Genomic DNA, 138,500 nt, shown 5'->3' on the forward strand with positions numbered 1-138,500 from the left:
AGAAACCTTTATCTTTTGTCCTCTGAGGTTGATGCTGAAAGCCTATTGCCAGTGTGTGTTCCCACTGCTGGAAATCCACCCACCCCCTCTCGGCGACTGCTCCCAGATCCTCTTGTAGTCATACGTGGTCAGCTTCACTGAATTGCGCCCAGAGGAGGATTCGTTTTGTTTTCCAACCTTGCATGTTTCTTGAATTGATTCCTACATTTCCATTTCTGGGAGAAGTTCTCGCCATCCTAGTTTTGCATATTGCTTCCCAACACGTGCAGGGCAGCGGTCATGCTGGGGCACACCTGGCTCACTTTCCCAGCTCGTTACTGCTTTAGAAGAACAGTAAGAATAGCCTTTTTGGAAGTCTTCATGAAAAATTGTTTTCTTGTATAGAGGTGATGCATGTTTGCAAAGCATGTGAAGAGAAAGAACAAATATATGGGTGAGAACAAGCGTCCATGGTCTTGCCACTAAAGTCTCTGGTGTCATCACAGTAATGTGCCGTCTTGGCTCGCTCAGTTGTCTTCTTCGTTAAGAGTGTAATTTAAAATTTTGCTCTTGTACTTCTTCTTGAGTGGGTAATTTCCAACAAACAGGGGAACCACTGCCTGATTAGTATCCTAAGTTGCTCCAAATGGATGGGGTAAAGTTCTAAATAGGATGAGATATAGTTGTCCTAAGTTGCTCTAAATTAGCGGGATACAATTGTTCCATGAAGGTCTGGTGCTGTGGTGTAGCGGGTAAAGCTGCCCCCTGCAGTGCTGGCATCCCATATGGACGCCGGTTCAAGTCCCAGTTGCTCCACTTCTGATCCAGCTCTCTGTTATGGCCTGGGAAAGCAACAGAAAATGGCCCAAGTCCTTGGACCCCTGCACTAGCCTGGGAGACCTGGAAGAAGCTCCTGGCTCCTGGCTTCGGATCGGCCCAGCTCCGGCTGTTGGTGGCTATTTGGGGAGAGAACCAGCTAATGGTTTTCTCTCTCTCTCTGCCTCTACCTCTCTGTACCTCTGCCTTTCAAATAAATAAGTAAATATTTTTTAAAAAGAACTGTATCATGAACTTAAAAATAGCAACTGAAATCAGGGAGAGAACAGAATTGCTGACTTTTACCATGATTTATTCTGATGGTTAGCATTGTTCCACATCCACCCTTCATGCTTGGTTAACAGCCTACCTGTGGGTAAGAAATTTTCATTTTCTGTTGGTTTTCCCTCACTGCCTTTGACTTCTGTCCCTTCCTTGGCAATTGACAGATCAGGTTGGCTGTGGAATTACTCAGCTTTCCCATAGCACAGTGTTGGGGTTAGGAGTGGCTGGGGCTCTGCATCCTGACCACACAATCGGAAGCCAGCCGCTTCTTCATTCCCTGCCTTGGTTTCCCCATTTGTAAAATGGGGGCCATTAAGATCCTCGCCATCCCTCTTGTCCCAAGCTTTGTCTCCTGCCTTTTGGCCATTTCCGCATTTGTGATCTGCATTGCGGGGTGGCAGGGAGCAACGCGAGAGCTGAGTGCCAGCCCCGCAGCGGCCTGGTCTTTGATCTGTGGCCGTAACTGCGTGCTGGGGAGTCTCGTGGTGGGGAGCCTTCCTCAGCTCAGCCTTGTCCTCTGCTGGCGAGGATTGGAGCCACATGGCTTTGTTTCTCTTCATATTTTATTTCACCTTAGGCGAACAAATGAAGCTCCGGTACGTCTTGAGAGAAAACAGCCAAGGTGTCATATGCACAGGCCGTTCCGATTGCTGATGCTTCCAGGATAATTGTTCCCAAATCACAAACTATTACGAGTCATCAAGTTCAAACAAGCCCGGCACCTAACCGGCTTGAAACGCACTGCAATTACCGTACCAGAGTCACTGCTGCTAAGACCCAAGCTCCCGAGCTTTGTAATCAGGCCTGCAAATGGATTCTGGCAGAACTTCTCGAAGCAACAAACGTCTCCACGCTGTGCGTTTGAAGTCTCAGCTTGCCGGAGCTCAGTGTGGACAGTGCTCTGAGAGCAGAGGAGCTGACCCAGCGGGCACACCCGCAGCGCCCTGCCTGGGAGGGTCCTGGACTTTCTAGTGCCTGCAGCCAAGACCCTCTCCATGGTCCTGATCTCAAGGGCCCAGTTGCAGCCCTTGGCTTCCCTCACCCTTCCCTCCCCTTCTCTTTCTCCCGGTCCCCCTGTGACGCCATGAGCTCGTTCTTGTCATTCATTCTCGCCATTCCTCCCTCTGCTCTCTTGGCCTCTCCTGGCGTCAGATTGGAGAACTCTCCAAGGTTTCATCCTCTGCTCCTTGCTGCTCTCTGCCCGCCCGCCTTGGCTGATTGCTAACTCGCTCACCTGCACCCCAGCCTTATCTGTCATGACCGTCCCTGTCGTGCACTGCAGTCCTGCAGCTCCTTGGAGCCCCTCCTGCCTGCTTTCCCAGGCTGTCATAGTGATCTTGGTGTCCCTGCCTTCCTCTTTTTTTGAGGAGAGAGAGAGAGAGAGAGAGAGAGAGAGAGAGAGAGGTCTTCCATCCTATGGTTCACTCCCCAATTGGCCACAATGGCCAGACTGCACCGATCTGCAGCCAGGAACCAAGAGCTTCTTCTGCGTTTCCCACGTGGGTGCAGAGGCCCAAGGACTTGGGCCATCTTCCACTGCTTTCCCAGGCCATAGCAGAGAGCTGGATTGGAAATGGAATAGCTGGGTCTCAAACTGGCTCCCATATGGGATGCCTGCACTTCAGGCCAGGGCATTAACCTGCTGCGCCACAGTGCCGGCCCCTCTGCCTTCCTCTTTCTAACACTGGTACATGCTTGCTGGAAAATTCCTACAAAAGTTTCTGTCTCACCACACTCAGGCTCAAAACTCTCATTGGGGGTCAGCATTATGGCACAGCAGGTAAAGCTACCACCTGTGATGCCAGCATCCCATATGGGCACTGGTTCACGTCCTAGCTGCTCCACTTCTGATCCAGCTCCCTGCTAATGGCCTGGGAAAAGCAGCGGAAGATGCTCAAGTGCTTGGGCCCCTGCTACCCACATGGGAGACCTGGAAGAAGCTCCTGTCTCTTAGCTTTGGCCAGGCCCAGCTCTAGCCATTGCGGCCATCTGGGGAGTGAAACAGTGGGTGGAAGACCTCTCTCTTTCTGCCTCTCTTTCTGTCTCTCTAACTCTGCCTTTCAATGAATAAATAAATCATAAAGAAAAGCTCACATTGGCTTTGCTCCCTGCGGGGAAGTCCAGGCTCCCGATGTTTGCCCCTGGACCACATGACCTCCACCATACAACCATGACCTCCCAGGCAACTCCAAGTTCTAGCACTTTCTTCCACCTCTCTCTCCTTCCAGCCACCAGGACACACGTGGGCCCTGGGTCCCTGCCCCTGCCCTGAGCTTCCTTGCCACATCGCTGTGTGCTCATTCCCCCTCCTGCAGCTCTTGCTTTCTTTCTGCTCCTGAGACGTCTCCCCATCCTGGCACAAACCCATCCCCAGGAACCTCCAATCCTGGAGGCGCTCGCCCTCCCCAGGGGACGAACCCCTCTCCTGTCACCTGCCTTGGACGGTCACCTCCCATCCAACCTCTCATCCACCCAGCAGTGCCCAGGGTGGACCAGGGGCCTGGAGCTGGGAGTTCAGAGACAAGTGAGACGACGCCCTCGCCCGTGTGGAAGTCACAGAGAGAGAGACACACACACAGGTCACCACAGCGAGAGCCCGGAGTGACGGAAGGGGCGACCTGTGAGGAAGAAGCCGGGGAGGGACATAGACCATTTGCATTTAAGCAGCCTGTTATGCTGTACAGAACAGAGGTCTGTGTTGGAATCTTGGGCCCAAGACTTATTTATTTTTTATTTTTTTGACAGGCAGAGTAGACAGTGAGAGAGAGAGACAGAGGGAAAGGTCTTCCTTTGCCGTTGGTTCACCCTCCAATGGCCGCCGCAGCTGGCCCACTGCGCTGATCTGATGGCAGGAGCCAGGTGCTTCTCCTGGTCTCCCATGGGGTGCAAGGCCCAAGCACCTGGGCCATCCTCCACTGCACTCCCTGGCCACAGCAGAGAGCTGGCCTGGAAGAGGGGCAACCTGGACAGAATCAAGTGCCCTGACCGGGACTAGAACCCGGTGTGCTGGCGCCGCAAGGCGGAGGATTAGCCTAGTGAGCCGCGGTGCTGGCGGGCCCACAACTTATTATGCCCTGCCTCCTGGCCTCAGTTTGCCCCTCTGTCAAATGGGAATTGTGTTGCGTACCACGAAGGGCAGTGCAGAGCCAATGAGACGGTGCTTGCAGAAGGTGCCAGCCCTCCCTCGGGCCTGCCCGTGCAGCTTCTCAGCAGGACCGGCTCCTCCTGAGCCCTGGGCTGCTCTGCTCTCCTGTCCTCGCAGCATCTCTGACCAGCGACGTCCGCATGGGTGTCTGTTAGTGGGTTGATTGACGTTCTTGTGGCTGCGGGCGAGGCCCACCATGCCAAGAAACAGGGCCCCCACGAGTCAGGTTGTTTGAGAAGAGATCTCTCCCTCCCTCGGAAGACCCTCTCTGGGATCTGCATTTGCACAGAGAGCCACGGGCAACAGTGCAGGGTTTCTGTGCCAGCAGGGAGAGCCACGGGCTGGCCAGGGAGCCGGGAAGCCAAGCAGTGACACTGTCGCCTTGCCGGCCACACCCTGCTAATGAAGGCCCAGGCTTTCATGAGCCCGGCCCTTTGAAGCCACACCATGAAGCTCTTACTTCATGCTGCCCGGCACGGCAGAGGAGTCCTGACTTAGCGAGAAGCCCATGTAAAGTCTTTTATGAGGCGAGGGACTCTTTTGGGGAAACACATACCAAACACAGGGGGAGGGCCGTGACAATCACCAAAAAGAGGAACAAAAAGGACAGCCTTCTACGTCCACGCCCTCCGCGGCGGGGGTATAAATGCAGCCCCGAGGAAGGAGACCCACAGCTCCGTGGCTTGGAGAACTTGGACTCGCTCTTCAGCCGGGCACCTCGCTCCCTCCCAGCGCCATGCCGTACAACTGCTGCCTGCCCAGCCTGAGCTGCCGCACCAGCTGCTCCTCCCGGCCCTGCGTGCCCCCCAGCTGCCACGGCTGCACCCTGCCCGGGGCCTGCAACATCCCCGCCAACGTGGGCAACTGCAATTGGTTCTGCGAGGGCTCCTTCAACGGCAGCGAGAAGGAGACCATGCAGTTCCTGAACGACCGCCTGGCCAGCTACCTGGAGAAGGTGCGGCAGCTGGAGCGCGAGAACGCGGAGCTGGAGAGCCTCATCCAGGAGCGCTGCCAGCCGCAGGAGCCCCTGCTGTGCCCCAGCTACCAGTCCTACTTCCGCACCATCGAGGAGCTCCAGCAGAAGGTGAGCTGCGGGCGCCGGGGGCACCCAGCAGCAGGAGCTGTTGGGATCTGGGTGAATGAAACCCCGGCCTCCCCATCTGTCTTCCTGATGGCCCGTCTCCTTTTGGACACGGACTGTTAGCTCGGAGGATTTGCATAGTGATCCTTAGCCTCAGTGGAGGCAGAGCACTTTGCATAAATAAGCTGTAATTAAACGCTGCCTCCTAGTGCCTGTCTGCATTTGCAAGTTCAGGAATTATTACCCTGAGGTGAGAGAAAAGGACGAAGCCCAAGACAGGCGCCGATGGGACCATTTTCCCTCCCCCTCGCTGGGGCTTCTGGCTGCCCTGGTCGCTGGCCATCTTCCTGTTCTGGACATTCAGTGATCTTGCCTGCAACGTGCTGACCTAGATACTCACAGGCTTCCCCGGGTAACAGGGTAACAATGAGAACAGGAAATGGCTGGCCGAGGCAGAAAGGTGGGAAGTACCCTGGAGAGAGCAGTCTGGAGCCAACCAGGGTGACGGGCGAGTGTGGCAGCCTCCCCGCCCCAGCCCCTGCAATGGCTGGCTTACAGGTTCATCTTCCACACTTGATTGACAGTTTCTGGAGGGCGGAATCCACTGCCTGCTCATTTTTGTATCCTCAGCTCCTACAAGCATCGTGGGCACACAGCAGGTGCCCTTAATAAATGTGAATTATTGTTATCAGCTCCCAGTATTGCTTTGTAGGAGAGCAAAGGGGGAAATTACAGATCTACTCATAAGTTTCTTGCATCTGTCAGTATTTATTTTTAATTTCACATTGTAAGTATTGTTGAGCATCTGTTACAGGTGGGCAGCCTTACAGAAGATACTCTGTGCTTTTTCATTCTGATCCTTCCATGTAAACCTGTTAGTCAGGATTGCTGTTGACAAAAATTGCCAAGCCCTTGCTCATTCTGGAATGTTCTGGGGCTTCTAGATCCTGTGCGGCAAGTCTGAGAACGCCAGGCTGGTGGTGCAGATCGACAACGCCAAGCTGGCCTCTGATGACTTCAGGACCAAGTGAGTGGGCCCGTGGGGCGCTGCCTCTCTGTCCTCGCTCTCCCTTGCCCAATGCCCGGAAAGGGGGGAAAGTCCTCTCTCTCGGTTTATTCTTCCTCTTAGGACTGCTCATGTCAAATCAGGGCCACACAAGGATCCAGTCCCCCGGGCCATTCATTCTTCAGTTGACATAGATTGAGTACCTCTTATCCCAAATTCTTGGGGCCAGAAGTGTTTCAGATTTTTTTAATTTTGGATTTTTGACACCCAAGTCTAAACGTGAAACTCATTCATGCTCCTCACACACACACCTCATATCCATAGCCTGTTGTCAACACAGACAAACACTGACCAGGCTGTCTCTGGCTGCTTCCCCAAGATGCACAGAGCCCGGAAGTCACTCCTCCAGGCCCTGGCCTCTTTCCTCTTCCCGCTCCTCCTCTGTGAGGCCTCATCCCCAGTCACACTGAGTGTCAGCATAGACGTCATGGTCCCCTGATGTCCTACTGTACACAGATCTCAATGATGAGAATGTGGGAAGTGCATTTATGGCTTTTCTCCTCCTGAACCCACGGGTTCTTTAAGAAAAAATAGTGCCAAAACCTAAACAGAGCATGGTACTATAAAAACCACCAACCCTAATTCCTAGTTGTCTGACAAACCCAGCCAAAGCCGAGTCAAGTCCCGGCCTGTCACTGTGATCACAGGTACGAGACGGAGCTGTCCCTGCGGCAGCTGGTGGAGGCCGACATCAACGGCCTGCGCAGGATCCTGGACGAGCTGACCCTGTGCAAGTCGGACCTGGAGGCCCAAGTGGAGTCCCTGAGGGAGGAGCTGCTGTCCCTCAAGCAGAACCACGAACAGGTGAAGTTCCCTAAAGAGTGACAGGATCGGGCTTGCCGGGGCTGCTCCCGTCGGCCACAGGTGTCAAGAGGCTGTCACCGAGGCTCAATTAGCCAAGGAAGCTGTTCTTCCAACAGCAAGGGATGTGTAGCGGATGAGTCACCTAAAAATCCCCCGTGAGGGATCAGGGCTCCTCTGGCAGAGGCAGGGATGGGAGTGAAGGAAGTTGGCGAGCGAGGTTGTGAGGAGAGGTCAGCCACAAGGCAGGGCCCGCAGCACCTTCCGTGCCCAGGCCGGGCAACGGCCCCTGGCAGCACCACCCCACTCCCCAGTTTGTAACGGAGAGGGCAGGATGGCCGAGGGCCGCCCAGCCCAGTGGGATGAGCAGGACACAAAAGCCACCTCTCCTCTTTCCTGTCCAGAGCTCTTTCTGTGAGTCCGTGTAGCTTGGAAGAAGCATTGAGCACAGTGCTCCTTGTCAGCGCTCAGCCATCTGCACACAGGAGGAGACAGAGTTGGTGCAAACCTGAAATCCCAGGACAACATGCTTGGGACAGTTAATATTGCCTGAGTGCCTACTCGTGTGCCGAACACTCATGCTGTAGAACTCCAGACGCAGTTCCCATTTAGGATGAAGCTTCCAGAAGCTTCTAGAAGATCCCTAGTCAGTGGCAGAGAGGAGACCCAGTTCAAACCTGTCTGTCCTAAGCCCAAGCACGCAGCTCTGCTGGCTCAGGGGAGAGATTAGCATGACAGCAACAGATGCTCATCTCCTTCCACAAAACCAACAAATCTCCAGTTAGAATCCAGTCTACTCAGGGAGGGCAGACTTTGTGCAAACATTCTTTACTTCCTCTTCACCAAACTCTGCTCTTTTTATCACCCAGGCTTAAGAGTCAGATGTGGGCTGGTGCTGCAGCTCATTTGGCTGATCTTCCGCCTGCGGTGCCGGCACCCCGGGTTCTAGTCCCAGTTGGGGTGCCGGATTCTGTCTCAGTTGCTCCTCTTCCAGTCCAGCTCTCTGCTGTGGCCCGGGAGTGCAGTGGAGGATGGCCCAAGTGCTTGGGCCCTGCACCCACATGGGAGACCAGGGGGAAGTGCCCGGCTCCTGGCTTCGGATCGGCACAGCGCGCCGGCTGCAACGTGCTGGCTGTAGAGGCCACTTGGGGGGTAAAAGGAAAAATGGAAAAAGGAGGACCTTTCTCTCTCTTTCTCTCTCTCTCTCACTGTCTAACTCTGCCTGTCCAAAAAAAAAAAAAGTCAGATGTTAGTGGAAAGATGTTGGTGGAATTCTGACAAATAATTGAACAGGGGGATATGACCTGACTTCAAATTGTGGGTACCACGTCTCGGCCCAGGGGACACATCACTGCCTCTCTCTCTCTCTCTCTGGAGGAGGAGTGGTGCACCAGAGGTGGAGCCAGACAGGTGTCGTGGATTTGAAGTCACTTGGCAAACTGGGTTCTCCTAGCGTCTGGTTGACTGAGGAGGATCAGGGGAGCAGAACTGGTGGAGAGCGCCACAGTGGTCAGAGGTGGAATTGCAGCCTCGCAAGGAGAGCGTCTGGTTCCCTGTGGTATTGCAACGTTGTTCTTACTCCATCAGGAGGTCAACACTCTGCGCTGCCAGATTGGAGACCGCCTCAACGTGGAGGTGGACGCCGCCCCCACCGTGGACCTCAACCGCGTGCTCAACGAGACCAGGTGTCAGTACGAGGCCCTGGTGGAGACCAACCGCAGGGAAGTGGAGGAATGGTTCACCACGCAGGTGCGCACCCGGGACCCACCCCGAGCCCCACGTCCTGCAGGGCCCTTGAGGCGGGGCCTGACCCCGTCTTCTCCCCTTGGGCGTTGCAGACCGAGGAGCTGAACAAGCAGGTGGTGTCCAGCTCGGAGCAGCTGCAGTCCTACCAGGCCGAGATCATCGAGCTGCGCCGCACGGTCAACGCCCTGGAGATCGAGCTGCAGGCCCAGCACAACCTGGTGGGTACCGCTCGCACCTGCTGGGGGCACCGCGAAGCCGGGGAGGCGGAGCCGCTAGGGTACCCCTGGGGCCACGCGGCCTCCTTGGCTGTGGAGGGAGAAGCCCCCAGAGAAACCCTGGAGAGCAGCAGCCGTGTGACCGTCGCCTTTGTGTTCTGTCCCCCACAGAGGAACTCCCTGGAAAACACGCTGACGGAGAGCGAGGCGCGCTACAGCTCCCAGCTGTCCCAGGTGCAGTGCATGATCAGCAACGTGGAGTCGCAGCTGGGTGAGATCCGGGCGGACCTGGAGCGGCAGAACCAGGAGTACCAGGTGCTGCTGGACGTGCGGGCCCGGCTGGAGTGTGAGATCAACACGTATCGGGGCCTGCTGGAGAGCGAGGACTGCAAGTGAGTAGGGGCAGGGCCGGGGGCACCTGAGGGTGCTGGCGCAGTGGGGTGTGAGCAGTGTTCCTGGAGGGAAAGCATGCGTAATTTCAAGCTGTTTGCTGGAGGCGGTGCGAGGGGGAACGGAATGCTCACAGAGTGCCGTGAGTGTCTTCCTGTCTTTTCAGCTCAGCTCACTCTGACTCGCTCCAATATTCCCCTATCTCTAGGCTCCCCTGCAACCCTTGTGCCACGACCAACGTGTGTGAGAAGCCCATCGGGCCCTGCGTCGCCAACCCCTGTGTGCAGCGCGCTCGGTGTGGGCCTTGCGGCACCTTTGGGCGGTAGAGGCCCTGCTGCCGGGAGGAGGAGAGGGATTTTGTGCAACCTGGCCTCTGCTTTAGATCTGCCTCGGCCACAGGCTCCCGCTGCGGTCGGGGAGGAGAGAGCTTCTCCCTGCTGTGGCTTCCCCGTGCCCGGACTTCCCCGGCATCGTCCTTCTACACCAGTCTGTCTCCCGCGTCACACGGAGGAACCACGCCAGGACCGAGTCAGGTCTTTTACCATACGGACACATTTGCGCACCGTGGTGTGTGTTAACAAACCTTGCCCAAATGTGATTTAAAAAGACTCGGATGCCGTGTGGTGCGGCTGAGACAGGACAGCACTGGGAGCGAACTTCCTTGTCATTCTTTTGGTCTTTGGAGAGGCAATGAAAATCCTTTGTTAATCCTCCTAATAAACTCTTAAGCTGGCACGATGATTATAATTTTCTGTGTTATTCATCAAGTCCAAAACTTCCGCGTACATGAAAAACAGTGAGCAGTGTATTTCCGGCAGGTGAGGGACCCATTCACCCCAGTGTTCACTCCGCAGCTTCCTCCAGAGGAAGAGTTTCGCAGTGGGCATATGGAGCAGTGGGCATTTGGAGCAGTGGGCATTTGGAGCAGTGGGCATATGGAGCAGTGGGCACATGGAGCGGTGGGCACATGGAGCGGTGGGCATATGGAGCGGTGGGCATATGGAGCGGTGGGCATATAGAGCAGTGGGCATATGGAGCAGTGGGCATATGGAGCAGTGGGCATTTGGAGCGGTGGGCATATGGAGTGGTGGGCATATGGAGCAGTGGGCATATGGAGCGGTGGGCATTTGGAGCAGTGGGCATATGGAGCGGTGGTACCGGCGCCGCTCGGGATGCCCACTGCCGTGTCAGAGCCTGGTTTCAGCCCTGACTCCCTGGGAGGCAGCGGGTAAAGGATCGCATCCCTGGGTCCCTGCCGCCCATGTGGGAGGCCTGGATCGAGTTTCAGGCTCCTGGTTTAGGTCTGGCCCAGCCCTGGCTGTTGTGGGCATTTGGGGAGTGAACGAGCCGATAGAAGGTCTTTCTCTGCCTTTCTGTCGCTGTGTGTCTTTTAATACAATGAAAAATAAGTCGATTGGAATTCTGTGGGAAAAGCAAAAGGAAAAGTTTACATCAGATACCACCTATTGACCTGGATTTCATATTTGAGAAGAAGATGAAAGGAAAGGGATTGGAAACCCACATGGGAGGGTCTCTGGAGGTACAAGGACTATTCATTTTGAAACATGAAGTGCAGGAATGTGCAAGCATTTGCAGTCGACGGGAAGGTGCACAAGGTGACACCAATCTGTCTTGACGGGTCGACGGGCTGAGTTTCCCTAACGCAAAGTGCCTGGGACCAGATTTAAGATAGTTTCAGCTTTTGGAATATTTGCATATCTATAATGCGATCTCTTAGGATGGGACCCAGGTCTAATCACAAAATTTATTTTTTATATATACGTTGCACACATGGCCTGAAGATGATTTCATTTAATATTTTCAACAGTTTCATGCATGAAACAAAGTTTCACGGTGTGGAATTTTTTGGTGTCAAAAGCAGCTTATCCTTGACTCCACTTCCACCAGCTTTTTGAAGTCGTTTTGCATATATCAGATACAATAAATACCACTATCACACATCATATACATGCTCTATGTCCGGATCACAGACCCCGTCTATACTCACACGCATGGGCACATACGAAGGGGCTTCATAAAGTCTGTACAAAAAAGAAAGCAAAAGGTAATGTGGATTTTCCATGAGTCTTTGAAGCCTCGTATGTGTGCCATAAGCGTACACACGCGCGTGCACACACACACTAGTGGAAAGGTTGTCAGTGCACAGTGGGGAGGCACAGCCAGGGTAGAGGGGTCCGGTGGCCGTGAGGCCTGGCAGGCTCTGCGGGGCTGCTGGCAGTGGTGCTGTCGGTTCACCCTCTGTCTCCTGCCCAGCCTCCAGGACTGCCCGAGACTCCCCACAGCTCGGTGATGTGGGCCTGGGCCTCTGCACGGTGCGTGCTTTGTCTGCTCTGCCGCTGAGGTGTGCACCAGCTGGTGGAGCTGAGACTGGCTTACTGTGTGTTCTAATGGGCCTGGGGCTTCTGTCCCGCCTGCTTTTGTTTGTATGATGTGCCATTGGGACCATCTTTCTGCCACGTTGCTGCATTCAGTGGTATCCAGATTAGCAACCAAGTGAGGGGATCCAAGGCCAATCCCACAGAAAAGATTGATTGCTGGGTTTTTCCCCCTTTTCCTACTTTATTTTATTTTTAAAGATTATTTATTTATTTTAAAGGCAGAGTTACGGAGAGGCAGAGGCAGAGAGAAAGAGAGAGAGAGAGAGAGAGAGAGAGAGAGAGAGAGAGAGAGGTATTCCATCTATTGGTTCACACCCCAGATGGCTGCAATGGCTGGAGCCACGCAGATCCAAAGCCAGGAGCCAGGAGCTTCTTCCGGATCTCTCAAGCGGGTGCAGGGGCCTAAGGACTTGGGCATCTTCCACTGCTTTCCCAGGCCAAAGCAGAGAGCTGGATTGGAAGTGGAGCATCCAGGACTTGAACTGGCACCCATATGGGATGCTGGCACTGCAGGCAGTAGCCTTACCTGTTGTGCCACAGTGCTGGCCCTCCCTTTTCCTACCTTTTAAAATCAATTTTTGGGGCTGGTACTATGGTGCCCCTGAGGACCTCAGAGTCTGGGACCCTTTTTAGGATAGGGCCACAAACAAAGACCCTTCAAAAATTCATGGAAAATGCATAACCTGGGGAATTGAATGTTTTTAGTTGTTTGTTTTAAAGGGAGGGGGGAGGGGAAAGAGAGAGAGAGAGAGAAAGAGAGAGAGAGAGAGAGAGAGAGAGGTCTTCCATCCACTTGTTCACTCCCCAAATGCCTGTAGTGGCCTAGGCTGGACCAGGCTGAAGCCCGGAGCCTGGAACTCGATCCAGATCTCCAACTTGCCTGGCGGGAACCCAATACTTGAGTGATCACCACCACCTCCCAGGGGGCGCAGTAGCAGGAAGCTGGAGTCAGAAGCAGAGCCGGGACTGAAGCCCAGGCCCTTGGAAAAGGGCTGCAGATGCCGCACGTGGCTTAGCCCCAACACTAGCGGTTAGGGTCCTTGTCATTGACCCGGCGGCTCTGAATGCCCACCCTAGGGTGCTCGGGGTGCGACTGAGAGATGGCCTCATCCCAGTAAAACACTCTACCATCCCGCTTACCCGCCTGTGCGGTTCTCTGCCTCCACCTCTGACACCTGTGACCCAGGCTCCTGTTTTGCCAGTTTAGCGAGCGCCCCTGGAAGACCCTCGGAGGTGCAGGGGCAACTTTCTCTTCCGGAAAGGCGATCTCTTTTGCTCCTCCGGGTGCTCCTGTGCCCAGCCTTCCTCATGGGATCCAGTGCCCCAGGGCAGCACGGGGTGACACGAAGGGAGAAACCACAGGGAACGGAGCGGGGTAGGAAGCTGTGGGATGTGAGGTGACCAGAGCATGGCGGGGCGGGGGGACCCGAGGCGGGGAGGGGAGATGTGGGACCTGTGACCGCATCGGGCCCGCCTGCACGGGCTTTCCCCATTTTTGTCCTGGACGCACATTCTTACCCCTTGTCTCTTACGGGTGCCTGCTCAACACAGCTCTATAGGGGGCAGCTCTGAGAAGGAGGTACGGCGTGGCTTGGTGAGTCACTCACAGACTCGGCAAGAGGCCCACGGAGAACCTGCACCGCACGCAGCCTGGAGACACCCAGCGCGGCCCCTGGGCGAGGACTTGGGAAGAGCAGCATCGGTAGCCAGTGCGGGAGGTGCCGTCCACTCCACTGCTGCGTCCTGGGAAGCCCTCGGTTACCGCCCAGAGCGCGCGCTCCCTCCTTGGTTTGGGAATCTTCCCAGAATTTCTCAAGCAGGTTTCTTGTCTTCATCCAGCTCCTCAACTTTTCTAGAAGCTCACGTGATGCGGTTCTGGGGCCCACTCGTTGAAGTCCTTGAATGCACAGCAGTGTTTAAGGCGAGCGAGACCCAGTCCTGACCTCTTCGCCAGCCTTTCACCAGTACACGGCACACATGTAAAGCAGACGCGTGGGGCAAGTCTTGATGCACATAGAGACCTGGGCACCATCACCGTCATCAACATAACGCACCTTGCGCCCTCTGCAAGGGCTTCCTTGTGCACCTCTGGGGATGGGGGTAGACGGGTGGGGCAGGGGAGCACATGCCGTGGCTGGCCGGAGGTTGGTGCTCCTCCAAGGGAGAGTCCGTCGAGGCCAGGAGGCAGCAGGTCTGGCCCTGCTGTCCCTCTCCTGTCACCTCGAGACTCCCAAGCAGGAGCTGTGGGTCAGTGGCTTTCAAACATTTTCAAAGGAGGCACGGGATTCTTTCTCTACGGGGATATAAAAGAGAGCAATGTGTTATGAGTCTATCTTTAATTTTAAGAGCGATGGCTGGCACTTCCTAATGCACTCAGGCAATGGAAGGAGAAAGGCTGCTTGAGTTCACTTGTTTGCTTAGTGAATCTTTAGGAAGCACCTACTCTGGGTCAGGCCTCTTCTCAGCCCAGGGGTGCCTGAGTCGGGAGGCAGATGAGGTCTGGCTTTCCTTGCAGACCACGGAGGGGACAAGCAGGGTGACTGTCCCTCTGTCTGAAGGGCATTGGTCCCTGGATACCCATAGATGCCCACATCCACAGATGCCCAAGTCCAGTGTATAAAGTGGCATGCTAGTAGTCACATATAACATCCTGTGGCATACTTTGTTATTTTTTTAACTTTTATTTAATGAATATAAATTTCCAAAGTACGATTTATGGATTACAATGGCTTCCCCCCCATACCGTCCCTCCCACCCACAACCCTCCCCTTTCCCACTCCCTCTCCCCTTCCATTCACATCAAGATTCATTTTCGATTATCTTAATATACAGAAGATCAGCTTAGTATACATTAAGTAAGGATTTCAACAGTTTGCTCCCACACAGAAACATAAAGTGAAAAATAATAGATGATTTTTTTTAAATGATGATGAAATCAGATCAGACCTATTGTCATGTTTAATCCCAGTGAGAGTCAAGTTGGGAGTTGATAATTTCTTTTCTTTTCTTTATTTCTTTTTTTTTTTTTTTTTTTACAGAGGATCAGTTTAGTATGCATTAAGTAAAGATTTCAACAGTTTGCACCCCCATAGAAACACAAAGTGAAATATATTGTTTGAGTACTCATTATAGCATTAAGTCTCAATGCACAGCACATTAAGGACAGAGATCCTACATGAGGAGTAAGTGCACAGTGACTCCTGTTGTTGACTTTACCAATTGACACTCCTGTCTATGGCATCAGTAATCTCCCTATGCTCCAGTCATGAGTTTCCAAGGCTATGGAAGCCCTCTGAGTTCTCCGACTCTTATCTTGTTTAGACAAGGTCATAGTCAAAGTGGAGGTTCTCTCCTCCCTTCAGAGAAAGGTACCTCCTTCTTTGAAGACCTGTTCTTTCCACTGGGATCTCACTCACAGAGATCTTTTGCCAGAGTGTCTTGGCTTTCCATGCCTGAAATACTCTCATGGGCTTTTCAGCCAGATCGGAATGCCTTTAGGGCTGATTCTGAGGCCAGAGTGCTATTTAGGACATCTGCCATTCTATGAGTCTGCTGAGTATCTCACTTCCCATGTTGGATCACTCTCCCCTTTATTTATTCTATCAGTTAGTGTTAGCAGGTACTAGACTTGTTTATGTGCTCCCTTTGACTCTTAGTCCTTTCATTATGATCAATTGTGAACTGAAATTGATCACTTGGACTAGTAAGATGGCATTGGTACATGCCACCTTGATGGGATTGAATTGGAATCCCCTGGTATGTTTCTAACTCTACCATTTGGGGCAAGTCAGCTTGAGCATGTCCCAAATTATACATCTCTTCCCTCTCTTATTCCCACTCTTATGTTTAACAGGGATCACATTTCAGTTAAATTTCAACACCTAAGAATAAATATGTGTTGATTACTTATTTGAAAAGCAGAGTGATGGGGGGGATCTGAGAGAGAGAGAGAGAGAGAGAATCTTCCAGGTGGAAGACAGGAGCCAGGAGCTTCTTCTGGGTCTCCCATGCAGATGCGGAACCCACAAGCACCTGGGGCATCTTCCACTGCTTTCCCAGGGACATTAGCAGGGAGCTGGATAGAAAGTGGAGCAACCGGGACTCGAACCGGTGTCCATATTGGAAGCTGCTGTCACAGGCGCAGTTTAACTGGCTGCACCTGGCATGCTTTCAATCATGTCCAGATTCCTTCTGTGGACCTATGTCAGTGTTACTACCTGCTTTATGTTACTTAGGGAGTCACGGCAAGAAGAAAGCTGTCAGTGTTCAGTACAGATGCCATTTGGAAAAGCATATTGTGGCCGGCGCCGTGGCTCACTAGGCTAATCCTCCGCCTTGCGGCGCCGGCACACCGGGTTCTAGTCCCGGTTGGGGCGCCGGATTCTGTCCCGGTTGCCCCTCTTCCAGGCCAGCTCTCTGCTGTGGCCCGGGAGTGCAGTGGAGGATGGCCCAAGTGCTTGGGCCCTGCACCCCATGGGAGACCAGGAGAAGCACCTGGCTCCTGCCATCGGATCAGCGCGGTGCACCGGCCGCATCGCGCCAGCCGCGGCGGCCATTGAAGGTGAACCAACGGCAAAAGGAAGACCTTTCTCTCTCTCTCTCTCACTGTCCACTCTGCCTGTCAAAAAAAAAAAAAAAAAAAAAAGCATATTGTGTTGACTCCTGGATGTGGGGATGTGGTAGCCACGGGTCTGAAGGAGTAGGGATGGAACAGACGATCGGCATCCAGCAGGAGCCGGGTCCAGGTCCTGCCAAGCGGCAGGACGCCTCGGGGGTCTGCGTGACCTCAGCTACGCGGCCAGGTGGTGAGACCTGAACACAGAGAGGAAACACCCCGGGCAGAGAGAGAGGTCGGCGGATGGGGGGTGCGCCGGCGGCAGGTGGCCCTGCGGGAAGGGGAGGCAGGGGAGAAGGGCGCCCCCGGGCTGCAGCTGCAGGGAGTGCAGGCTCAAGTGCAGATAGCAACCCTGCAGGAGCTGAAAGCGTGGGTCTGGCTGACACCGTTCCGTGTCTTGCAGCAGCCCAGTTGAAAAAGGGGATTGGGGCCAGTTCCAAGTCAAATGTGCTGTTTTGTTTCAAAGAGGAGTGGCCTTGGCACTGCACAACCACCTACGCTCCCCACGGAGAACAGGAGAGGCAGCCGAGAACACCAGCAGGCACCGGCGTCCTGCCAGGCCGGGGCCTACCCCTGCTGCCCAGGGCTCCCGGCAGGCGTGCACCAGGCAGGTGGCTCACAGCAGGCATGTGCAGGCGCAGCTCGCTCAGCGCGCCTTGGTTTCTGATCTGTAGGGGCACGCGCAGGTCTGAAATGGAAAGAGCTGGGAAGATTTACGGCCTCTCCCGTTGGTGACACATTTATGAGAAACTCAAACGTGTGTTCAGCACCGCCCGGGAAATGTCGGCGTGTGCACGAGGCGCCAGGCTTGGCAGCGTGAGAGAAGCCCGTGGCAGCCAAAGCTTGGCTGAGACACTGGACTGCGGGCGTTTCACGTTTTTAAAAACTGTTACAAGGGCCCACGTGGTGGCACAGTGGATTAGGACACCACTTGAGGTGCCAAAATCCCACATCTCAGTGCTGTTCAAGTCCCAGCTGCACGTGGTGCACACAGGAGCACCGCTGCTGTCACAGTGCTTCGCTGCACAGCACTACTCCCGGATCCAAGCCTGAGCAAAGCAGGGCCTGGTGACAGCGGCAGGGGAGGGGGAAGAGTGGCAGGGATGCCCTCTGTCCTCGCTGCCACCTCTGACTGCATGCACTGGGCGGAGGAAGGCATTTCACAGTCACCTGTGATTCTGCGCACCGCGGATTTCAGGGTGTGTGTACCAAGCGGGAGCCCTGGCATCTGCGTCTGCGACTGTGACACTTCTAATCCCGGGAACATACTCTGACGCGGAGGCTCTTCTGCAGACAACAGGCAGTTTCCAGCCAGGCCTAGGGAGGAAGGAGAATGGGCTTGGTGAGCAGAGAGGCCTGGCTTTGAACCCAAGCTCTGAATCTTTCCCTTACAGTGTTTGACCTCTGCCAGTCTCACTTTCTTCATGTATATGTAGTATATATATACTTATATATAGTTGACTATTAACAAGAAAGCACACAGGGGATGCCCTGTGCATGGCTTGCCACATGGGTGGGAGGGGCTGATAATGTGTCTCCTTTGCCAAAAGAAGCCTCATCGGACACATGACTGCACTCAGCGTCATGAAGATATGAGGAGCTTCTCACTCCAAGCCAGGTTTTGGCTGAATTGCTTCTGGTGACGCTCCTGTTTCCTGCCTGTCTCAATTGCACCTGCAAGAGAAGCAGCGTGTGTAATGCCCGGAGGTGGACACTAGAGGCCGCCAGACCAACGGGTGCCCCACGTCCGATGCCCGGGCCTTCTGCTCTCACTCAGGTTCCCCAAGGAGGAAGACCAGGAGGCTTTTGTAAGGCAGCGTCTGAACACACCGGAATATACTCCTGAGGGGTAACAGCGTTAAGTGTGAGAAGCGCAGTCATAAAAACCAGGAGAGTAGGTGACCGGTTGTCTGGTTTGGAAGTGGGGCGGGGCTGGAGGTGGCAGAGAGGAGGCATGGAGTTGCCCACCTGGAGAGAAAACGCTTTCCATAAAATGTCATCGACACAGCGAGAAGGAAGTGACTCCTGGGGACAGATGAGTGACAGCTAAGAAGGCTAATCAACTCAGCGTAAAATAAATAACCCGAAATGAACCAGGAAGCATGAGGAATCTAGTAGAAAAATCGTCGTGAGACAGCAATTTCCAAAAGAAGATATAACATGGGCCTACAAAATAAATGCATCAATAGTAAGGGCAAGTAAATACTGCAATGAGACTTTATAACTGAGATTTTAAAGTGTGAATCACTGGTGTGGGAGAAAGTGCTGTGAGATGGAGAGGAATTGGGACCATTTCTGTGACTTTAGAAATATATTTGTTAATAGCCTTAGAAGTATTACCCTGTTGAACACCTGATAATCTCACTTCTAAGAATTCAGGAAAATAGAAAGAGAGATGCATAAACACTCACATTTAAGAAGTCTGTCTCAGTGTTTTGCTTGTAATATTGAAAGCCTGAAGCCAACTTAGATATTCAACAACAGGGAGAGTTTACATCAACTTGTAAATACAAGTGATCAAGTTTTGCAATATTTGAGACACTTGCAAGCCTCTTCTCAGGCTGAGTACAATGTCCAGGGTACAAACTGCACACCAAGGTTTCAACAGTGCAAACCGCAGGTCAGAGAGACGCTGAAGTACTCCCTGCTGTCGGTTTTCTGTAACTTCTCCATTTCTCTGGGGGCTTCCTGTGGTCCCTGCTCCCAGGGTAGGGGTTTTACTGACTCAGGTCAGTGCCCAGCTTTCGTGTCTGGCTTCGCCCAGCCTCCCGGATGGGGTGATGGAGGGTGCGGAGCGTGCGGGCAGGAGATCAGGGAGAACTCGAAGGTCTCAGCTGTCACCACGAGAGGGGAGATGGCGGAGGGTGAGAGAGGACCACGTACCCGGCAGAGGCTGCCCGCCCCGGACCGGCTGCCAACCCAGAGACCACGTCTAGGTCGAGAGTGGGATGAGGGGGAGGAGTCCTGAGGGCCTTCTGTCTGTCCTTTCTTCCCCATAAGCTGGAATGAGGGTTTGAAATAGGCTTATGCAATCTTAGAGGCAAATAAAGTTATAGAGGAGGGTGTTTTTAAAAATACATGAAAAATGGAATTACAAATTATTTTGGTGCAAAAGTTTTTTGCAATCCACGCATTGTTTTCTTCATAATATACATTTCCATAAACTTTTTTGAAGATGCTTCATCTTTTTTTTTTTCAAAAAATTATTTTTAGCTTTATTTGAGAGGCAGAGAGACAGAGACAGGCAGAGGTAGATCTGTCCATCTGCTGGTTCACTCTTCAAATGCCTGCAAGATCCAGGTCTGGCCCGGGCCAAGGCGGGAGCCCCAAATTCAATCAGGACCTCTCACGTGGGTGGCCAGGGCCTGCTGCCTCCCAGACTGTGCATTAGCGGGAAGCTGGAACGAGAAGCAGAGGTGAGACTCAGAAACAGGATGCAGGGGTCCCGGTGGTATTGTTAACACTGTAGCAACTCCTACCCCAACCACTTGTACTTTTCACATATCTTAGAATATAAATTTGTAACTGGGATACACTTCACATATAATTATATGCATATACATTTACATTCATACTGATATTTCTAAGCAGATCTTTAGAACAAAACTAGAATATCGCAATAACCCTCTTTTTGGTGGGATTATCAATGTTTTTATTTTCTTCTCTTAAGTGTTCTTGTAGTTTTCAGAAATTCTACAGTAAGCAGGTATAAGATTTCTAATTGAGGCACATAAATACAATGTCAAAGGCAAATGGCAAGCTGGGAAAAATATTTACAACTCAGAACACAAAGTTTTCATTGTCAAGTTCATCAAGGATTCCCATCCATCAAAGAAAAAGACCAAAAACCCAACAGAAAACTGGGCAAGGGAGATGAAAAGATAATTCACAGCCAAGTGTAGGATGCATTGCTGAATGTCATCACACCATAAATGCAAACTGAGACTCTCCCCAGATCCTGGCTCCTACCAGACTGGCAAAGGTACGTCCGTTGGTACACTGTGTTGGTGAAGAATGAAGAGACAGACTGCCTCGTTCATTGCTAAGGGGAGTGTGGACTAGTGCAGCCTTTATGAAGGGTAAATTGGCAACATCCATCAACATTACCAATGCCAGAAGGCATTGGTTCAGCAATTTCTCTTCAAAGAGTTTATGGCAGGGAGAAGTCAAGATATGTGTGAGATGGCATGGGCACACAGGTACCCACTGCACCGGGGAGCAGCAGAGTATTAAAGGAACTTAAATGTCCTTCCTTCCTTCCTTCCTTCCTTCCTTCCTTCCTCCCTCCCTCCCTCCCTCCCTCCCTCCTTCCTCTTTCTTTCTTTCTTTCTTTCTTTCTTTCTTTCTTTCTTTCTTTCTTTCTTTCTTTCTTTCTTTCTTTCTTTCTTTTCCTTTTCTCTTTCTTCTTCTTCCTCTCTCCCTCCTTTCCTTTCTCTCTTTTAGATTTATTCAGATTTATGTATTTATTTGAGAGGTAGAGTTACAGAGAGGCAGAGAGAGAGAGAGAGCGAGAGCTTCCATCTGCTGATTCACTCCCTAGGTGGTCGCAAGGCCAGAGCTGTGCTGATCCGAAGCCAGGAGCCAGGAGCTTCTTCTGGGTCTCCCACGCAGGTGCAGGGGCCCAAGGACTTGGGCCATCTTCTACAGCTTTCCCAGGCCATAGCAGAGAGCTGGATCAGAAGAAGAGCGGCTGGGACTTGAACCAGCGCCCATATGGGATGCTGGTGCTGCAGGCAGAGGTTTAGCCTACTCTGCCACAGAAGCAGCCCCTAAAGGTCTTTCAGTAGGGAGTTGTGTAAACCAATTGCTGGTGCAGTGGGCAGCAGGAAGAACTTCTTGAGGTACTGATGTGGAGCGATTGCCAAGCCACCTCATGGGGGAACAGTGGGGGTCCCTCCGACGGGACTCGGAGCTGGGCTGTTTCTGGTGTTGGTCATCGTCAACAGGTCATCTGCGTTGGCTGCTGTGGCTGCCACTGTGGCTGCCTCACATGACTGCGGTGTAAGGCCTTGCGCCCGCCCCAGGGTGCACACGGGGCAGCTCCTTCTCCTCAGCTCCTGCCCCTCCATCTCCTGGCCAATGGATGAGGGCAGCTGAGCAGGGGACCTCCAGGTCCAGCCAGCCCCTGGCCTCCAAGTGAAAAAGGGTGGCACCGAGAAACGTCAGTCCAGACCATGCAAGCAGTCCCCCAAAGTCCTGGGCCATCACGGGTCACGGGACGGTCCCCAGAGAGATCTCCGGGCTCACCAAACACAAAGGCGCTGCTAAGGCCTGGAAGAACTCCAGGATTCCCAGGGAGGAAGAAAGGGGCAGGCGCTGGCAGCTGCAGGTGCGGCCAATGAAGGGGGTGCCTGGTCCTGGCGACTCCCCGGCCGATGAGGCTCCGTCACCAGGTGGGGCTCGCTCCACGTGTCTCCCTCCCTTCCTAGCTGGTTTTCTAGGTTGCACAGCCCTCTCCGGGGCTCAGGTGGGCAGAAGCCCCTACATCTTTCTTCAGGGCCCAGTCCACCTTGCCCTCACCTATGGCAATGGTGAAGATGCAGAGCCATCTTCCGCCCCGGCAAGGCCCAGGGGGCCCGGCTCACCCAGCCCTCCCTCCTCCCACTCTCAGCCTGGCTCCCCTTCTCTCGGGTGGGACACTCATATGAGGAGCTGGCGCCGGCCGCTCCCACCCTCCTGCCCATCCCCACCCCTCAAGGTTAAGGTCCCTCGCTACCCCAGTGTGTTTGCCGTCACTCTCAGACATCCGCCACTGCCCCTGCTACGAATGCTCATTTTCACCCCATTGCCAGCCTGAGGAAAGGCGGCTGGGGTGCGGCAGGCTGGGCTCTCCACCACCCAGTCCCAGAGTGGGCGGGGCTCTGTCCCCAGAAGCTGCAGCAGGGTGAGGAGGGGGCTCTGTGTTGCCTGATGATAGCGTAGGGGGTCTCCTTCACCTCTGTTCTGTTGAGGAGGAAGGGAGGAAGCACCACTAGTCCCAGCCTGAGACCCCACATCTAGCTTCCTATATGCAGTTACTTGAATTAAACAAATCATTTTTTGAAAAAAAAAAAAAGCAGTATATCTATCATACTAGCATTAATGTAATGAACTCAAATACATCTATATCAATTGATATGTCTATTTATGTCACATGATAACTAACAATTATCAAACTACATGTATATATTCACTAATATAGTCACGACAGCCCTAGGAGATTAGCATGATTACTATCATAATTTCCGTTTTACGGGGAGTTCAGGCACTGACGGGTTCCCTGGGGGAGCACGGTGGGGGTGGGTGAGGGGCGAGGGAACCATAGCCCGGGCCTGGGATGCGGAGAGCTTTGCACTGTGGGCTCCTTGTACTGTTTGGACTCCATGCTAGCCAGTTTTCTGGTATGAATGAAACACTGCCAGCTGGGACCTTCAGCAAGGGGGGAGGATTTCTAAGCTCTCAGCTCTGGAAGTTCAAGGTCATGGCACCAGCCACCGGCTCTGGGGAAGGCAGATGGCGTCATGCACGGCACGAGCGATCACGCTGCCAAAGAGGGAGCCCTGGAGATTCTGGGGTCAGGCTCAGGTTCTAAAAACAACGCCGCTCCAGGAACTCATTCCTGGAGACCAGCATTTCCTGCCCCCACCCCCACCCCAGGCAACGCCCCCTGTGACCCAAGGACCTCCCAGGAGGCCTCCTGTCCTGATGGCCCCAGCACCTCCAGGGACCCTTGCTGCGGGGGTGGGGTGGGGGGGAGGTGAATTCACCACCCCCGTGAAGAGGTTGCCTGTTATAGAATGAATCATCAGCGATGCGTAAGTAAAAGTATGAGTGTCATGGACATTGCTGAATGGGGTTCATCCAGGGACACCCACGCGTGGCTGTGGCCTTGTGGAAGCAACACGGGGCCAAGGGACGGAGCACCTGGCGGGGGGACCTTGGGGCCATCTTGTGGGAAACGCAGGTGTTTGGGTAATGCCAGGATGGTATTAAATTCTAACAAAATGGATGAAACTGGAAAACATCGTACTTAGTGAAATAAGCCAGTCCCAGAAGGACACACACAACATTCCCCCTGATCTGCGAGACCTAGGAGAGCACCTAACAGGCAATCTCTAGACGTGACACTGACACTCTGAGGTGCAATGACCTTGAACAGCCCTTGGCTTGACTGTTGAGGAACGGTGTTCTTTTTAATTTTATTTTAATACTATTTGTTGAACTCTTTCCTTAGCATAGAGTTAACCATATGTGTATAAAGTTAATTGAAAATAGATCTTAGTCAAAAATAAGAATGGCAACAGGAGAAGGAGGAGGAAGAGGGGTGGGAGTGTGGTGGGAAGAACCACTGTGTTCCTAATGTTGTACTTGTGAAATGCTGAGGTTTGTATTCCTTACATAAAAGGTTTCTGGGGAAAACAAATACATTCTATTTGAATTTCCTAGTCTGCTGGCTGATCTAAGTGACCTGAGAAACGCTGGAACACGCATCTTCTCCAGACACCACGTGCACGTATTGACCTAGGATGCGCGCTGGGGAATCTGTATTTCCCCAAAGTCCTCAGCCCAGGCAATGCTGACATAAAACTGGATTTAGAAAGCTCCTTTCAGGAGCTCCTCCCAGACCTAAAATGCCACATTCTTTTTTTTTTAATTTTTTTTATTTTATTTTTTTTTGACAGGCAGAGTGGACAGTGAGAGAGAGAGACAGAGAGAAAGGTCTTCCTTTGCTAAAACGCCACATTCTGCACAGCGCTGGCTGTGACTCCAGCCTCCTTCCAGAAGCATGTTACTCCCCAGGGCCACACTGAGTGTTTTGTACACGGATTCCCAATTCCACCAGACGGTGGGTGAGGCTGGCGCTGCTGCTCCCGCACAACACTCGGGGCAATGCCGGGCTTCGGTCTTCAGCGATGCCCACCCTTGCTCCGCCGCGTCCTCCAGCACCTCAGGGGACTGCAGAGAGCAGGCTGTGCCCGCAGCTCCGGCCACTCACATCGAGCGCAGCGCGTGGGCTCAGTTGGCCATGCAGCTGTTTTCCGGCGAGTCTCTCTCCGTTCCACATGTCAGTTATTACTCATGACTGATGCTCGCCGATCAAGCCCAAGCAAACGCGCGGCACACTCCACATACCACACACGTGCGCACACGTGCACCTGGGCTGGGGTGAGGCCGGCACGCCCCTCGGAGGAGCCACGTGAGCAGGGCTCCTGCTGCAGCCCCGGCCGGTGGCGGAGGGACCCAGGGCGGCCAGCATCGGCGCCCACGGCCTCGTGGAGGGGCCTTCTCTTGCCACGCGAGGGCTGAGCCAGGAGCCCCCCGCCCCGGGGCCCCGTGGCCAGAGCCTGTGGCCAACTTCCCGTTTGTTCCTTCCATCTGGGCTAATGACAGGTCTTCTGGAAGATGTATTTTTACCTTCTGGACAAACAGCCACTGGGCCGAGTGGGGCTTCTTTTTATGAGTTGAGGTACTCAAGGCTGGAAAATAAACAGGCACTTAATGAGATGTTCTTATGGCAACTGGCATAAATAACAACAAAGAGCACATCCTGTCTCCCGTGTCCCTGTGCTATAAAAGCTGTCGCCCCTGCTGGCCACCGTCAGACTTGGGGAACCCCGGCCGCGTTCCTGACCTGCGACCTGACCGTCTGGGACCATGGGGTGCTGCCCGGGGGACTGCTTCAACTGCTGCACCCAGGAGCAGGACTGCTGTGAGGAGTGCTGCTGCCAGCCCTCCTGCTGCGGCTGCTGTGGCTGCTGTGGCTCCTGCTGCGGCTGCGGGGGCGGCGGCTGTGGGGGTGGCGGCTGCGGGGGCGGCTGCTGTGGATCAGGGGGCTGCGGAGGGGGCTGCGGGGGCGGCTGCTGTGGATCCAGCTGCTGCGGCTCCAGCTGCTGTGGCGGCTCCGGTTGCTGTGGCCCTGTGTGCTGCCAACCCACACCTGTTTGCGACACCAAATGAAGACCTGTCTCTCCGCCACCGAGCCACCCCTGAGCAAGCCTCCGAGAGCTCCCGACGGAGAAGCCCTCGTCTCCAGAACCTTCCACGCCCCCAAGAGCGTGTCCTGGCTGGCTGAGATCTGTAGAGGAGGGCTTGTTTCGAGTGCCTGCGGACAGAAGCTGTGTCCTGGCGAGAAATTAGAACTGGTCCCAGCAACGTGGTTCCAGAAGTTCAAAGGGTGAACGCCCGTGACTTTATTTGCATGAAGTTAAACAGGGCACCTTCTTATTCAAGGTGACCTTGGGACTGAGCCTCCTCCTTAGGTTTCTGTTGCTGTTGAGAGTTTAAAAAAAAAAAAACACAAACCACTTTGTTACCCTCCGAATAAACTCGAGCATGCTGGCGTAATCCAAGCACTTTTCTGGCGTCTTCCTTCCGCTCCTCCTGGGGACTAGCTTAGCAATACGGACCCTGGCAGCAGCAGCAGCGCGAGGGTTTTGGAAATGTGGAATCACCCCAGGACCCATTAAATAAAGCTGGAGATCCTGGGGCCCCCTCTGGGAGAATCAGAATCCCAGAGAGGTGTGGCCTGGGATTCTGTGTTTACAAAGAACCTCAGACAGCTCTTATTCAGGCACTGACGTTTGAGAGCTGCGGCTGGAAACTGAAGCTTGGAGCTTTCGCAGCTGCAGAGCCTGGGCCACACCTTCGAGAGCGCGGATCCAGGCGCTCCGGGGTGCCTGGGCCCTGGGGCTTTCGAAAGCTCCTGGGGTGATGGCAATGCTGGCCCAACTCAATCCAGGCAGAGGGGCTCGGCTTCCTTCTGCACGGTCTCCCCCCCCCCCCCCCCCCCCCCGGGCGGGGCGGGGACTTCTACTGGAGGGCGTCTGCCTTGCCTTGCAGAGCCTGGGAGCAGGTTCCAGTTCTGAGAGCGAGGGTTCCTGCGGCCAGGCGTGGTGAAGGCGCGGTTTCAGAGGCTGCCCCCGGCGGCAGCCCGGTTCCCTCCCCCAGCCCCTGCTTTCCTGTGTTAGGTTTTCTTGTCCTGGAATGAGCTGCAGCTTTTTCTGCGGGAGTCCCTGGGAGGAGGGGGTGCAGGAGCATCTTCTGGGAGGGCCCGGGCCAGGTGTGCAGGGCCAGCTGGGAGGCTACAACTCAAAGGATGGGAAGTGCTCTTAACCCGCATGCAAACAAAGCCAATTCTGCCCTTGGCCTGGAGGAGCAATGTTTCTTTTATTCCTACAGAGGCGCACTTCACTGGCCCGATGAAAGCATTTTTCCTGAGTATGTGCATATCCGCGAGCCCAAGAATATGAAATACAGAAAATTGTGGAGAAGAATCTCGCCGCTCGGGTTTCGCCTGATGGGTCTCTTCCCAGACCCACCTGGGGGGACGCTTTTCTGTAGCCAACTTTATTGAGATATTAGTTACAAATAATAAAGTGTTTTCCTGTCTTCAGTGCTCAGTCTGATGAGGTTTTCTAAGCTTCTGTAATCGCCACTGGCTCTCAGGATAGTGCTTCCTGCCACCCCCTCCCAAGTGTTCATTTTTTTTTTCTTCTCACAGTCAGATCTACTGCCCCCTGCCTTGGCCTAGGTCCTGGAAGCCATCGATCTACTTTTTTTTTTCTTTTTAAAGATTTATTTATTTGAAAGAGTGACAGGAAGAGAGAAGGAGAGAGAGGTCTTCCTTCCATTGGTTTGTTCTCCAAATGGCCACAATAGCTAGGGCTGGGCCAGGCTGAATCCAGGAGCCAGGAGCTTCATCTGAGTCTCCCACATGGCTGGCAGGGACCCAAATACTTGGGTCATCTTCTGCTGTTTTTTCCCAAGCCATTAGCAGGAAGCTGGATCAGAAGTGGAGCAGCCAGGACTTGAACCACCAACCACATGGGATGTTGGCATCACAGGCAGCCACTTCACCTGCCCTGCTACATCATTGGCCCCGATATTTTGCATTTCAACCAGCAACATTTGAGAGTTCCAGTTGTTCCATGTCTTTGTTACCATTTGATATTGTCAGCGTTCTCATTTTTAGTCATTCTGGCAAGTGGTAGCTGATTGTGTTTTCATATCTTCGTTTTTTTTTTTTTAATTTTTGACAGGCAGAGTGGATAGTGAGAGAGAGAGAGACAGAGAGAAAGGTCTTCCTTTTGCCATTGGGTCACCCTCCAATGGCCGCCGCGGCCAGCGCGCTGTGGCCGGCGCACCGTGCTGATCCGATGACAGGAGCCAGGCACTTATCCTGGTCTCCCATGGGGTGCAGGGCCCAAGCACTTGGGCCATCCTCCACTGCACTCCCTGGCCACAGCAGAGAGCTGGCCTGGAAGAGGGGCAACCGGGACAGAATCCGGCGCCCCGACCGGGACTAGAACCTGGTGTGCTGGCGCCGCAAGGCAGAGGATTAGCCCAGTGAGCCGCGGTGCCGGCCTATATCTTCGTTTATTAAAAAACAAAACAACACAATCCAGCCGTGTTAGTAGTGTCATCTTTTGGAGAGAATCTGAGATTCGGGTCTGCCCTGGTTCAGGTTCAGGCTGGAATTGGCCTCCTCTGAACTGCACCTTTAACGTCTCAGGAGGAGGGGCAGCCAGAGCAGGTGCATGCCAGTGGGACGGACCTGCTAGGAGGCCAGTGGGTTTGCGCTGAGTGCTTGTGAACCTGAGCAGCTGATTGCCCATGGCCGTGTCTCTCCAAGCATCAGTGGAGGCAGTGATCTCCCTGAATTAGACAAGGGCTTGCCCCTCTGAACTACCCAGAGAGTCTCGTTATTCACTCACTAGCTAGCAGCTGTGTACCTCTGACGCATCCACACCTCTAGGTGCTGGGTGTACATCAGCCGTTAGACCAAGTGCTTGCCCTCGTGGTGCTTATCTCACGTCAGAGGCGACCTGAGCTCAGAGCAGACTAACGCAGGAGTGGGCTACGCAGCAGGGAAGGGGTCTTTGAGGCAATGACATTCTAGCACAGTGGCTGGTGCTGTGTCACCTTCTCAGCTGAGAGAGTCCAGGAGGGATTTTCCGAGAGGGCCTCCCCCCCCCCCCCCCCCGGAATTCCATGGTGGCTTAGCTGAGGAAGAGGGGACGGGGAACAGGGGTTTGGGGGTCTTTCTCTGCCTTATCCTTGGCAGAGCTCCACAAGCCCTCCCTCCCCGCTGCTTGAGAGCCACGTCTCAGAGAATGGCACTTCCCCTTCCTAATCTGTTTGCAACCACTAAGGCCTGTAGATTCTGCCTCTTTAAAACCTCTTGTATTGCTACAGCCTCAGGGTGCTACTCCATTCAGATCCTCACCAGCAAGCTTCTGCCTCATTGTCCGAGACCCCTAATGGTCCCTGTGCCTTCACTCTGGCCTCCCCTACCCGTCTCCATGGTCTGGGACATCCGACACGTTACTGTCCTGCCTACAGCTGCCCAGGCTGGGGACTAAAGCCGTTTCTTAATCATGAGCCACAAGGCCTTCCGTGGCTGAGTGTCCCCCTTAATCCTGTCCCTGTGTGCTTTTCAACCTTGGCTATGTTTTCTGCTCCCCAAATGGATCCTGCTCTCATAGCCTTGGTTTCCACAGCTCATCCTGTTCTTGCTCTCACCACCTCCCTTCATCTCCCAGTGATCAACTGTGTCATCGTGTCACTTGGGAAGGTTCCGCTCACGTCCCCAAAAGTCATGTTGGTGTTTCTCCTGGGTTTCCCCAGGGCGCCCCTGGCATCTCCCCCTTCCAGCACTTGATGCTTTGCCATGATCCCGCACGGGTGGGTCTCTCTCTTCTCAACTTGAGCTCCTGCGGCCAGAACTGCAAGTCTCCCTGTATGTATCTCTCACCGAGAACTCAGGGTTGGCTGAACAAAGGAGAAACTGAGCCAGTGACGGCAGCAAGCAATCAACGCAGCGAGGAAGGGAGGGAAGGCGCAGTGGCTGGGCTTTTCCGAGGGAGCCGCCTTCAGCACGGATGTTGAGAGCACACAGCGGAGGTGTGGTAGGCCCTTCACTGAGCAAGCATGGCAGGAATCCGAGGGCTCATTTCTCACCTCCTTCGTGTCAAGCCATGGCAAAGATGAGTTGCTTGTTTACTGTGGCTTTGAGAGACAACCTTGGGAGGCTCCCTGCAACCTTTTGTCCTTGGGTCATAGAGGCATCTTCATTCATTTATTTATTTTAGGGGCTATCAAGGTCTCAAACGTAGGAGGAGCTCCTGAGTGGGTGGCCGTGGGTGGAAGGAGGCAGAGAGGCTGGGTCAGGCTTTCCAGGGACAGGAAGCCCAGATGTTCTGGGGCAGGGCTGTCCAGGGCGCGGGGGGAGGTGGGGGGGCAGCGTGATGGGTTGAGCCAGTGGTGTGCGGCTTTGACCGCGTGTCCTGAGAAGCACCAGTTCAGACGGTTGGTGAGGAGACGAGACAGCAGCCCTGGAAGACGGGGGCAGGCTTGAGGGGTCTTCAGCAGATGCCTTAAACTTTCCGATCCTTCACCCCCACTTTTTCTCCTGTAATGGGGAAAAATAAGCCCTGACTCGTGGGACGACTGATGGTTCTAAATCAGATCGTGGTTGTAAATGGCATTCCAATCTAGCTGCGAAGTCCCCTCCCCACTAAGCCCATCCCTGCTCTCCACGAACCCCCGTGTGGCCTTGTGGCACTGCTGCTGCACTCGTGTGCTGCCAAGTTTGCCTGCCTGCTCTCTGCCCCCCACAGAGAGAGACCCGTGAGACAGGTCAGTGGGATGTATTCGTGTGTGCATCCCCTGTGCCCGACCCAGGGCCTGGCATAGAAGACTATCAATTATTATACGTTCTTTTCTTTCCTTGTTCGTGATGCTAGGAAATAGAGTTCACCCAGCTAGGAAGTGATGGTGCTTGTTCCAGTGCTGCTTGCAGCTCCCAGGAGTCCAAATTTAGCAAGTCCATCAACAAGTGGCTTCTTAATGGGCAGATAAACAACCTCCAGATCAACAAACACTGGCATAATAAGATGTTCCTTTGCAAACCGCCCCAAACAGCCACAAGGAAAAGATGCAGAGACCCAACAACAGCACGCGCCAGGGCGGGGTATAAAGGCGAGGGCCCAGGAGAGCTGTCACAGTCGGGAGCTACCGCCCAGTGCTCACAGGGAAGAGAGCCACCTCCACCATGCCTGGCAGCTGCTGTTTCAGAAGATGCCCCTCCGTGCCAGCCATCTCTCTCTGCTCCACCGAGGTGAGCTGTGGAGGACCCATCTGCTTGCCCAGCTCCTGCCATACCCAGACGTGGCAGCTGGTGACGTGTGAAGATGCCTGCGGCTCATCTGGCTGCGGTTCCCAGTGCTGTCAGCCCTCCTGCTCCGAGAGCAGTGGCTGCGCCCAGCCCGTGTGCTGTGAGGCCACGCTGTGCGAGCCGTCCTGCTCCGTGAGCAGCGGCTGTGCCCAGCCCGTGTGCTATGAGGCCACCCTCTGCCAGCCGTCATGTCCTGAGAGCAGTTGTGCCCAGCCCGTGTGCTGTGAGGCCACCCTCTGCCAGCCGTCGTGTCCTGAGAGCAGTTGTGCCCAGCCCGTGTGCTGTGAGGCCACTCCCTGCCAGCCGGTCCTCTGTGTGCCCGCTGCTTGCCAGCCCGTCCTCTGTGAGCCCAGCTGCTGTGCGACTGTCTGCCAACCCGTGGTCTGTGAGCCCGCTTGCTGTCAGCCGGTGTGCCCGACGCCTAGCTGCTGCCCGTCTGTCTGTTCTCAGGCCAGCAGCTGCCAGCCCGTCTGCTGCAACCCCAGTCCTTGTGAGCCGCCTTGCTCGGAGCCCAGCGACTGTCAGCCAGCTCCCTGTGTGGCACTCGTCTGTGAGCCGGTTTGTCTCCGTCCTGTCTGCTGCGTTTCCAGCCCTTGTGAGCCTCCTTGTGCCTCCAGCACCTGCCAAGAGCCCCCGTGTTGCGTCTCTGGTCTCTGCCAACCCATCTGCCCTGAGCCCAGCCCCTGCACCCCGTGTGTCTGTGTGCCCAATCCTTGCCCACCCACCTGCTACGTAGTCAAACGCTGCCACTCTGTCTGCTGTGAGCCCGTTTCCTGCCCCTCGACCTCCTGCCAACCTCTGTACAGCCGTTCGACCTCCTGCCAACCTCTGTACAGCCGTCCTGGCTCCTCTGCCTCTGCCATTTGCCAACCAAGCTGCACTCGGACCTTCTACATACCCAGCTCCTGCAAGCAGCCTTGCAGACCCTCCTTTGCCTACCGCCCCATCTGCCGCCCCATCTGCCGCCCCATCTGCTCTACACCCATCACCTTCAGGCAGCCCTACCTGACGTCCATCTCCTACCGCCCTGCCTGCTACCGGCCCTGCTACTCCATCCTGCGCCGCCCCGCCTGCTTCACCTCCTACTCGTACCGCCCTGTCTGCTCCCGCCAGCCCTGCGCCGAGTCCACCACCTGTAAACGCGCTTCCAAGACGTCCACCTCCAGCCAGCCTGACTGCGCTGACTCAGCCCCCTGCAAGGCGGAGGTCTCAGAGGAGACCCCCTGCCAGCCTGTGGAGGCCAAGCCCACCAGCCCAAGCACCCGAGAGGCTGCAGCCCCTCAGCCTGCCACCAGCAAGCCTGCCGCCAGCAAGCCTGCCAACCGCTGAGTTGGCCTCCGCCCAGCGACTCCAGCAAAGCCAGTCCCCAGCTAGCTCACGGTGGCTTAGCTAGACTCTTTTTGTCACTGCACTGTCACTCGCCACCTGCTTAGGCCTCGAAGCACTCTTCGGAAATGTCAGTGTCCTGATGGTCCAGTGCATTGGTTGTACTGGACTCTCAACCAATGCTCCTGGGCATTGGTTGAGAGGGGGAACTCCATGGGTTCTTGACTTCTGCTACCATTAAGCCATGAGATCTGTCTCATTCCTGTCATTGAATGTTGCCTAGCCTCATGCACCTGCTCTCTTAGGTATGTACTTGTGTGCCTTGGGGACTTCTTCAATGAGATATGTTTAACTGTCCAATAAAAGTGGCCAAGTTGAAGTGACATCGTGTTCTCATTGCTTCCTTGCTAATGCCATCGTCATTTCATGACTTGTTTATCTTTGAGAGTAGCTCCATCCATCCATCCATCCACCCACACATCCATCCATCATCCATCTACCCACCCATCCATCAATTCATCCATCCACCCACCCACCCATCCATCCATCCACCCATCCATCATCCACTCATCCACCCATCCATCCATCCATCCATCATCCATCCACCCATCCAACCATCAATTCATCCATCCATCATCCGTCCACCCAACCATCCATCCATCCATCCCTCCACCCATCCAATCATCTATCATCCATCCATCCACCCACCCATCCATCCATCCATTCACCCATCCATCATCCATCCATCCATCCATCATCCATCCACCCATCCATCCATCATCTGTCCACCCATCCAATCATCTATCATCCATCCATCTACCCACCCATCCATCCATCCATTCACCCATCCATCATCCACCCATCCATCCATCCATCCATCTATCATCCATCTGCCCATCCAACCATCAATTCATCCATCCATCATCCGTCCACCCATCCATCCATCCATCCATCCATCCATCCAGCATTATTAGAGAGTCGATAGGTACCTGGAATGAAAAGATAAAATTCCGCATCCCTGCCCAGACTGCCAGGCCATGAGACAGTTATTCCACTTCTTTGTGCTCAGCCCAGGGCACTGTGATCACAGCACGGGGGATAATTCTTGGGGAATGTGATAATGGAGCTGAGTCTTTCAGCGGAAATAGAAATTAAGCCGGCACACATGGGAAGGAGGAGCTTCCTAGGCAGAGAAAACAGATTCAAAGGGATGGGCTTGTGAGCAAACCGTTCTTCAGGGCAGGCTTGGGCAGAGGTGTCCTCAGAGCTGGTGAGTCCCGAGGTCGGAGGACAGACAGCTGTCTGTGCTGGGCCTTGCAGGCCAGACAAGCATCTGGGTGAGGAGCAGGGCCAGTATGAAGAGCGCTGGGTTATGATGCTCCTCTGGCCTTGCTGTGGGGACTCAGGAGAAGAACATGGTCCTGGGTATAGAAAGAAGGGAAGAAGCTGGTGGCTTTGAGATCCTCAGTGGAATGAAAACCACAACCACAGTGGGGTCAGACTTACAAGAGGAAGTTAGGGTAGCCTGGTGTCCGGGGCGAGAGCTTTCCCTCTGTTCCCCTTCTCCACAAGGCACTCTCGGCGTAGGCTCCATTAGCGTCCTTTCATGATCTGTGAGGATGGGGTCTCGTCAAAGCAGCCACAGCTTACACTCGGTGCGCAGAAGGCAGGGCTATCCCTGTCCTCAGGGTGCGGCCTGAGCAGTCGCGAGCATGGGAGAAGACTGACCAGGGCTTTTCAACTCTGGCCGTCCTGACATTTGGGCCGGGAAATGCTTGCTCGGGGGCTTTCCTATGCATCAGCCGCGGTCTCTGCCAAGCAGGTTCCAGGGGCATCCTTTGAGCGTGATGTCTCCAGATGTTACCAAACTTCCTTAGGAGTAAAATCACCTGTCTGAGAACTGCTGCATTAGACAGTAGCAGAAGGAAAAAGCCAAAAGCAAAGCGTCTTCATCACATTGGTGTTGGAGTTGTTTCATCAGGACACCGAGATTTAGTTCTGCCTCTTTTGAGAGTCAACAGAACAGTTGGCCAAGGTTTTAAGTCTCTGAGACAAGTGCTGGACTTCATGTCCCATATCAACAAAATAATTTGGTGAGATAAGATTTGTTTTCTCTGTTTTCTCCCCTATCTATGAGATGAAGAATTAGAAGGACTAACAATCCAAATGCCCATCAAAAGACAAGCAAGTTGTGGTAAATTCATATAGTGGAATATTATAAAGCACTGAAAATGACTCAACACTATGAATACAAACTTCATGTTTTTGATATGAGCCACATAGGAGAGATCTTCAACAACTTCAAGGAACATGCATATTATGGAAAAACTATGCGTGGATTTCAAAAGTTTTTAAATTTTATTTGAAAGGTACAGTCACAGAGAGAGAGAGAGAGAGAGAAAGAGAGAGAGAGAGAGAGAGAGAGAGATCCTCCATCCGCTGGTGCACTCCCAGGTGCTGCAAAGGCCAGAGCTGAGCCAGGCTGAAGCCAGGAGTCAGGCTCTGAGGTGGTGCTTTGCAAGGTCCCTTTCAGAATCCTCAGCATTGCCCACGACTTGTAAGGCGGCCAGAGAAGAGGGGTAATGCAAGCAACAGCAGCACAGCTGACGAAAGCTTGGGCCTTTGAAGATGTGGGCAATTAGCGAACGCATCCACCAGAGTGGAGTTAGGAGCAGAGCCAGAAACCGAGCCCCGCCCCACCTGGCCTCCCAAACCTTGTTCTTTCAGTTTTATTTTGTGCCTCCCCACGTGACCCAGGCTGGGACATGGAGCAGCGTGGTATGGGATGCGGAAGCTGGTTGTGAGGGAGAGCTGGGGCACACTGGAGGAAAGGAGAGGGTGGCGGAAGTGCCCCGTGAGCCCCACTCGGGAGGGCTTGGCTTAGCTCTGAGAGCGCTTTGCAGGACTGCCCTGGTTGTGTGGTCTCGTAGGCTTTCTTAGCTCTTGGATTCCCTAGGATGCGTCCAATCCTTCTTAACGAAATGTGTGGTTTTAAAAACTCCCAAACTGAAGGACTACCTTTGGGCCTGTTGGTAAGCAGGGGCAAGTGTTCACATCAGTTTGATCTGGCTGATGTGTGCAGTCACTGGCATTGGCACAGGACCCCACAGGGGCGCCTGGGGAAGCTGCTTGGGAGCCAGCTGCCACTGCGCAGGCATCCACATCACATTGCTACGTTGAGTCCTCCTTCCCCACCTCCCCCAGGTCAGGCGGTCTAATTGGTGGTTAGGACCAGCGGCTTGGGGGCCAGCCAAAGCCAAGTTTGAATCTTGTTTCTCCTCCTTCTTCTTTGCAGAATTTGGGGAACATGATTTAAACTCTGAGTTAATTTTGCTACATCTATGATAGTGATGGTAATTATTTGAGGGTATTTCAAAGAGTTTGTGGAAAAATGGAATAAAAAGATAAGCTTACTTTAGTGCCAAAATTTTTTGTAATCTATGCACACAAGAGGCATGGATTTCAAGAAAGGCCCTGAAAAATGCAGGTTATGAAAACCTATTTGATTTCAAATTTTCCCATCAGAAATTCATCTTTTAGTTCCCTTTTCCCACAAACTCTTTGAATAGTCTTTGCACTTACTAAGGTCATCGAGAAGATTCTATGAAAACTGCTGTTCAGGGTTTGGCATGTGGTAGCTACGCAATGAATGGAGGCCAGTACTACTAGCAGTAGTAGGACTAGTCAAGTTCCAGGAAGGCCAAACGAGAAGGTTCCAGAAAGAGGTGCCACTCCACTTCTCCGGCACCATCGGCCCCCGGTGGGGTTGCAGCTTCGTCTCCCGGCTGCCCTATGGTGCAGAGCTGCACTCCAGGAGAAGAGCAGGCGCTGCGGCTTACCGGAAGCCTCCTGATGAGAGGGTGGTGCAGGAAGGGCCTGCTTCAGTGAGGCTGCAGAGCAACCTGTAAAAGACACAGCTCATTCCAGAGCAGCACCAATGAACCCCAGCTCAGCCAAGAAAACTTGCACTCAACACACACACTTTTTTTTTTTTTAAATGGGGACTACTCCCAGGCTCCTTGAAGCCTACTAATCAGATGTTTGCATGCAAATGGATAAAAACAATAACAAGGAAAGCTGCTGTGAGTGGTGCTGATACCCCTCGGGGAGGATTATAAAAGCCCCAGTGGATTAAATACGGTTCAGACTCAGGCACACTGAGTTTGCGACTTCCCAGCAGGGTTGGCACCCGCGCCATGATGGACAGCTCTTGTCCTGAAAATGCCACAGCCATTCCAGCTGCGTGCCCCGATGGTGGCAGCTCCCCAAAGGCTCTCTGTCTGCCCAGTTCCTGCCAGAGCAGGACATGGCAGTTGGTTACATGCCCAGACAACTCTTATCCACCCAGCAATGCCCCGCGTGGCTGTGAACCTGCTGCTTGTCAACCTACTTGCCTTTCCACAATTTCTTGTGTGGGTTTTCTTTGCCAGCCCTTATGTTCCTGTGCAGGCAGCTGTCCATCGGGGGCTGGCCAGTCTCCCGGTGCGGATAGCTCATGCCAGCCATCCTGCTTGGAATCCACTGGTTGTCAGGTAGAGCACTGTGACGCCAGCCGCTGCCAGCAACGCTGCCGCCAGGAACCCAGCTGTGTGTCGGGAGCATGCGAGGCAGCTGGTGGCCAGGCAGTCTGCTGTGACGCTAGATCCTGCCAGCCGTCCTGCTCCGAAGCAACAATGCCTCATCCTGAGACGCCTCGCTCGCCCGTCATCTGCGCAGCTAGTCCGTGCCAACCAGCCTGCTGCCAAGCAACTTTCTGTCAACCCCCAGGTGGTGAAGGCCAGCACTGCAGCCCGACTTATTACCAACCCATCTGCTGCGTTTTCAAGCCCTGCGCATCGGCTCCCTGCGTGCCCCTTTCCGGCCAGCCGTTGACTTGCGTGTTCACTGCTTGCCATCCTACTTGCTACGTGTCCCCTCCTTGTCAGCTGCTTTGCTGCCAGCCAGCTCCTTCCCTAGCCCTTGTCTGTCAGCCGGTGGATAACTGCCAGCCTCCTTGTTCTACAAAGAGCCCGTGCAAATCAGCTTCCTGGGGCACCGTGCTTCCTGGCCAGCCAATGTGTGACCGACCCACTTCCTACAGCCAAAGAGGCTGCAAATCACCTTCCTGTCCACCAGCTTGCTGTGTGACAGGTTTAGGCAAATTGTGCAGCAGTGACACCAGTTACTCCCGACCAACCTCCCCAAGTCTGTGCAAAGCAAGCACTTGACAGCACAGCCGGCCCCGGGCCCAGCTTCCGACAGAGCAGTCTTCACACCCCTCTGAGGGTCTGTCCGCAGTGCACCGCCGCCCTGCGGGCGCCTGTCTCCGGCCCAGCACCGGCGTTGCTGCTCTCTGCTTTGCTCCGAGTGCAGCCCCCGCGTCTCTCCAGGGGCTGATGAGAGAGCTTGTGTGGCCACTCATGGAGCTTTCTTCACCCAGGTTAACCTTCCAGCACGCACGGTCCACGCTGCAGCCAGCAGTTTCTGAGGTCGCCACGTCATTTCACTTCAGCAAAGCCTTCTACGCCGGTTCTCGTTCTTTGGATACCGTCCAGTCTTTCCGAGGACTCCTTTGCTGCCAGACGCTCACAGAAAGGTGGCCCGGTCCCCAGCTCTGGCTCCTGACTCCAGTGGCCTGGGGAGGAAGCAGTGAGGGCTCAAATGAGGGCTCAAGCTTCTGCCACCCATTTGGGAGCGTGGGCTGGGTTCCTGGCTCCTGACTTCATCCTCCATCCAGCCGTGACCCTTGTGGACATTTGGGGAGTGAATCAGAGGATGGGAGCTCTCTTCCGCTCTCAAAAAAATTAAATGAGGCTAAAAGTATGTCTGCTTTCTCTCTCAAATAAATTTTTTTAAAGAAATGTGGCTGGGATAATTCATCAGACTTTCTAAACACGTTCCTTCCTTTTTCTACACCCCCACAGATTTCCTCCCAGTCCCACTGGGGCTCAGTGGTCCTGGGCCCTGTGTCAGTGGCCAGGGGAGCCAGTGTGTGGAATGGCAGACGCTCGAGTCGGAAGCTTGGAAGAACAAACAGTTCATTGGCTTGCAACCTCTCCACCACCAAGGGCTCTTCTGAGCCCAAGTGCCTCAGTTTCCCCACTGTAAGTGGAGATGGGAAGTCAAAGACAGAAATGGTTCAGGAAGCTGTAGGTTAAAACAAGGAGAGGCTGGCGCTGTGGCACAGTAGGCTAAGCCTCTGCCTACAGCACCGGCATCCCATATGGACACCGGTTCATATCCTGGCTGCATCTCTTCTGATCCAGTTCTCTGATATGACCTGGGAACACAGTGAATGGTCTAAGTGTTTGGGCCCCTGCACCCCATAGGTGACCTGGAGGAGGCTCCTGGCTCCTGGAGTTTTAGATCAGCTGAGCTCCAGCCATTGTGGCCATTCGGAGAGTGAACCAGTGGGTGGAAGACCTTTCTCTCTGTCTCTTCCTCTCTCTGCTATAACTCTACATCTCAAATAAATAAATAAAATCTTTAAAAACACGAGGCCAACGCTATGGTGTAGTGGGCTAAGCCTCCGCTTACAGTGCCGGCATCCCATATGGGCACCGGTTCCAATCCTGGCTGCCCCACTTCTGATCCAGCTCTCTGCTACAGCCTGGGAAAGCAGTGGAAGGTGGCCCAAGTCCAGATTTATGGCAACTCCTTTGCAGAAGGGTCAGGCCTGGCTGGGGGTGGGGGGTGTGCTTAGTGCCTGCTGGACTCAACTAATTTCCTCCTGACAAAAGCATCAGGCCTGAGCTGTGGCATAGTGGGTAAAGCTGCCACCTGAGTGCCGGCATCCCATGTGGGCGCTGGTTCGAGTCCTGGCTGTTCCACTTCTGATCCAGCTGCCTGCTATGTCCTGGGAAAGCAACATAAGATAACCCAAGTGCCTGGGCCTCTGCACCCGAGTGGCAGATTCAGAGGAAGCTCCTGGCTTCTGGCTTTAGACTGCCATAGCTCTGTCCATTGTGGCTGTTTGGAGAGTGAAACATCGGATGGAAGACCTCTCTCTCTCTCTCTCTGCCTCTCTGCCTTTCCTTCTCTTTGTGTAACTCTGACTTTCAAATAAATCAATAAATCTTTTAAGTAAAAGGAAAAAAAAATTAAAGTGTGCAGGAGGAACTTGGCTGTCAGTGGGACCCTCACAGCGTGATCTCAGGGGTGGCTGAGGATCAAGAGTGTGGGTGTTTGCCCACAGCCTGCTTGGAAATGCCCGCTGGTGCTGGTGAGGAAAGAGCCCTTGACCGTGGCCACTCACATAGCAGATGACCTCGAGGCAGACCGGATCCTAATCGCTGAAGCAAAAGGGTGGGATTAATCCGACCTCTGAGCTCTCGTCTATGTGAGTCTCCCAATGTGGCGTGTGATGTCCTTGCTGTTCCCAAGTGAATTAAGACGAAAGCCTCTATGACTCTGGAACTGCTAGGACCGGAAGTACCTCCGATATGAAGGGAACCTCACAGAAAGCGAATCCTTAGGCCAAAAGCCCTGCAGAAGAATACTCAAAAGTATTATTTTTCAGAGAAATTCTGCTGGCAGAGTAGAGTACCATTCAGAGTGCATCAATATTTTTTTTCTGCAAATGGGCAGATGGTAAGTATTTTAGGATTTGTAAGAGACATGGTCTCTGTCCCAACTACTGGATTTTGCTGTTGCATCCTGAAAGCATCTACAGACGATCCCAAGTAAGCGCTGCTGAGTCCTACTAAGACCTCACTCCCAAAAACAGGGCGCAGGCTGCACTTGTCTCCCAGCTGATGGTTTGCTGCTGCCGCTGACGATGCCGAGTGCTGGTGGGAATGTGAGTTTATAGGAATGCTCGTCCATTCTGACGGAGTTACTGGAGTGGCTGGAAATTTTAAAGAGCAATCTGAACTTATTTATGTCGAGTGTATAAGTGCATGTCCCACGACCCAGCAGCCCTGCACCTGAGTGTATATTCCCCCCAGAGTCTCATACAGGACCAGAGGGGTACAAAGGGTGATGTTCACTGTGGTGTTTCCTCTGGGGCACAGACTTCAGAGGAAGTGGGGAGAGAGTGGGGAGGCAAGAGATGGTGGAACCCCCACAGAGGCTCCTGCAGGGGTTGGAAGCAATAGTATTTATATGCACATAGCTGCATGGACAGGTCTCAGAGTGTCCCGCTTAGTTACAAAACAGAATGAGATACATGCACATTGCCACTCACATCATCACAATATTATTTATGCCATTTATATAAATAATAATATGTACTTTATAAGAATTCATGCAAAGAAATGCATAAAGTAGAGCAGAGTTACTATCTGAGGGAGAGAATGGGACATGAGGATAACAGGAATTCAAGTATCAAGTCACAAGTACCTACAAATAAATAAGAGGAGGACTTTGCAAGGGCCAGCGGTGATAATTCCCCATAAAATAAGGATTATGATGGACTCAGTTATTGGAAACTGAGATCCAAAATGAAAGGGATGGAGGGACTTTGGCATCACAAAGGAATTGCCACGGATATTATGTCTTCCAGAAATGGCATTTTGCTGGACACCCTGGCCTGATACTCTCTCCCACATGGTCCATGGAGATTTCAGCCACACTAAAGCGGGGGTGAGGCTGTGGGAAGCAGAGTACATCTTCCCTTAGCACAGACCTGCCTTTCTTTTTCTTTTCCTTCCTTTCTTCTTTTAGCGATTTAATTATGTACTTGAAAGAGCTACAGTGAGTGAAGGGAGAGAGAGAGAGAGAGAGAGAGAGAGAGAGAGAGAGAGATCTTCTATCTGCTAGTTCACTCTCTAAATAGCTGCAATGGCCAGGATTGAGTCAGGCTGAGGCCAGGAGCCTGGAACTCATTCCTTGTGTCTCACATGGGTGGCAGGGGTCCAGGCACTTGGGCCATCTTCTGCTGCTCTCCCAGGAATGGCAGGGAGAGCAGGGAACTGAATTGAAAGTGGAGCAGCTGGGATTCAGACCAGGCCCATACAGGGCAGTGGAATTGCTGGTGGCAGCTTAACTCATTGTGCTGCAGTGCTGACCGCATCACTGAATTTTCAACAATGCTTCTTACATGACAAGTGTAGGCAGGCATAGTTTAAGGAATTCGTTAAATAATTTGTTTATTGGTATCAGAATCTTAGATACTTTCCCAACTGGAGTCCAGCCATCTAACTCTGTCTCATTCTTTTTATTGTCCTGATTATGGATGGGTTAACTGGCCAGTGTTTTTCATCCAAACATACAGCCTAGGTTGTAAACATTCCAGTGCAATGCAGGTTGGACAGCTTCGTGTCTTTCCCCATGCTTGGCAGCAGTTTAAACACCATGGCATTGATTTGGTCCTCGCAGGTTTGCTCGGACTTGCCCATCAAAGAGCTGAACCTCCTCCCGTAAACAGTGCTGTACTCAGCCTGAACATGCTTATAACTAAGTCCTTGTTTACATTTATGCCTAGGCAAAGGCAGCAGTTTGAAAAATACATGAAGCTTTGAGAAAAATTTAAGAATGCTCACCATCCGGAATTGACGTTTTCTTACATTTGCTTTGGATCTTTCAAAAGCATGATTGAACTAAAACATTCTGTGTAAAATTGAAGGCGCTTTTGTAGCCTCCCCTAGTCCTGTGCTCTTTCTTTGCCTCTCTGATACAAATTCCATCATGACGCTGTTTGTATACTTTGTAGGAGATAGATGTATATTTACAGGGTATTTAAATAGGGGCTGGTGTTGTGGCACAGAGGGCTAAGCAGCTGCTGGTGATGCCTGGTTCAGGTCCTGCTGCTCAGCTTCCACTGCAGCTCCCTGCTGATGCGTCTGATGAGGCAGTGGACGATGGCCCATTTGCTATATTTAAATGATGGGATGTGCAAATGTAAGACTTCATATGCAATGTGAAATTATGCAATGTACTTTTACCTTTTATCATTGCTTCTAAGAACTATGCATTGTGTAGAATGACAATCCTTTAAGTAACACTCTGACCTTAGAGTCAGCCCTTAAGGCATTTGGATGTGGCTGAAAAGCCCATGAGAGCAATGCAGGCATGGAAAGCCAAGACACTGTGGCAAAAATATCCTACGTGAAGGATCTCTGTGAGTGAGAGCCCAGTGGAAAGAAGGGGCCATCAAAGAAGAATGTACTTTTCTCTGAAGGGAGGAGAGAACTTCTACTTTGCTTATTGCCTTGTCTAAATACTGATGGAGTTTGCAGTCACAAAGGTTTCCATAGCCTTGGCAGCTCATGGCAAGAGCCTCGGGCAATCACTGAGGTCATAAATAAGAGTGTCAATTGTTAAATTAACAACAGAAGTCACTGTGCACTTACTCCCCATGTAGGACCTCTGTCCTTAATGAGTTGTACTATGAGAATCAACTGCAAAACTTGTTCTCAAATAGTGCTTTTTACATTGTGTGTGTGTGTGCAAACTATTGAAATTTTTACTTAGGATAGAGTTGGTCTTCTGTATATAAAGTTAATTAAAAATGAATCTTAAAGAAGAATGGGATGGGAGAGGGAGTAGGAGGTGGGACCAGAGTGGGTGTGGGAGGGCAGGAATGGGGGAAGACCCACTATATTCCTAAAGCTGTACTTAACAAAACTGTATTCATTAAATAAAAGCTTTAAAAAAATTAAGAGTGGGAATGTAAGAGGGGGGAAGAGGAAGGGTTGGAGCATGGGAGGGATGGAAGGTAGGGGAAGTGTCACTGTTTCTAAATTTGTATATATGAAATACGTGAAACTTGTATAACTTAAATAAAATTAAAAATGGAAAAATACAACAAACAAAAAAGAACTATGCCTTGTGATGTATGGGTCTGCTTCATTGTATTAGTGATCTATCATCGCACTATGGATTACCCCAACATTTAGTGGCTGAAAACAAACATCTATCATCTCAGTTTCTGTGGGCTAGAGGTCTGGATGTGACTATCCTGGGTGTTTCCGGCTTGCATCTTGGGCTAGAGATGCCTATCTTAGACCTCGAGCTAGGCAAGTGTTAGACCCTAAATCTGAGCCCATGTAGACCACTGCATCTCCTCTAACAAGCTCCAGATGCTCTGAGTGTTTGCACACTGTCGAGGGGATCTGCCACGCTGTCCCATGGCCCCTCTTGTAGATCTCCTCCCCAGGGTCTCAGCTTGGATTTAGGGTCAAGTGCTCATTATTGCTGGATGAAGTAAGATGCTGGCATTAGCCATGAGACCTCTTGGCAGATGGCCATTCACTTTGACCCCTGTTTCTGCTGCCTTTTCACACGATCTTTGGAGAACCCTTTTCACTTGTTCTGCCAAAATCTAGATTTGTTTTCATCTGAATTTCATTTATCAATGAATCTGGCAAAAATAAATTCAATTACTTGCTATGTCCTGGTCTCATTGGCCTATATTTGATCTTTTCCTAGATGTCCACTAAGAATCCTTTGAACGATTTGTTCTAAGATCTTCTTTTCTGAGACAAGAGCAAGATCACACGTGTGCAGCTTGCAGCAGCTTGAAAGACAGGCGTGGCCGGCGCCACAGCTCAATAGGCTAATCCTCCACCTGCAGCGCCTGCACACTGGGCTTCTAGTTCTGGTTAGGGCACTGGATTCTATCCCGGTTGCCCCTCTTCCAGGCCAGCTCTCTGCTGTGGCCCGGGAGGGCAGTGGAGGATGGCCCAAGTGCTTGGGCCCTGCACCCCATGGGAGACCAGGAGAAGCACCTGGCTCCTGGCTTCAGATCAGCGCGATGTGCTGGCCATGGTGGCCATTGGAGGGTGAACCAACGGCAAAAGGAAGACCTTTCTCTCTGTCTCTGTCTCTCTCTCACTATCCACTCTGCCTGTCCAAAAAATAAAACAAAAAAGAAAGAAAGAAAGACGGGCTTGTCTTCGTCTCCAAGGCTCCTCAGTAGCGATGTGGGGTCTACCTCCAGGCTCCCCTGCTCTGGGGCACATGGATGTGCACAGCATCACACAGGGCTGTGGCTGGATTTAGAGAGACTTGGAGATGGATTTGTCCTTGTGAATCTTGAGTCATTTCTTCCAGTCCCGATCTTTCTCCACTGTCTGTAGAGGCAAACGCCAAATCAGAGCGTTCCTAGGGTAAGCTTCACATTCCTTGTGCTTCATTCTGCTGGGATACGTCGGCTCTTATCTCAGTGTCCAGACCTCGCGTCAACCCAGGAGGCCAGACAGCTTTCCCAGGCCTGGGTTTTTGAAATTATCAACAGCCAGAAACAGGTCTTTGTCCCTAGTTGAGGGCTTCCTCACTTTGCTTAGAACATTTTTACTAAAAACCACATAACATATTCATTGTGCTTTCTGCCGCCCCCGCCCCCCCCTCGGTGTGGAGCAGTCTCAGAGCATTTGGAACTTTCTTCTTCTTCTTCTTCTTCTTCTTCTTCTTCTTCTTCTTCTTCTTCTTCTTCTTCTTCTTTTTTTTTTTTTTTTTACAAAAATATGTATTTATTTACAGACACACACACACACACACACACACTCCTCAAATGGCCACCACAGCCTGGGCTGGGTTGGGCTGAAGCCGGGAGCCAGGAACTCCGTCTTGGTTTCCCCTGTGGTGGGTGGCAGGGACTCAGGGACTGTAGCCTCCCCAGGCACATCAGCAGGCAGCTGTATTGGAAGCCGAGTAGCCGGGATGTCTCTATAGGATGTGGGCATCCTCACCTGCTGTGCAGCCATGCCCAGGAACTTTTCTAAGGGTTTTTTTCTTTTTGAATTACAGTTATGAAGTTATTCTGACCTACAAAAATGGAAATTTCTGATGACTTGAACTAACATTCCCTTCTTGCTTTTTTTTTTCCAATCAAATCTCAGTCAACGCCTCTTTATAACTCTCTCTGGTGTCCTTACCTGCTGGGAAGTATTTTAAAAGGTACTATGACCATTATCACACATGGAACAAACTTTTTAAAAGGAGTTAAGGACAACTTAAGTAATATTTTCTACCAGTGTTTTTTGTTATTTTTTAATGAACAATATTCTTACTTTTTTGTTGTTTATTTTCATTTTGTTTGAAAGGGACAGAGAGACACAGAGATCTTCATTCTCTGGTTCACTCTTCAAATGCCCCAAAACAGCAAAGCCTGGGACAGATCAAAGTCAAGAGCTCAGAACTCCAACTGGATCTCCCACCTGGGTGGCAGGGACTCAAGGACTTGAGCCAGCACCCGCTGCCTCCCAGGATGAGTGTTAGCAGGGCGCTGGATTGCAAGCAGTGGAGCCAGGACTCAAACCAGGCACTGCAATATGGGGTGTGGGACTTCCAGGTGGTGATTTAAGCCACTGCACCAAATGCTTGCCCTCTTTCTCTAATTGTTTTGATGACTTTTTAATGAGTAGGTTATCCATCAGATTGTCTTGAGAAATTCCATTCCTGAAGATCAGAAATTAGGTATTAGTTGCTTTATTTTGGAAATCCCAAATGTGAGATTGGCATAATGGGTTTTGATAAAGAAGGTTATTGGACAAAAGAATCTGTGGAATGCCTGATGCGGCTGCATGAAGATCGATGGACGTTGGAATGCAGGATCCAGTAGAGTCATCTCGGCGGCTGTGAATCAGGAAAATAGAACAGGAGTAGGCATTTGAGACAGAGAAATGAGCCCAGGATAAGCGTAAAGAGCCTATGAGAAAGCACGTGCCAAGAGCCTGTTCCACACGCTATTTATTCCAAGTACAATGTGCGGGATTTATCCATCTGGGTCGTCTGTGATATTTGGTGTTAGTTATGTTGGATCAATCAGTTTGCCCATATAAATGTTTTTTTTAGGATTTATTTATTTATTTGAGAGGCAGAGTTATAGACAGAGGGGAGAGAGAGAGAGAGAGAGAGGTTCTTCCATCTGTTGGTTCACTTCCCAAATGACTGCAAAGGTAGGAGCTGGGCCGATCTGAAGCCAGGAGCCAGGAGCCTGGAGCTTCTTCCTGGTCTTCCACGTAGGTGCAGGGGTCTAAGCACTTGGGCCATCCTCCAATGCTTTCCTAGGTGCATCGGCAGAGGGCTGGATCAGAAGTGGAGCAGCCGGGACATGAACTGGCTCCCACATAGGATGCCAGTGCCATGAGCAGCCGCTTAATCTACCGCACCGAAGTGCCAGCCCCACATGGGTTCATCTTATATCAAGGGTCCCCTAACAGGTCTCACTTTATCAGAAATAAATGTTTGCCAAAGCCCTGAACCTAAAGATGGAAACATATTTGATCATAGTTCTTTTATGATACACAGTCCAGAGCTGTCACAAACCAAATCGGAGGCTGCTCTTCAGATAGGCTCCTGACTTAAGCTCAAATGCAGCTCGGAGTGGGACCCACAGACCCAGCGAGCGTGTGAAGTCTTGGCCTCTTACCTTAGTGGTGTAGGCAGCACTTTGCACAACATAAAATACCTTTTACATCAAAGGGCTGATGAAAGACATGCTGCACGCATAATTCAGGTCACGAAACAATATGCAAATGAGCATAGTTTAATAGGTGATAGATTCCCAAATGCCTCAGTGGCAAAGAGGAACATTCAGAATGATCATGGCGGGTAGAACCCAAATGTGCAGGGAAGATGTTTTAGAGGTGGCAAAATGAGCCAGCTTTAAAGACAATCAGCTGGGGCAGAGGATGGAGATGGAGTACCACACAGATCGGGTGTCTTAGGCTCTCCTTAGCTAAACCCAAGCCGTCACCAGGGGCTGGAAGTCTGACAGCTCCCTAAAAAGGTGAGGAAGATGCACAAGGGTTCTTTGCTTGGTCACTCTTTGTCAGGCTTCTGAACCTGTTCCTGGGCCCATCTGTGCACTTCCTTATAAAATCCAGTTTTGAAAAATGCAGTTCTGTAAGGCTGATCAGCGGAACCCCTCCCACACCCCAGCAACTCATCAGGGGTCTTCATGCCCCAGGCGGTCTATGGTCACCCTGGCCTGTCTCCTGTACGAACCCTGTTAGGCTGGCTTAGAGTCTCCCCTCACCTGTGGTGTTCCCTCTTAGCAATTTTCCACCCACTGACCTCCTGTGCTATGGGACAGAGCACGCAGGAAGTTAATATTTTCCAGTTCAGAGCAAAGTGAAGGGAAACAGAAGTGACTCAGGGATTAAACAGAATTAAGATTCAATCATTTTGCAAGACAGAAAATTCTAGAAATGCCATTACAAGCAACAACAGCTGTGATAAACCTCCTATTGTCTAGTAGCAAATGGTGCAATAGCTAAGAGAGAGATTGTTTAACATCCCATGGGTGTTTCAGGTGATTTTAAGGGTCAACTCTGAGAACTCAAACCCTGGCGCACACATTGCTGGTGCTGGGAGGCTCACTGCTTCCTGAGAGAGAAGGATGCCTCTGCTTCCATCCGCTCTGACATGGGCTCTGCTGTGGGTTATCCAGCCAAGCTCCCTGCGCCTCGGGCTCCCCTCGATTCTGCAACGGCACCAGCAAGAGTTTGTGTTTTCACCTGGAAGGCTCAGTAACTAAGAAGCAATTTCTCCAAGAAACCAGAACTCATGTAGAGAAACTGAATTCTCTCCTGTGCTGTCTATATCCATTTAAGGCTATGGCTCCCTCTCCTCAGCTTTCTGTCTACATAATCCTGTTCAAATACTATTCTTTGCATACATACATCACACTGAGAAATCCTCTTGTGTCATAATGATCGTGTTACCCACAGATCTTACATGAAACCTCCTTTCCTCTTATGGGAGGGAAAACTCTCACAGGAAGTTTGCTTTTGTTCTTATGGAGTTGTTTGTTTTATGTATTAAGTGTATTTTTGCCCTGCTTTATTTTTTATTGTCGGGCACTGCCAGGATAATTCTTAGGGAGACCTGGATGGATTTCGCTGGGAATCAGCCTTAAAGGGAAGAAGATTTCTGGAATTTGTCCCTTTCCATATTAATCTTTGTTTCAATCAGGAATTTGGCTAAGCCTGAGGAGCCTGGCTTTTATCTGCCCTCACCCTGGCTAAGAATTTACAGAGAGGATCGGAAGGGTTTCTGGCCTGCACGGGTTACAGTGACTGTGAACACGGGGAGACCACACAGACGTGTGTGCTGTCCTTATCTACACGGTCTAAGCTGCTTTGATTTATGCTTGGGACCTGGAGGAGGACTCTGATGGCCCGTGCTGGTGCCAGCCATCGAGGACCTCAGAGAGAGACGACACAGGGCACCGGGAATGCCTCTGATTTAGGTGGTGTTGGGAGGGGTTGGCTGAGGAAGTGATGGTGTCAGTTTTGAGACTGGGCGAGCTCTGCGGTCCAGGGTTCAGTTTCCATGAATATTTGTACATGAGTATTTTCCATGAATATTTGTACATGAGTATTTTCCATGAATATTTGTACATACACGATTTTCCAAGTCCAGCCTTTCGGATCTTCCCCAGGTTGTTGGCAGCAAGGTAGCTGCAGAAGGAAAGGTGTGAATGACCTGGTAACTGTGGGCTTGATTGGCAGGTATGGCAGAAATCAGGGAGCCCGGGAGCCTCAGACTGGGGACTGCAGATGCCAGCAACAGGACTGGAAGAGGGAGAGCACAGGATGGGTGGTCCAAGGGCCGGAAGTTCAAGATGTGTGGGGGCCGAAGGTAAAAGACTTGGGTCTGAACTACGGTATTCATGATGAAACAGGCCTCTGCTCGCAATTCTGCTGGATTTTGGGGCAAACCTTTGAAGAATTCCATTTAATGTCATCCTTCCGGTGACTGAATCGCAAGGCGGCCCACTGACGAGTCCTCCTGCACCTGGTGGCTTGGGCAGGGAATGGAGTGGCAGTTCTGATTACCACATGGAACTGGCCAGCCCTGGCTCAGTTACTTATTTTCTGTGCTGTGGACCCCTCAGGTGATCCTCCTCATCCAGCTGACATTACCAACGTGGCCGCTGGTCACAGGACTCAGGGAGAGACGGGGAGCTTTGTAAACATGTAAAATGGCCCTCCACCCCACCAAGAGCTCAGTAGTCAGAGTTTTCAAGACAGTAGAGATGGTCAGATCAACCAGGAAAGTTATCCAAAATTGTCCCAAAAGGCAGGGGGAAAGACCCAAGAACAATGGAACAACCAGGGAGAAACCTCAGCGTGTGGGAATATTGAGCAATTGTGGTACTAGGGCCTAAACAATAAGTCTTGAGGATATGGTTTCTAAAGAAAAATTTAGAAACTGAGGTGGAATCTCATTGAAAAGGTTGATTTTATCATCATTTCTAACTACCTGTTCTGGGTTTACATAAAGAGATTGAAATGACAGGTAAATGTTGTAAACATATCTTGATCAATTACTAACCATCTCAATACTCTGAATTTCTCTTTTTTCACAGAATGCTTACTCTTTTCTCAGATCGGTATCTGCACATGTTTAACTGAGAATCATTTTTCATTTTGTGTTTAATTAATTTATATTTAATTAATTTTTAATTCTGTATTCTCCACATAAGTTACCTCCAAGACTGCAACACTTTTATTTCTTTTGTGATTAATTTGACTTTGAGATGACTTCTCTGTTGTCATTTCTAAAAGTCTTCTCATTCTCTTTATGTTAAAATATTCTTCTCCTTAGGTTAAATTAAATTAAATTAATCCGATGTACCTCGGGGTTTGGCCTTTGAGTATAACACTCATTCTTGTTTCAAGCACACACACAAGAAATATGCCAATGTGCATTTTCTGAGCCATGTGCCAAGGGAGAGATGTTAGGGAAGAGGTTCCTGGTCACGAAAGCTGACTGAGTGGAGGAAGCAAAGACAGAGACAGAGACTGGCTCTCTGCAAATTTCTGCAGTTAACCCTTGTTCAATGCCCCAGAGGGCCTCACCTAGGAATTGTCTCCTATGCCTGAGTCCAATCATAAGAAGAATAATGAACTATAGTGTAATCACCAGTACAACTGCAAGTACAATTGGTGTGCCACTTTTGACAAGATATGATGTTGAACTAGAACCTGATGAACAAAGACACTAAAAATATAAGCCAATGCAACCTTCTGATGATAATTATCTATCATTCTTGTTATGATGATAATTATACATTACCAGGATTTAAAAAAAGACTTTGGAAGCTAAGAGAAAGATAAATAAACCCTAAGTCATCTTGAAATATAATTAGAAATGTGATAAATAACTAGCAGATGCTATAGTAGGAAGGAACTAAGATGTAAATTCCTTCAGGAACGCTCATGACGCAAAGGTGTGAGTGAGGATGCATCACAAGTTGGGAACTACAATAAGGTACCATCCAAGACTTGGAATCTACATTAAAAAGAGCAATGCCAAATCGCATAAGATCACCTTTTAAAAAAGAAGTATATCTTCAAGTCTGAGGAACTGCTCAGATCTGACAGAATATATAGAAATGTGAAACCTTAGTGAGGGTTGGATAGTTTTCTGTTACTACAGCAAGCTACTGGAGGCAATTTACTTATAGAGAGAAAAGGCTCATTTAGCCTACAGTTTTGGAGATTCAAAGTCCAAGATTGGGCAGGGTCCCACTGGCTCCATCCCTGCGGATGGCATTCCTGCTGTCAGTGTCCTGTGGGTTTGCAAAGCATCACATAAAAGGAACAGGGGGCGAGTTGTGTGTCTGGTTTTGTGTCTCTTCTTATATAGCCACTAGGATTTGGACGTGGGGTCTTCACCTTGCTGATCTAATCCAAACCAATCACTTCTCAAAGATCCTAACTATAAATACTGTAACTGGATAAAGTTTCCGCCTTCTCAGTACCATTACCTTAAGACTTTGGAGTCTTAATTCATGAATGAATTGCAGGAGTCAAATCATATTCAAATTATGCAAGGGTGTTGGTGAGCCATGGAAGCCAGGAGTTAAGGCAAGTGCTGAAGCAGCTGCTCGGGGAGAGGCAGAGTTGGTCATGGCATTGTGAGTTTTCCAAGTTCCATTGGAGAGACCTGTTGTGAAATGAATGCATCAAATGCCTGTCCAGTATCTAGCTTCTTCCCTTCCTGTATGAGTTCCTTGCTCACGTGGTGCTTAAGTTCCTGGCAGTGAATTCTTCTGTAAGTTAATAAACAGGTGTCCTTGCTTTATGGGCTTCGCTGCTGCCAAAGGTGGCTTCACCCTGGCTAAGTAAACAAAGTCAAGTCTTTGTGTGTGCAGGGCTGTTGGCCAGACCCTGAGAAGTTTGCCCAGGCTGTGAATTCTGTCCTAAGAGCCTGTTGGAAGATGACTGCTGTTTTCCCCTCTCCAAGCAAGCATCATTTATCTTGACAGTGTGTAGAGTTCTTTAAAGGATCATGTGTTGAATACTTATCGACTTGAGAGAATGAGAGCAACTTGTTAGCCATCAATGCACCAGATAATGATGGGGGCAAGGGACCTCAAGAATCTCAAGCACGGAAGGAATCCTGACGAACTTCCTGCCAAGCAGTGGTCAGATCCAGTGTCTGAACATCAAATAGCTGTAGATGCCCATGCCCAGTGCTGTCTGCTGCATCCTGGGACAGCTTTTACGGAGCTGCTCCGCCCGCCAGGCTGCACTCACTCCAGACCCTCTGACCTCCCCCCCCCCCGCCCCCATTAGAAGCACGTGTGACCCCACAGCCAGAATAGCACCTCTGAGCGCAGCGCACCTCATTTCCTGGCTCCCTCTATTTCAGTGCCCTGTGTTAGGAAATCACATTTCTTTTTTCTGCAAACATGGCAAGTGTCTTCCCACCTGTAGGACGCAGTTCCAGACCAGCGAGCCGTTCTGCGCTCCACTGACCTACATTTTTAGAGGGTCCATTTGTAGCAAACTTGTCACACATGTGACTGACAGGTCCTTTTCCTTGTTGGAATCAAGTTCAGAGTGATTCACCTCCTACTTAAGTTATATCGGAATACAAAGGTGGTTGGATGTCCCCTCGCTCTCCCTTGCATGTATGCCCATTCTAGAATCTGCACTTTTTATCTTCATGAATTTTCTGCATCTGGCCAGGAAGACTATCTGTGCCTCCAGATATTCATCTTTCCTTCTAGGCTCCTCCATATATTTTCCATTGTGGAAGAGGATAGGAGAGGCTGGGCCCTGGGGAACTGAAATAAGACAGCTGAGCAGCCACGTAATCTGTGTTTTACAGCCTACTAACAGCAGCTTTCTGGGGGCATGCTTTAATATATCCTAACCAGCTCTCATTTGGTTTATATCCCATTGTCTTTGCATGAGCATTGTTTTTTTTTTTTTTTTAGGGGGGTGACTTTTGTGCCTGAATTTTTTCTTTATCACCTCTGTTATTCTACACCGTAAGTTGATTTGTAGATTCCCTATGGGAGGTTTTTCTTTCTTCCCCCTCTTGATTGGTCGGCAGGAAGTGATGCTGCTACATACAGGCATCTGGAAGCACCTTCCTGTGTCATTAGATGTGGGTTCTTCACCCTCACTTCTGGCGTGGAAATTTCAGCTCCTGTTTGGGTTCATCTAGAGAAACACGATGAAGGTGAGAGTCCTGGCACGGCTTGTTCACGTCTGTAATCTCGGTACCTGGCACCGTACGTCACACACAGCAAGTGCTCAATAGATCGTGCTGAAATCAAGGATCACTCTGTTAATTCTTCTTTCGCAGTCTCCCTCCCAAAGTCCCAACTAGTAGTAGGGAAGGAAGAGGAAGCTGAGTGAACACACTGAATAATTTTCTTTCTTAGCCAAGACTTCATGGATCAGAAAGATTTCCTTGGTGTCATTCGCTCAACTTCTCGGATTGTGCTGATCCTTAGTTACCGTAACAATGGTCTGGAGAAAGCACTGACTCAAAGTATGGGGAGAGGCTGCCTGGACTACTGCCTGAGGATGTGTGTGTCATGCAATCCCTTTTTCATACACCACACTGTACAAGGCCAGAGGAAAGAGAGTGTCCCAGAAGGCCGCCGCTGACATCCAAGCACAAGTGTCTGTGCTAACCCAGCGCCAGGAACAGACGACGAAACCTCAAGGACGCTCTTACAATGGACCTACTGGCATGGGAGGACACATCTGTAGACAGAAACATTGTCTGCATCTGGAAATGTGTGTGTTCATGGGGACAGGTGCTCCAAAGCGCTCAGATCCCAGGTGTGTGTGTGTGTGAGTGTGTGTGTGTTGTGTGTGTGTGCGTGTGTGTGCATGTTTGTAGAAAGATGTAAATGTGAATGTCCCAGTACTAGGATCAGAGGCCTGAGGTCCTCAGCAAATTCTGACCACGGGCGTATGGAGCATTCCAGGGGTGCTTTATTCACCCGGAAAGGGGAGGACGATCTTGCTTCTGTGACCTTCGCGTTCATTATCAGGCTCAGAACAGGTAACACCTGGGAAATGAAGTATGAATGGAAGTCTTAGAAATAAATGCTGAACAAAAAATCAACTCATGATAGAGGCCGGAAGAAAGCAAAGAACTTCCTGGAAAGGAATAAGGGACATTTCCCATTATCTGGAAAGACACTGCAAGATTAAGATGAAAAGAAGAAAGTAAGACAAGAGAATAATGAGTAAAAAATATGATTATAAGGGAAGAATAAATATGGACAAAATTTAAGAAAACTATCCTAAGGATTTGCACTATAGATTACTTAAAGGGAAGTGGTGGTCATTTTCCTGAAGTTGAGACAATGACCAGTGGTCAAGAAGGCACAAAGCCGGCGCCACGGCTCACTAGGCTAATCCTCCGCCTTGCGGCGCCGGCACACCAGGTTCTAGTCCCGGTCGGGGCGCCGGATTCTGTCCTGGTTGCCCCTCTTCCAAGCCAGCTCTCTGCTGTGGCCAGGGAGTGCAGTGGAGGATGGCCCAAGTGCTTGGGCCCTGCACCCCATGGGAGACCAGGAAAAGCACCTGGCTCCTGGCTCCTGCCATCGGATCAGCACGGTGCGCCGGCCGCAGCGCGCCGGCCGCGGCGGCCATTGGAGGGTGAACCAATGGCAAAGGAAGACCTTTCTCTCTGTCTCTCTCTCTCACTGTCCACTCTGCCTGTCAAAAAAAAAAAAAAAAAAAAAAAAAAAAAAAAAAAAAGGCACAAAGACGCCCGCCCCTCTCCTAGCAAGCAGGTAAAGATTCAGAAATTCTGCATGAGTCAGCATCTTACCGAGAGAACTCACAAAGCCTTTTCATCAGGAAACTGAGAGAGAGGCGGCAGCAGCACACGGGTGTCAGAGAAGCCTGGGGAGGTAGCTCGTGGCAGTGCCCAAGGAACTGGTAGACCAGCTGCCAAGGGATGGCTGTGCCAGATGCCGGTCTGCAGAGTGATTCAGCAGCAGGAGGGCCGGCAGCAGCTGGGCTCACAGCAGGACGGGCGGCAGCAGGGCTGGCAGCAGCTGGGCAGGCAGACGCACGTGGGGTGGTAGCAGGTTCTGGTGCAGTAGACGGGCGTGCAGCTGCCGGCCTGGCCGCAGGGGTCGCTGCAGCAGCTGGGGCGGCAGCAGGACTGGCAGCAGCTGGGCTGGCAGCAGCTGGCCACGCAGCAGCTGGGCTGGCAGCAGGGGGTGCGGCGGCAGCTGGTCACACAGCTGGGCTGGAAGGTGGTCCTGCAGCAGCTGGTCTGGCAGCACGTGGGGCGGCAGCAGCTGGGCTGGCAGCAGCTGGGCTGGCAGCAGGGGGCGCTGCTGCAGCAGCTGGACACGCAGGCTGGCTTCCAGCAGGTGGTCCTGCAGTGGGTGGTGCTGTAGCAGGGGGGCGGGCAGCAGGGGGAGCAGCAGGAGTTGGTCATGGTGTTGGTGGGGAGGGTGGGCTTACTTCACAGCTGAGTTTCCCAGAATATGATGGTGCTGTGTGCTCTGGGCCTTTTATACCCCGGGCCTCCAGTGTTTGGGCCAATGAGCAGCCATCTTCCTTGTTGTTTATGTTGTGTTGTGTGGTCAGTTTGGGATGTTCCAGGAGGAAGCTGCTCTCTAAATGCTGTGAGTCTTCTGAAAGTAAGTGTTTAATTTGTCTCCTAATTGAGAATAAGTCATGGCACCAGGGTTTGAGATAAAAGGGAGGCGGGCACATTGCCAGCATGGTTCCTGCTCTGACCAGTGTGGGTCACGTGACAGTTCTTGCTCTGGTGGGAGGGTCAGGGCAGCTGTCCCTCTGCAGCTTGTTTTTGTGGGAGGGTCTCTGGGAAGGGGCATGCTGCAGCTGTGACCACAGTTGTCAGGTGAATGTGTGATCCACGTCTGCTCACTACCAAAGCCTGATTCAGGATGAGCCCAGGTGTCTGTCTCTGCAGCCCCCATTGTATCACACAGGCTTGGGCGGAGGATGCCTGGCACAATGTGTTCTGAGTGGTTGTGGTGAACCAGAGCAGGAGAGAGAGGGAGGTCAGAGGTCTTCTGTAACCATCAATAAACGTCTTGGGAGTGCCCGTCCACCCTGGGTTGCCGAGGACCGAGGACTGACTCTCAGCGATGTGTCAGGACAGCTGTGGGTGATCTGAGATGAGCTGGAGGCTCATGAATAGCTCAGCTACTTAATGACTGGAGCCAGAAATGTCAGGCCACCGAGTGAACGTCTCTTGCCTGTATCCCTGCCTCCTTACCGCCTTTCTTTCTTTTTCTTTTCCCTGATGACATTAAGAGTCTATCAATAGATTCCTTTTCATCTTGGAATTGTACGTGCATAGTTATAACAGTTATCCATGATGATAAACTTGGAAACTTCATAAAAATATGCTTTAAAATTCATTTATTTATTTGAAAGAGGTGGGGATAGAGCTAGAGATAAATAGATGATTGACAGGTAGATAGAAAGAGATTGATAGTCTACCTGTTGGTTCACTCCCCAGATGGCCAAAAGGCCAAAGCCAGGAGCCTGGAACTTCATTTAGGTCTCCAAGTGGATGGCAGGGACTCAAGTACTTGGGCTGTTATTTGCTTCCTCTCAGGTGCATTAGCAGGAAGCTGTATCAGGAGCACAGGGCAGCCTGGACTCAGCCAGGAACTGTGATATGGGATGCAAGTGTCCCACCCGCCACTCAGCTTGCTGCACTGCAGTGCTTGCCCCCATAGCAATCTTTTTGTATTTTAGTTTTTCCCATCTTAGTTCACTCCCTAACCCTCCAGTACATTTTTTTAAGAGAGACAGAGAGAGAGAGAGAGAGTCCTTCACCGCTGCTTTTTCATTCCCCAGATGGCTAAAACGGACAGAACTGTGCCGATCCAAAGCCGGGAGCTAAGAGCTTCTTCCAGATCTCCTACATAGGTGCAGGAGCCCATGGACTTGGGCCATCATCTACTGCTTTCTCAGGCCATAGCAGAGAGCTGGATCAGAAGTGGAGCAGGAGCCGGTGCTGTGGCATACCGGTAATGCTTTGGTCCTCAGTGCTGGCATCCCATATGGGCGATGGTTCTTGCTCCACTTCCAATCCAGTTCAATGCTATGGCCTGGGAAAGCAGTAGAAGATGGCCCAAGTCCTTGGGCCCCTGCACACACTTGGGAGACCTGCAAGAAACTCATGGCTCTTAGCTTGGGATCGCTGCAGCTCCGGCTATTGTGGCCATCTAAGGGATGAGCTAGCAGATGGGAGACTTCTCTCTCTTTCTCTCTCTCTCCCTCTCTCTCTCTCTCTCTCTTCCTCTGCCTCTCAAATAAATAAATAAATAAATAAATCTTTAAGGAAAAAAAGAAAGAAGTGGAGCAGCTGGGCCAGGACTAGAACCGGTGCCTATAAGAGATGCCGGCACTGCAAACCCGGGCTTTAACCTGCTGCACCACAGCGCTGGCCCACCCCAGTATAATCTTAAATAGAATGATTTAGTGCAACTCTTTGTGTTCTTGATATTTCACAATTAAATATGATGCTTTCTCTCTATTTTGGAGATTCTTTTCATAGAACAATGAGACTTTCATTTCTTATTTTCTAAGGTACTCTATCTTGAAAATGTATTGAAACTTATGAAAAGCTCTTTCAATTCTTTTGCAGATTGAGATAATGTTATGTACTTCATCATTGCTCAGTGAACGTGACATTCAAATGTTTATAACTTCTGAGAATGATTCAATGTTGTTTTTTATTTATTTATTTATTTATTTATTTATTTTTTTGACAGGCAGAGTGGACAGTGACAGACAGAGACAGAAAGGTCTTCCTTTGCCGTTGGTTCACCCCACAATGGCCGCTCCCGTGGCACGCTGCGGCCGGCGCACCATGCTGATCTGAAGCCAAGAGCCAGGTGCTTCTCCTGGTCTCCCATGCGGGTACAGGGCCCAAGCACTTGGGCCATCCTCCATTGCACTCCTGGGCCACAGCAGAGAGCTGGACTGAAAGAGGGGCAACCGGGACAGAATCCGGTGCCCCGATTGGGACTAGAACCTGGGGTGCTGACGCCGCAGGCTGAGGATTACCCTAGTGAGCTGCAGCGCTGGCCCAGTGTGGTTTTGATTGTAGGTTTATGACACTGGATATGTCTCCCATATGTTGTATTTTATTTTCTTTAAAGATTTATTTTATTTATTTATTTGAAAGAGCTATAGAGAGAGGAAGAGATCAGAGAGACACAGAGAGAGCTCAGCTCTTCCAGCCCCTGGCCTAGTCACCAAATAGCCACAATGGCCGGGGCTTGTTGATCTGAAGCCAGGAGCCAGGAGCTTCCCTCGGGGGTCCCCCACGTGGGTGCAAGGGCCCAAATACCTGGGCCATCCTCCACTGCCTTTCCAGGTGCATTAGCAGGGAGCTGGATCAGAAGTAGAGCAGCCTGGAATAGAACAAGCGCCCACGTGGGGTCCCAGCACTGGCACTGCAGACAGTGGCTCAACCTGCTGTGCCACGGTGCTGACCCCCCAATCTGTTGTTGAGGATATGTGCTGAATTGCAGCCCAGACATGTGTAGTTCCAAAAAAGAGTAGGGTGGTCAATCTTCCTGTCCCTACTGTATATCCCCCACATCCACTAAAATACAGAATTCTGACTATGGCAAGATTCCCACTCTCCCATGACTCAATAGGACCTTCATGTGGCTCCAGTGTTGGTACTGCTGAAGGCAAATTCATGCCCCCTAAGTGCACTACTCGTGTTACTGCAGGCAGTGGGCTTGGGGAGCAGCAATTCTTTTGTTTCTTTTTTTTTAGAAGATTCATTTATTTACTTGAAAGTCAGAGTTACACAGAAAGAGGAAAGGCAGAGAGAGAGAGAGAGGTCTTCCACCCACTGGTTCACTCCACAATTGGCCTCAATGGACAGAGCTGTGCCAATCTGAAGCCAGGAGCCAGGAGCTTCTTCTGGGTCTCCCATGCAGGTGCAGGGGCCCAAGCACTTGGGCCATCTTCTACTGCTTTCTCAGGCCATAGTAGAGAGCTGGATCAGAAGAGGAGCAGCCGGGATTAGAACCGGTGCCCATATGGGATGCTGGTGCTTCAGGCCAGGGCGTTAACCCGCTGAGCCACAGCGCTGGCCCCTGAGTGCTTTTCAATAGGTGCATGAGTCCCATGAGTCCATTTCTGGGGGAAATTCCAAGGGACGCTTGCGGTCCAGTTGCTGAGCTTTGTTCCACTCCTGGGACACACGACCAAGTCCAGAGCCGTTTGCTGAGCTGGGTGCTAGGTCATCTTACGATAGGATGGTGTTATTCCAGATAACATGGGTGAGGAATTATCTTTAATCCTCAGCTCAAAATGTTAGAAGGGAAATTTGGTTTAAGAATCAACTAAGGTTACTGAAGAGATCCTGGTTGGGAGTCGGTGATTGGCAAAGTGTGAGGAATCAGCTGGAAACATCGGATTATCAACAGATCAACAAATACAGAAAATTTGAGAGCACTCATAATGTGTGAATACTCACCTATGCTCTGAGGGTCACACTCACACTTAGAGAGATTGAAGAGGAAGCTCTGAGTGACATATGGATAGAATTAGATTTGCATGTCATGCCATATCATAGTTGAATCTTGAATGTTATGATAGAATGGACAATAAAGGGATTTTTAATGATTTATTTACTTATTTGAAAGAGTTACAAAGAGGCGAGAGAGAGAGGGAGAAAGAGAGAGAGAAAGAGAGAAAGAGAGGTCTTCCATCCTCTGGTTCACTCCCCAAATGGCCAAAATGGCTGGAGCTGAGCTGATCTGAAGTCAGGAGCCAGGAGCTTCTTCCAGGTCTCCCACTCAGGTGCAGGGGCCCAAGCACTTGAGCCATCTTCTGCTGCTTTCCCAGGCCATAGCAGAGAGCTGGATGGGAAGTGGAACAGCTGGGACTCAAACCAGGTGTCCATATGTGATACCAGCACTGAGGACCCTGGTATTACCCCATATGCCACAGCGCCATCCCCCCAAAAAGAATTTACACTCACATATCAGAAGTCTCCCAATGTGGTCACCATTCTCAAGAGCCATGGATCAGACAAACAGGAGAGAGATTGAATCCCTTGGAAAGTGGAACTTATAGTAACATAAATAAGAGCGGAGCCTTTTCATGCAAAGGAAATTTCAAGAGAAAGAATGACTTGGAGATGAGCAGAATTTACTCAATTCCAGGCATGGATTTTGTCCACTTGCGTGTGCATGCCTGAGAAGGAGTTGGGTGGTGGTCATGCACACTGGGATCAGGGGAGGGACATGGGGAGCTGTGGGCAGTGCCCAGCTGGGCCCGACACTGGGCACCGATGATGCTCCCTGAGCAGCCTCCTTCCTTGCAGGAGACAGCGTGCTTTCTCCTGAGCGCCTGAGACGTCAGCAAACAGTAGAGCATTATTTCCATACTGGGATAAATGGAAGACTGGCACACTGGGGTTGGCTAGTATAGAAATGAAAGCAACATCCGAAAGGTATTGACACAGAGTGCAGAACGCAGAGCACTGGCGCCCTGGTGGGAGTGGAAGACCGTGCCGCAGCTGTGGAAACCCACATGTAAACACGTGGGCATGCAAACAGAAATGCCAAAGACCCGGACATTCAGTCACTCTTCACCCCTGGAATGGGAATCAAGATCTTAGAGGTATTAGCACCTTTGGGTCCACGGCAGCACTGTACACAGAGCCAAGATGTGGATGCAGATCGAATGTCCACTGAGAGGTGAATGGTGTATTAACTGTGGTACCTGCCTGTCATGGACGTCACTCAGCGCCAAAGGAAGGAAGTGCCCCCATTCCCACGCCACACACAAATTCAAGGTCTTTACACCAATAAAGCTGCACACAGACAAAACCTACATGAGAGCACTCACGTGATGACTCTCAAAGGTGAAGCTCTGGGGCCGGTGCTGTGGTGCAGTGGATTAAAGCCCCAGCCCGCAGTGCCGGCATCCCACATGGATGCTGGTTCTAGTCCCGGCTGCTCCACTACCATCCAGCTCTCTGCTATGGCCTGGGACAGCAATGGAAGATGGTCCAAGTCCTTGGGCCCCCGCACCTACATGGGAGACCTGGGGGAAGCTCCTGGCTCCTGGCTTTGGATCGGTATAGCTTTGGCTGTTTCAGCCATCTGGGGAGTGAACCAGTGGATGGGAAAACTCTCTCTCTCTGGCTCTACTTCTCTCTGTAACTCTTTCAAATAAACAAAATAAATCTAAAAAGAAAGAAAGAAAGAAAGAAAGTGAAGCTCATGTGAGGAGAGAATGGAGTGGAGGCTCCCCGGCTGCCAGCAGGAGCACACAGCGGCTGGGAGACGGGGGATGTAAAACTTCGCCGGTGCAGGATGAGCAAGTGCTAGAGCTGTGCTGTGCAGCCTGTTTCCTGCGGTGGACGAGGCAATGATAATCAAAAACGCTCGTAGGGAACTATGGAGCAAGAGCAGGTGCGCACACCAGCGGCTGTGATGCTCGGGGCTCACATTCAGAATCTGAGTGAAATTCCCAGCTCCTGCCCCTGATGCCAGCTTCCTGCTAAGGCAGACGCTGGAAGGCAGTGGCGCTGGCTACAGGCAGTGAGCTCCTGCTGCACAGGCGTGTGCCTGGCATTCAGAGGCCAACTGAACCAGGGCTAGGATCTCTTCTCCCTCTGCCTCTCTCCGTCTTGCTACTTCTTGGAGGAATACCTAAAGTTTAAAAGACTCTTAGTATTGGAGGATGCATTTGAAGTGTTCCTGTCATGGTAAAACAAAGAAACACAACACGGAATGATAATGGAGAATTTTTAAATGATTTATTGAACCGCTTGCATCGAGGAAAACTCAAAGAGGGCAGGCAACGAGAAAACAGAAGAACACTGAGTACAATCAGAAAAAGAACACACGATCAAAGACTGTTGATCAGTTGCGGAAAACTATGAAATTTTTGTGAAGATACATTTTCCTAAATTACTCAGAAGGAGGGGTGCTGAATGAGCTCAGAATTTCAGCTCCATAACAAAGATTTCTGATATTGGTTCATGAACCACACAACACAGAGACAAGGAGCAGCAGGACAAAGCATACACTGCGAAGCCTTAGCTGATTCAGAAGCTTTGGAAAGATAAACAGGTCACAGAGGGGTTGGTGATCATAGGCTGTTGTCCAGCAAGGGTGGGAAGTGAATTTGTTGAGGCCGTCAAGTCAGGAGACCGAGGGTGCTTGTGGAAATGATGGTCTTTTGAGGATCTGCTCAGCAGCAGGAGGGCCGGCAGCAGCTGGGCTCACAGCAGGACGGGCGGCAGCAGGGCTGGCAGCAGCTGGGCAGGCAGACGCACGTGGGGTGGTAGCAGGTTCTGGTGCAGTAGACGGGCGTGCAGCTGCCGGCCTGGCCGCAGGGGTCGCTGCAGCAGCTGGGGCGGCAGCAGGACTGGCAGCAGCTGGGCTGGCAGCAGCTGGCCACGCAGCAGCTGGGCTGGCAGCAGGGGGTGCGGCGGCAGCTGGTCACACAGCTGGGCTGGAAGGTGGTCCTGCAGCAGCTGGTCTGGCAGCACGTGGGGCGGCAGCAGCTGGGCTGGCAGCAGCTGGGCTGGCAGCAGGGGGCGCTGCTGCAGCAGCTGGACACGCAGGCTGGCTTCCAGCAGGTGGTCCTGCAGTGGGTGGTGCTGTAGCAGGGGGGCGGGCAGCAGGGGGAGCAGCAGGAGTTGGTCATGGTGTTGGTGGGGAGGGTGGGCTTCTCTTCACAGGTGAGTTTCCCAGAATATGATGGTGCTGTGTGCTCTGGGCCTTTTATATCCCAGGCCTCCAGTGTTTGGGCCAATGAGCAGTGCTTTTCCTTGTTGTTTATGCTGTGTTGTGTGGTCAGTTTGGGATGTTCCAGGAGGAAGCTGCTCTCTAAATGCTGTGAGTCTTCTGAAAGTAAGTGTTTAATTTGTCTCCTAATTGAGAATAAGTCATGGCACCAGGGTTTGAGATAAAAGGGAGGCGGGCACACCACCAGCATGGTTCCTGCTCTGACCAGTGTGGGTCACGTGACAGTTCTTGCTCTGGTGGGAGGGTCAGAGCAGCTGTCCCTCTGTAGCTTGTTTTTTGGGAGGGCCTCTGGGAAGGGGCATGCTGCAGCTGTGACCACAGTTGTCAGGTGAATGTGTGAGTCCATATCTGCTCACTACCAAAGCCTGATTCAAGATGAGCACAGGTGTCTGTCTCTGTTGTCCTGTGCCTGGACACTGGGTGTCCCCATTATCACTCAGGCTTGGGTGAAGGATTTGACCCAATGTTCTGTGTGATGATGGAGCAGAACCAAAGCAGGAGGTAAAAAGAGTAGGTGGTTACTAGGTTTTGGAAGCTTTCAACCAAATGAATTTTGGGGTGTCCATGCACCCTGGCTTGTCCCGAAGGGAGATTTCCCAGATGTGGGATTGTCCTGATGAATGGGGTAGCTGTGAGTGAATGATGTGTTGGTAACTCTTGTCCTAACTCAGGTAACTAGCAGAGCCAGAAATTTCAGGCTAATACTGGACATTTCTTTTTTTTTTTTTTTTCTGGAAGGTTTCATTTTATTTATTTGAAAGAGAGAGGGAGAGATCTTCTGTCCACTGGTTCACTCCCCAAAAGGCCATAAGAGCCAAGGCTGGGCCAGACGAATGCCAGGAGCCAGGAGCTTCTTCAAGGTCTCCCATGTGGGTGCAGGGGCCCATCTGCTGTTTGTCCAAGTGCATTAACAGGGAACTGATTGGAAGTGGAACAGGTAGGACCAATCCAGCACTCATATTGGATGCCAGTGCCACAGGCAGTGGCTGAACCTGCTGGGCCTCAATGCCGGCCCTGTGACTGGACATCTGGACATTTCCTTTGCTACCTTTCTCCCTCCTACCTTCTTTCTCTTCCCCTTTCTTTTTCTTTTCTCTCTGTCTCTCTGTCTCTTTCTCTCTCTCCTCTTTTGGTAGATTCTTCTCCTCGATGCATGCGGCTTTCCTATTCCTGATTTACAAGGTATTGTATCTTGAAAATGTGCTGAAAGCTTTGAAAAACTTGTCTTTACACATGGAGATCACGTCACACATTTCATCTCTGTTTTCAATCAATGTGACTGACAAAGGTTGCCTAGTGTTCAAGTGTTAGATTTTGAAAATAATTCAGTGTGATTTCGGTTGGTTATGGCTCCGGATGAAACTCACTCATATCTTGTTGAGGAGCTACCTGTCATTGCACCTCACACATTTATCCTCCTCTTCGTACTGTCTTCACTCCAGCTTCTGTGAACACATGAGTTCTGTCTATGGAAAGATTTCCGTGAGCTGTTTGCACTTGCTGTGAGCCTGGTGCTGGTGTTTCTGAAGGCACAGTCATGGCCTACAAATGCGTGCAGGGTGCAGACTTTGCAGCAGCAGCTCCAACTCAATGGGTCCCCTGGAAACACATCTCATGAGTCCCTTCCCAGCGGCCTTGTGGTGGGGGGAATTCCGAGAAGACACTTGTAACTGCTGTCCCTTATTAAGTTCCCTGGTCATTTCTACAGCAGTGTTCTGTTCATCCAGAGAACACAAGTGAGGAATTTTTCATCCTCAAGTCAAACTATAAGAAGAGAAATTTATTAGCAAGGTATTTAAGCATCGGCTAAAGTCATTGAAGAGAACCTACAACTTGGATTATCAGGAGGTCAAGAAGCCCTTAAAACATGAGAGCCTTCGCAATGGCATGAAGACTGATTTACTACTAGAGGTTCACACTTGCACTTTAAGAGAGATTGGTGACGAAACTCTGAGTTACATGTGGCTATAATTAGACTTGTGTGTCATGTGACATCATAATTGATTCTTAAACGTCATGGCTGAATGAGCCAAGGAGAAGTTGATACTCACATATCAGACATCTCCCTGTGTGGTCCCCACTCTCCATTGCATTAGGTCAGGAAAGCAGGAGAGAATGCATGAATCCCTCGGAAAGTGGAGCTTCAGAGTGAGGGAAATAGGAGCAGAGCCACTCTATGCAAAGGCGCCTTGAACAGAAAGGATGGCTTCCAGACAAGCAGAATTTCCACCATTCCAGTTGTGGCTTTTGTAAGCATGAGTCTGGTGGACAGAGATGTACTCTTGGGTGCAAGAGGGATGTATGCAGTTGTTGAGAGTGTCCGTCCGTGTACGGCAAGGGGAGGAGGACAGCGTCCCTTGAGTTGCAGTTCCTCGGCCAAGGCCATGTGCTTTTCCTTAATGCCTAATCCTAGAGTATCACTTCTACATTTGATAATTGACACATTGGAATATGGAGTCTCGCTACTATAAAGCATGTGAGATAAAAGGTGACTACAAGGATGTGGAGGAATTGGGACGCTCGCACCCTGGTGTAGAGCAAAATGGTGCAGCTGCAGTTGAAAACAGTACTGAGGTTCCAAAAAGTATCAGAAATAGAAATGCATATGAGAGAAGTTCTGCATCTCTGTTTTTTTTCACACAATGAATTGAATTCAGGGTGTTGAGGAAATATTAGCCCCCTCCTGTCCATGGCTGCACTCTACACAATAGTCCAGATGTGGAAGCAACTCTAATGTCCATGATACACCAACGGGGAAAGCAGATGTGGCCACACACCTGTGAGCAAACACAATTCAGCCCTAAAAAAGAAGGAAATGCCCCATGTGCAGGACCCTGCACCAACCTTGTGTTCTTTCTGCTAAGTGAGATGAGCCCATTCAGAAGGGCAGATATGACATGATTCCACTGCTCGGAGGTCTCTGAAAAGTCCAACTCATGTAAGGAAAGAATGGAAGTGGATTTCCGGAGGCTGCCAGTAGGAGGAAGGGGGGAGCTGCGAATGAACGGCTGTTAGATTTCTGTTGTGCAGGATGAGAGAGCTCTCGAGAGCTGCTGTACAATGTTCTTCCCACTGATACAACACACGATAGCGTAATCTGCACTGGAGTTCAGCAGGTGCAGGTGTTTAGACAGAGTTAAGATGCCATCGCACAACCTGAGTTCGATTCTTGTCTCCTGATTCGAGCTTCCTACTAGTGCAGGGCATGAGCCCTGGAAATGCGAGTGGCTGGGAGCCGCTGAGGTCTGACAGCTCCTTGCTGACCTGCGGGACAGCAGGAGTCAATGACTGACAGCTCTTGCCTAGCTTGGCTCTGATAGATTCCATGGACAGCTCCTCACTGAATCCCTACTGCCAGCAGGGGTGGGGTGGGTAGGGGTGCATCTTAGGTGGCCCCCATGATAGCCTGGTCTGGTCCACATAGAGAGTCTGCTTCTGTGCACCAAACCCCCTTACCTTTCTGTGTGCAGCCCAAGGCTCCCTTTCTGTGCACCCTGGGGCCCAGCATAGGTGCTTTTTCCAAGCAGTGGAGCCTGAAATCCCACCATGTTGGGAACCTGCAACCCACGCTTGTTAGAAATACCCAGCATGGCCACAGGTGTGTTCCCCAGGACCTTAGGTCATTACAATGTCATTGAAATAAAATTACCGCAGCGGAGGGAGGGGGGCTTCACTCCCATCTTGCACCTGGCGCTATGACACTTCCGGTATTTCTGAATGGGGCCCAGAAATGCGTGGTGTGCCGGGCTCCAGACTCCACCCATTGTGAATTCTCAGCTGGGCTCCCTGCTGGCCTCACCCTATGCCCAGGAGGGTGTGAGGGTGGGCCTGACTTTCCTGGTGTCCTGGGTTTCTCCTGCGTGGAGGGCTTTGTCACTGTTGGAAGGTTTTCCTGGGAGAGGGGTTTGGCTTTGTTTCTGCATTTTTTGTTTGTGCATTTTGGTTTGTTTGTGTATTTTTGGCTGTTTGTTTCCGCAGGACTTGGTTCTTGAATTTGCACTTTTTTTTTTCTCCAGATAAATCCTGCAGTCCTGCCCTTCTTTATGGCTCAGCCTTTGACTTCTTCCATGAGGGGAGGGAGAGACTTGCAATAAGCTTACCTGGGAACAGGCCATCAGCCCAGGACACCTGGTGGGCAGGGACGTATTCAAGTAAGTGGGTCCCTGCCAGCCACGTGGGAGACTGGATGGTCTTCCTGGCTCCTGGCTTCCGCCTCAACCCAGCCGTGACTGGTGTGAGCATTTGGGGGAAAGATTCCATGGAGAGGAGCTCGCTCTCACTTTATGTTGCCTTTCTCTGTCTCAATACCTCTCCAGTGAATACACAGAATCAAAGAGACGCTTAAGCAGGGAGATGTGATGTCAAGTGTTGCTAACACAGTAAGATAAAGAAAGTCAACAAGGAATGAAGGATGGGACAGAATTTATCAAAGCTTTATTGAGACTTCCTGCATGTAGAAGAGCTCAAAGTGGCCAGGAAAGGAGAAAAGAGAACACAAAACCCCGAGTTCAAGTACAACAAGGAAACATGATTTAAAGGATGACTGATCAGTTGCTGAAGCTTACGGCATTTCTAAAGATCTGTTTTCCTAATTCATTTAGAGGGAGAAGTGAAGATCTTGGAATCAGAATTTAACCCGAGACACTAACTTCATAACACGGATCTCAGAGGCTGGCTCATGATCCACAAAACATAAAGCCAAAAAGATTGGGTGAGACACGGTCACAAACTCATTCAGAAGCTTTGGAAAGATAAACAGGTCACAGAGGGGTTGGTGATCACAGGCTGTTGTCCAGCAAGGGTGGGAAGTGAATTTGTTGAGGCCGTCAAGTCAGGAGACCGAGGGTGCTTGTGGAAATGATGGTCTTTTGAGGATCTGCTCAGCAGCAGGAGGGCCGGCAGCAGCTGGGCTCACAGCAGGACGGGCGGCAGCAGGGCTGGCAGCAGCTGGGCAGGCAGACGCACGTGGGGTGGTAGCAGGTTCTGGTGCAGTAGACGGGCGTGCAGCTGCCGGCCTGGCCGCAGGGGTCGCTGCAGCAGCTGGGGCGGCAGCAGGACTGGCAGCAGCTGGGCTGGCAGCAGCTGGCCACACAGCAGCTGGGCTGGCAGCAGGGGGTGCGGCGGCAGCTGGTCACACAGCTGGGCTGGAAGGTGGTCCTGCAGCAGCTGGTCTGGCAGCACGTGGGGCGGCAGCAGCTGGGCTGGCAGCAGCTGGGCTGGCAGCAGGGGGCGCTGCTGCAGCAGCTGGACACGCAGGCTGGCTTCCAGCAGGTGGTCCTGCAGTGGGTGGTGCTGTAGCAGGGGGGCGGGCAGCAGGGGGAGCAGCAGGAGTTGGTCATGGTGTTGGCGGGGAGGGTGGGCTTACTTCACAGGTGAGTTTCCCAGGATATGATGGTGCTCTCTGCTCTGGGCCTTTTATACCCCGGGCCTCCAGTGTTTGGGCCAATGAGCAGCCGTCTTCCTTGTTGTTTGTGCTGTGCTGTGCGCTCAGTTTGGGATGTTCAAGGAGGAAGCTGCTCTCTAAATGCTGTGAGTCTTCTGAAAGTAAGTGTTTAATTTGTCTCCTAATTGAGAATAAGTCACGGCACCAGGGTTTGAGATAAAAGGGAGGCGGGCACATTGCCAGCATGGTTCCTGCTTTGACCAGTGTGGGTCATGTGACAGTTCTTGCTCTGGTGGGAGGGTCAGGGCAGCTGTCCCTCTGCAGCTTGTTTTTGTGGGAGGGTCTCTGGGAAGGGGCATGCTGCAGCTGTGACCACAGTTGTCAGGTGAATGTGTGAGTCCACGTCTGCTCACTACCAAAGCCTGATTCAAGATGAGCCCAGGCGTCTGTCTCTGTAGATCCTGGGAGGAGGATGCTTGGTCCTGTGCATCTGTGTGATGGAGCAGAGCCAAAGCTGGTGAGTGGAAGTTCGTAGATGTAGTGTCTGACGACTAATGGGTATCAGTTGTTTAATGCGTGTCATTTTTCCTGACTTTCCAAGGATGAAAGTGTTTGCCAGGATGAGCACAGGTGGCTTTCTGTGATGTGGTGATGCTGCTCCAGGCAAACCTCAGATCTGCAGACTGAAGTCCTGATTCTCACAGCCAGCAACAGCCTTAGCCCTGCACCTGCACATCTCTGTCCCTCCCTCTGTCTCCCTCCTTTTCTCCCTTCCTCTCTCACTGGCCCCCTCCTCCCTGCCTCTATCTCTGTTTCCCTTCCTTCCTTCCTCGCTTTCTGTAGCAGACTTGGGTTTGTTGAGAGGAAATGTGACTTATTCTCTAGGCCTAATCTGCTCGTAATGTTTTTATAGATCTTCTATTCATCTGAAAAGGTTGCAAATTATTAATTTCCAGCTTGATGGAATATCACAATGGAAGTCCATCCATGTCACTGTCATCAGGTTAGGAAATAGGCTATGATATTCTAGCTCTTTCTGTAAATGTGATTTTAAAACATTGATTTTTTAAAATATTTTATTTATTTATTTGAGAGGTAGAGTTACAGACAGTGAGAGGGAGAGACAGAGAAAAAGATTTTCCGTCCGTTGGTTTACTCCCCAAATGACTGCAACGGCCGGAGCGGCGCCAATCTGAAGCCAGGAACCAGGTGCTTCTTCCTGGTCTCCCATGTGGGTGCAGGAGCCCAAGCACTTGAGCCATCTTCTACTGCTTTCCTAGGCCATAGCAGAGAGCTGGATTGGAAGAGGAGCAGCTGAGACTAGAACTGACGCCCATATGGGATGCTGGTGCCGCAGACGGAGGATTAACCTACTGCACCATCACGCTAGCCCCTAAAACATTGATTAATGTTCAAATGTTTCATTTCTGAAAATAATTCAGTGTGGTTATTATACATAGATACGTGGTGCTGGATGTGGCTTGCTTATATCTTGGTGAGGATCCATGCTGTCAATGCATCCCATAAATTTATTCTCCTGTTCTTACTGTATTTTCTCCACCTTCTCTGAATAACATGAATTCTAACTATGGTAAGATTTCCATTACCCCTGACCCAATTTTGAGCTCCATCAGCCTCCCGCTGTTGGTGTATGGGAAGGTATGTCCACGCCTTATGAATGCAGTAGCAATGCTAATGTGGGGTGTGGACTGGAGCAGCTGGTCTTTTTCAGCAGCTGCAGTAGGAGACCCGGTGGGTCCCTCTCTGACAGTCACATGTCAGGGAATCCCAAGAGGAAACTTGCAGCCAAACTGCCAAGCTTGTGATTTTCTACCTTGGACAAAGACAGGAAAACCCAGAGCAATTTGCTGAAACAGATGTTTGCACATTTCCATGACAATATTGTATTGTTCCAGAGGACACAGGTAAGAACTTGCTTTAATTCTCAGCTCAGACTATTGGAAGAGGAATTTAACTTGCAAGATGTGAAAGTTTCAGCTAACCTCACTGAAGAGGACCTGGGGGTGGCTGTGCATGATATGTGAATCACGTAACAGCATGGTGATACTAGATTGCAAGCAGTCAACAAACAAATAGGGTACGGCAGTTATGGAATTTTTTTTTTTTTGACAGGCAGAGTGGACAGTGAGAGAGAGAGACAGAGAGAAAGGTCTTCCTTTGCCATTGGAGGGTTCACCCTCCAATGGCCGCCGCGGCCGGCGCACTGTGGCCGGAGCACCGCGCTGATCCAATGGCAGGAGCCAGGTACTTATTCTGGTCTCCCATGGGGTGCAGGGCCCAAGCACTTGGGCCATCCTCCACTGCACTCCCTGGCCACAGCAGAGGGCTGGCCTGGAAGAGGGGCAACCGGGACAGAATCCGGCGCCCCGACCGGGACTGGAACCCGGTGTGCCAGCGCCGCTAGGCGGAGGATTAGCCTAGTGAGCCACGGCGCCGGCCATGGAACTTTATAAGTAAAATTTTTTAAAGATTTATTGTACTATTTATTTAGAAAACAACATGAGAGAGAGAGAGAGAGAGAGAGAGAGAAAGAGAGAGAGACATATAGAGACATCTTCCATATGCTGGTTCACTCACCAAATGGTCTCAATAGTTGGACCCAGCCTGAGCCAGGAGCCTGGAACTCTCTCTGGGTCTCTCATGTTTGTGGTGGCGTCCAAGTACTTGAGGCATCTTCTGTTACTTTCCCAGTGCATTAGCCGGGAGCTGGATTGGAAGCAGAGCAGCAACCTGGCGCTCTGATATGAGACGCTGGCACCGCAAGCTGCAGTTAATCCTGCTGTACCACTGTACCAGCCTCCCGTGCGACTTTTTAAAAGACAGACTTACTTGGGTGAGGTTCACGTGCAGGCTTTGGAGGAGATTAGAGAAGAAAATCCGAGTTATTTAAAAATACCATTAGGCGTGTATGACACTTGGCGTAAATAGGAGCAGAGCCAGTTTATGCACAGGGAACTTAAGGAGAAGGAAGTGCTTCGGGATTAGCAGAAGGTGCTCTGTTCAGTTGTGGGGTTTGGATAAATGTGCATTTCTTAAGGAGAACTGGGATGGTCAACCACATAAGCTTAGATCTGGAAGACGGACAGACGTGATGGTTGGTGGTGCCCAGCCAGGCACTGCTCAGGGGAGGAATGTAATCCTGGCGTTTTGCAGTTCTAAGGCAAGACCATGGATTTTGGCTTAAATGCTCGAGGTGTCATTAAATACAAGGATGGTTTACCTCCAGTTATGAAAGTGGGTATTTGCTGTCCCCTCTAAATGTTTTACACCTACTGGCTTGAAGATTTGTTTCCAGGAGAGTGGCATTTGTGCCACAGGAAGTAATCAGAGGTAACACCTGTCACCTCTGAGCAGCCCGACGAGGAGGCGCTACCACTTCCTGGGCTAATTACCACGAAGCAGTAGCGTGCAGAGAGCGTGGATCCAGAACTCAGGAGATTGCCTGGTTGTGTAGTTGATTAGTGCTGCCACAGCCACGTGGCTCCCGTGTGGTATCCCTGGAGGCTGCCGGTCTGCAGCTACTGTGTTAGCAAGGCTGTTTCCATCCGAGGACCGAAGGGTGCTGTCTGCTTCAGGCCTCGCTCCTTGCTTTGTAGACGGCTGTCTCCTTGTGCCTCTTACGTTGGCTTCCTTCTCTCCAAACATGGGGGTCCAGATTTCTTTCCCCTTTTGATCACAGACACCAGTCGTAATGGACTAGGTGCTCAACCTACCCCAGCATCACCTTGTCTTACCTCACTGCATCTTCAAAGACCCAGCTGAATGTGAAGCTGGGGGGACACAATTCAACCATACACGGTCTGGTGTATCTTATAGTGTGTGCCTGCCCAGGAGGAACCACAAGTGAGTAGGCATAGCAGCAGCCATCCTAGGACAATGAGTGACTCAGTAACCGGAGACCCAGACCCAGCAAGCAGAAAGACACCTAGGTTAGCCCATCAGACAATTGTCCAGGCCAGTGGAAGTGCTGGCCACTGAGGGGGAGCATGCAGCTGGTGGTAAAGGGGGGTGATGGGCCTCAGTTTCACTTTCTCACATGAACAGTAGCTGCAGCTTGCTCCACTGCCCTTCATTTATAAGGCCTTCCCTCTCAACTCTGTTCTCTCTCTCTCTCTCTCTTCTTCCCCCCTCCATACTCTCCTCCTCTTCTCCCTCCTCCTAACATTCATGGTCATCTCATCAAAGAAGCAAGATGGGATTGGAGTGGAGCCAATGGTGTTGGCAGATTAAGTTTGCATGACCCCCACCCTTACTACATCTTAATTCACTGTGCTCGGACCGATCTCCGTCTGTCAGAATCTGCACTTGAGTGCCTGGTGGCTGTTTGGTTGTGACTGCAGAAAGTCATGATGCTTGTGCCACATGGAACAAAACAATCAACCAGAGATTCTGGGCAGAGACTTCTTTTTATTTATTTATTTATTTATTTATTTATTTATTTTTTGACAGGCAGAGTGGACAGTGAGAGAGAGAGACAGAGAGAAAGGTCTTCCTTTGCCGTTGGTTCACCCTCCAATGGCCGCCGCGGCCAGCGCGCTGTGGCCGGCGCACCGCGCTGATCCGAAGGCAGGAGCCAGGTACTTATCCTGGTCTCTCATGGGGTGCAGGGTCCAAGCACTTGGGCCATCCTCCACTGCACTCCCTGGCCACAGCAGAGAGCTGGCCTGGAAGAGGGGCAACCGGGACAGAATCCGGAGCCCCGGCTGGGACTAGAACCCGGTGTGCCGGCGCTGCTAGGTGGAGGATTAGCCTAGTGAGCTGCAGCGCCAGTCGGGGCAGAGACTTCTAAGGACTCTAGCTCCCTCTTTCCTGCAGCTGGGTGGTTCTAAAGTGTGTGTCGTCGTCATTTCTAATGTCTTTCCCTCAGGGTTCAGCCTTAGTCAGTCTTACTACGGTCTCAATAGCATAGCCTGCTTTGTCTCATCCCCTGCCCCCATCACCTACCGGTGTGATTTTCCAACACACTATCCTCACTGGAGCCTTTTTCTCAGTGTCTGCTCTGCGAGAAGCCAAGCTCTGACATCACGATGGCGCCCTCAGCCTCCATGTCTTTATCTTTAAAATGGAGACATGAATACCCACTCTGAAAGCTTCCTCAAAAAATAATAGATAATATATGTAAGATAAGATAAAGATAATGTATATAATGTATATAAAGAATTGAGTCAATATCTGTTCAATCATAGGCAATCTGTGACATTCTTTTTTCCCAATTCCTAAGCTAATTTTAATGTTTAAGGTAAAAATAAATTTATTATAATAACCTAGATGGAGCTGGCGCCATGGCTCACTTGGTTAGTCCTCCGCCTGCGGCAACAGCATCCCGGTATGATCACCGGGTTCTAGTCCCAGTTGCCCCTCTTCCAGGCCAGCTCTCTACTGTGGCCCAGGAGGGCAGTGGAGGATGGCCCAAGTGCTTGGGCCCTGCACCCACATGGGAGACCAGGAGGAAGCTCTTGGCTCCTGGCTTCGGATTGGTGCAGTGCCAGCCGTGGTGGCCATTTAGGGATGGAACCAACAGAAGGAAGACCTTTCTCTCTGTCTCTCTCTCTCTCACTGTCTATAACTCTACCTGTCCAAAAAAAAAAAAAATAAACTAGATCAACGAAGTTATTTCTGCCCTAGTTTTATGGAGGTGTGATTGACAAATAAAGATTGTATATATTTAAGGTGTCCAAGGTATTATTGTAATGTATGTAGTCATTGGGAGACAGCCACCACAGTGAGTTTATCAACATGTCCATCAGCTCACATAGTTACAATTTTCTTCTTTGTGGGGAGCAATTCGGACTAGACTGAGTTACTGGAATTAAGACTTATTCTATGCATCTGCTCTCCCACAATATGGCGCTGGGAGAGAAGAAAACAGCTTTTACACAGCTGCCTCCAGTTCAACCAATAAACTGTAGGACTTGCTCCTGATTGGAGAGCAGCGTACTCGGCGTGTGGGCAGCCGAGTTGGGATTGGCGGAGGAGGACTATAAAGGAGGAGAGAGACGGCATGCACGGGGAACATCTGAAGGAACACCTGTGCAGCCCCCGAGAAAGCCGGCCGGCGGTGTGCCGCTCCCCTGCGGAAGTGGGGAATGTGGCCAGGGGGAACTGCCCTTCCACGGAGGTGGAAGGGATAGTAGCCAACCCGGGAAGAACCAGCAGCAAACCCGGGGAGGGCCGAGCAGACGAAAGAACAGCGCAGGGTCCTGTGTCGTTCCTCCACGAAGAGGGGGAGCGACACTTCTTCTTTTTTTTTTTTTTTGTGGTGTAAGCACTAAAGATCCACCCTCTTAGCAATTTTTAAGTGTATGTCAAAGTGTTTTAAATCATAGTCAGTCTGCTTTAGATTTGCACACCTTACAATTATTTTGTGTAACTGTGGCTGATCAGAGAACTTGTTGTTCCATGTCTTATGGACTCCAGCATCCACTAAGTACCAGCGGTCAACAGGTCACGCCCCGAGGCAGCATTTTCAGAGCACCCGGGGACAGGCTCGGAAGTTGGCGTCGGTCCTGGACGTTGGTACTGTCCAACGTTGGCCACCCCCAGCCTGGTAGAAGATTCCAAGGAGTGACCCAGGTGCCAAGCTGTCAGGCTGAGTCATCCCCACTCAGAAGCACCCGTCCTCTGTCTCTCACGACTCCTGTGAGTGGACGGGTTCCTCTACCTCTCTCCTTCCCGACAGTCTTCGGCACACAGCGTCTGTCCCTTCAGGTGCTCCCTGTTTGCCGCACAAACCCAGAAGGCCACGTGGCTCAGACAGCGGGGTGTTCAAAGTCTCAAGTGCCCATGGCATACTTACAGAATCCCGACTTTGTCACCGCTTAATTTTCTTAACAACAGGTGACCAGGGGACAAATTCCCTTAGCGCGGCATACCTTCCAGTTTGTGCTTACAGGGAATTGCTGGATTCCTTTTCACTCTACCAGTGGGGAACTCAAGAGACAGCCGTGGAAGGGGCTCTGATTTACATGATACCAAGAACAAATCCATTAGATCAGCTTCTCTCTCTCTCTCTGTCTGTCTGTCTGTCTCTCTCTCTCGGATACATAGACTCTCAGAACTTCCTGATGCAGATGAAGTGTATGAGTGGCTGCTCAGAGGCTGACACAAGGATCCCCGCATTCACAAGAGCTGTGGACGGCAGCCCCTGCTGTCCTAACAGGTAGCTGCCGCTCACCAGCGTGTGGGACGCTGCTCCGAGAACGTTGGAATGGAAATGTTACCTGCGTGTTCAAGGATTATTCCTTCCATTGTTAAACTCCAGTGCTGTCTCCTGGAGCCGAGTCCTAACATCGCGCTATTTCTCGTGAGATAGAAATGTCAGCCTTGTGCAGGCAGAGAAGACGGAGTCTTCACTCAGTCTGCCCATCAGTGGCTACAGGGATCACACAATGAAATTTTCTCATCTGAGAAGTGTGGTAGCGATTTGTGGGCTCAGGATGGATGACGCATGTAGTGTGCACTATGCATGCAAATCCCATGGCAGGATTTCCACGCCTTCCAACAAAACACAGTCCGGGATGAATAGTTGCTCAGAATTTATTCAAAGAACATTTAGGTAAGAACCCCTTCTACAAGGCGATGACTCAAAGTGATGATCAAAAGAAAAAGTCAGCATACAGGAAACAGGTGTACGCAGGAAAATTAAACATGCTTATGAAAGCATTGCTCAGTTACAGAAATCTACGTGGAGAGCGCAAGGCTTTGTTTTGCCAAGTTACGTAGAGGAAGAGAGGGAAGATCTTGACCCAAGAGTGCATACGGAGATCCTAAGTCCAAACTGAGGACTTGCACAGGTGCTGCTTGGACCACAGGGCCTAACAAGGGGATCAGGAGGAGCACTGTGCACACCCTCAAGCTAATTTATCAGGTTTAGACAAACAGACTAGTAACAGAAACTTCGGTCAGAGCATGCTGGGGTTCAGCAAAGTTTGGAGGTGAATTTGTCCCTGAAGGGTGAATTTAGTTGGGAGAAGGTTCTTGTGTGATGAGGATGCTTCTTCAGAGATGGATCAGCATGACGGGCAGCAGGAGGGCCGGCAGCAGCTGGACTCACAGCAGGACGGGCGGCAGCAGGGCTGGCAGCAGCTGGGCAGGCAGACGCACGTGGGGTGGTAGCAGGTTCTGGTACAGTAGACGGGCGTGCAGCTGCCGGACTGGCCGCAGGGGTCGCTGCAGCAGCTGGGGCGGCAGCAGGACTGGCAGCAGCTGGGCTGGCAGCAGCTGGCCACGCAGCAGCTGGGCTGGCAGCAGGGGGTGCGGCGGCAGCTGGTCACACAGCTGGGCTGGAAGGTGGTCCTGCAGCAGCTGGTCCTGCAGCAGCTGGTCTGGCAGCACGTGGGGCGGCAGCAGCTGGGCTGGCAGCAGGGGGCGCTGCTGCAGCAGCTGGACACGCAGGCTGGCTTCCAGCAGGTGGTCCTGCAGTGGGTGGTGCTGTAGCAGGGGGGCGGGCAGCAGGGGGAGCAGCAGGAGTTGGTCATGGTGTTGGTGGGGAGGGTGGGCTTACTTCACAGGTGAGTTTCCCAGAATATGATGGTGCTGTGTGCTCTGGGCCTTTTATACCCTGGACCTCCGAAGCAGGGGCCAATGAGCAGCATTTGCCCTTGTTGTTGTTTACATTAATTTTCCTTGATCAGATTGGTATTGTTAAGGAGGAAGTTGCTCTCTGGATGTTATGGCCCTTTTGAAAGTAAGTGTTTAATTTGTCTCTTAATTGAGAATAAGTCATAGAAACTTCCTTTTAGATGAAAGGAAGGTGGCCTCATCATCAGCATTGTTCCTGCTTTGATCATCGTCTGGGCACGTGGTGGTTCTGCTGGCCTGCGAGGGTTAGGGAGCTCTCGCTGCCTCCCTTACTCCTTTGGCTGTGTGGGCAGGGAAGGGCTCAGTGACACACGGAGCACCTGGATTCCACTCTGCTCTCCCACAAGGCTAGCCCAGGCACCTGTCTCTGAACAACCTGGGGAGAGCATGTTTGGCACTCTGTGTTGCACATGGCCATGAGGAACCACAGCGGTGGCAGAGCAGAGGCACCCACTGGGGTGTAGTCAAGCCTCCTTCTAGGGACCAGTAGTCCCCCTAGTTGAGGGGCTTCATCCGTTGCGGCACATGGCCTGACACAGCTGGGGAGGCTTGGGGCTTCCTCCAGGTAGCTGTAGCCTTAACCTGTGTCTCCCATGGCTGTGTCTCTCATAGTCTTTCTTCGCTCCCTTTTAATGAAAGAATTAGTTTAGAGGAGATGACCCTTGAGGCATCTGGGATTTCTAAATGTTCCAGTTTCTTTTGAGATACTCACTCACTTTAATCTTATTTGTAAGGATAAATTTTATTTAGGAATAGATTTAAATTTATAAAATAAAAATTGCGAGGTCATGCACAAAGAGTTCCCACACTCCCCTCACCCACCTCCCCATTACTGACGTCTCCCATTAGTGCATTTGTCACAGTTAGTGCACTGTTAGTTCACTCTTAGTGAATGGTGTGCAGCTTCCATTACTTTTTAATCCAAACTCCACTTATTCCTTCCACCCTCCTGGCCCCTAAAGCCCTCAAATTATTAACTCCTGACCTGCTGGATAATTACAAATCAAATCAGGTCCTAATCCTTTCAAATCATAACCCTTCACTCATCTTCTAATGCAGATAATCAGTCTATTGATTTGCAATGCTGTTGTTCTGTTTTGATTGCTTTTAAACATTAGATAGTTGAAACACCATGGAGCTGAACTGGCTACTTTATCTTCACATGATTTTGAGATATTAATCCTGTAGTTCATTCATTCCCACTGCTATATAATCCTCCACTGAATGAATATGATGCACTTGATTTTTTTTCTTTTTATTTTTTTGACAGGCAGAGTGGACAGTGAGAGAAAGAGACAGAGAGAAAGGTCTTCCTTTTGCCGTTGGTTCACCCTCCAATGGCTGCTGTGGCCGGCGCACCGCGCCGATCTGATGGCAGGAGCCAGGTGCTTATCCTGGTCTCCCATGGGGTGCAGGGCCCAAATACTTGGGCCATCCTCCACTGCACTTCCTGGCCACAGCAGAGAGCTGACCTGGAAGAGGGGCAACCGGGACAGAATCCGGCACCCTGACCGGGACTAGAACCCGGTGTGCCGGCGCCGCAAGGCGGAGGATTAGCCTAGTGAGCCGCGGTGCCAGTGACACAATTGATTTTTTCACTCTACTGCTAATATACACAAAGGTTGTTTCTAGCTTGACGCTGTTGAACTATTAAAAATGGTTCTCCTCTGAACATTTTGGTAGAGGTATTTTGGTAAACATATATAACCATTTCTGTTTGCTAAATTCTATCAGGGAGTAGAATTGCTCATCAATTTTTATTCTGTTCTCCATAAAAGTCTTGCTCATCTTTCATTAGATTTCCCCCCAGGCATTTTATTTATTTATGTTACAAGTGTATTGTAATTAAAGTACTTAATTTTTAACTGGTATATGAAAAAAATCATTCATGTATATTAATTTTTATTGACTCCATGGTTATTTCTAATACATTGTTGTAAATAGGATTTCTTTAAGGAACTTCCACACGCACAGCCATGTCATTTCATGTATAAATCATAATAGCTTCATTTATTTTACAGCAGTGTTTTCCTCTGGTACGACCTGAGCACAACAGGATGGTGTGGACATCTTTATATATTCTCAATACAACAGGGTGTTTCACAATTAGACATGATTCTTTCTTTTTCTAGTAACTTTTCATCATAGGAGCTAGGGTTTTCCTATTTAATATCTTCAGAGATATATATTCACTTACATTCTGTTTTGAAAGCATGCTGAAATTTACAACATGTATGTTATTATGCATTGAAATGTCATTATTATTGTAGATCTTTTTCAGTTAATATGATTAAAAGCATTAATTAATGTTCCAATGTGGTTCTGATCATATGTATGTGGAACCATGCTTGATTTCTTTGTATCTTGTTTAGGATATATTGCATCCTGCAAATTTAACCTGCTGTTCTCATTCAACTTCCTTTATCTTTTCTAAAAAAGCACTCAGCTCTCGATATGTGTGGATTCCCCACTGTCCTGTGACCCAGGTTGGCCCTGATGTGACTTCCTGTATTGATATTTCTGAAGGTGATTTTATGCTCCATGAAATACACTAAACATGCTAGCACATGGAGGGCAATAGTTCTCTTTTCAACAGACACACTGAAATAGCTCATGGCCCCAATAGAGCAAAACTATGCAAAAACACTTTGCTTTAGTTTGGATGGGGCGTGGTTCCCAATGATCCATGTGCTGGAAGCTTGTTCCCAGCGTGGCCGGGTGAAGGTGGAGGGAATTGTATCCGAATGTTTGATTATTCATTTACGATTTTCATCTACTTGTAAGGCAGAAGGACAGAGAGATATAGATACGCACAGAGAATCAGAGAGAGAGAGAGCGCGAGAGAGTGAGAGAGCGCTTCATCCACTGGTGCACATCCCAAATGCCCACAGTCATCAGGGCTGGGACAGGTGGAAGCCAGGAGTCCAGAACTCTGTGAGGGTCTTCTACGTGGATGGCAGGGCCCAAGCACCTGAACCACCCTCTGCTGCCTCCCAGGAGGTATCAGCAGGAAGCTGGATGGAAAGCAGAGCAATCGGGATCCCAACCGGCACTGCGTAAGGGACGAGGGCATCCCAGGCATGGCTGACCCACGGCGCCACAATGAACTCTCCAAGAAGAAGCCTTCCAATGCTCAGGCCTACTGGGAAGTAATCAGGTCCTGGGTTCCGTGCTCATGATGGAGTCATCTGTCTCTAGGGAGTGGGCCAGGTCTTGGGGGACTGCATTAGTTCCCACGAGAGCAGGTTGTTATAAACCAGCAAGGGTTTCTTGGCTTGGGCTCCTGCGTCCCCTCTTGCCGTGCAGTCCTTTGCGCATGACTGCTTCCCTTTCCATTCCTCTGCCATGGTGACAGGCCACCAGGATCATGAGCCGGCCAAACCGTTCCCTTTATAAACCACCCAGTCTCAGGTATTCTGTTACAGCAACAGAGAATGGGCTGAGACACAGAGTAACTTCAAGGCTGATTTACTCTTGCCTGACTGAGGTTTTTGAAGAATGGAAGTGTGCTTCTTCAATGAGAGCTGGGTGGTTAACCCCAGAAGTTTAGATCAAGGAGAGGCACAGGTGCAAAGGTTGGCAGTGCCCTGCCAAGCCCCACGTAGCAAAGAGGGACACTGGAACCTGGAGTCTTCCTGTCCCGTAGGCAAGGCATGATTTTGACATGAATGTGTGGGATTACGCTGAACATCCTATTGTTCTAACTTCTGATTATTTGCTTAGAAAATAACCTCTTCGGGCTGGTCCTGTGGCATAGCTGGTAAAGCTGCCACCAGTGGTGCTGCCATCCCATATGGGTTCCAGTTCAAGTCCCAGCTGCTCCACTTTCGATCCAGCATTCTGCTATGGCCTGGGAGAGCAGAAGATGGCCCAAGTCCTTGGGCCCCTGCACCCGCGTGTGATACCTGGAAGAAGCTCCTGGCTCCTGGCTTCAGGTCAGCTCAGCTCTGGCTGTTGTGGCCGTTTGGGAAGTGAACCAGTGGACGGAAGACTTCTCTCTCTCTCTCTCTCTCTCTCTCTCTCTGCCTCTCTGTAGCCCTGCTTTTCAAATAAATAAATACATCTTTTAAAAAAAGAGAAAGAAAATAAACTCCTTGCTATTATTTGGCTTCCTTTTAGTATTTGTGCATAGAAAAATAATTTATTAAGAAGAGTATGAGAAATTCACTTATGACACTTGATATTGTGATTAATAAGTAGGCATATTTGTTTTATGGGATGAATACATGTTATGTCCCCAAAGGAGTTCATCTTTTTTGAGGCAAAAAAGATAGGATTTTTGAGTCTGCAAGATGCTGGTCCACAATCTGTATTTTTAAAAAATATTATTTCTTCTGGTGACACTGGCATCCCCTTTGGGTATTGACTCAGGTCTCAGCTGTTCTACTTTTGATCCAGCTCCCTGCTAATACACCTGGGAAAGCAGAGGAAGACGGCCCAAGTGCTTGGGCCCTTGCACTTGTGGGAGACCTGGGAGAAGCTCTTGGCTCCCGGTCTGGCTTTGGTCTGATGTAGCCCTGGCTGTTGAAGCCATTTGGGGAGTGAACTAGCAGGTGGGAGATCTCTCTCTCTCTCCCTCTCTCTCTCTCTCTGTAATTCTGCCTTTGAAACAAATAAAATAAATCTTATAAAAATATTCTTTGAGTACTTGTAGGCTTCAGTGAATGACGGTAGTATTAGCAGTTAGTCAGTGGTGCTGGTTGAGCAAGACAGAGGCAGAGATTTGGTGACGCAAGATGCCATTAGGGCACCCTGTTACAGGTCACTCACTGGGGAGGAAAATCCACAACACAATATCTGATATCTGCCAAGTGTCATTTAGCTAACAGATACCACTTCCTGCCTGCAGGCGGCCTGTTCTGTTTTGGGACACCTCTGCTCAAGTGAAAGGTTTTGGGAGCACCTGTCTGTTCTGGTCCTTCTTCACGTTGTCATAGTCCCTCCTGCCTTAGATGCCTTGTCTCCTGACAGCCCTTCCTGTAAAATCACATTTGCAATGTGGCACAGTAGGTAAAGGCACCACCTATGACACAGGCATCCCATATGAGCACCAGGTTGAGTTCTGGCTGCTTCACTTCCGATCCAACTCCCTGCTGATGTGCCTGTGAGAGCAGCAGAGGGCGACCCAAGTGCTCAGGCCCTTGCCACCCATGTGGGAGACCCAGGTGGAGTTCCTGGCTGCTGGCTTCTGCCTGGTGCAGCCCTGACTATTGTGGGCATTTGGGATGTGAACCAGTGAATGGAAAATCTCTCTCTCCCCTCTCTCTCTCCTCCCCTCATTTTCCCTCCTTCTCTCTTGTCTTTCAAATAAATAATGAATCTTCAAGTAAAATAAAATCAATCACAGCCATTCTCCCCTGATCTCTAACGTGGCTTCCTGCTCATGGCTCTGCTGGATGTGCCCATGTCCCTTTGGGCTGTGTGCATTTTAAAATGCTCATTCCTGCACATTCCCCAAAGCCTTAGTCATTGCCTTTGTTTACTGCATATTTATTGTTAGGTTCCAAGTAAATATTCTTAAATTATCCGATTCCAATTTGGTGGTGGTGCTTCCAGGAACCAGCAGACTACTGGCCATTATTCCTGAAGACTTCTCTGTGCCAGTTTTGCACGGATGCTTCCATTTTGCACCATGCACGCTCCATACTAAGCTCACTGAGACACGGCACATCTCTGACGTGATCACCAACCACAGTGCTTTGTTGCAGAAGGAAAAGACAACGTGGAAGCCATGGTCACACCAGAGGGTCCTCAATTCTTGTTCTGAACACTGGCTGTGTGTTTGGGGACAATAGAAAAAAAAATACTTATTACTGCGTGAGTAGTTTCGCACATACATTGCTTTGTCTTTCTTTGTGAATACTTCTCTCTTCCCAGCTTCCATGCTACGTGGATTAATTTGCAAGTGTTTTGCTTTTTTCCTTTCCCCTTCCCTTTCCTGGGCTGGTCAGTGTGCCGGCAGACACCCTCTCCAAGAAACCACAAGTCTCATATTTTTAAGGGGTATCTGAGAAAAAAATCTGATTAATCATCTTTATTTCTGATAAGGAATAGCTTCAGCTTCCTTTCTCCTTCCATAGTCTGGGATTTTTCCTCTTTTGTTTACCTTTGTATCTTTGATTGAACACAAGTTATACTCAAATGTATAAATTATCCACCTTCAGATCAAAGCATTAATGAGAAGCAACAGTACATCTGTGGAGAGTGGCAGGGTTGGCTTCCTGCAACGCTGAATGGATGATGCGGCATGGTGTTGGGTCGGGGGATTGAGTCTGATTAGGAAGCCCACGTCCCATTATCAGAGTGCCTGCGTTCAGATCCCGCCTCTCTGCTTGACTGCAGATTCCTGGCACTGGCTCCCTCTCGCCTGGGCTGCTTGGCTGGATGTGCGGTTTGTCGGCAGCTCACCAGGGTGGCATCCCCCACGGACATGAACCAACCCACACGGAGCAGGGCGACTACCCCAGGCTACACCACTGGGAAAGGCGGCATTCATCCTTCCTGGACTTGATTCATGTTTTCACATAACTTTGCCTCCTCAAGTTAGGAGAAGCCATGGTATCCACTTGTCCCCTAACATAGATTGCAAGATCTAGAAATGAGTCACCTGACACAGTTGGAGTAACCTGTTTGATGTACATTAAAGGGGTCAACTTAGAGGTGGCTGCAGGGTTGACAGATTGTCATCTGGATGTGTTATATAGCCTGGTCCAATGGCCATTCTGTGATTCACATAGTAGGTCCCACACATATCCACAGTAGGTGGTATGCATGAGTTCAGAAATCAGTGGGCAGGAGTAGGAGTGACACATTGCAGATTCCACCCCCATGGCAGCAGGCTCTACTGGGTTGAAGCTCTGTTCCCATGAAAGGGACATTACTTTTCCTTTTAAAATGTTTTCTTTATCTTTATTTATTTATATGGAGAGAGAGAGAGAGAGAGAGAGAGAGAGAGAGAGAGAGATCTTTCATCCAATGGCTCATTCTATCATAAAGCTGAAATAGCCAGGGCTGGGCGAGGCCAAAGTCAGCAGCCAGGAACTCAATCTGGGTCACCACACGATCAGTAGGGTTCCAACTGCTCAACCTGCCCCTCCCAGAGTGCGCCCTAGCAGGAAGCTGGAATCTGGAAAGGAGCCAGGGCTCCAACCCAGGCAATGGGATATTGAATGCAGGCATCCCGAATGCCACCTTCATGACCAGGTCAAATGTCCACCCCGGAAAGGAATATCTCTATCGTGGGATATAATCAAGTTATAGCTGTCACCTGGGTCTTTTGGACTCCTCATGGCAGTAAACAAGATGGCAGAGAAAAGAGTTACTGTTCAGTGAGATATAATTATCAAAGAAGTAGGATGTCTGGAGAATTATATCTGAAATTCAGGAAATTCACCGGAGCGTCACATGGTTGTGTCTGTGCTAAGAACCACAGGTGAGGAACGATGGCAATCACAGCCGGGCAAGGGCATGGCGACAGAGGACTCTCTCCTTGGTTTGAGATGTAAGTGCCTTTGAGCAGGCACAAAAGACTCAATCCTGGATCTAGTCTATCCATTCATAGCTACATGACATTGTACAAGGAAATGTTTTTATCTGAAAAAAAAAAAATGCTGGCAGTCATTCCTGGTGGGCTATTAGGAGGTTCCAAACGGCTAATGTATATATGAATAGTATGCAATATGCATTTAAGGTTCTATATCAGGAAGTACCATACAATGAAACAAAAACAGAATCTGGGATGAAAGATGCTTTTGAATTTATTAAGAAATACACAGGTAAGAAGCTCTGTTCCTCAGGAGGTCACACAAAGTGATGATGGAAAGAAGGCAGGATACAAGAAACACAAGTACCTTGAGAAAGTAAGCATGATTGTGAAGACTGTAGATCAGTTACAGAAATCTATGAGTGAAGATCTCGACTGAAAACTCAGCTGAGACCCGAACTCCAAACTGAGTCTACAGGAAGATGCCATGGGAAGAAGAGAATCAGGATGAGGTAATTAGCGCCCCCATGGAGCTGATTCACAAGATTTGAAATACACAGGGGAGTAACAAATTTCAGTGAGAGCGTGTTGGTGGTCAGAAAAGCAGGAAATGAATTTGTTTCTCAAATGGTGAGTCGGTGCCGTGTGATGACCATGGTCTTCTGAGGATCTGCTCAGCAGCAGGAGGGCCGGCAGCAGCTGGGCTCACAGCAGGACGGGCGGCAGCAGGGCTGGCAGCAGCTGGGCAGGCAGACGCACGTGGGGTGGTAGCAGGTTCTGGTGCAGTAGACGGGCGTGCAGCTGCCGGACTGGCCGCAGGGGTCGCTGCAGCAGCTGGGGCGGCAGCAGGACTGGCAGCAGCTGGGCTGGCAGCAGCTGGCCACGCAGCAGCTGGGCTGGCAGCAGGGGGTGCGGCGGCAGCTGGTCACACAGCTGGGCTGGAAGGTGGTCCTGCAGCAGCTGGTCTGGCAGCACGTGGGGCGGCAGCAGCTGGGCTGGCAGCAGCTGGGCTGGCAGCAGGGGGCGCTGCTGCAGCAGCTGGACACGCAGGCTGGCTTCCAGCAGGTGGTCCTGCAGTGGGTGGTGCTGTAGCAGGGGGGCGGGCAGCAGGGGGAGCAGCAGGAGTTGGTCATGGTGTTGGCGGGGAGGGTGGGCTTTTCTTCACAGGTGAGTTTCCCAGGATATGATGGTGCTGTCTGCTCTGGGCCTTTTATACCCCGGGCCTCCAGTGTTTGGGCCAATGAGCAGTGCTTTTCCTTGTTTTTTGTTGTTTTCATAGTCACTGAGGCACTGTTAAGACAGAAATTGTTCAATTATCATTTTGGAGTTTCTGAAAATTAGTGTTCTAGTCTTTTTCTTAATTGGGTGTACTATTTCAGAACCTTTCCTGGAATGAGAAAGGCAGGGGTCATCATTAGCATAATTTCCTCTCATGTGATTGTATCTGGTCATGGGAAGCTCCCATGGGCTGGAGGTGGGTCTGGATAGTTGTTGCACCTGGAGCTTTTTCCTGCCCCTGTGCTTAGGCTGGGACTTGCCACGAGAGTTCAGATTCTGTTGAATTTGTTCTCTGACGAATTGAAACTTTGCTTGTTTCCAAGTCTGATCCCCTAGAAAAGACTGATTGAAGGCTGCAGCAGGTTATCTGTATCCGTGGCAATCTACTCTTCACATTGTTCAGTTCCATCAGGGGTATTTGTAGCATGGATGTTTGGTCCTGCATTAAGACACGTGTGCCCCACATTCCAGTACCTGGGTTTGATTCCTGGCTTGGGCTCCTGACTCCAGCTTCCTGGTGATGCAGAAGTAATGGGGTTCCTACCATCCATGTGGGAATGAGTTCTTGGCTCCTGGCTTTGGCTCTGGCTCAGCCCTGGCTGTTGCAGGCATTTGGGAAGTGAATCAGGAGACATGAGCTCTCTGTCTCCCTCTCTTGTCTCTTTGTCTCTACCTCAGTGTGCACATGCTACTTAAATAAATCAATATTTTTAAAAAGATTACTTGGGTAGAAGTTGTTTTATTCTCATATGTAAGTCAGCACCAAAGCAAGAGGCAGAGGCAGAGGCAGGACTGGATTCGGAAAGCATCACCGCGTTGCTGTCCACTCTGCTGCACAGCTGGCTCAGCGGCCTCAGGTGGGTATCCCGGCTTGTACCCACTCACATGCAGAAATAGCGTTGGTGACACTCCAGGTGTTCCTGAACCTGTAAATTCAGATAGTTCAATACATGGGGGGAATTGGCCACAATTTCTCATTGTTTTCTTTTTTGTGTATATGTGTAGGAGTTATAGGGACAATGTATAGCTAAAATGTATAGGAAAAAAAGCACACAACAGTGTTTCAATTTTTCGCTACCAGCAGCATCTCCTGAGGACTCTAATATTATGAGCTGTCCGTATTCTGCTGGTATGGATTCACACTTTAAACTTGCATTGTTGCTGATTAGTGCAACAATTAGTAGACACCTGCTGCTCTTGTTCCTTTTCTTTGAGGTGCCTATTCCAGTATTATACCTATATTTTTTCTTGAGTGTCTACTTCTCTTTGATTTTATAGATTTTTGATATCTGTTTTGGATATATGATCAATAAATCTATACATCATCTATCTGTATAGGTTTATTATATATATATAGTTATTGTTAGGTATTTCTGTAATATATATTTTTCTATCTACCTATCAGTTATATATGTTTCAAATATTTTATTTCATTCTGTGTCATCTTGCCTTTCCATTCTCTTAATGTTATATTTTCATAAGTAATTTTTAATATATTTATTTATTTAGAGATAGAGTTACAGACAGAGAGGGAGAGACAGAGAGGAAGGTCTTCCATCCACTGGTTCACCCCCCAAATGGTCTCAATGGCCAGAGCTGGATCTGAAGCCAGGAGCCAGAGCTTCTTCTGGTTCTCCCATGTGGGTGCAGAGCCCCATACACCTGAGCCATCTTTCACTGCTTTCCCAGGCCCTAAGCAGAGAGCTGGATTGGAGGAGGAGCAGCTGGGACAAGAACCAGTGTCTACATGGGATGCCAGCACCACAGGCGGAGGCTTAGCCTGCTACACCACAGCACCAGCCCCAGTAAATTCTTACTTTGAATATTTAATACATTCAATGTCCTGTGAATCCACCATTCCTTAATTTGATATATTGAGTCTTGTTGAACAAACCTGTAACTAGTCCAATATTATGAAGATGTTCTCCAATCTCTTTTAAACACTGTATTATCTTTACATCTCAAATACAGCTTTAGTTGCTTTTATATAGTTGTGGGTGTGTGTGTGTGTGTGGATGTGGGTAGACAGCGCTAATGACAAGGGCAGGATTCTGCTGCATTTGTCCTGCAATGAACGAAATCCCCCATACACCTGGGTGTGAGCCTTATTTTCCTATTTCTTTGCAAGCCACATTTATTTTTGGTTGAGAACTGGCCATAGAAAACAACATAACGTGACACATCTGGAAATCAGAGTCTTCCCTGGGGTTTGCAGATATCTGTCTGTTTCTCAACTAAGCCTGGTAAGTCTCGATTCTTTGTCATGTGTGGTCCCTAAAATCCCTGCTTGGTCAGCTAATGATTAGTTGGAGACTTTATTAAAACTGCTTAACCAATCCCATCTTCCAGCACTGTGCAGGGGCTCTGAGCAGTGTGTGTGTGTGGGGGGGGGCATGCCCTCAGCGCGCAGCCACACAGTTGTCAGCTCCGCCCCAGCTGTGTATATCTTCAGGGCTCAAAGGAGACAGCGTAGTCTTCTGGGATATTCCTTCAGGATGTCCATGGTGACTTCCAAGTGCATGGCCTCCCTGATTTCCAGGAATGTCAGAGTTCATTAACCTCATTCTGCAGCTTTTCCTTTCCAGGTTTTGGTTTAGCTTATTGTTTCTCCACCTGCATCCACTCCCTTTGGGCGGCTGTGATGTGAAACAGTCGCCTCTGATTGTTTACACAAACAATGCCAGGAAAAAGGCTTCTCACACTTAGTCATCTCCGAGTCTGCTCCAACAAAGGCAGCTTTGCAAGAGAGTTGCAGGGAAACCACCAGGTAGGACAGATGAGGACAGTTCTTAAGGAGTGCGCTTAGAGGGAGCTCACTCTGCCCTGCCCTCCTGGCCGCTGTGAGGCTGCTGTTTGCCGAATGTTTCAAACCTTTGATTAAGTCCCAAGTTTTCAAAAAGCTGATTCTGCTCATTTTAACCAGTGTTCTCATTGCTTTCATGGAGGAGACAATGTTTGGAAGTCCTTACCATTCTCAGTCATGCCAACTCTATTTTTAAAGAACTTTTTTTTAAAAAATCAGAATAAAAGGTTGCATTCAATTCTACTCTTTTAAATCATGCAAAAGTGTATTTAAAGACTTAGAAAGCTTTATGTGCATGTAAATTAAGATAAACAAAAATTTTGTCTATTCTCTCTCTTTTTTTTTAAAGATTTATTTATTTATTTGAATGTCAGAGTTACATAGAGAGAGAGAAAGAGAGGCAGAGAAAGAGAGATCTTCCATTCACTGGTTCACTCCCCAGTTGGCCTCAATGGCCAGAGCTGTGCCGATCCGAAGGCAGGAGCCAGGAGCTTCTTCTGGGTCTCCCACATGGGTGCAGGGGCCCAAGGACTTGGGCCATCTTCTACTGCTTTCCCAGGCCATAGCAGAGAGCTGGATCAGAAGTGGAGCAGCCGGGGCTTGAACCAGCGCCCATATGGGATGCTGGTGCTTCAGGCCAGGGCTTTAACCCGCTGTGCCACAGCGTCAGCTCCCGTCTATTCTCTTCTGTTAGGTGATAATTTGCAACAAATGACTTTCAAAGATTAAAACAATCTACTCTGTGTTGCTGTTAGAGATCATGAAAACTGGCTTAGTTTAATTACTTTCTGTAGATAGGATTGTCCATGTCAATATTTGGTTTAGGAAGTTTGTATCCCTGTAGTTTTCATGAATGTATTTTCTTTTCCAACTCCATTCTTGACAGAGCTTGTCAAGTTTTGTATCAAAAATAAACTGGAACCATAAGACAAGTTGGACATTATTCTCTCTTTTTATAGTATCTATAAAAGAGTTTAAGCTTTTATGATGTATTCCTGAATATTTTGTGTTTGATAAAAGCACACTAGTGGGAGCAACCGGTGCTTGCATGATGTGTACCTGTGTGGGCGGGCAGTGAAAAAGAGAATCCCATTTAAAATATTGACTACATTTCATGAGTTAATAGAAAAGTCTTGAGATTGTCTGCTTCTCAGGTGAGTACTGTTAAGTTTTTGTTCTAGGAAATTAAATTACCTATTTTACATATGTTTAAAATTTTTTGGCTTAAATTTTTTTTAAAGATTGCAAATGAACTGGTAAAGCCACTATGTAAGTCTGTCTGGAGATTCCTCAGAAACCTGAATATAACCCTACCATTCAACCCAGCCATCCCACTCCTTGGAATTTACCCAAAAGAAATTAAATTGGCAAACACAAAAGCTGTCTGCATCTTAATGTTTATTCCAGCTCAATTCACAATAGCTAAGACCTGGAATCAACCCAAATGCCCATCAACAGTAGACTGGATAAAGAAATTATGGGATATGTACTCTATAGAATACTATACAGCAGTAAAAAACAATGAAATCCAGTCATTTGCAACAAAATGGAGGAATCTGGAAAACATTATGCTGAGTGAAATAAGCCAGTACCAAAGGGACAAATATCATATGTTCTCCTTGATCGGTGACAACTAACCGAGCACCAAAAAGGAAACCTGTTGAAGTGAAATGAACACTATGAGAAACAGTGACTTGATCAGCCCTTGCCCTGACTGTTGATGAACAACTTAATACTTTATCCCTCTTAGTATTTTTTTTGTTCTACTTAATACTATTGGTTGAATTCTGTAATTAATACACAGTTATTCTTAAGTGTTGAAACTTAACTGAAAAGTGATCCCTGTTAAATGTAAGAGTGGGAATAAGAGAGGGAGGAGATGTACAATTGGGGGCATGCTCAAGCTGACTTGCCCCAAATGGTGGAGTTAGAAACATACCAGGGGATTCCAATTCAATCTCATCAAGGTGGCATGTACCAATGCCATCTCACTAGTCCAAGTGATCAATTTCTGTTCACAATTGATCATAATGATAGGACTAGGAGTCAAAGGGATCACATAAACAAGACTAGTGTCTGCAAATACTAACCGATAGAATAAAAAAAGGAGAGAATGATCCAACATGGGAAGCGGGATACACAGCAGACTCATAGAATGGCAGGTGTCCTAAACAGCACTCTGGCCTCAGAATCAGCCCTTAAGACATGTAGATCCGGCTGAAAAGCCCATGAGAGTATTTCAGGCATGGAAAGCCAAGACACTCTGGCAAAAAAACAAACAAACAAACAAACAAAAAAAAACAAAAAAAAAAAACAAAAAACCAAAAAAACCAAAAAAAACACCAAAACCCTAAATGAAAGATCTCTGCGAGTGAGATCCCAGTGGAAAGAATGGGTCATCAAAGAAGGAGGTACCTTTCTCTGAAGGGAGGAGAGAACTTCCACTTTGACTACAACCTTATCTAAATATGATCAGAGTCGGTGAACTCAAAAGACTTCCATAGCCTTGGCAACTCATGACAAGAGCCTAGGGTGATTACTGATGCCATAAACAAGAGAGTCAATTTGTTAAGTCAACAACAGGAGTCACTGTGCACTTACTCCTCATGCAGGATCTCTGTCCTTAATGTGCTGTACCTTGTGATTTAATGCTATAACTAGTACTCAAATAGTTTTTTTCACTTTGTGTTTCTATGTGGGTGCAAACTGTTGAAATCTTTACTTAATATATACTGAATCAATCTTATGTATATAAAGATAATTGGAAATGAATCTTGATGTGAATGGAAGGGGAGAGGGAGCGGGAAAGGGGAGGGTTGCGGGTGGGAGGGAAGTTATTGGGGGGGAAGCCATTGTAATCCATAAGCTATACTTTGGAAATTTATATTCATTAAATAAAAGTTAGAAAAAAAGATTGCAAATGAAAATTTAATCATGTTATCCTTCCATAAAGATGCCCAATGGTTTCTATTATTTTATTTTATTTAAAAAATTTATATAAGGGGAACAAATTTCATGTATTTTGTATGCACAGTTTTAAGAGTATGATGATGCTTCCTCTCTGTCTCCCATCTCCCCACCTCCTTCCTTTCTTATTTTTCTTTTAATTTTTACAATAACATACTTTGAATTTACTTTATAATCCTGTGCTTCACACTGCACTCAATAAAGGATTCCACGGGCATAAACTTTTCATAACCGCCTGTTATGTTTTTGACACTTTAGGATCTATAGTCACAATTTCATACATGATACCAGTTGTGGCTCCTACTCTCTCTCCTTGTATCACGTCATCAGGGTTTACTTACTTTATTGTTTCATTTTTATAGAATCAGCTCTAATCAAAAGCAGTGCAGCAGTAAGAGTGACTCGTGGAGAATTACCTCTCGACAGACGGAACCCTCCAAATTTGGTAAAGAAGGTTGCTCACCTGCACTCGTGAATCCGTTACACCAAAGCCTGCCCGGCGGTTGTCTGGCTACCCTGAAGTCTGAATTCAGAAGCTCAGAGTTAGGCATATTAAAGGTTATTTTCCTATTAAACTCCATCAACTCCGAGCCTTCTATGCATTTTCCTTCTGCGTGGGATCTCTTGTGACCACACTGTCAGAGCAGCAGTTTTTGCCTGGTTTCCATTCACGAACCATCTTTGCTCCCTGTGCTTATTCAGAGGAAGTTAGATTTGTGTCCTGCCTCCCCCAGCATAAAACACGTCTTCCCCCGTGTGTGGCATGTGCCAGCATGGCTGTCACGGACCTCATGGTTACTTGGCCCCCAAGTTCCTTTTCACTGATTTGCCAACTGCATGTTCTCTCTCTTGTTACAATCAAGCCTGGAATAGTTTCCTAGATGCTTAAGATCTTCCTATGTGCTGTTCCAACAGAGTGCAGTGCCCATGAACGATGCAGTGTCTTCACTCCTGCCATCCCAAGGGCTGCTTTGAGGTCACAGCACCTGTCTTCTGCAGTGACAATCCTCCATTGTGGTCTCCCAATCCATCTCACCATAAGCTCCACGTGTTCTCCAAGGCAGACGGGACAGACGGGGGCATAAGGATCTGGGGCCTGGGACTCTGAATCTGCTAAAAATTCATCTAGATGTTCTCCCACTCAGCAGCAGGAGTTCATGCGCAAATTATGTAACATAAGCAAAGCCCTCTTCTAGTTGGTTTCTTTGATAACATTTTGGCTTCCCTCTATCTCATACAAGCTGGTTTTGTTAGTAGTGGATCTTTGGGGTTCATCTGGAAGATTTCTCTCTAATTTCTTCTCTCCAGCATCCCACCATAAGGCCAAATCTGGTTTATCCTCTTCCCTTCTATGAGCATATATTTTCTTTTTATGTTCTTTCTCAGCAAAGCTAATATGGACTAATACCTTGGGATCCTGTTTCCCATTCTATCCCTTGCACAACAACCACAGTGACTTCAACACTTCCTAGTTGTTGAAGAAGACGGCATTTGAAGCAAAGATTGTAAACTCCTAGTCTCTCTCTCTCGCTTGCTCTCCCCGCCCCCACCCCAATCATGAGACACAGGTGAAGACATCCAACCACTCATCTTGATGTGCAAGACTTTGTGGTCTAGAGCAGCCACTTTGATCTCCTCTGGTGCTTCACAAATAAGGCATGTGAGTGGGAACAGATTGGTTCTGAGGAGCCTACCAAGCTCTTTACAGGCTGTGCAGCTGTGCAAGTTGGTGCACGTCCCATGACATCCTGGAGAGCCGTGCACCCCTGCTCTAAAGCAGGTGCAGGAAAATGGCCTTCCCAGGCCTGTTTGAGAGTGAGGTGATGCATGCGACACACAGAACTCAGTGCCTACCAGGTGCACAGTGAATGCTGACAAATAACCCAGTGCCAGGGCTCAGAGGTTGGATCAGCTGGCAAACTCTTCAGAGGCCGCCAGCACCACAGGGCTCCCACCTGACCAGGGGATGCCCTGCTGCTCCCAGAGGCCTCAGTGGCCAGCACAAGTCCACGTGCTGCCGTGTGTGAGTTCAGCGTTGAGTCCTTCAGAACATCCACGCCCATCTCTCACTGTCGCACTTATATCCACGGTGGTGTCTGATGGCGGGCAGCTCCCTCATTTCCCCATCCCCTGTGCACAGACAGCTGGCCCACGTGTCCTGCCAGAGGAGCTGCGGCCAGGCAAAGCACACGTCTCCCCAGTGCTCCCTTTGGCCACTTGCAGTGACATGGAAAGTAGCACGAAGCTAAAAGAAGAAGAGCAACGTAGTGGGCCAGGTGGCATTGAGCCCATCATTCTTCTCATGCACAGGTTGCCAAAGGTGCTCTTGGCTGTGACCCTCTTTTGTGGTTATCATGAGGCTGGGGAGGGTTTGCAGAAGTGAACAAGAGGAGGGAATGAAGCTCTTAGGGGAGAAACAGTAAAGAAACAAAAACAAAATTCAGGGAAACACATGCAGGTTTATTAGGAAAATCAAAGGAGGGGGCAGAATTTGTAACTAGGAAGATGATTTAAAGTGGACACAGAGGGACAAGAAGAGGCCCCAGGGAGAAGCACTGCCTCGAGGAGACGTTTCTGTCTCAACACTGAGGAGAGTCATGGTGAAAAGCCACTGGATTTTGATTTTTTGCTTGTGGCTTCAGATGGCTCGTGGGGAAAGGGTGGAGATTATTTTTCTACATCTAAGAACGTGACTCAAACTCAAGAACAGGTCAAGTGGACCAGGAGCTGGAGAACTGATCAACACAGAAAGAAAAGCAAAGCAGATGCAAAAGGCTGCACTTCATCAAACTGACTCGCAAGACTCGTTAGAAGAAGACAACCAAGACACAGCTGGATGACAAGAGAGCCAGGCGCGTGACTTGTGTTGCAGGCACAGGTTTGGTTCTCAGAAGGCTGGGCTGTGGCAGGTGGTAGGATCAGCAGCAGGAGGGCTGGCAGCAGGGCTGGCAGCAGCTGGGCAGGCAGACGCACGTGGGGTGGTAGCAGGTTCTGGTGCAGTAGATGGGCGTGCAGCTTCCGGACTGGCCGCAGGGGTCGCTGCAGCAGCTGGGGCGGCAGCAGGACTGGCAGCAGCTGGGCTGGCAGCAGCTGGCCACGCAGCAGCTGGGCTGGCAGCAGGGGGTGCGGCGGCAGCTGGTCACACAGCTGGGCTGGAAGGTGGTCCTGCAGCAGCTGGTCTGGCAGCAGCTGGGCTGGCAGCAGCTGGGCTGGCAGCAGGGGGCGCTGCTGCAGCAGCTGGACACGCAGGCTGGCTTCCAGCAGGTGGTCCTGCAGTGGGTGGTGCTGTAGCAGGGGGGCGGGCAGCAGGGGGAGCAGCAGGAGTTGGTCATGGTGTTGGTGGGGAGGGTGGGCTTACTTCACAGGTGAGTTTCCCAGAATATGATGGTGCTGTGTGCTCTGGGCCTTTTATACCCTGGGCCTTCAGTGTTTGGGCCAATGAGCAGCGCTTTTCCTTGGTGTTTGTTTGCTACAGGGAAATGCTCCAAGGAGGAAGTTGTTCCCTACGTATTATAAATCTTTTGAAAATTATGCTTCCGGCAGTTAATTGTGGATAATTTCTTGGGGATATTTCTAGAAACAATCATCAGCATCATTGTCCTCTGATCACTGTCTGGTGCTGTGATGGTTCCTGTGGCTGGGGGTGGGTCAGAGTTTTCCCTCCCCAGCGCCTTCCTTTGGCTGTGCGTAGACTGGGAGGCATCCTGGGGATGGGCGTGATGCTCCCGGTCCACAGCGACAGGTGGAAGCCATACTTGGGACCACATCTATTCACTCAGTGACTCTTGACTATGGAAGCCTACACGAGGCACATCTGCCCGTGGCAACCTTTGCACCATTACCGGTTTTCTCAAAGAAGGCATGGGCAGAGGGTGGCTGTGCAAGTCAGCACTAAAGCAGGAGAGTGGAGGCGAGAGGTAGGAGCCTGAGCTGTAGAGAGCATCGGCTCATCTATGTCCTAACCCCGTTCCTTTCCACTATTTGTTTTCAGAAAATGAGGAACCCGTATGCCTGTAACGACTCCTTATTTACCGGCAGCTTTTCAAACTGAAGTATAACGAACTTTATTAGTGTTTGGCCTGACCAGTGATGACAGGGGATGGAAGTAGAGCTCCATGTCTATTACAGTAACAGCTTCACACTCTCCCTTATGCCTATCTTTCTCCTCCTGCCTGACACAACTAGTATGCACACCTGCATAACCCATTGGCCAGCTCCTGAGTGTCACACAAAATTACATTATATGCAAAGGATTTTCCAAAGCTTCATGGAAAATGCTTATTATGACAAGAGCCATGAAGGACCCCAAATTTTCTAGAATTAAAATAAATTTATCTTTTAATTCCACTTTTTTTTGCCAACATTTTTGAAGACCCCTCATCGTATTTTTTTGGGAGAGGTTGTCTTATTTTCCTCAAAAATATTGTGTCTGTGAGATTCAGTGACAAGTAGTTGTTTGCTCATTTCCAATTATCTTCAGTACATCGTTGTATGAAGGGATCACCACTTACGAGACCGTTCTACTGTTGGTTATTCTCCTACATTGGGGGATTGTGTGCAGAGTGTTTTCTTGAGTACTTTTTCCACATCCTGCTCCAGCCTGCATGTTTTTCTGTGGCGTACATTCCTGGAGTGAAATTTCTGCACTGTAAATTGTGTATATATAGTAGATATAGTAGTGTGTGTATATATATATATATAGTAGAGGGTTTCGAATACTTTTCAAAAAAAGGTTACAATAATTCATAAAACTCATGTTCCCTGGACTCACATCTCATCAACACCTGTTACTTGTACTCCAGTGCATCAGCTGTCTGGCTGTGATAGTCAACAGTGTCTTGTTATGGTTTTAACTGGCATCTCCCTGAAGACGAATGAGTCTGAGCAACTCTTCACATGCTTATTGGACATGTGGATTTCCCCTTGTCAAGGAGAGGCTATGCCTTAGATTCTTTCTGCTGAATTGTCTGTGTTTCTTCACTGAGGTCCTTTATGTGTTCTGGTCACTACCTGTGGGTTCCAATGGGCATCACCGTTGTCCTTTCTCATGCTGTGACTTGATCTCTCTCTCTCTCCTTAATGCTGTGCAATCTTTTCCATGATGTTTCTTGTTTAATAATAAATTGATGATTATTTTAAAATCATGTAGGTATTATCCTATTCTATGTCTTAAAATACGTTGCCTTGGCCAGCGCCGTGGCTCACTAGGCTAATCCTCTACCTGCGGCGCCGGCACCCTGGGTTCTAGTCCTGGTTGGGGCGCCGGATTCTGTCCTGGTTGCTCCTCTTCCAGTCCAGCTCTCTGCTGTGGCCCAGGAAGGCAGTGGAGGATGGTCCAAGTCCTTGGGCCCTGCACCCGCATGGGAGACCAGGAGGAAGCACCTGGCTCCTGGCTTCGGATCGGTGCAGCATGCTGGCCGTAGTGGCCATTTTGGGGGTGAACCAGTGGAAGAAAGACCTTCCTTTCTGTCTCTCTCTCACTGTCTAACTCCGCCTGTCAAAAAAAAAAAATACGTTGCCTTACCATTTCTGTCTATAGTACCCCTGGAGTTGCTTTGTATCTGGCATGAGGTAAAATATGGGATCACTGTGGCTCAGCAGGTTAAAACCCCAGCCTACAGAACTGGCATTCATATGGGCACCAGTTCGAATCCCAGCTGTTCCACTTCCTATCCAGCTTCCTGCTAATGCTCCTGGGAAGGCAGCAGAGCATGGCCTAAGTCCTTGGGCCCCTGTACCCACATGGGACACCCAGAAGAAGCTCCTGGCTATTGGCTTCAGATTGGCCCAGCTCCAGCCATTGTGGCCATCTGGGGCATGAACTAGCAAATAGAAGAACTCTCTGTAACTCTGCCTTTCAAGGAAATAAAATAAATCTTTAAAAAAATTAAGGGATCAGGCCGGCGCTGCGGCTCACTAGGCTAATCCTCCGCCTAGCGGTGCCGGCACACCGGGTTCTAGTCCCGGTCGAGGCGCCGGATTCTGTCCCGGTTGCCCCTCTTCCAGGCCAGCCCTCTGCTGTGGCCAGGGAGTGCAGTGGAGGATGGCCCAGGTGCTTGGGCCCTGCACCCCATGGGAGACCAGGAAAAGCACCTGGCTCCTGGCTCCTGCCATCGGATCAGCGCGGTGCGCCGGCCGCAGCGCGCCGACCGCGGCGGCCATTGGAGGGTGAACCAACGGCAAAAGGAAGACCTTTCTCTCTGTTTCTCTCTCTCTCACTGTCTAACTCTGCCTGTCAAAAAAAAAAAAAAAAAAATTAAGGGATCTTGTATAAGTGGCTCTCTTTTTGACCTCTCTACTCTGAGCTAACCAAACCCATGTGAAGGAAACAGGCACTATAAGCCAAACTCATTGTCTTTAACATTCTTTCTTTCTCAGATTTTCATAGTTTCATACGATCTCAATTGGTTAATTAACTGATAGATTAATTTTTAAAAAATTTGCTTATTTTCATTCTATTTGAAAAGGGGGGGGAGGAGAGACAAAGAGGGAGAGTGAAAGGGAGAGGGAGAGGGAAAGAGAAACGTGCTCCCATCTACTGGTTCATTCCCCCAAATCCTCAAACAGCCAACACTGGGTCCGACTGAAGGCAGGAGCCATGAATTCTGTTTGGGTCTCCCATGTGGGCAGAAGGGACTTGAGTAGTTGAGCTGCTACCTGCTGCCTCCCAGGTGTGCATTAGCCAGAAGCTGGAATGGAAGCAAACTCAAACCAGGCACTGCATTATGGATGCAGGCAGCCCAAGTGGTGTCTTAAGAGCTACACCAAAAGCACACCCCTAAAAAGTTTTGTAAAGCCTTTAGAGTGGCGATCAATTGGACCACTGCGGTGAACTGCCTCGTATTCTGTCCTCTGGTACTGAACTACAGCTCCACCTGGGCAGATAGGAAAAAAGGCAGAAAACAAGGAAAGAAGAAGATGGAAAGGAGAGCAACTTGCCAAGGTGCAAAGCCTCCTCTGTAAGATCCTCCATTGCAGCTCTGAACCCTGACTCCCTTCTGAATCCTTGGCCCACACCGAAGGGCTGGGGACAGTGTAAGGCTGTGTGTCCTGTATGGCTGGTGAAAGGTCACTTACTCATTCATTCACTTTATAAATACGGTCATCCCTTGGTGTTTGCTGGGGGGCGGGTTCCAGGAATCCCCTCAGATATAAAAGTCTGTGGACACTCCAGTCCCTTATATCAAAATGACACATTTATAGGTTTATGGACAATCTATTGTACACTTTAAATCATCTCTAGATTATGTATAATACCTACTGCAGGAAGCCGGGTCAGAAGCAGAGGTGACTCAGCCCCAGGCACTCTGATATGGGATGCAGATGTTCCAAGCAGCGGCCTAACCCACTGTGCCTCAATGCCCACCCCTCTTCCATACTTTCTGAATTTAACTAACTCTCCATGCCATGGCAGAGTTAGACTTGGAGTGCAGCGTTCCTTCTCCTTTAATAATACAGAAGTAAGAAATCTAAGGACACTGTTGACAGAATCTATGTTAAGGGGAGAATTCACAGAAAAGCCAAGCTTCCTCTCATTTAAAAAGAGTTCAATAAAACAAAACCATTTATATGAAGTCTGATGGAACAAGGACATAAGCCTCAGCCATTCTCCCTCATTGCCCAAAAGCGATAAACTTGGGAATGTATTCCTTGCCCTTGAAACTCAGTTGGGTCTCACACCCTATTGCCTTCATACTCCACACTGCATTCTTTTCCAGGTTCCCAAGGCCTTGCCCAGTTCCTGGAATCCCCTCCACTGCTGCCCCCAGCAGCCCTAGCCCTCCTTAAAAAGACCCAGCCCCTGGTGGTCGGGGCCTTCTGCCACATTCTCCACCTTGTACACGCAAACAGTTGGCCACTCACCTCTACGGATCTATTTTCTCTGAATAAATTCGGTCTGGCTGTAAATTCATATGCTGCCTCCTCTCTATTCTATGACTCTTTCCCTAACATTTTGGTGCCCTGGGTGAGGAGGCACCAATCTGCAACTCTTTTCCTAACAAAGTCAAATCTGGTATTTTCTATAATTTTATTATGTTTAGTCAGCATTCTTATCATAGGCATTGCTTACTCAAATCACAGGAAGAATTTAACTGCTCAACTCACTGATGGAGAATTGTGAAAAAAAAAAAAAACTGAAACGGAACCATTCACAACAATATCAGATTGTCACCCAGTGAACGAAAGTGGCAAAAGCCAAAGTGCCTTTGTGAAGAAAGATCTACGTCACTGACGGTTCTACTTGGGTTTGGAAATAGGTGGTATAGGATATGGGACAGGTAAGTCACCCAAAATATACCCTGAGGCATCACAAGTTCAGCATAAATCACAGCATAAATCGACCAAACTGAAACATGAAATCTGATTACGGATCCTGCAGTCACTAGCATAGGTGAGGCTGATTATAACTCGGCCTGCAGGGTGGCCTTTCCCCAAGACCGCACATAAAGGAGATGCTTGCTCCTGGAAACTGAAGTTTCCCGTGAAACAGAAGGGATTAGAAACACAGTGTGCAGTCATGCTCTAGTCTTGTGTCATTTACTATGACTTGGTTAAAGATATTTTTGAGAATAACATACAGTTTTCAAATGGGAAGAGGCAGCAAAAAAAAAAAAAAAAGTGACTACCTGAATTTGGCGTAAGGAAAAGCACCTATAAAATAAACGCTGACACACTGCAGGGGGTGATGTATGATCTCACAGCCTCCCACTTCCATTGGCAAGCTGTACAGCTGCATTCGTCAGATTTTCATCGCTGTAATGAAGGTCCGAGAGGCGCAGGTCGGCAGCCCACGATCAGGTGGCTCCATGAGTCCAGGCAGTCAATGGGACTGAAGGAGGTGGAGGAGCGACCACAGGGTGAGCCAGGGAGCAGAGAGGCAGGACGCATGCTCCTCCTCCATGCCCAGTTCTAGCTCTTCATAGAGCTTTGATCACGGGGATCCGCCCCAGAAACCTAATCCAATCCAAGCACCTCCCAAAGGCTTCACTATAACCAGATCCAACCTCCACCCCTCATCCATTAATCATTAGCATTAAACATCGGGGTTTTGATGTCTGCATGAGTTTGGGGAGCCAAAGCCTGTTCAGACCCTAACAGTTGCAAAACACATGCATTAGCTGCCATTAAATAGTCAATCCTTTGAACTTTCCATCCTGCCTTCTAACATAGAAACACAACAAACAAAATCTGGGTTATGATTTGTCTCTCCATGTATACCTGCCTACAAAAACTCCAGCTCTCCCAGCTGCACTGTTGGAAGCAACTCCAGAGAACCCCTAGCATAGGTATCTGAGGAGCCCACACACCGGCTGCGCCTCTGCTTGTCAGGTGCACGGAAAAACTTCTGTGTCGCACAAGAGGTGACCCTGGTCCTTTGCTTGCTTGCTTTTTTTCCCCCTTTCCTGTAGAGGTGTAGCCCTCAGCTGCTCGAGTTTTCCATCACTGTTCATTTTCTTTCTCAAGACAGTCTGATGCTTCCTTTTGTAGCACCACCCTCACACCACCAGCGTTCCCAGTAGGGCACACCCCTTTCTGTGCCTCTCTTCAGTTTTGTTTACCCCAGAAACTCAGGCTCTAATTTTCTCTTTACCTCCCCAAACTCAGGGAGCTACCTCCAGTCCCACCATGTTCATTACTTAGTTTCCTTAAAGCTTTGACCAGAAAGCAAATTATTTCTGCAAGTCTAGCAACAAAGTTTGACCTGTTTCACAGGACATGACTTAATCCCATTTTGCTATTTGTAGAGGTGACCAGAACAATGAGGACATAAGTGAAGGTCATTTCCATGACAACAACAAGCTTTTGCTGGATGAGCCTCCCACACCAAAGTCCCAGGACAGCAGATGCTCGAAAATACATCCAGGAGTTCATCAGTGACTGACTGCACATGGAACCAGCATCCTCAACACCAGCCCCTTTGCGTAGGATACTACAACTGGTCATGGGTGAATAGGGAAGAACTTTGTTAACAGAAATCAATGTGCAAATGTATGAAGTTGGTGATTCTATCACCACCGGGAGCAGCTTAAAGAGCGCAGCTTCCTGCTGCCCAGCCCCCAGTGTGATTCCTACTTAGAGAAAGCTGCAAATGTGACTGCACCGGAGCTGGAACCAGAAAACCTGGGCTCTGCACCCAGTTTGGTCCATCCTAGCTACACGACTGCATGTAGGTCCCTTTATCAATTGGTTCTGCCCAAGTATTTGACTGACAGGAGATAAAAAGATGCAAGACCATCACAGAAGCAAAGCAACACGAAACATAATGCAGTGAAGACTTTATTAGGAACACATAGTTGTTATGAAAGAGTCAAAAAATGATAGACATATTCAGACAAAATGATTGGTACTTATGCTTACAAAGACCTAATAAGATGGGAAGAGTGGTTTTTTTCTTCATCTGCCTTAACTTAAAAAGGTATCCACGTAGAGACCATGAATCCAGGCCAGGAATAGATGACGTTGCCCTCCCTGAATGAAGAGAATATCAGAGTGAAAAAGGTGACACGCGCTGAGCAAGCTCTCCAATCTGAGGACAAGATGATTGACAGCTAGGCAACAGCGTGTGGGTTATTAGCAGAGAAAAGGGAAGCAATTTGCCATAGAAATGGGTGTCTTGAAAACTGATGATGGAAGTGTATTCTGTGTAGGTAGTGGGTTTCTGGTAAGCTGCTTAGCAGCAGGAGGGCCGGCAGCAGCTGGGCTCACAGCAGGACGGGCGGCAGCAGGGCTGGCAGCAGCTGGGCAGGCAGACGCACGTGGGGTGGTAGCAGGTTCTGGTGCAGTAGACGGGCGTGCAGCTGCCGGACTGGCCGCAGGGGTCGCTGCAGCAGCTGGGGCGGCAGCAGGACTGGCAGCAGCTGGGCTGGCAGCAGCTGGCCACGCAGCAGCTGGGCTGGCAGCAGGGGGTGCGGCGGCAGCTGGTCACACAGCTGGGCTGGAAGGTGGTCCTGCAGCAGCTGGTCTGGCAGCACGTGGGGCGGCAGCAGCTGGGCTGGCAGCAGCTGGGCTGGCAGCAGGGGGTGCTGCTGCAGCAGCTGGACACGCAGGCTGGCTTCCAGCAGGTGGTCCTGCAGTGGGTGGTGCTGTAGCAGGGGGGCGGGCAGCAGGGGGAGCAGCAGGAGTTGGTCATGGTGTTGGTGGGGAGGGTGGGCTTACTTCACAGGTGAGTTTCCCAGAATATGATGGTGCTGTGTGCTCTGGGCCTTTTATACCCTGGACCTCCAGTGTTTGGGCCAATGAGCCACACTTGACTTTGTTATTGTTTATGTTAATTTCTCTAGTCCACTGGGAAATGTCCCAGGGAGGAAGTTGTTCCTTAAGTGTTCTGTATTTTCTTTGCATAATTGATTTGTTTGTTTTCCTCATTGATAAATAACCAAATAGAACTATTTTCTTGAAAGGAAAAATTGGTCATCCTGCTCCACATTAGTAAATCCTTGTGTTTAAAGCCAAGCACAGTAGTGTGTGATCTTCCAAAAGGTCCCGCCTAGCTTGGGACAGGTCAGAACCACTGTCGGTCTCCACCTGTGTTCCTGGGTGCTGCTTCCTCCTGGGAGCATGTCTGATGTTGATGAGTCACGGCGATGAGTTAAAACCACGTTTAGGGAGGTTTCTGATACCACCTGTAATGTAGAAGCTACTATAAATAAATAAATCTTTTAAAAGAAAGACAATGGCTTGATTTCCAATAAATTCTTGAGAGATATAAAGTTGATGGGCCCTGGTGTTCAACTGACAAATAATAATTGTGCACATTTGTGGAGTTAACACCTCTCTGACATCTTTGTATCCTCATACCTAATTGATATTTCTAGTACTAAATTATCTGTTACCATAACTTGTGAGGTCTCTGTTTCTTGGCTGCACACTGCCTGGCACGTGAGGCTTCAATGGGTAAAAGGATTTGGCCAGGTTCACAATCAGGGAGTGACAGGAGAATGTTGTGAGTTTTCATTATGTTTTATTGACTCCTTATACCCAAGTCCTACACACTGTTGTTTTCTTAACAATAGAGGAAGGTAGGGCCAGAGATCAAAGGGGAAATAATTCAATGGGTTGCCCTTGAGAGGACTTACTACGGAGGAAATAGACACAGCAGACAGATGACACAAGCTTGAGGAATCTCCCAGAGCAGACACAGGTGCAAGAGATGAGAAGGAGGGGTGCTCAGCAACCCTGTCGCTTCGTGGGGTGCTCATTCCACTGAAACAGTGTCTCCTGGGACTGTGGGTGGCCCCAAAGCAGAGGGCGTCGTTACTGAGTCGGAGATAAAACTTCAGGAAATGCGGAGCGTCATGTGGCCCGTGATGGCTGAAGAGACGTTAGCAGCTCACCTCTCGTTTTCTCGCACCCCTCGTACTACTGAGCAATTCCGCTCTTCTCCTTATGACTCGGTTTCTCATTGGAGGATTCCGGCGCCCCCGCTGGGACCGACCCAGTGCCCACGTTGACTTCGGATACTGTTCTCTTCCTCCTTTCCTCCCTTCTGTCATTTCTCTGGCTCCCTGAAAACACTGGCATCTAATTTCCTTCAAATTACTTGTTTTCATCTTCTGGAACACAGGGAGTTGCTCTTCTTCCCTTCACAGCCCAGGGAACATGACTGAATTGAAAGGAAAACGCCCAGGGCATGGCTACTTCAGTTCTCAGGACTCTGTACAAACATCTCTCCTTAATGTTCGTTTCAGGCAACCGAATTGCCTCCACGTTTAGGAGAACAGGAAAATATAGCCCAAGCCTGTGTACCTTGCAGGGGTGATTCTCAATCCCAATTGCTGCTCAAACAAATGAAATGATACGGGGATGCCGCCTCCATAACCAGGAGCAGGTTCTTCCAGGTCAGGGCAGGGCCAAGGACACCAGTGATGCTTGCATTGTAGGTGACGGATGGTGCCCGTGGTGGACCAAAATCCAGAGAAGATGAAAGCCTCCTCTCATTGGCTGGAACGCTCACAGGCAGTCTCTAAGAGTCACTGGGGTCAGAAAAGTATTTGAGACGAACTTTGTAAACAGCAAAGTGTTCGTCAGGGAGAGGTGTAATTATTTCCATTTTGGGAGAAGCAACTCAAAATGCACATCCGCCCTCTGCCCAGACAATGGTGTTACACCTACAGGTGGGGCAGCACAAAGAAACAAACCCCACAAAGCGTCCGGGACCTGGAACCCAAAGCCTGAGCATTGTCCCCACCTCTGTCAGATCCCAGCTGCACGGCAAACGACCAAGATAGGAATAGTGACCTTTGTCCTGCCTAACTCACGGGGCCAGCCAAAGACCGAAGGCTATTTCACACTTTACTCTCAGTGCGCCCTCAGGAAGCACAGGAGGTCACGTGTGGAATCTTCCCCATTTGGGTGTCATATTGATGCTGGAAAAGTTTCAGATTTTGAAACATCTTGCATTTCAGAATTCCAGATTAGGGCTGCTCACCCCATCCTGGGATACATCTCTGAAGATAACACATGCTGGTGATGACGTCATGTGATGTATTTGAACTGTGTTTTAGTACATTCTGAATTAAAATCATTTTTAAAAAGTGTTCTGATCTGTGTTGTGCACACATAGATTTGATGAAGGTGATTCTAGCGGCGTCAGCAGCGCCACGGGGTGTCTCTCTGCCTGCAGAAGGATCTGTCCTTCCTAGACTGACACCATCTCCTGGCCTGGTGACGACCTGGGGACACTGGGCTTACATGCGGCAGGGAAGAGGAAGGTTTCAATGATCAGAAGTCAAGAAAAAGACAATACAAAAAAAGTAAAAGACCAGGAAAAAATGCTACTGAAATGATGCGTTGCTGGCTGTTCTTGATGGAGGGATGACGCTGATTAATTGTGGTGTTACGTATAATTAGCGCCCTGTGCATTTTTTTTCTTCTTATGTGAAAATTTAACAAAAGATACCCTGTTCTGTAAAAAATGAACAGAAGCAGTTAGCCTGGCAACTAACATATGTTCCTTTGAAACACAGTGTAAAAACGCAAATGCTGATAAACTTAGTGAATGAACGCGGGAACGGCAAGGTTCAACAGCGACCGCATCATGCGTATCAGCGGGGCGGGAGGTGGGGAAAGTAAGGCATGAGATGTTTTGGATGTCTAGCAATTTCCATATTTGCCTAACCTTTTGAAAGAAAAGGCGACTCTGAAAATTATTTGTTTTAGGGGTAGAATGACAGAATGAAAGAGGGAGCCGGGGGAGGGGAGAGAATGAGAGCGAAAGGGCACAAGAGTGAGCAAGCGAGAGAGAGAGAGAGAGAGAGAGAGAGAGAGAGAGCTCTCTGGTTGGTTCACTCCTCAAATGCCCACAACAGACAGAGCTGGGCCAGGGCCAAACACAGGGGCTGGGGACTCAATCCTGCTCTCCCAGGCAGGTGGCAGGAGCCCGACTACCTGAGCCATCATTGCTGCCTCCAGGTTTATACCAGCAGGAGGCTGGATTCTGTACCCGCACCAGGAATCAAACCCAGGTGCTCCAACGCGGGACTCAGGCCTCTTAACTACAAGGGAAACAGCATCACATTTTCACAGGACACAAAGTGGCCTCCTGGTGCAGCTTCATTTGCTGACTTAAGTTGTGGATGGAGAGACGCAGTGGAGCATGTGTCCCTGTATCTCCCTCCTATGCGTGACTATGGCATGTGATGGGAACCAACACACAGTTATTGAATAATGGAGAACTTGGTTCATCCACCTAAAAACTTGGACTGACAGTAATTAGTAGTGCATCTGGGAATCCAAGTACTGGTATGGAAAAAGAAACAGAATGATCAGTTCTATTGAACATATAAAATTTGAAGCCATGTGCCTTTTATTTAAAAAAAAAAGATTTATCTTATTTATTTCAAAGACAGAGTTACAGAGAGAAGTATAACCAGAGAAAAAGAGAGGTCCTCCATCTTCTGGTTCACTCTCCAAATGACTGCAATGGTTAGAGCTGAGCTGATCCAAAGCCAGAAGCCAGCAGCTTCTTCCGAGTCTCCCACGTGGGTGCAGGGGCCCAAGGACTTGAGCCACCTTCTACTGCCTTCCTAGGCCATAGCATAAAGCTGGATTGGAAGTGGAGCAGCTGGGACTCAAACCAACATCCGAATGGGATGCCAGCACATAAGTGGTGGCTTTACCCACTACACCATAGCTCCCAGCTCATGTGCCTTAAACCCTGATACATTTCTTTGCTTCTTCATCATTTACAATACCATAATGTGCTGAGGTCTGCCTTTTTGTGCCTGCTTCTATTTTAAGTATTGTCCAGATTGAAGGAACTGTGGCTCTGTATCTCACACAGGAACAGGAAGATAAAGCATTGGAGGACGAAAGAATGGCTCATCTTGAGCTCAGAGTGTCAGGGGTGCACTCTGAGCAGGGAGGGCAGATGACACTGAAACAAAAGAGCCAGGTAAATTGCGCCTGTAGGGGCAAAGAGCTGATTCCATGGAAATCATGTAAGCACCTGTTTTCTTTTTTTTTTTTTTTTTTTTTTTTTTTTTTTTTTTTTTGACAGGCAGAGTGGACAGTGAGAGAGAGAGACAGAAAGAAAGGTCTTCCTTTGCCGTTGGTTCACCCTCCAATGGCCGCCGCGGCCAGCGCGCTGCGGCCGGCGCACCGCGCTGATCCGATGGCAGGAGCCAGGAGCCAGGTGCTTTTCCTGGTCTCCCATGGGGTGCAGGGCCCAAGCACCTGGGCCATCCTCCACTGCACTAAGCACCTGTTTTCAAAACCAAGGCTAGCAACATCATGCCACAATCAGAATGTCTGATAACACATCACTAATGAGGTGAACAATGGCAACAAAAAATTTCTGGACATGGTGATGGCAGCTCCCAGTCTCCCAGCCTGGAGGCAGGCAGGCTCCCCCAGAAGACTTCTAGAACCTCACGCTACTAGAAACCCAGGGGGAGCCCCAACCCTCTGGCACCAGGGGCTGCTCCGGCTGTGGCTCCCTCTGCTCTGAGCAGGGCTCTGGCCAAGGCCCCTGCCAGGAGACCTGCCGCCACCCCAGCTGCCGCCAGACCACCTGCTGCTGCTCCGGCTGCTGTGAAGTCGGCTGCTGCCAGACTTCCTTGCTACGGGATCACCTGCTGTCGCCCAGTCTCCTGTGGCTCCTCCTGTTGTTGAGTCACTCCTGGCCAGCAGCCCCGAGTCGGCCAGTCTGCTGACTCCTCATTTCCTTGGTTTACTGCACCTGGCCTTGTGGTGATCTGTCACTATGTCTGTTCATCCCATCGGTCATGCCACCAAGCAACTGTTTTAAAAAGCAACAACTTAGGGGCTGGAGCTGTGGTGTCATGGGTAAAGCCGCCATCTGCAATGCTGGCATCCCATATGGACGCCAGTTCGAGTTCCGGCTGCTCCACTTCTGATCCAGCTCCCTGGTATGGCCTGGGAAAGCAGTGGAAGATGGCCCAAGTCCTAGGGCCCCTGCACCCGCATGAGAGACCTGGAAGAAGCTCCTGGCTCCTGGCTTCGGATTGGTGCAGCTGTGGCCATTGCGGCCAATTGGGAGTGAACCAGCGGATGGAAGACCTCTCTCTCTCTCTCTCTCTCTCTCTCTCTCTCTCTCTGCCTCTCCTTCTCTCTCTGTGTAACTCTGACTTTCAAATAAATAAGTAAATAAATCTTTAGAAAAAGCAACAGTTTAAATTAATTTCACACAGAACCCATGGCCGTGGCGTTCAGTCAGGGGGCCAGCTGTCACACTGCTTGGTTGGGACAGACTCCTGCTCTTACAACTGCTGTGCTTGATTTGGCCTCTGCAGTGAATTCTGTGAGCTAGAGTGACCGTGTCTCAATAAATATTTGTGGTTTGTGGTACTTAGCTATTTTTGGGTGCTATTTATTTAGGGAAAAGTAAACAAAGAAAACTGATTTTTGCGTCTATCGATCAAAGCCTAGAAAATGCAAAGCAATTCATTCCGCCCGCCAAACCAGACTGCTCACCTTACCTCCCCTTGCATCTGTTGGGAGAACAAGAGCTTCCTCTCTACTCTAACTGAGCCGTGGAGGACGCAGCGAGCTCTCAGGCTCTGAGCAGAACGAGGCCCTCACCTCTCAGGTGACCCGCCGAGCAATCCTGGATGTAAGGGAGGTCATAGGTCAGGTAAGGAATCTACTCTGTTGGAGAAGAGTAACATTTAGATGTAGTGATTGACCCAGAGAAATAAAATATGCCAAGTTCGAAAATTCAGGGGACTATGTAGAGCTCACAATCACACAAAACCAAGTAAAAGGGAATCATAGGATGCCGAATATTCATATTAATATGAAGAGAATTCTTTTTAAAAGGTATCAAAGCCATTGCAGTCATTTAAAGGAGGGGCTACTTCCAAGTTATCTCCCTGCCTTCAGACAGAGAGCTGGACATCACTACATACCCAGATGGCGTTGGGACTGGGGCTCAATCAGATTTGCCTTGATAGTGACCTCCTGGTGATACTGTGTCCCAAAAAACAAAAACAAAAACAAAACAAAAAAATGGCTCTCCTATTCTTATAAACACTTGGATGTATATTTAAATTAAGTGTAAAACTGTTGTGAAAATGAGGAAAAACAATAATGACAATGTAGCCGAGACTTTAATGCATTGTTTAAAAATGATCATTTGAGGGGCTGGTGCTGTGGTGTAGTGGGTAAAGCTGCTGCCTGAGGTGCTGGCATCCTATATGGGTGCTGGTTTGATTCTCGGCTGCTCCACTTCTGATCCAGCTCTCTGCTATGGCCTGGGAAAGCAATAGAAGATGGCTCAAGTCCTTGGGCCCTGCACCCGTGTGGGAAACCTGGAAGAAGCTCCTGGCTCGTAGCTTCGATTGGTCCAGCTCCGGCTATTGTGGCCATTTAAGGAGTGAACCAGAGGACAGAAGACTTTCTCTCTCTCTCTCTCTGCCTCTCTTTCAAATAAATAAATGTTTTGAAAAAAATAATCATTTAAAAAACACAATAACATGGAGAATTTGGGAAGCAACCTGATAAATTTAGATACAATGGATCAGTAGACATTTATGTGTCATGCCTACGAAGTTGAGTTCCATGATTTTCACATAGACCCGTAATGTTCACACACTCTATCAGGTGACAAAGAAAGCCTCAATAGTAGAAACAATATAAGCCTCTCCTGTTCCATCAGTAACCAGAGAACAGCACATCCAAGCACGCTCTTGCAGCCTTCCCTTCTCTTAGTTCTTTCTGAGTAAGTCAGTCTACATGGAGAGTTGATGCTGCATCATGGGACAGAGATGGTCTAAAGAAATGGCACAGCTCATTTCTCTTTCCTAGTTGAAATAATTTAAACTTACAGAAAAATTTCAACAATATTTCACAGTTTTTTTTAATGCCCAGATGATGCTCCACCACTGCTACACATCAGCACTTCCTCCCTCCAGGACACTGTCCCCACAGCTGGAGGAGGACTCCAGGTCAAGCTGCCGCTCTCGTGAGCCGTGCTGTGGTGACCTTCCTGGAACTCCTGTCTTGGAGCACTGTAAGCTGGTATCTGCTGAGTGCACTACTGGCAGTGAGGTTACTCCATCAAAAGGCATGGAAATTTCAAGATCTGGTAAGCTAATCTGAGATATCATTAGATATGATTTATGATACCATTAAGATAATGTTAAATTTAATATTTTGTTAAATTACTATCCAAAGAAGAGTCTTCAGTTTAGACCCCATCATCCATTATGAAAAAATTTCCTTATAACTTTGCTTATTAAAGTTTTAAAATTAAACATTTTACGTTTATCATTACAGATAGCAACTATTCACTCTTGAATCCCCAGGGCACGTGGTAGGACTTGACACACAGTAGGTATTCAGTAGATGATCTGATGAATGAATACTTTTTTTTCTATTGAAATTTTCTAAATTGTAAGACTTAGCAACCTTCAAATGCTCAAAAAACATTTATATTGCCTTTTTAGTGAAATGACTATTGATGTTCTTAGTTTTACTTTAAGGAACTTAGCTCATTTTTCTGTTAGATTGATCAAGGTATTTGTCATTTATTCCCAGTTTGCTCTTTAGCCTTTTAAATTTTTTTTAATATTCACTTAAAATTTTTCCTTTTCTTTATTTCTATTAAATTTTCAGGCTCAAAAGAATTTTTCCCAGGATTTCATTTATTTCTTTGTTAAAAGAGAACAGACGCCGGTGCCGCGGCTCACTAGGTTAATCCTCCGCCTTGTGGCGCTGGCACACCGGGTTCTAGTCCCGGTCGGGGTGCCGGATTCTGTCCCGGTTGCCCTTCTTCCAGGCCAGCTCTCTGCTGTGGCCAGGGAGTGCAGTGGAGGATGGCCCAAGTCCTTGGGACCTGCACCCCATGGGAGACCAGGAGAAGCACCTGGCTCCTGCCATCGGATCAGTGTGGTGCGCCGGCCACAGCGCGCCTGCTGTGGTGGCCATTGGAGGGTGAACCAACGGCAAAGGAAGACCTTTCTTTCTGTCTCTCTCTCTCACTGTCCACTCTGCTTGTCAAAAAAAAAAAAAAAAAAGAGAGAGAGAGAGAGAGAACAGACTTCATATATCTCATAGGTGCAATTCTTAGAAGATAACCATATTTACCTCCCAGAAACACTGTCCTACACAAGGACTGGTGTGAGACATAAAGCTTTCGGGATGACACATGGAATGCTGAGTTTCATATGATGCATCACATGGCAATCAGTCTGATGAGTAAAGTTAAGAGTTTTTGAAATCAGGTGAGACACGAAAGAAAGAAGAAAAGGGGTGATTCAGGAGGAAATGCATTGGATGAACCCAAACAGAGAGAAAAAAAATGCATTCTAACGATTATCTAGATTGCCCCCAGTTGAGTAATTAGATAATTGCTTACTTGTTAAGATAAACAATAACAGGGAAATAGTCCTTAACCTGGTGACAGCAGCACCTCAGCTGGGTATAAAAGTGGACATGGGGAAAGGAGACATCCACACTTGAGAACCTCACTCTCTTGGAAACCCACCCAGAACCTCCATTCTCTGTCACAATGGTCAACTCTTGTGGCTCTGTCTGCTCTGAGCAGGGCTGTGGTGACTACTACCAGGAGGAATCCTGCTGCCGACCAGTCTGTCAGACCACCTGCTGCCGCCCAGTCTATCAGACCATCTGCCGCCCCAGCTGCTGTCGCCCAGTCTGTCAGACCACCTGCCGCCCTAGCTGCGGTGTGTCCAGCTGCTGCCGCCCAGTCTGTCAGACTACCTGTGGTGTGTCCAGTTGTTGCCGCCCAGTCTGTCAGACCACCTGCCGCCCTAGCTGTGGTGTGTCCAGCTGCTGTCGCCCAGTCTGTCAGACCACCTGCCGCCCCAGCTGTGCTGTGTCCAGCTGCTGCCGGCCAGTCTGTCAGACTACCTGTGGTGTGTCCAGCTGCTGCCGCCCAGTCTGTCAGACCACCTGCCGCCCCAGCTGTGCTGTGTCCAGCTGCTGTCGCCCAGTCTGTCAGACCACCTGCCGCCCCGTCTGCTCTCAGACCACCTGCTGCCGTACAACTTGCTACCGCCCTAGCTGCTGAGTATCCTCTTGCAAAATCTCCTATCAACCATGAGCCACCATCATGAGTCTGAAAACATCAGATACTGATTTTTCCATGTGTTAAATGGTCTCCAGCTTTATTCTGTTACACCACTTAGCAGTTGGTGAAAGGGCATCCACCTCCATTATTTCCCACTCAAATCTCCCATGCAGCTCTTCACTACGTCTAGCCTCTGGTTTCTGACTGTTGTACCTGCCCTGCTCTCCAAAACTATGTGTTAGCTATTCTTCAATAAATACTATCTTTATATCAGGAATTCTTGTATCTTCAACTATTTTTGGGGAGTTATTAGTTTATCTTCTAGTATTATTTTTCTCAAGATGAACATAAATTTGGATTCCTATGGCTAAGCAAGAAAACTGATTTCACAAATACAATTCAATGCCTATATCATACAACAGACTTCCTTTATATATTTTCCAAAATAACATAATCCACCTTATTTAAGTAAGAATAATTTTCTTAATAAAATGAGGGATTGCCTGGAAGTTCATTACACTATTGGGCTCTGGAGGTCATATCAAGATACATGAGGCATAAGGGCCCTCTACAAGGAACTCACCACTTAATCTCGTAAATTAGGTGGAGTATGTTGGGTAGTACTGCTCAGAAAGGGGGCTTTCTGTTTAGAAGAGTAATATGGAAGGCATGATTTTTTATACATTGAATGAGTTAAATCAGTAAACCCAGGGGCAGTGTGCAGGTCACAAGCTCACAGGGTGAAGAGGTGGGGAAGGAGACAGGGAAGTTTACATTCTTATGATGACAAGGGTGAGGTGAGCCAAGAAATCAGTTGTTGTGGCCCAGTGTGGCAGGGACTCAGCCTTGCTGGCCTCACCCCAACCCCCTTCATGCTAATGATACTGTGCTCAAAACGTCACAGGCAAAGGAGGAAGCTCTGAGTCAGAGGTGGACCACACCTATAAAAGGACAGCTTCCCTTGGCCAAAGGTCTACAGGGGAGTGAGTGAAGAGGCTGGATGGTGGGCAGGGGTGAGGCTGCCAGGGGGAAGAGCTGTGTGCAGAGATCCACACGCAGGACAGTCTTGGACCCTGCGGCCCCCTGGCCGCATCCTGGCAGACCTGGCCACATCCAGGTGAGCAAACCTACACCTCCTCCCGCCCCGATGCCACCCTCGTCCTGCCCGATGCCACTCCCACAGGGAAAGCGGATACTCGAGCAAAATAAGTGAGTCAAAGGTGTAAAGAAGTAAATTCTCTTTCGGGGAGGACTGAGAAAACACGACAGATATCCTAAACTGGGGAAACCACATCCTTCTAGCCATGATGATGATTCGAGATCATGAGCTACAGAGAGGGGTGCAGAAAGCCGCGATGCCAGACATTTACAGTCAGTGGAAACCACTGAGAATGACTGGGAGCCAAGTGGCTCTCGGGCAGGGCCGTGGGAGGTTATGGCTAGCAATACTGACAGCTGTCTGGCTGTTGTGGGCTTGATTACCAAGCAATGCATTTATGCTCACTGCTAATAGCTTCAACAGCTGTCTGTTATGGGCAAAGCAAACCGTCAAGAAGGGCTACCCATGCGGGCTCCATCCAGCTTGTGCTGCAGCACTGACATCCACCTCCTATCCTGACAACTGAAGATGCTTGATCTCAGCCAACATAGCTTGGCATCAGGCCGGCCAGTTCATCTCTGTTCTCCTGCAACTACCCTTTGTTTTTGAGAGTACAGATTAATCACACCTTCTCCTGTCTTTGAGAGAATTTCCATTCCATAACTGACTAATAGCAAATGTCCAAGAATTATAGACTTTAGTCAGAAGCAAAGTTCAGTTGAAAAAGAATCAGCGAAAATTAAACTACTATCAGATACCAGCAGAGTAATAGGACATCAGTCCCAAAGAAAATCACATCCTTAAGTTCAATTCTTTACTGCTGTTAGCTACCTACAGTAAGGCAGTAATTGCTGGATCTGCGAGGTTCCCATTGCTGCACCTCTCACTTGTTAATATACACGTGCATGTGCACACATCTGTTTCTAGTGGCAAGGACTGAGAAAGCCATCCAAGCATACTCGGTGTGTTTGTGACTTTGTTCTTATACCAATTGTTTTGTTGAATATAAAAAATCTAAATTCATTTTGTTTAATTTTTACTTTAGTTCTACCGTTCCTTATACCAACTGCAGTGGTCAGATTTCTGTTACCACTTGTCCTCTTGTAATCACTTCTCTCGTGTCTCTTCCCTCTCATTAATCCCTACTAAACACTGATACATTCTCCATTTCTATAATTTTCTCATTTTAGGGAATAATTAGACATGGCCACATTCAGTATATAAGTTTTTGGAATTGCATTTCCCTACCCAATATAAATCGCTGATTCATTCAGACCACTGAGTATCCCAACAGTCCATCCCTTTTTGTTTTATTTATTGCTGAGAAGTATGCATGCTTGAGTGTGTCACAGCTTGTTTAGCAACACACCCACAGAAAGACACCTGGGTTGTTCCCATCTGTTGGCTATTACGGATAAAGTTGCTATAAATACCTACCTACAGGGTTATTGTGCACACACAAAACTCCTTTTCTCTGGAATAAATGCCCAGGAATGCAACTGCTGGGTCATTGCATATTTAGTTTGCTAAACTGCCTTTTCAGGTGGTTGCACCATTTTACATCCCCACCAGCAGTGTATGAGTGGTGCTGTTTCTCCAAGTCCTTACCAGCATGTTCTGTATCACTCACTTTGTAGCCACTAGGACAGGTGTGTAGTGACAACTGCTCGTGGCTTTAACATGCATTTCTCAATTAGTTAATGATGTGCTCATCCCCTCCTGTGCTTGTTCACCTTTTGTACTTCTTTAGTGAAATGCCCATTCATATTTTATAGACTAACTGGAATATTTTCTTTTTTTACTGTTGAGTTTGAGAGTTCTTTATATTTTAGACACTGGCCCTTTGTCAGATATGTTGAAAGATGTTGTTAAAAACATAAAAAGACAATGTAGAGTAAGAGTACTCTACATTGTCTTTTTATGTTTTTAACAACATCTTTCACAGAGCAAAGGGTTTTCATTTTGATGAAGTCCTATTTATCCATTCTTTTTAAGGGATCATACTTTGAGTGTGAAGAGTGAAAATCCTTTTCCTAATGCTAACTCTCAAAGATTTTCTCTTATGTTTTCTTCTTGAAGTTTTACAGTTTTATGTCTTGTATTCGTGTTTTTTAAAAAATAAAGTTTGAGATTTAAGCAGAACTATAAGTATCTATATCGTCTCTATCTGTATCGTCTCTACCTCTCTGTCTCTCTCTATCTCTATCTGTCTCTATCTCTATCTCTCTATCTCTATCTCTATCTCTATTTCTATCATCTCTAGATTCAATAGGATATTGGAAGAGTCTTCATTACAGAAAATGCTGGAGCTCAGAAGAGGGTCTATACATCCTGGTTTTTTGTTTTTGGTTTTTTTTTTTTTTTTTTTTGATGGATACCAAAAGAAGCAAATGAAAGGATCAACCAGTCTACAAGCCCTGCTGTCCGCACAGAACTTCCAATTGGCGTTTCAGTGCCATGTAAATAACTCTGTAGGTTTTTCAGAAATGTCTCCAGTCTCAAATATTGATACCAAATTAAAAAATAAATTAATACAGAGTAAAATGACTGGCAGAAATAGAAAATACAGAGCAGAATAGAACTAAAAAATATAAAACAATAAGTGTACCCTTATGAAATTTTGCATCTTTTACAGGCTCATTGTAAGGTAAATTGAGGAGGTGAATATAAGTACTGGAGATATTAATTCACTGTGGCTCAACAGGAAGCTGACCAGAAGGGAATCACGTCACTCTGACCCAAGTCTTGACTCTCAGCAGGTGGAAGTATTCTTCAGCTATGATTCTTAACTGTGTCTACATGTATCAGAAAGAAGCTGAAGACATTGTTCTCAAAAGCCCTAGCCAACCAAAGTAGTCGAGCCTGCCTCCTTGTTCTCTGAGTTATTGGAATTCTTACTGTTTATATAATTAAACTGTAGAACTTAGAATTTTATTATAAATGTTATCAGTAAGGGTATCTGGGCTTGGGGCACATGGGAAGCCTTTGTGTCATTGCACAATTTTTGCTTTGTAAATTCAAAACTGTTCTGGAATAAAGCATTTTTTTTTTTTAAAAAAGCTCTAACACAATTTAAATGCTTGCTTATGTCCCCAGAGTTTTCACTGAGTATCTGCACAATTGTGCTGTGTGCCAAGGACTTTGATTAATGCTGGGCGTTCAAGGACGAGGAAGGTGAGTGCAGCTCTGTGGCTGAGATGGATCGAGCTCGGCCGAACCACGGTAACCACCAAGAAACCGCAGGGCCGGGAGAAGGCGTCATAGATGCGGCATCGGGGTTGAGATCTTGTGAGATAATAATACGATACAGGGTCATGGTTGCTCAGACTTGGACATGATTGCCAAGTGCAGGGTATGGAAGTTCTGCTTCCAAGGCGAGACAATGAGGGAGAGGGAAGAGAGGCTGGAGATGGGCTTGGCTACAGTTTGAGCATGCAGTTGAATTCCCAGGCAGACGTTAATGGTACAGGGGAGGTGAAGCCTTGATGCAGTGGTGGTGTTTGGCAGGACGGCCCACGGAAGGTCCTTAGGTCTGGGGCTGTGCCCCATGGAAGGCAGTGCTCACGGAGGGTCAGGCATGAGCCTGAGTCCAGCCCAATCCCCATCTCGGTCTGCTTGCTGCTTCTCCTCTGATGACCGTTCCTCTGCACCTGCTCCACTACTGCCTCCAAGGCCTTTGCGGATGACCAAACCAATGGGGCCACCTTCTTCAGGAGCCTGTGTCAAATGTTCAGTAGTGAAAACATGACTGATCTGGCATTGGACAGGTAGGTTAGCGGAGGATGTCAGTGCCATGTTAAGGAGTTAGGGTTCCTCCTGCAGGCTCTGGGCAGTCTATAGCTTTTCAGCTTTAGGTTGCTCCCAAACCTATCAGGGGCACAGAAAATCTGGAAAAATAACACTAACAGGAAATCACAGTTCATGAGATCTGTTTGTTGACTAAGTCAACTCTTCCATTTTTTTTAATATTTGACTTTATTTGAAAAATACTGAGAAGATGGAAGTGTCTCCAATCATCCTAACATTTAAAAAGTCATACAATGGGGGCTGGCACCGTGGCTCACTTGGCTAATCCTCTGCCTGCGGCGCCGGCATCCCATATGGGCGCCTGGTTCTAGTCCTGGTTGCTCCTCTTCCAGTCCAGTTCTCTGCTGTGGCCCAGGAGGGCAGTGAATGTTCCAAGTGCTTGGGCTCCTGCACCCGTGTGGGAGACTAGGAGGAAGCACCCGGCTCCTGGCTTCAGATTGGCTCAATGCTGGCCATAGCGGCCATTTGGGGGGTGAACCAACGGAAGGAAGATCTTTCTCTCTATTTCTCTCTCTCTCTCTGTCTATAACTCTACCTGTCAAAATTAAAAAAAAAAAAAAAGTCATACAAAGTCAGAATGAAAACCTGCTCCATTACCTACCTCTAATTCCTATTACTTAGATGCATAGATACCAACTCTGACTTCTTCCGATGCTTACACAAACATGCCTGTGTGTAAACAGTGTATACACCTATAATAATCCCCCCGACATGGGATCATGTGGTATATTCATTCATTCATTCATTCAACAAGCATCTGTTGAAGGCCTACTGCATACCATGCACTACTCAACTGGGCACATAACCCCAAACAAGTCTGTATTCTAGCGGACAGCACTGACAACGAGTAAGAGAATGAACAAGGTGATTTCTAATAAATTAAGTGCTAGGAAGAAAATTAACAGAGTCCAGGGGCCGGCATTGTGGCACAGCAGGTTAAGCCGTCACTTGCAATGCTGGCATCCCATATCAGAACACCAGTTCCAGCCCCGGGTAACCTGCACCCTGCTAATGCACCATGGCTCCATGTGGGAGACCATTTGAGTCGAGGCCTGAGTGACGCTGAGAAGCGAGTAGTCGTGATCCACAGACCGAGTCCTCTGGCAGAGGAGCTGATGAGACACTGAGTGTGGACAGGGGCAGAGGAGCCACTGGTGTGGCTGGAGCACGGGGCGTGAGGGCAGGCGGGGGTCTGTAGGAGAGGCAGATGGGAACCGGTGCTGCAAGGGCGTCAGAGCTCACCACCTTGAAGATGAGCCATTACAGGGTTTTAAGGACAAAAATGGCAATTTTATATTTGTATTTTAAAGATAACTTTGGATGATGTCTGAGAGCAGGCTGAGATAAGCAAAGGAGAGACTGGTCGAGATGATGACGCTGGTGGGAAGGGGAGGAAGAGAGGCGTTCAGGCGGAGAGCGGCGATGGAGGTAGGCGGGACTTCTCTGGAGACGCAGTGGAGACCACTGGCGCCCAGACGCTCACCAGCCTTCCAGTATTTACACACAGGCTCCAGCCCTGCAAGGACCATTTCTATCCTTATTTGTGACAATCAAGTAAGAGAAAATAGTATTTTATTGTTTTAAGGTGCATTTTCTTAATCCTAAGTTTCATGTCCTTTCTTACGTCCATTTCCTGTTTGCATCTATTCTCTCTCGAGCCCACCATTCTAACATTGCTTGCTGTATTTTCTTTTTCTTCTTTTAAAGACTTATTTATTTGTAAGGCAGAGTAGAGAGAAAGAGAGAGAGAGAGAGAGATATGAAGCCAGGAGCCAGGAGCTTCCCCCAGGTCTCCCACGTGGGTGGCAGGGGCCCCAGCACTTTGGCCATCCTCCGGTGCTCTCCCAGGTGCACTACCAGGGAGCTGTATCAGAAGTGGAGCAGCCAGGACTCAAACCGGCAACCATATGGGATGCTGGTGCCGCAGGTGGCAGCTTTACCTGCTATGCCAAGTGCTGGCTTCGCTCGATATTCTTTTATTGTATACAGTTAAGGTGTACATGATTTTTTGATATCTATCTATCCATCCATGCAATGAAATGATTACTTCAAACAGATGAACGTACCCATCTCCTCATGTGGTTACTGTGTGTGTGTGCGTGTGTGTGTGTGTAACAGCACCTGAAATCGACTTTCCTGGCAAATTTCCAGTGCACATACAATATTTTTAATTAAGTCATTATGCTGCATAATAATCTCTAGACTTACTTGTTTTCTTGCTGTTAAGCTGTTTGTGTTCCTTACATATTTTTGGACATTAACTCCTTATCAGATATATGGTCTGTAAATGTTTTCTCCTAGTCTGTACACTGCCTCTTCATTTTCTAAGTTGTTTGTTCCTCTGTGCACACGCCTTTTCGTGTGATGCCATCCCACTCATTTATGTTTGCTTTTACTACCCGGGCTTCATGTGTGATACCCACAAATTCATTGCTAAAGCCGATGTCAAGGACCTTTTCTCCTATGCTTTCTTCTAGGAATTTTATGGTTTCAGGTCTTATACGTCTTTACTCCATTTAGACTCCTTTTTATGCGTAGGTAAGGTAAGATTGCAATTTCATTCTGTTGCAGGTGGATATGCAATTCTCCCAACACCATCTGCTGAGGAGACTCCGCCTTCCCTTGTGGGAGAGGAGGACCTGCCTCTCCAAGCTATGAAGGGCTTTTGAGCTGAAGACCACGAAGGAAAAGCAGATTCAGGAACACTCTCTGCCCTACCTCCATCTGCCTAAAAGCAGACGTGGGTTTGTAAAGACAAAACGATGTGTGCTGTTCTCTACCTGGCAGATCAAAAGTTAACAACTGAGGATTTTTTAGACCCTGCGTGAACAAGCTTCACTGGTTAACTTTGTCTGCTGTTATCTTCCTTTCTTGTGTGTCACCCAGAAAAACTCAAAGCCTTCTGCTTTGTCTCGTTACTTCTCTAAAAACTGACTATTCCTTGTTGAAGATAATATATGAGTTGGAACCCAATGCCACATCATTATCTTAGGGTCTCTCTCATTCCTGGTCCTCTTGTTGAAAATCAGTTGGCTGCATATGCCTGTGCTCCTGTCTGGGCTCTATTCTATTCCATTGGCTTCTAAGCCTGTTTTTTTAACCAGTACTGCACTGTTTTGTTTACTACAACTTTGTACTATACTTTGAAATCAACAAGTGTGATGTCTCCAATTTTTTCATCTCTCATTTAGCTAATGACATGCATTGAACTGATTGTTCTCATATGTTAAAGCAATATTTTAAAAAATTTATTTATGTATTTACTTATTTTAAAGGCAGAGCAACAGAAAGATAATTGAGTGAGAGTGAGTGAGAGAGAGAGAGAGAGAGACAGTGAGAGAGACAGAGGGAGATGGGCATTCCATCTGTTGGTTTACTCCCTTAATGCTGGCAACAGTCAGGGCTGAGTCAGGCCAAAGCCAGGAGCCCAGAATTCCATCTGGGTCATGCAAAAGAGTTAAGAAGAACATGGTGCGGAATGTTCTCGACATGTCTATCACATCCCTTCAGTCCATAGTGTTGATTAGGAACACTGTTTGTTTACTGATTTTCTGCCTAGACGTTCTATCCTCTCTTGAAAGGAGGGTAATGACATCTACTGTTACTGCATTGATGTCTATATCTCTCTTCAGATCTTCCATTCTTTGTTTTATATTCTAAGGTGCCCTGATGTTGGAGTTTAAAGATATATAGGTATTTTAATCTCTTATGAACCTTTTTATTATTCTTACTGAATTTCATGATTTCCATTGAGTTAACCCTTTTATAACTATGTAATGATTTTTGCTGATCTAGATAGTTTTTGGCTTAAAGTTGTCAGATGTAAGGGTGGCCATTCCTGTTCTGATTTGTTTGCAAGGAAGATCTTTTCCTATCCCTTCACTTTCTGTCTATGTGTGTCCTTGGATCTAAAGTGGGTTTCTGGGGGCTGGTGCCATGGCTCACTTGGCTAATCCTCCACCTGTGCTACTGGCACCCCATATGGGTGTGGGTTCTAGTCCCGGCTGCTCCTCTTCCAGTCCAGCTCTCTGCTGTGGCCCGGGAGGGCAGTGGAGGATAGCCCAAGTGCTTGGGCTCCTGCACCCACGTGGGAGACCAGGAGGAAGCACCTGGGTCCTGGCTTCAGATTGGCACAATGCCAGCTGTAGCGGCCATTTGGGGGGTGAACCAATGAAAGGAAGACCTTTCTCTCTGTCTCTCTCTCTCACTGTCTAACTCTATCTGTCCAATAAAAAAATAAAGTGGGTTTCTTTTAGGTAGCATACAGTTGGATCTTGTTATTTTCTAATCCATTTAGCCACTATATATCTTTTTATTGGGGGGATTTTGTTCATTCACATCTAAAGTAATTATTGGTAGAAAAGGATTTACTACTGCTGTTTGGCTGACTATCTTCTGTTCCTTTGTCCATCTTTTTTTATCCCTTGCTCTTTTGTATTTCATTGTGCACGTGTGCTTGTATTGACAGCTTCCAGTTCCTCTTGTTTCTGTGTGTGTAACTTCTAAAGATATTTTCTTTATGGTGGTTAAGGGATTATATAAAATATAAAATATATTATAGTCACTACAATTTATATTAAGCTGATAACTTCACTTGCAAACAAAAACTCACTGCTTTTACGACTGCTCTTCCCACATCATACATGCTTATTGTCCCAATGTGTATCTGGTTATATTACATATCCATCAACATACCTGAGTTGTAGCTGTTTTTAATATCTTGACATTTTAATTTTTATTGGTTTCTGGAGATTTATTTTGTTCTTTTGTTTGGAACAAATTTCTCTGTCATTTTCCTTGACTCTTATTAAAATTATGTGTTTGTTTACTTGAGAGACAGTGAGAAAGAGACAGAGGAAGAGGCAGAGAGAAATAACTCTCACTCCTGGTTCATTTCCCAAATGCCTTCAATGACCGGGCTGGGCTGGCACTAGAGCTGGGGTCTGGGAACACAACCAAGCCGCCCGTAGTGGTGGCAGGAATCCAGTCACTAGAGCCATCATTGCTGTTTCCCAGGTATTGCACTCAAGGACACAATGTCCAGTACTCTGATAGGGCATGCAAGAGTGTTAACACTAGGCCAAATGCCTGCCCTCATTTCTGCTTTTTAAAAGAGGAAATCTGTCTATATCCCTCAGAAATGAAATAAGAACAATCTGGGTGTCCCAAGGACTCTCCTGTCTGTCCACTGATCAGTGTGAGTTGCTTTCCAGTGCTATGAATCATAATATCTGCACTGGACCTGTGATCAAATCTTTTATCCATAAGCAATGCTATGAAAACTATGGTCAAGGTAAGACCTACTGTTGTACCTGAGCGAGTGCAAACAAAGGAGCACCATAGATTGATAAAATCTGATGGTCCTTTATTGCCAGTAGTGGAGAGTGGGCTCATGCCCTAAAGAGCTCTCGACCCTGAAGCCCAAAGCAACAGGGTTTATAAAGGCAAAAACCATAAAATTGGGAAGGGAATTCATGGTTGCTAGGAACAGGGGGGAATACATGGTTACTGGGGTCAAGCTGACCTAGAACCTATGCGAAACTAGTATCAATTATAATCTTGACAATACCAGTTACAATCTCAACAATTCCAATTATAATCTTGACATTAATCCAGGTATTAGTTTTAATCATATGTAGGACATAGACAAATTACATTTTTATCATTAACCCAGGTGCAGCCTACCCACTTCCAAGCTTGAGCGATCATGCTGGGGGGTTTCTGTGCTCTGCCAAGTGTGATGTAGTGGACTGCTACTGTTCAACTGTTTTAGATCATAGTTTCAGACCAGAGTCTCATGGTGTGTGTGTGGGGGGGGCACTTTCCCAGAATGGAGTCTCCGGTTCTCCAAAATGGAGTCCCTACTGTCAAGGTGTCACTTCACTACAGATGGGGAAGAATGACACCTGGACTTCTCCATGTCAAACGTGATGTGACACAGACTCTATGGAGAAGAGGTCAGAGCATCTGTAAACATGGGTGATGCCCCCCAGGAAGGGACGGCAGAAGATGACTCAGGAGGAAAGAGCAGACGAAGTGAGAGTCAACACATTCAGCTTGGACTATGCAGCCAGCGTCTGAACCAGGACGATACACAGAAAGGAAGACACACAAGATGTGCTTCAGGAAGAGTTCATGGGATGAATGCTAACCCAGCAGGAAAAGGAAATGATTTTTCCATTGAACTTGGAAAACATCATTACCTAATTTAACAACTGCTTACTTATTAGGATAAAACACAACAAGGAAGCAGTGGAGTATAAAAAGGGACCTGGGACAAAGAGATGTCCAGATTCAAGACATACCCTCTTTTGGAAACCTACCCAGAACCTCCATCCTCTGACACCATGGTCAACTCCTGTTGTGGCTCCGTCTGCTCTGAGCAGGGCTGTGGCCAAGACTTCTGCCAGGAGGAGTCCTGCTGCCGCCCCAGCTGCTGCCAGCCCACCTGCTGCCAGCGCACCTGCTGCATCTCCAGCTGCTGCAGGCCCCAGTGCTGCCAGCCCACCTGCTGCAGGCCCACCTGCTGCATCTCCAGCTGCTGCAGGCCCCAGTGCTGCCAGTCCCAGTGCTGCCAGCCCACCTGCTGCAGGCCCACCTGCTGCATCTCCAGCTGCTGCAGGCCCCAGTGCTGCCAGTCCCAGTGCTGCCAGCCCACCTGCTGCAGGCCCACCTGCTGCATCTCCAGCTGCTGCAGGCCCCAGTGCTGCCAGCCCACCTGCTGCAGGCCCACCTGCTGCATCTCCAGCTGCTGCAGGCCCCAGTGCTGCCAGTCCCAGTGCTGCCAGCCCACCTGCTGCAGGCCCACCTGCTGCATCTCCAGCTGCTGCAGGCCCCAGTGCTGCCAGCCCACCTGCTGCAGGCCCACCTGCTGCATCTCCAGCTGCTGCAGGCCCCAGTGCTGCCAGTCCCAGTGCTGCCAGCCCACCTGCTGCATCTCCAGCTGCTGCAGGCCCCAGTGCTGCCAGCCCTCCTGCTGTCGCCCCACCTGCTGCATCTCCAGCTGCTGCCGCCCCAGCTGCTGTCAGACCACCTGCTGCCGTCCCTCCTGCTTGCAGACCACCTGCTGCAGAACCACCTGCTGCCGCCCCAGCTGCTGCAGCAGTTCTTGCTGCTGAGTGTCCTGATGTGGGTCCCTGAGCTTTCTTGACCCCATCCTCTCAGTCCAGACAGAGAGCATTTACTCAACAGAGCATGTGCTTACAAAGAGACCCATGGAGAGATGTGGAAAACCTGGTCTCTGTGTTATTATTAATGTACTTCTGAAGAAACATTTTGTTATTAGTGAGCCAGACCTTACCACCACATTTTGCATCAAATTGTTTTAGAATTCCTAATTCTGGTTCAAAATATAGGAGTCTTCAAATGTTCCATTTCTATATATTTTCTTTCTAATGCTTTTCTGTGGTATCCATTTTCATTTGAAATTTCTTGCTGTTCCCTAATAAAACTCTTATCAGTCAAAAGCACTAAAATTGCCCATCTCTCATTATTTCATATTCATGAAATGTCCTTTGCATGTTTCTGTCTCTTTCTGCACAACTCTGGAGGACATTATTCAGAGAACTCACAGTGGAAAAGCAACACTGCCATCACCCATGAGCTTTTCACCAAACTCACAGCAGGGTTAAAGAGAGCTTTCTTTGAATACAACACACACAACATGAGAGCCAGGGATGGCAACTGACACCAAAAAAGCAAGTCCTCAATAAACCATGAAGACTTGAACCAATTCAGATAGAGGAAGCTCAGTATGGAAGAGAGTCCATGGACTTGGCAGTTAGAGTAGGGGCTGAATTCTGACTGCACCACAGGCAAACCACAATCTTGCACATGTTATTTAAACCATCTTATCATGTGATCCTTTCTTTAAACAAAGAACCACAGTACCTACCTAATAAGGTTGTCATAAAACATCAATGAAATAAAGGCATCCAGTAGACAAATAAAAGCACACTCTTTTCTACCTCTAGTTCGCCTTGCTTGCTTTCTTCCCTTTTGATTTAAGAATATGCATGGGTTCACAGGAAGTGGAAACAAAAGTACAGCAAGGTCCCATGTACCTTCCACCTAGTTACCCCCAGTGGTCATCTCATACATAATTGTAACAGTACATGTCAAATTCCAGAAATGGATGTTGGTACAATCCACAGAACTTGTTAAGATTTGACCAGTTTTATATGCATGTGTGTGTGTGTGTGTGTGTAGTTCTATGCACGTTTGTTGTGTGTAGATTTGTGTAGCCACCATCACCATCAAGATGTAGAAGTTCCAACTCTGAAAGGCCCAGTCTCTCCCATTCATTATCTACAACCTCTGGCAACCACTAGTCTATTCCCTATCTCTACAATTTCACTTCAAGAATATTCTATGTATAGAAACTTATGTTATCTTTGGTTATTGGCTTATTACAGGCAGCATAATTTCCTTGATACCATCCAAGTTACTGACTGTATCAACAGTTCATTCCTTTTTATTGCTGAGTAGTATTCCATGATATGGATGCACAATTTGGTTTGTTCAATCATTCACCTGTTGAAATGTATCTTGACTGTTTCAAGTTCTTATTTGAAGAAATGCATCATGGCTTCTTACTGGTGAATGAAATTTGCCAAATTTTCCTTTGTAAGACATTCTGTCTTGTAGTAATATTCTTGGATTTAATCCATTTGTCTTTATTTCCTTTCACTTTCAGAATTTCACAACTTCCAGAATAGACCCATCTATCTTCTCTCTGGACTTATGAGTTCCATGATCTCAGTCTTTTCTGGCAAGAGTATCACTCTTCTCTTCTGAAAATCTAAACTCCACTCTCATTGCATAATCAACAGCTTACCTCTCAGTTAAGTTTGGAGAGGCAGGCAAACGCAAAACAGGGAAAATAAGTTGCAGAAGTGTGTGAGGGCATGGTGTGCTTATTTCTGCGACCTCATCATGTCTAACACTTAGGGGACATTGAAGGATTTATACCTTAGCCTGGGGATACAGTTGTGAGGAAAAACAATTTTTCCGGAATTCTGTATCACTTTAATTGTATTTTGGGTAATTTTAATTGTACCTTTTTTTGGATGAGCACAAAGGGACAATTATATCTATTGAAAATGAATACCCTTAAAATGTGATTTTACACAGCTAAATATAAGAATAATTATAAATTCTAAAAGATGAGCCTAATCATAATTAAGAGGAACAAAGGAAAGCAATGAGTAGTAAAGTAGGAGGGAGTTGAAACAACAGTTGTTGGCTTACAGATTTATAGAACTGTAAATCACATCTCAGACCCCGCACTCAGTGGCTTAGGCAGCAAGGTTTGCCACCAAAGAGTCCAGAAACATAACTAAAAGTCTATAGGAATTTATAAGACAAAAGTTCTTGTTTAAAGTCAGTATGGAAAAGAAGGTCTACTTTTCAAATGGTGTAGAACTGCTAACTGCTGGCTTGCTTCAGTAATAAACAAAGAAAGCCACCAAAACCATCCTTTTCCCAGAACACAAAGTCTCCCAGAGATATTTTCAAGATTTATTTATTTGAAGGGAAGAGTGAGAGAGGAGAGAAAAAAAGGAGGGGGGCAGGAAGGAGGGAGGGAGGAGAGAAGATGTTCTACCCACTAGTTTACTTTCGCAATGACTGCAACACCCAGGGCTGGGCCAGGCTGAAGCCAGGAGCTCAGGAACTCCATCTGTGTCCCCCATGTGGGTTGCAGGAGCTCAAGTACTTGAGCCCTCCATCCACTACTACCCAGGCCCATCAGCAGAAAGCTGAATCAGCAGTGTGGAGCAGCTGGGAATGGAGCTGGAACTCTTGACTTGGCATGCGGGCATCCCAAGCAGTGGCTTAACCACCTGCTGTGCCACAACACCCACCCCTCTTTGCAATCTTGCAGCAGTTCCCATTTGCCACAACAGGGACCCTCAGGTCTTCCCTGACAGCAACTGGAAAACTGCCTGTGACTGAGGGAAAGACTTCCTCTCCCTGTGACCGAGGGAAAGACTTAGGACCCCATCAAACGCTGTGTCTGGGGCCGTCCAAGTCAGCACACCTTGCTCCAAGCAGGGGACGGAGCCCGGGTTGTTACCTGGTTGTGCAAACCTGAAAATGGGGGCCAGGCAGCAGATACTGGCCAGGAACCAAAATCATCCCAAGAGCATCCTAGGTCAATTGATCAGGCTTGTTCATGTCTGCAGACAGAGAAGGAGTCTCAGGATCATTTCTCCCGTTCCCGTTGGCTCTCGAGTCTTCCCCAGCATCAGCAGCTTCCACCTGAGCCCTCCCCGACTGCTAAGGAGGTGGCCATTTCCATAGCCTGTCTTTGCAGTGGTGAGTCACCCTCTGTCCACTTCTACACCAGCCTGACGCAGCCCTTGGGGACAAGTCCAGTGTCACACAGAGCCCCTTCCTGCAGCCCTGCCACTGCTTTGCTTTGGTTTTCTCTCCTTTAGGCTAAATTTCCCAAGTTTTCTTCACCTGCTCTTATTGATTGTGATGTCACCATCATAGCAACTTTTTTCCTAAACTCTAATTTCTCTCCACCCTTAGTCCACAGCCCAGAATTAAGTGCATTTTTCCAGATGTGTTCTGAATGTTCAGACAAGAGAATTGCTGCCCCTTCCTTCACAAGTAACACATCTTAGAAATGTGCTAGTGCTTGCACACAGAGGCTAACAAGGTTCAATCACGGGATTTGGTTGGCAGGAAGTGGGGACTAATTCTGAGGTTAATACAGTGTGAAGCCCCTAAGTCCTTTTCATTGCAAACTGCTTCAGTCTCTTCTCGCAGACACACAGTGGCTGCTTCATGACCAGCAGGTCTCAGTCTGATTTTCCACTCACTGCCAGGGGTAACGAGCTCATTCTAACAATGGTGTACCTGACGTCAAGTGCCGAGGGTGGACTCAGCCTTAGGGTGTGTAGGTAGTTTCAATAAATTCTCCCGAGAAATTTAGATATATTCGTTCCTCCCCAGTCACATGCTCCCTGTTACATGAGTAACTGTTCTGATTTCAGATGCCTCGGATATTTCCTCTCGTTGGGTTTGGTCTCTCGTGCAAACATGTCCAAGGCATTTGGAGCCATGATTCTACCATGAAGCACGATCACTCTTCACTAACGTCATGATCCCTAATATTTTGATGAACATCTGTTACGTGAATACTATTAACCATGTTGAGAGGATCATAGCTCTGCCCAGAGAGACTAGTTCAAGACAGGAATTGCTGATCCAAGGCCATGCTAGTGTGGAAAGAGGCACATATTTGGAAGAGAAGGCACAAAGACAGGATTTCCTCTTCTTATTCTCTGGATTTCTTTGAGCCCCAGAAGTCAGAAGTGGCAACATTCCTCATTTTTCAACCAGTAGTCAGCTAGCTATTAGACATTTCTATAACATCTGAGCTTTTGCTCCATCTTTACTTGAAGAATGTGGGTTAAAGTCCTTTGATCCGATGTCTGTCTTGTATCTCTCTTTCTAGCTCTCCTATTTTTGGAAATTAAAGGCTAGTGAAGGGGCAGGCACTGTGGTGTAGTGGGTAAAGCTGCCACCGGCAGTGCCAGCATCCCATATGGGTACCAGTTCGAGTCCTGGATGCTCCACTTCTGATCCAGCTCTCTGCTAGGGCCTGGGAAAGCAGTGGAAGATGGCCCAAGTCTTTGGGTCCCTGCATTCGTGGGAGACCTGGAGGAAGCTCCTGGCTCCTGGCTTCGGATCTGCCCAGCTCTGGTCATTGCAGCCATCTGGGGAGTGAATCAGCAGATGGAAGACCTCTCTCTCTCTCTGTCTCTGTCTCTTTCTGCCTCTGCCCCTCTATAACTCTGCCTTTCAAATAAATAAGTAAATCTTAGGGAAAAAAAGGGTTAGTGAGTGGAATCTGATCAACAACTTCAGGACTGAAGCAGGGGAGCACAGGACATCTCCAGAAACCAAGAAAGCCAGGTTATGGTAAAGTATGAATTAGAGCAGGAGGCAAAGACTGGGTATCTAAAGTGAGTTGGAAGCAAGTCTGGGAAACAGTGAGGCATCAGGTTAAAATGCTGCTTGGGAAACCTGCATCCCATATTGGAGTTCCAGTTCCAGCCTTGGCTACAGCACTTCCCATCACGCTTTCTGTTAACGCACCTAGAAGGCAGATGACAGCTCAAGTCCTTGGGTCCCTGTCACTTGTGTGGGAGACCAAGATGGAGCTCCTGGCTCCTGGCTTCAGCCTGGCCCAGCGCTGGCTGTTGCAGGCATTTGGGGAGTTAACCAGTGCATGGAAGATATTTCTCTCTCTTTAAAAATGGGGAAATAGTAAGAGTTAAAGCCAGAAAGATGGGAACCCAAAGTAATAAGGAAAAATAACCCAAGAAACAACAATTGAAGGACCCGAACTTGTCGAAAAACTGATCTCTGCAGCCAATTGACAGAAAAAGACTTAAACTGGCATGTTGGAGGGTATTTCTGATCACAAAACACCAACATCTCATGACCTAATCTTACACCTTAAAACACTTCTGTGTTTCCCCTGAAAAAGTCTAGAAAATGAGGCATGCCTCACAGTGGGAAGGGGGTATGTTCCAAGGGGCTTCCTGTCCTCATCCCGTGGTCTCCTGTTTCAGTCAAACCTTCCTGCCCACCTGATTCATAATGAATGAGCCATCTGACCAAAACTGATTTTTCTGCCTGGACCACCAAAAAGAATGACCACCTGAGTGTGGGTAATGTGTGCTATGCAGGTGCCACTGAGGCACAGAGAACCAGGAGGCCAAAGTCACCTGACGGCTCTTGCAGAAACTCAGACACCTGGGAGGTGAGTCAGGAAGAGCTGATGCCGAATCCTGACACACAAGGAAAAGGAAATAGCATTTTCCATTCAGTTTCAGAAATTTAGCCAGGAAAACACACTTGCCTAATTTGATAATCACTATTTATTAGGACAAGAAATAACAAGCAAAGAGCACTGCATCTGATGCCAGCAGCCCCTCAGCAGGGTATAAAAGGGGAGCAGGGTCAGGGAGACACCCACACCTCACAAACCCACCGTCTGTAAACCCACAGCAACCTCCATCCTCTGACACCATGGTCAACTCCTGTTGTGGCTCCGTCTGCTCTGAGCAGGGCTGTGGCCAAGACTTCTGCCAGGAGGAGTCCTGCTGCCGCCCCAGCTGCTGCCAGACCACCTGCTGCCACCCCACCTGCTGCATCTCCAGCTGCTGCAAGCCCCAGTGCTGTCAGCCCTCCTGCTGCAGACCCTCCTGCTGCATTTCCAGCTGCTGCCGCCCCACTTGCTGTATCTCCAGCTGCTGCAGGCCCCAGTGCTGTCAGTCCTCCTGCTGCCGCCCCACCTGTTGCCAGACCACCTGCTGCAGAACCACCTGCTGTCGCCCCACCTGCTGCATCTCCAGCTGCTGCAGGCCCACCTGCTGCCGCCCCACCTGCTGTATCTCCAGCTGCTGCAGGCCCCAGTGCTGCCAGTCTGTGTGCTGCCAGCCCACCTGCTGCCGCCCCACCTGCTGCATCTCTAGCTGCTGCAGGCCCATCTGCTGCCAGACCACCTGCTGTAGAACTCAGTGCTGCCGCCCCAGCTGCTGTGTGTCCACCTGCTGCCGCCCCTGCTGCTCTAGTGGTTCTTGCTGCTGAGCACGTGGACCCTCCCACACCTGTTCTTCATGAACCAATGCTTGGTGTAATCTGTCTGTGGGCTATATCATGACAGGCCGATTGGAAACCCTCACTTCCAGTAGAGTTTACGCTTGACTTTAGTCTCCAAATAGACTGCCCCCCAACCCTTGCTATGTTACTATGTGTCTCCCAAAGGAACCCAAGTTTGAATCTCTGAAATCTATCCACTATCATGTCACTGCAATTGAAATACATGTTCTTGGCTGTATTTTCTCTTACAGAGATATTCCTACATCTTAAATAAATCTACATTTTCCAGGCATATAAATGTAAAGGCATTGTGTCTTGTTATTTCTGCTTATAGATTTTTCATCTTTTTTGGCAATTTTTCTGTTGTTTGTCTCTAAAGGAAGGGAAGACAACAGCAGATGCCCTCAGGGCGATACCACTATTTCCTCATCCCTGTTTATTCTAACATAGAAAGATAGGCTTCATAGAGGAAGTTCCTGAACTCTCCAGCTGAGGCCTCTCTGCATGAAGCAGTGAGCTCTGGGTAGGAGTTAAATCCTCTAGGAGCAGGGCTCAACCAAAACATGGAGGTGGTGAATAGACACCTTCACTGATGCCCCTCTGAGTGGGGGGCACTTGTGCCAGTCATCAGCTGGGACTGAAGCCCAGCTGCCCACAGGAAGCTCCTGCTCATCCTCTTACTCCATATTGAATTCCCTCATGTTATGGTTTGGGCATCCCTCTGAAATGCATGTGTTAGGGATATTGTCCCTGAAGTCTCATGTTAATGGTTAATGGACTAATGATAGTAGTTTCCAGGTTATAAGGGTAGAGGCTTGGTCTAATTTCAGTGTCCTAGAGGGAGGTCTTTAGGTCATTAGGGGCTTGCCCTGGGAAGACAGTGTGAGAGGATTAGTTATATAAGCAGAGTAGGCCCCGGTATTCTCTGTCTGCCTCCTGGCTCACCCTGGGTGAATATACTACATCCATCCCAGGCACTTCTCAGGCCCACATATTTCTCTACTTGAGCTCTGATTGGTTCCTAACAATTTCTTTTATTTATCCTTTATTTATTTCACAGGCCAGAATGACAGAGAGACAGAGAGAGGTCTTCTATTTGCTGGTTCACTCCCCAAATGGCCAAAACAGTTGGGGCTGGTTTGGGCCAAAACCAGGAGCCAGGAACTCCATATGGGTCACCTATGTGGGTGGCAGGGGCTCAAGTACCTGGGCCATCCTTGGACGTTTTCCTAGGTGCATTAGCAGGGAGCTGGATGAGAAGCAGAGCAGGGGCTGGCATTGTGGTGTAGTGGGTAAAGCCGTCGCCTGCAGTGCTGGCATCCCATATGGGTGCCAGTTCTAGTCCTAGCTGCTCTACTCCTGATCCAGTTCTCTAGAAGATAGCCCAAGTCCTTGGGCCCCTGCACCTGCATGGGAGACCCGGAAGAAGCTCCTGGCTCCTGGCTTCAGATAGGTGCAGCTCAGCTGTTGTGGCTAATTGGGGGAGTGAACCAGTGGATGGAAGACCTTTCTCTCTGACTCTCCTCTCTCTGTGTAACTCTGACTTTCAAATAAATAAATAAATAAATCTTTTTTTTTTTTTAAAAAGCGGCAGAGCAGCTGGGACTCAAACTACACTTGATCTTAGCCAAAAGGCCGAGAAGCGACGGGACTCAAACTGATGCTCCGATACGAGATCACAGGTGGGGCCTTCACACACTGTACCACAATGCTGGCTTCATAATTTCTAAAGAAATGTACCAGAATAGCAGTATTGGGTAAGATCGCTGTCAGTCTATGGGATTTGCCTGGTGCAACTACCCTGGTCCTTAGTCTGAAAGTGCTGAGCCCTTGGTTACTCTGTACTTCTTAGGCTGTACTTGCATATGTGTATTTAAAGTAGAACTAGAAATTCCCAGAATGGCCCTGAAGATCACCCAGGCTCTGAGTTTTCTCCACCTCCCTCTGAGTAGTGAGCTCCTCAAGCTCCTACCTCTTCATGATGACAGATCAGTCACCAGTGGGGATAACTCTTTTTTGTGCCTGCTGCTCCCTTAGCAAGAGGATCCCAAACAATAAGCTGGCCCCTTATTATGGCCTCTGCAGCTGTTTTTAATTCCCAGGGGAGCCTTACTACGTTCTCTGGAGGTGGCAGCTCCCCTCTGGGATCCAGGATGTCTACATCCACAGGGATTAACGTGTCCCTGGAGGGAGGCAGAGATTCCCCCAACTGGGTCACTGGGCGTGCAGGTGAGTGGAGAGCAGATCCCATTTACCGCCCTTAGTTTTTCAAGATGCTCATTGGTTTAAGGTGTGTGCTGCACCCTGGAAGGCAGTGTTCCATCCTCACAGGGGAGCTCCTCGCTGGTGCCTCAGCCACAGTCTGAAGAGGAAGCTGCGTCACACCATCAGCTAAGCTGTGTCTGGACAGTGCAGAACAAAGTAGGAAGCACGGATCACAACCATCGCCCAGTGTCACACATCCCATGCTGTGTTTGGGATGTTGATCTCAGGTGCAGTCAAGTAGGATTCTACGCTGCTAGATCAATACTCTTGAGCATCCTTATAATGTCACTGACTGAAGAATTAGGAGAACCATATATCAACCCTGATCAGAAACAATTAAGTGGCTGGTTTTCTTAAGGGATGGTGTTTTGTTAGGGGCTCAGTGTTGGTCTCCTGTTGGCAAGTCAGATATTCAACAGGACTCTTAAAATTAGTGCTAATGTGGCAGCCCTGGAATCCAGGTCAGAATTACCAGCCATCTCCTGGGGCTGGCAATGTGGTGTAGCACGTCAAGCCACCACCTATTATATCAGCATCCCATATGGCCACTGGTTCATGTCCTGGCTGTTCCACTTCAGATTCAGCTCCCTGCTAACAGCCTGGGAATAGCAGCAAAAAATGGCCCAAGTACTTGGGCCCCTGCCACCCATGTGGGAGACTCAGATGAAGCTCCTGGCTCCTGGCTTTGGCCTGGCCCAGTGCTGGCCATTGTGGCCATCTGGGGCGTGAACCAGTGGATGAGAGATCTGTCTGCCCCCACCTCTCTGTAACTCTTTCTAAATGAATACATCTTGACAGAAAGAAACAATGAGTGAATGAGTTACCCACCCTCTCCTGAAGCACAGGTATCTCACTGAGGTGTCCACGTCTCTTGCTCATTGAGTCTGACAAGATGTCATCAGGATCCCAGGTGATGATGTGCTGTGAGCTGTTCTGAGGGTCTCCGTCCCTGTGGACTATATGCTGACAAAAAACAGGGGAATTAACAAAGTTCCCAGTCAAGACAGTAACTACACTGCTGTTCATTCCATGTGAACTCAATGTAAGTCTGCCTCTCCCTTGGGATTTGTATTTTAAAGGCTTCCTCTGCCAGTTCACGTGCTGTACAACCACACAGGAGACTGTGCCAGTTGGCTCTAGCAAGCATTCCACACCCACAACAACGGCTGCCATCAGATCTTTTATTTGATGCAGTGACTGTTTTTACAGCTGGCTTTTGTTGGGCTGAACTAGTGACTCTATGGGGATAGGATGGGATTCACCAGCCCTGCGTTTTTCAGATGTCTGAAGGTGGCTCTAACCTCGGATTCTGATTTATCAGGGGCAAAGCTCCACGTGGCCTCTTCTATGACAGCAGGTCAGTTCCACAGCTCCAGGAATGACTGTGCTGGATTCTATATTTGGAAACTGGGTCAATGACCACTACATTGGTTTGTGGAGTCAGACTGACCTGAGCCAGCATCCATTTCTTTTCTGGCCATCACTGCTGTATTCTAAAAGGGCATTATGCTGGCAATTTGGTATCCAACTCTTTGTGCAACTCAGATCTGACGTCCAATAGCATCCAAATATATGGGTAACCCACTCTCTCCTGAGAAGATGGCTACAGGTACCTTCAGGAAGGGACTGGAAAAGCCACCAGGATGTACTTTTGCTATAGTCCTTCCTCCTGAGAACTGATCTCTCCTTCACTAACAGGTCATAGTTCTGAGAACCATCTTAAGTCTGGAAACTAGGCTAGGGGTCACGGTTTTCACTGAAACAACTTATCACAGCCTTTCCTGGTGTACTCCTAGGATGTCTTAAATCTCCAACCATACATTTGAGCAGATGCAGACATAGACACAGACTCTCAGAGTCTGCAGTTATGGCTGTGTCTGTGTTGGCTGCCTACATCCTATTTTCAAGCAGACTTGTCCATTTCCATAAAACTTCATATATCACACACCACTCTGTACAGCTGCTATTCCTAACTTACTGCCCACCACTTGATAGCATCAACATTAATTCTTATAGTTAAATGTTTCCATCTGGTTTCTGCTGTTCTAGATCATAGCAACCCATTTACTACCAAGGAACTAAGCTCTGCAGTGATATTTTCTACCACAAGCTATGACTTTAGAGAGAAGGCACTGTTGAGTTTCTCAGTGATGCTGGGACTCCCTCACCTGTGCCTTCCTTATGACCTCAAGGGTCATGGCCAATCTAATGAGATTTCTGCATTTATGACTCAGTATGTTCCAGCACATTTACTTCTCTGCATCTTGTGATCTGTTTCCGCTTAGGTGGGCTGTGTGGTATCAGATAAATTTGTCCTACTCGTCTATTATTATGTAACACCGCCTCCAAACTTAGCAGCTTGAAACAACACACACTTATTATGTTGCAGTTTCCACAGTTCAGGAATCCAGGTACAGCTCCTGTGAATTCTCTCCTGCATAGTTTTTTTGGAAGGCTGCAATTAAGGTGGTAGCTCTCGCTGGGGTCTCATCTGTAGTCTCGACCAGGAAGGATGTGCTTCCAGGGTCCCTTCCATGGTCGTGGACAGGTCCTGGTTCTTGGAGTGCCATTGTAGAGAAAGATTCAATTTCTTTGTGCTCATTGGATGGAGACTGTCCTCACTTTTTTGGGATCTCTCCCAAGAGCAGATGGATTCATCAAAATAAAGGAAGGGGGACTGTACATGAGAAAACTAGCTTGATGAAAAATTAACAGTAAGACAAAAGTCTAACTCTTTTGTCACTCCATCAGTGGACGTAGCCATATGCTATGTCAGGAGCAGTGACTCATGGTGGGGGAGACTTGAAAGGCCATGAATACCAGGATATGAGAATAGTTGGGAACCACTTGAGGCTGCCTACTCAAGCTCTTTCATAATATTGAGCAAAAGAATCAAGACACAAAGAACACAGGGTAGTATTCCTTTGATATAAAATTCTAAAACCTGTCAAACTGTACATTTTTTAAAGATATAAATTAATTTTCTTCCCAGCAGTCCATGGCCAGGCACATAGCACAAGCAGGGTGGCTTTGCTCTGCCTGACTGGGTTACCATCCCTGGTCCTACGTGGCCCTCAGCTTCTATCATTTCCTTAGAATGAGCAGACCAGGTGAACGAGAAAAGGCAGCAGCTAACGAGAAGCAGCACCACACTTTATCAACTGCATTGTAGAGGACCCATGCTTAGGTGGTAAAACAATGCAGCAGGACAAGAAAAACGCTGCTTTGGACATCAGGAGAGCGGTTCCCTGCAGGACAGAGGGCAGAGACTGGTCCAGGAAAGACACAGCAGCCTTACTGGGCAACAGCAGTGTCCTACCTTGGGCTTTGAGGACGCAGATGTGGCTGAGCGTCAGGCATCACGGGGCTTACATGTGTGTTTCACGCAGTTCATAGTGTACATGTGTTCGTCTCAATGAGGAAGAGTTTTAAACAATTCAGGGTGGAATCTTACAGATTTGGATGGCTAATCAAACGCCTGGCAAAATCACCATTTTCTCAAGCAGCAGTCACCTGGACCCTGGGGTGGGCATGTCTGCACCCTTTCTCTCCATCCTCATTGTGAGTAAATATAAGCTGATGTTCTTTGGCCTGGGACTCTGGTTTCCGTCTCTTATTTGATTCCCCTCCCGTGTGTGTGTGTGTGTGTGGGTGTGTGTGTGAGTGTGTGTATGTGTGTGTGTGAGTGTATGTGTGTGGGTGTGTGTGAGGGGTGTGTGTGGGGTGTGTGTGTGTGGTGTGTGTGGTGTGTGTGGGTGTGCGGTATGTGTGGGTGTGTGTGTGGTGTGTGTGTGAGTGTGTGTGAGTGTGAGTGTATGTGTGTGTGTGTGAGGGGTGTGTGTGGGGTGTGTGTGTGTGTGTGTGTGGTGTGTGTGGTGTGTGTGTGTGTGTGGTGTGTGTGGTGTGTGTGGGTGTGCGGTATGTGTGGGTGTGTGTGGGGGGTGTGGGGGTACGTGTTTTAAAATCAACAACTTCTGGAGGGTAAAATCTGACCAACAACTTGAAAAATGAAGGACATCTTCAGAATCAACAGATCTTTTGGTATAGGGCTAGCTGGGAATAGGAGGCTGGGACAAGGCGGGTTGGCCAATTAATCTTGGAAACAGAGGGCAACTCTAGTCACTATGCCCCATTGAAGCCAGAAAGACAGGAACTTGCAGACCAAATGAAAAGTGGCCCACAGAGTGGAGCTGAGGGACCTGAACTTGGAGTTATAGCTGACCTCCACAGTCAAATTCCCCCATAGAGTAGACAGCAGAGACTGGAGGATTTTTTCTAGAGGAAAAGTAATTAAAATTCACGATTTCAAGTGCCACATTGAAACAAAACTGCATTTACCATTGACAATCTAGAAAATGGGTATTATCTACAGTAGGACGGGATCTGTCCCAACAGCCTTCTTATTCTCATGGCACTGGCCTTTTGCTCATGTCAGACCTTCCTGCCTACCTGACCCACAAAGAATGAGACATCATTCATTATGACTTACTCTTATTAAAACACACCTTTATCCTCCCAGGTCATGAAAGAATTATGAGCTTATAAAAATTACCATCACCCAGTAGTAGACATAACTTCCATTGCAAAATGAGGCAGAGGCGTCTGGAACTAAGAGGCAGAAAGTCATGTGAGAGTGCTCCTTGCAGAAGCCCTCGATGGCGTAGAGCAGGAGATCCGGAAAGGGCTGACAGATGAACCCTACACACCAGGAAAGGAAAATAATGTTTCCCATCTGCTGAGAAATTTCAGGCAGGAAAACACACTTGCCTAATTTGATAATCACCTATTTATCAGGACAAACAATAACAAGGAAAGAGCACTGCATCTGATGCCAGCAGCCCCTCAACAGGGTATAAAAGGAGAGCAGGGTCAGGGAGACACCCACACCTCACAAACCCACCGTCTGTAAACCCACAGCAACCTCCATCCTCTGACACCATGGTCAACTCCTGTTGTGGCTCCGTCTGCTCTGAGCAGGGCTGTGGCCAAGACTTCTGCCAGGAGGAGTCCTGCTGCCGCCCCAGCTGCTGCAGGCCCCAGTGCTGCCAGCCCTCCTGCTGCCGCCCCACCTGCTGCATCTCCAGCTGCTGCAGGCCCCAGTGCTGCCAGTCTGTGTGCTGCCAGCCCACCTGCTGCAGACCCTCCTGCTACATCTCCAGCTGCTGCCGCCCCACCTGCTGCCGCCCCACCTGCTGCCGCCCCACCTGCTGCAGGCCCACCTGCTGCCAGACCACCTGCTGTAGAACTCAGTGCTGCCGCCCCAGCTGCTGTGTGTCCACCTGCTGCCGCCCCTGCTGCTCTAGTGGTTCTTGCTGCTGAGCACTCTGACTTACACTCGTCTGTTTTTCAACAACCAATGCTCTGACGTAGTCAGTCTATGAGCTGGATCATAAGAGGCTGATTATAAACTCTCAGTTCCAGCAGACTCTTGATGGATTTTGGCCTCCAAATATTAACCCCTCCTGCCCCTCCTCCCCCATGTAGGCATGTCTCTTCCATAGGAACCCAAGTTTGAATCTCTGAAATCTGTCCACTATCATGTCATTACAATTGAAATAATCGCTGTCATTTTCTCATATGGAGATATTCTTACATCTTAAATAAATCTGAAATTTCAAGACGTAAAAATGTAAGGGCAGTGTTTTGTTTTTTCCTTCTTTCAAAGCTGGGTAAGAAATGTTGGTGATTCTTTATGGAAGGAGAAGACTGTGGCAAACTATTTTAGGGTCTCACCTCTATTTCCCCAGTATCCCTCAGTCCAACACAAGATGACAGCTGCTTAGAGCAGGCTCCTCCACTCTCTGGATGAAGGGGGGAGTCCTGGGCAGGAGAGTCAGAGCCTCTGGGTGCAGTGATCACCCAGCACAGGGAGCTGGTGGGAGGACGTCCTCGCTTACTTCTCCCCCCATGGGGCATTGTTGCAGGCCCAGGTGCTCCCAGGAGCCTTCTGCGCCTCCCCTCCCCCTTCTCTGCTCATTTCTCAGTTCCTGTAGTTCTTGGGATTTTCTTCCAAAAATCTACTTACTGTAAAATCTCTGCGTCCAGGTCTTTTCTGGAGGCCACTCAGCCTGAAATCCCAGGGCTCCCAATCTCCCTATCAACATCCCTGAAAACATTTTCACACAATGTGGATGGTTGCCGGGGTACCCTGGTGAACTCAGGAACTGTCAGCTGGAATGGTACATCCTCTGAACCTTCTCTACGTCTTCACGCAGATGTTTTGACACTAGTTGTCCTCCATGATGTCTTCCCATCACCACAGCTGAGGGACGGGGCACAATAAGTTGGTGATAGTCTTCAAGGAAGCTGTGTTTGAGGAAGTACCGTTTCAGGTGTGCGTTACAGGGCGGAGTTTAAGGAGCATAGTGCCAGGCTGGATCTGTTAAGATCACATGTTATACGGTGATTCCTGGGAAAGTGATTCCCGGCGCAGTGCTCCCAGGGGAAGTCTGTAAGATGCGGAGGCAAGCAGGGCACGGTCGCAGAAGCAGAGAGGGCATGCGGTGCTCAGTGAATTCTGTCATCATCAGACCCTTCTGGGGCTTACACAGTATGAATGGAACCACAGGCTTGTCTGTCCTACAGGCAAGGTGGTGGGGCCTTTGTACTCTTTTTTTTTTAATTTTAATTTTTTTTTTTTTATGTTTTGACAGGCAGAGTGGACAGTGAGAGAGAGAGAAACAGAGAGAAAGGTCTTCCTTTTCCGTTGGTTCACCCTCCAATGGCCGCCGCGGCTGGTGTGCTGCGGCCAGCGC

At 49.1% G+C, this 138,500-nt stretch overlaps 12 protein-coding genes and 1 long non-coding RNA gene across 17 annotated transcripts; 6 read left to right on the forward strand and 7 right to left on the reverse strand.

Moving 5' to 3' along the window:
• The first annotated feature begins 4,873 nt into the window (after positions 1-4,873).
• Positions 4,874-10,271, forward strand: KRT33A (keratin 33A). The gene is made up of 7 exons (XM_002719152.5): positions 4,874-5,309; positions 6,251-6,333; positions 7,020-7,176; positions 8,761-8,922; positions 9,012-9,137; positions 9,306-9,526; positions 9,733-10,271. Exons 1-7 carry the CDS (start codon positions 4,962-4,964, stop codon positions 9,848-9,850), a joined length of 1,215 nt encoding a protein of 404 aa, XP_002719198.2. The 5' UTR covers positions 4,874-4,961; the 3' UTR covers positions 9,851-10,271.
• A 14,518-nt stretch (positions 10,272-24,789) lies between these two features.
• Positions 24,790-25,867, forward strand: KRTAP17-1 (keratin associated protein 17-1). Its single transcript, XM_070060707.1, has one exon. The coding sequence runs from the start codon at positions 25,173-25,175 to the stop codon at positions 25,473-25,475; it is 303 nt and encodes a 100-aa protein (XP_069916808.1). The 5' UTR covers positions 24,790-25,172; the 3' UTR covers positions 25,476-25,867.
• Positions 25,868-30,503: 4,636 nt separating this feature from the next.
• On the forward strand, positions 30,504-32,402 carry KRTAP16-1 (keratin associated protein 16-1). 2 transcript variants are annotated; one of them, XM_070060708.1, is made up of 2 exons: positions 30,504-31,478; positions 31,509-32,402. In XM_070060708.1, exons 1-2 carry the CDS (start codon positions 30,571-30,573, stop codon positions 32,020-32,022), a joined length of 1,422 nt encoding a protein of 473 aa, XP_069916809.1. In that variant the 5' UTR covers positions 30,504-30,570; the 3' UTR covers positions 32,023-32,402. The 2 variants fall into 2 exon arrangements, with proteins under 2 accessions (XP_069916809.1, XP_002719197.2); XM_002719151.4 differs by having other exon boundaries at positions 30,504-32,402.
• Positions 32,403-35,938: 3,536 nt separating this feature from the next.
• On the forward strand, positions 35,939-37,857 carry KRTAP29-1 (keratin associated like protein 29-1). Its single transcript, XM_017349315.3, has one exon. The coding sequence runs from the start codon at positions 36,216-36,218 to the stop codon at positions 37,224-37,226; it is 1,011 nt and encodes a 336-aa protein (XP_017204804.2). The 5' UTR covers positions 35,939-36,215; the 3' UTR covers positions 37,227-37,857.
• Positions 37,858-45,723: 7,866 nt separating this feature from the next.
• LOC100339338 (keratin-associated protein 9-2-like) lies at positions 45,724-54,663 on the reverse strand. 2 transcript variants are annotated; one of them, XM_070060727.1, is made up of 3 exons: positions 53,983-54,663; positions 53,144-53,212; positions 45,724-47,368 (listed from the first exon to the last, which is right to left on the reverse strand). In XM_070060727.1, exon 1 carries the CDS (start codon positions 54,601-54,603, stop codon positions 54,145-54,147), a length of 459 nt encoding a protein of 152 aa, XP_069916828.1. In that variant the 5' UTR covers positions 54,604-54,663; the 3' UTR covers positions 45,724-47,368; positions 53,144-53,212; positions 53,983-54,144. The 2 variants fall into 2 exon arrangements, with proteins under 2 accessions (XP_069916828.1, XP_069916827.1); XM_070060726.1 differs by lacking the exon at positions 45,724-47,368 and having other exon boundaries at positions 52,100-53,212.
• A 6,257-nt stretch (positions 54,664-60,920) lies between these two features.
• On the reverse strand, positions 60,921-61,896 carry LOC138846087 (keratin-associated protein 9-2-like). The gene has a single exon (XM_070060729.1). The coding sequence runs from the start codon at positions 61,839-61,841 to the stop codon at positions 61,383-61,385; it is 459 nt and encodes a 152-aa protein (XP_069916830.1). The 5' UTR covers positions 61,842-61,896; the 3' UTR covers positions 60,921-61,382.
• A 4,451-nt stretch (positions 61,897-66,347) lies between these two features.
• Positions 66,348-67,324, reverse strand: LOC103351561 (keratin-associated protein 9-2-like). 2 transcript variants are annotated; one of them, XM_070060725.1, is made up of 2 exons: positions 67,034-67,324; positions 66,348-67,003 (listed from the first exon to the last, which is right to left on the reverse strand). In XM_070060725.1, exons 1-2 carry the CDS (start codon positions 67,279-67,281, stop codon positions 66,823-66,825), a joined length of 429 nt encoding a protein of 142 aa, XP_069916826.1. In that variant the 5' UTR covers positions 67,282-67,324; the 3' UTR covers positions 66,348-66,822. The 2 variants fall into 2 exon arrangements, with proteins under 2 accessions (XP_069916826.1, XP_069916825.1); XM_070060724.1 differs by having other exon boundaries at positions 66,348-67,324.
• Positions 67,325-74,866: 7,542 nt separating this feature from the next.
• On the reverse strand, positions 74,867-75,890 carry LOC138846086 (keratin-associated protein 9-2-like). The gene has a single exon (XM_070060723.1). The coding sequence runs from the start codon at positions 75,821-75,823 to the stop codon at positions 75,356-75,358; it is 468 nt and encodes a 155-aa protein (XP_069916824.1). The 5' UTR covers positions 75,824-75,890; the 3' UTR covers positions 74,867-75,355.
• An 8,084-nt stretch (positions 75,891-83,974) lies between these two features.
• On the reverse strand, positions 83,975-84,701 carry LOC138843225 (keratin-associated protein 9-4-like). Its single transcript, XM_070060716.1, has one exon. The coding sequence runs from the start codon at positions 84,684-84,686 to the stop codon at positions 84,084-84,086; it is 603 nt and encodes a 200-aa protein (XP_069916817.1). The 5' UTR covers positions 84,687-84,701; the 3' UTR covers positions 83,975-84,083.
• Positions 84,702-100,719: 16,018 nt separating this feature from the next.
• LOC103345078 (keratin-associated protein 9-2) lies at positions 100,720-101,650 on the reverse strand. The gene has a single exon (XM_070060730.1). The coding sequence runs from the start codon at positions 101,586-101,588 to the stop codon at positions 101,130-101,132; it is 459 nt and encodes a 152-aa protein (XP_069916831.1). The 5' UTR covers positions 101,589-101,650; the 3' UTR covers positions 100,720-101,129.
• Positions 101,651-110,350: 8,700 nt separating this feature from the next.
• LOC100342656 (keratin-associated protein 4-1-like) lies at positions 110,351-111,228 on the forward strand. The gene has a single exon (XM_017349327.3). It carries the CDS (start codon positions 110,430-110,432, stop codon positions 110,949-110,951), a length of 522 nt encoding a protein of 173 aa, XP_017204816.2. The 5' UTR covers positions 110,351-110,429; the 3' UTR covers positions 110,952-111,228.
• Positions 111,229-122,141: 10,913 nt separating this feature from the next.
• Positions 122,142-137,378, forward strand: LOC138843165 (keratin-associated protein 4-9-like). 2 transcript variants are annotated; one of them, XM_070060710.1, is made up of 2 exons: positions 122,142-122,764; positions 136,779-137,378. In XM_070060710.1, exons 1-2 carry the CDS (start codon positions 122,142-122,144, stop codon positions 137,062-137,064), a joined length of 909 nt encoding a protein of 302 aa, XP_069916811.1. In that variant the 3' UTR covers positions 137,065-137,378. The 2 variants fall into 2 exon arrangements, with proteins under 2 accessions (XP_069916811.1, XP_069916812.1); XM_070060711.1 differs by lacking the exon at positions 122,142-122,764 and adding an exon at positions 128,827-129,308 and having other exon boundaries at positions 136,770-137,378.
• LOC138846089 (uncharacterized) lies at positions 122,218-122,958 on the reverse strand. The gene is made up of 3 exons (XR_011383477.1): positions 122,846-122,958; positions 122,516-122,665; positions 122,218-122,305 (listed from the first exon to the last, which is right to left on the reverse strand). It is a non-coding gene; the product is annotated as an uncharacterized lncRNA (long non-coding RNA).
• Positions 137,379-138,500: the final 1,122 nt, after the last annotated feature.

The sequence above is a fragment of the Oryctolagus cuniculus genome, chromosome 17 (genome assembly GCF_964237555.1).
Source record: "Oryctolagus cuniculus chromosome 17, mOryCun1.1, whole genome shotgun sequence".
Taxonomy (NCBI): Eukaryota; Metazoa; Chordata; class Mammalia; order Lagomorpha; family Leporidae; genus Oryctolagus; species Oryctolagus cuniculus.

Excerpts from the sequence above, each read along its gene's own strand:
- KRT33A (XM_002719152.5), top strand. The coding sequence starts at position 4,962 with ATGCCGTACAACTGCTGCCTGCCCAGCCTGAGCTGCCGCACCAGCTGC. Across the intron at positions 5,310-6,250 it reads TCGAGGAGCTCCAGCAGAAG|ATCCTGTGCGGCAAGTCTGA; the intron begins GTGAGCTGCGGG and ends TGGGGCTTCTAG. Across the intron at positions 9,527-9,732 it reads CTGGAGAGCGAGGACTGCAA|GCTCCCCTGCAACCCTTGTG; the intron begins GTGAGTAGGGGC and ends CCCTATCTCTAG.
- KRTAP17-1 (XM_070060707.1), top strand. The coding sequence starts at position 25,173 with ATGGGGTGCTGCCCGGGGGACTGCTTCAACTGCTGCACCCAGGAGCAG.
- KRTAP16-1 (XM_002719151.4), top strand. The coding sequence starts at position 30,571 with ATGCCTGGCAGCTGCTGTTTCAGAAGATGCCCCTCCGTGCCAGCCATC.
- KRTAP29-1 (XM_017349315.3), top strand. The coding sequence starts at position 36,216 with ATGATGGACAGCTCTTGTCCTGAAAATGCCACAGCCATTCCAGCTGCG.
- LOC100339338 (XM_070060727.1), bottom strand. The coding sequence starts at position 54,603 with ATGACCAACTCCTGCTGCTCCCCCTGCTGCCCGCCCCCCTGCTACAGC.
- LOC138846087 (XM_070060729.1), bottom strand. The coding sequence starts at position 61,841 with ATGACCAACTCCTGCTGCTCCCCCTGCTGCCCGCCCCCCTGCTACAGC.
- LOC103351561 (XM_070060724.1), bottom strand. The coding sequence starts at position 67,281 with ATGACCAACTCCTGCTGCTCCCCCTGCTGCCCGCCCCCCTGCTACAGC.
- LOC138846086 (XM_070060723.1), bottom strand. The coding sequence starts at position 75,823 with ATGACCAACTCCTGCTGCTCCCCCTGCTGCCCGCCCCCCTGCTACAGC.
- LOC138843225 (XM_070060716.1), bottom strand. The coding sequence starts at position 84,686 with ATGAAAACAACAAAAAACAAGGAAAAGCACTGCTCATTGGCCCAAACA.
- LOC103345078 (XM_070060730.1), bottom strand. The coding sequence starts at position 101,588 with ATGACCAACTCCTGCTGCTCCCCCTGCTGCCCGCCCCCCTGCTACAGC.
- LOC100342656 (XM_017349327.3), top strand. The coding sequence starts at position 110,430 with ATGGTCAACTCTTGTGGCTCTGTCTGCTCTGAGCAGGGCTGTGGTGAC.
- LOC138843165 (XM_070060710.1), top strand. The coding sequence starts at position 122,142 with ATGTCCAGATTCAAGACATACCCTCTTTTGGAAACCTACCCAGAACCT. Across the intron at positions 122,765-136,778 it reads TGCAGGCCCCAGTGCTGCCA|GCCCCAGTGCTGCCAGCCCT; the intron begins GTCCCAGTGCTG and ends CAGCTGCTGCAG.